The sequence below is a fragment of the Amyelois transitella genome, chromosome 27 (genome assembly GCF_032362555.1).
Source record: "Amyelois transitella isolate CPQ chromosome 27, ilAmyTran1.1, whole genome shotgun sequence".
NCBI classification, from domain to species: Eukaryota; Metazoa; Arthropoda; class Insecta; order Lepidoptera; family Pyralidae; genus Amyelois; species Amyelois transitella.
The window spans coordinates 571,205-715,383 of record NC_083530.1 but is presented as its reverse complement, the minus strand read 5'-3'; the positions used below and the strand labels follow the sequence as shown (position 1 = coordinate 715,383).

At 36.4% G+C, this 144,179-nt stretch overlaps 5 protein-coding genes across 10 annotated transcripts; all 5 read left to right on the top strand.

The window, feature by feature from the left end:
• Positions 1–57,300: 57,300 nt before the first annotated feature.
• Positions 57,301–70,615, top strand: LOC106140435 (uncharacterized). The gene is made up of 7 exons (XM_060951912.1): positions 57,301–57,425; positions 61,835–62,017; positions 63,275–63,404; positions 65,163–65,264; positions 65,893–65,955; positions 66,394–67,304; positions 70,603–70,615. The coding sequence occupies exons 1-7, from the start codon at positions 57,301–57,303 to the stop codon at positions 70,613–70,615; spliced, it is 1,527 nt and encodes a 508-aa protein (XP_060807895.1).
• Positions 70,616–78,159: 7,544 nt separating this feature from the next.
• LOC106138419 (uncharacterized) lies at positions 78,160–78,934 on the top strand (the record flags this gene model as incomplete). The annotated part of the gene is made up of 1 exon (XM_013339942.2): positions 78,160–78,934. A coding segment is annotated over exon 1 (513 nt), but the record flags the coding sequence as incomplete, so codon positions are not given.
• Positions 78,935–79,708: 774 nt separating this feature from the next.
• Positions 79,709–83,729, top strand: LOC106140436 (lactoylglutathione lyase). Of its 4 annotated transcripts, none has more exons than XM_060952063.1 (5): positions 79,709–79,860; positions 80,181–80,253; positions 80,754–80,977; positions 81,840–81,950; positions 82,318–83,729. In XM_060952063.1, the coding sequence occupies exons 2-5, from the start codon at positions 80,185–80,187 to the stop codon at positions 82,439–82,441; spliced, it is 528 nt and encodes a 175-aa protein (XP_060808046.1). In that variant the 5' UTR covers positions 79,709–79,860; positions 80,181–80,184; the 3' UTR covers positions 82,442–83,729. The 4 variants fall into 4 exon arrangements, with proteins under 4 accessions (XP_060808046.1, XP_060808047.1, XP_060808048.1 ...); XM_060952064.1 differs by having other exon boundaries at positions 79,841–79,980; XM_060952065.1 differs by lacking the exon at positions 79,709–79,860 and adding an exon at positions 79,938–80,087.
• A 19,041-nt stretch (positions 83,730–102,770) lies between these two features.
• Positions 102,771–141,553, top strand: LOC106136574 (probable ATP-dependent RNA helicase DHX35). 3 transcript variants are annotated; one of them, XM_060951936.1, is made up of 17 exons: positions 102,771–102,948; positions 103,706–103,971; positions 124,398–124,562; positions 126,320–126,400; positions 130,957–131,016; positions 131,755–131,911; positions 132,093–132,190; positions 132,538–132,687; positions 133,775–133,871; positions 134,247–134,388; positions 134,904–135,023; positions 135,852–136,015; positions 138,107–138,234; positions 139,352–139,498; positions 139,866–139,956; positions 140,456–140,606; positions 141,418–141,553. In XM_060951936.1, exons 1-17 carry the CDS (start codon positions 102,915–102,917, stop codon positions 141,530–141,532), a joined length of 2,166 nt encoding a protein of 721 aa, XP_060807919.1. In that variant the 5' UTR covers positions 102,771–102,914; the 3' UTR covers positions 141,533–141,553. The 3 variants fall into 3 exon arrangements, with proteins under 3 accessions (XP_060807919.1, XP_060807920.1, XP_060807921.1); XM_060951937.1 differs by lacking the exons at positions 102,771–102,948; positions 103,706–103,971 and adding an exon at positions 122,209–122,327; XM_060951938.1 differs by lacking the exons at positions 102,771–102,948; positions 103,706–103,971; positions 124,398–124,562 and adding an exon at positions 124,833–124,925.
• Positions 106,177–117,235, top strand: LOC106141346 (ceramide phosphoethanolamine synthase). Its single transcript, XM_060951939.1, has one exon. The coding sequence runs from the start codon at positions 106,399–106,401 to the stop codon at positions 107,506–107,508; it is 1,110 nt and encodes a 369-aa protein (XP_060807922.1). The 5' UTR covers positions 106,177–106,398; the 3' UTR covers positions 107,509–117,235.
• Positions 141,554–144,179: the final 2,626 nt, after the last annotated feature.

Here is a 144,179-nt window from a genome sequence, read left to right as displayed (position 1 = left end):
GTGTTGAGAACAGAGAAATGCATTGAGCGGTGTTTATATTCATTTTTTTTTCAACTATAGGTACTTATTGGTCTAAAAATTAAGAATAAATAAATATATACGGGACAAATGACACATATTGAGTTAGCCTCGAAGTAAGTTCGAGACTTGTGTTACGAGATACTAACTCAACGATACTATATTTTATAATAAATACTTAGATAGATAAACATCCAAGACCCAGACCAATCAGAGGAAGTTCGTTTCTCATCATGCCCTGACCGGGATTCGAACCCGGGACCTCCGGTGTCACAGACAAGCGTATTACCGCTGCGCCACAGAGGCCGTCAAATGGAATGAAATGAAATAAAAGAATGGTGTTTATATATGCCTTACGAGATAAACAGAGCTAGCAGTCTTGAAAAGACTGAAAGACTAAGTTCATCAGTTCGACTTAAGATTGAATTGAGATTCGAATAAAGACAGGTTGCTAACCCATTCAAATTAAGGACGTCCTGGTAAAGGGTCAGGTCGAGAGTACCCGAAACCGCCGAGCTTGCATGAAGAGTGTTATGAATGTGGATGAAGCGAAGGTAGTATGCAGAGATCGTGGCAAGTGGAAAAAGGTAGTCTCTGCCTACCCCTCCGGGAAAGAGGCGTGATTTTATGTATGTATGTTTGTATGTATGCTAGCCCATCGGCTACAAGAACTATCCCAAGAGTATTAGCCCTACGACATCCATCATAAGGATATGGAGTTGTCCTATTATAAAGTATGGGGAACCACACAGCATTTATCTTAGTATCTAATGAAATAAAACATATACATTTTGATAAGGTTAGCTTCGAGAAAATGTTGTTAGTATAGGTTTCACTTATGGAAGTTTTGAGCCTTAAAAATGTAGCTTTAAACTTATAGTGATTATTATATAAAGATCTGATGAAAATCTTCCAAAGTACGCCATGATACTTTCCAACAATGAAATTGGAAGAAAATTTCAATATTTTTAATTTTCATTGCATAATTAAACACAGCAAGACGGTTTTCAATTTGAATATATTACACAATATTCAAAGAATAAATTATTACGAATGTGAAAACATTAAAAATAAAATAACTTATTTTTAATAAAGTTCAACTCTATACTTACTACCTTAAGAAAATATAGTATTTTTAAACAAAACATCCCTCAATCGACTCCACGCCTCTCGCTGTTCCCAGGACTAAAGGCGTTATAAGACCGGTAATATTACAAAAGGTACCTACCTGATCACGATTCCTTGTAAATCATCCCTTAGGTACATGCATATTCTGCGGTTCATGTAATGGGCTAACTCATATCATGTACCTCGTTATAATGTGAAAGCTTAATTAAAAACATTAATAAAAAAAAAAACCTACAGGAAATTTAAGGATTTAGTGGTCTAATTCTTTTAGAATAGAAAAGAATAGATTTATTTTCAAAATTGGATACAAGGTATCACTTATTGACGTCACATAACTTAAATCTAATTAAAACTACTACCGCTTCCAAAGCGCATGTGTAGAAGAAGCGGCGGAACAAACTACACTGCAGCATTTTCATCGGACGTCAATTTACAGATATAGATCTCTTAAATCTAAATCGTGGACGAATGCACATTGTCTACATTAAAAAACATGAATGAATGTAGAACTGATTATGGCAATACGAATATTTCGTCGTTTTTTCTATTGGTGCCGTGAACCGCACGGCACATAACAAAACATCTACAAACGAATTCCACGTATGAATTTACTGTCTGTCCACAGATTTTGAAATGGAAACGTCTCGTATGACGGCCGATACGAGATATGATTCTGACGTGTCTACGCGACAGTGATATCTGCATGGTGGCATAGTAAATATTATATAGAAAGTTATTTTTTTTGTTTTATTCACTATTTGAAAATCAATTCTGTTATTTATCTAAACGGCTGAACGTGGTTTTTCAGTGTTTTCAATAATGTTGGCTCTGTCTACCCCGCAAGGGATATAGGCGATGTATGTAGGTATGTATTTTACATACACCCTAAAATAGTACCACTACATATCTTTCCTATGGATGTCGTAAAAGGTGACTAAGGGATAAACTTGGGATTCTTCTTTTGGACGATAGACTAGCAAACCTATCACTATTTTAATCTCAATACTATCATTAAGCCAAAAAGCTGAACGTGGCCCTGTCGGTGTTTTCAAGACTGTTAGCTCTGTCTACCCCGCAAAGAATATAGACGTAAATGTAGATTAATTTTAGAATAGAATCACTCCATATCTTCCCCATGGATGTCGTAAAAGGTGACTAAGGGATAAACTTGGGATTCTTCTTTTGGACGATATGCTAGCGACCTATCACTATTTTACTCTCAATACTATCATCAAGCCAAAAAGCTCTGTGTGGCTATATCAGTTTTTCAAGAATATTGGCTCTGTCTACCCCGCAAGGATATAGACGTGACTAAATATATGTATCGGCACTATAAAAAGTCATAACCGCAATATGCTCATATTTAGTTAAGACTTTACCTTCTATCATTATTTTATACTATGCCCACGTCTTGTCAACACTACCACAGAGTAACTAGGAACTGTTACAATGATGACGTCACGCTGACGCCTTTGATATTGGCGTATGCCGAGTTGACGCCAGCTTGTTTGTCATTGGCTGATTCGCTTTGGTGGATGAGTTACTGACTGAATATTCTACATAGGTACATACATACATATCATAATGTTTTTATCCCTTACGGGGTAGACAGAGCCGACAGTCTTGAAAAGAGTGAAAGGCCAAACTTAGCTGTTTGGCTTTTTGATACAATTGAGATTCAAATACTGACAGGTTGCTAGCCCATCGCTTAAAAGAAGAATCCCAAGTTTATAAACCAATCCCTTAGACGCCTTTAACGACATCCGTGGGGAAGAGATGGAGTGGTCCTATTGTTTTTCTATTGGTGCCGGGAACCACACGGCGCATTCTAATTTGGAATAAATTAATTTACTTTTTGTTTTTCAATTTAAGATCGTTTTCCAGAGTACCGCAATGTACCAGAGCGCTTCACGCCGACACGATAGGCCCTTAAGACAAGATAGGTTAGCCAAAATATAACCCTTAAGGTTATGAGCGTTGTATCCGCTCGCATTGTCCTTAATCGCCTTTTATGACATCCACGGGAAAGCGTGGTTCTATTCATTTTTTTTTTTGGTACCAGGACCCAGAAGGCACAATATGCTAAGTGTAAAATAAAAAGACATAGGTTAGGTATCTCGCTAGACGTTTTAAAGTTGGTAATGTGACTATACCAACTACATAAGTTTAACTTACGTATTCGAATATCCGTACGGTGGGCATAAAACATCGAATATCCAAAGATAAAGATAATAACTATTATTTGTAGTAAGAAAGTAAATAAGTAAACGAGTAAGTGAATGAGTAAAATAAAAGTAAATAGCTCATACAACCATAATACAACCAAAGAAAGAGATATAAACAGCTTATTTATTTAGTGCCGTGTGGTTCTCGGCACCAATAAAAAAAAAAGAATAGGACCACTTCAAGTTAGTGGTCCGATAAAGTGGTACATGCAGTGAATTACAAAAAAAAAATACATAAATACTTACAAGATACATAAAATACATATATACCTACATACACAAAATAGCGCGTTCAACAACAAACAAACTCTTAAGCTTTATAATATTACTCGTAGTATGTACCTATAGATCTATATAAAATTCTCGTGTCACGATGTTCATTACCGTATACCTCCGAAACGGCTTGACCGATTCTCATGGTATTTTGTGAGCATATTGAGTAGGTCTGAGAATCAGATAACATCCATTTGCATACCCCTTAGTGATAAGGGTTGTCCACCCTAAACATACATACATACATAAAATCACGCCTCTTTCCCGGAGGGGTAGGCAGAGACTACCTCTTTCCATAACCACCCTAAACATTTTATTTAAACTAGAAATTACTTTAAAATTATTTATATTTATAAACAACGTTTGCCGGGACAGCTAGTATATATACAATATATATACACACATAGAGCCATATATCAGGTTTTCAGTCTTTTCGAGGCTGATAGCTCTGTCTACCTCGTAAAGGAAAATTCAAACAGTGACAGGTTGCTATCCCATCGCCTACAATAGGAATTATATATATAAATATATATATATGAGCTTCATCTCTGTATTAACTTTGCTCTATGAAATTCGAGACGGTAAACTTTTATTTGAAACAATTGTCCTTACTTTAGTTTCCCGTCTATTTTGTTTCGGTTTGAACGTTGACATTTTGTTAGGGCTGTCAAAAATATTTCAATTTATTTATTTTTCTATTTGAATCTCAATTCTATCATTAAGCCAAATAACTGAACGTGGTCATTCAGTCTTTTCAAGGCTATTGGCTCTGTCTACCCCGCAAGGGATATAGACGTGACCATATGTATGTATGTATGTATTTATTCTTCTTTATATAATACATTTATAGTTTATTTTGGAGACGAGAGTATCAATCACGTGAGACGCGATAGACTAAAAAATCTAATATAATTGTAATATTCATTATGTTTTCGTGCGATGTCCAAGTCGGTCTATTTGTTTAAAAAGTAAAATATGTTTAATATTGGCATGATAATAACTTATGAAATAACTTAAGACAGAAGGTCCTTTAAGTAGAGACTAAATAGATTATTCGACTTGGTATTACATGGATCTCACAACTTCTTACGGTAGAAAGACTGAGCTGCGAGACTTGGGTTTTATTACAGGATTTTTTTGATGGCATTATACTCGTACATACGCAAAATTTCAAGAAGATTCGTTCTGTAGATAACGCGTGAAGAGGTAACAAACATACTACCGTGTGATTCCCAGCACTAATATAAAAAAGAATAGGACTACTCCATCTCTTTAGAATAGACAGAATAGATTTATTTTCAAAATTGGATACAAGTTATCACTTATTGACGTCACATCACTTAAATCTAACTATAACTACTACCGCTTCCAAAGCGCATGTGAAGAAGAAGCGGCGGAACAAACTACACTTTCTTATGGATGTCATAAAAAGCGTCTTAGGTATAGGCTTAAAAAATTGGAATTCTTTTAAGGCGATGGGCTAGCAACCTGTCATTATTTGAATCATAATTCTATCATTAAGCCTGACAGTTGAACTGGCTACCCGGCAAGAGATATAGACGTGACTATATGAATAAAAAACTATTTAACATACATACATACATACATATGGTCTCGTCTATATCACTTGTAAGGTAGACAGAGCCAATAGTCTCGCAAAGACTGAATGGCCACGTTCAGCTATTTGGCTTAATGATAGAATTGAGATTCAAATAGTGACAGGTTGCTAACCCATCGCCTAAAAAAACCAAAGTTTGTAAGCTTATCCCTTAGTCGCCTTTTACGACATCCACGGGTAAGAAATGGAGTGGTTCTTATTCTTTTTTGTATTGGTGCCGGGAACCACACGGCACTATTATATATACTAAATATTTAACAAACAAACAAACAAATAATATTTGTTTGGCACACCAGCCCTACAAATGTATCAAAGAAAGTTTCAGACAGTTGACTCTGAATATAGCGACAGATGTGATCGGCCCGTTGTCACACCTCACCGACGACCAACTCAGACACAATATTGTTTTACAGATAGCTAGCTGAAAATATACATACTTACCCGGAGGGGTAGGATGAGTCTTCATCTTCCCACTTGCCACAATCCCTGCATACTTACTTCATTCGCTTCATCCACATGCAACTGTCTTCAGGCAAGCTCGGCGGTTCCGGGTACTCTTGACCAGACATTTTGGCAGAAAGTCCCCGATTTTGTCAAGGTACGTTCGTCTTGTATTAAAATATACGTCTTTATTCCTTACAGGATGGACAGAGCCTACAGTCTTCTGAAAGGCCACGCTCAGCTGTATGGCTTAATGTTGGAATTGATATTCAAAACGTGACAGGTTGCTAGCCTATCGCCTAAAAGAAGAATCCTTAGTTTATTAGTCGTTCCCTTGATTGACTTGTACAATCTGCACGGGAAGAGCAGCAGCTGTTAATAATATCAATTTGCCGTATTCCCGGCCCCAATAAAAAAAAAGTGTCGTGTGTGTGTGTGCCGTGTGGTTCCCGGCACCAATACAAAAAAGAATAGGACCACTCCATCTCTTTCTCATGGATGTCGTAAAAGGCGACTTAGGGATAGGCTTACATACTTGAGATTCTTTTTTAGGCGATGGGCCAGCAACCTGTCACTATTTGAATCTCAATTCTATCATTAAGCCAAATAGCTGAACGTGGCCATTCAGTCTTTTCAAGATTGTTGGCTCTGTCTACCCCGCAAGGGATATAGACGTGACGATATGTATGTATGTATGTATAAAAAAAAAGTACGACTAAGGGATGGGCTTATGAACTTGGGATAGTCCTTTTAGCAACCTGTCACTATTTGAATCTCGATTCTATCATTAAGCCAAAAACTGAACGTGGCTTTCAGTCTTTTCAAGACTGTTAGCTCTGCCTACCCCGCAAGGGATATAGACGTGACCATATGTATGTATGTATGTACAGGTTGCTAGCCCATCGCCTAAAAGAAGTTAATTAGCCTTTCCCTTGATTGACTTTTACAAACTGCGCGGGAAGAGAAACAGCTGGAACACGTTATGTTTTTTTTTTCGCGTCTGTTATAAGGCTACTAACAAATTTAAGTAAATCCAATAAAAAAAATATAGGGCCACTCCATCTATTTCCCCACAGATGTCGTAAAAGGCGACTAATGGGTTCTACAAACTCTGGATACTTCTTTCAGGCGATGGGCTAGCGACCTGTCACTATTTGAATCTCAATTCTATCATTAAGTCAAACAGCTGAACGTGGCCTTTCAGTCTTTTCAAGACTGTTAACTCTGTCTACCCCGCTTGGGATATGGACGTGATTATATGTATGTTTAATATCGATTACCGATATTCGACTATACATTGTATCGATACAGGCTCAAAACGTAATGACGCGACTTACAGACAATCTTCACGTTGATACTATACCGCGTGATGGTACTGTTAGCAAAACAATCTGGTTTATTTTATTTATACATACATACATATGATCACGTCTATATCCCTTGCGGGGTAGACAGAGGCAACAGTCTTGAAAAGACTGAACGGCCACGTTCAGCTATTTGGCTTAACGATAGAATTGAGATTCAACTAGTGACAGGTTGCTAGCCAATCGCCTAAAATAGAATCCCAAGTTTGTAAGCCTATCCCTTAGTCGCCTTTCACGACATCCATGGGAAAGAGATGGAGTGGTCCTATTCTTTTTGGTATTGGTGCCGGGAACCACACGGCACTAATACAAAAAAGAATTTTATTTATTTTTATTTATTTCAACTTTTATACTACTTTAGTGACGTGTGATTACCAGTACCAATAAAAAAAGAATAGGACCACTCCATCTATTTACCATGGATGTCATAAAAGGCGACTAAAGGATAGGCTTATATACTTGGGATTCTTCTTTTAGGCGACGGGCTAGCAACCTGTCACTTTATATGAATCTCAATTCTATCGGTAAGCTACACACAGCTGATCGTGGCCTATTAGTATTTTATCAAGACTGTTGGCTCTGTTTACCCAGCAAGAGATATAGACGTGATTATATGTATGTATGTAAAAAATAAATACGGGACAAATAACACAAATTGAATTAGCCTTGAATTAAGTACGAGAAGTGTGTTACGAGATACTAACTCAACGATACTTTATTTTATAATTAACTAGCTGTGCCCGCGACTTCGTCCGCGTGGAATAGTAATTTTGGGCATCATATTTATTTTTGCAAACACCCTCCTCGGCTTTATCAATTATAGCTGCTGATTGTTATGCGACTCGGTCAGGCGGTCACGCGTATTAGAAAGAACGCTGGTTCGCCGTATTAAATGTTTCGCTGCAAATTGCTTATAACGACTATATCTCAAAACCTATTCGTCTGATTTATAAACTGTAAATGGCAATTTTAGTCTACATGAATAGCCGAAAGTAATAAACATATTTATTTGGATAAGGATTAATACTGAATTAAAGAAAATTGGTTTCAAAATAACTTATGTTTATAATGAAAAAATAATCTTAAAAAATGAACATAAAAGTGGTTATTGTAAGTAAACCTTAAGAGATAGATATATGCTCTCGCGGACCTTTTTATGGCAAAAAATGAGTATTTCACATCTTTAGTACATTGTTTTACTATATCTTTGTTGGTTTGCGCAGCGTTCGCGTGGAAAGCTCGCAGATGGCCGACTCATTCAACTTTCACCTGCATTGTTGACGTTTCCCGTAGGAAATCCGGGATAAATTGTAGCCTATAGCCTTCCTCGATAAATAGACTATCTAACAGTGAAAGAATTATTCAAATCGGTTTAGTAGTTTCTGAGATTAGCGCGTTTAAACAAACAAACAAATAAACAAACAAAACAAACTCTTCAGCTTTATAATATTAGTATAGATACTTACATATATAGATAAACATCCAAGACCCAAGTCAATCAGAGAAAGTTCGTTCCTCATCATGCCCTGACCGGGATTGGAACCCGGGACCTCCGGTGTCACAGACAAGCGCACTACCGCTGCGCCACAGAGGCCGTCGATATGTTATATAACAGTGTATATTTTTTAACTTTTTTTCTGCTAACGCTACTCTTTCGAATTATCTGGGCTGAAGATATTTAGCCCATTAAAGCCTCGCCTTCAGGAATTCCCTAATACATCCCCCGCTAGGGGCTCCCTCAGATTACATCTTAGATTAGTTGGCCGAATTGTTACGCGATTAATTGCTGTTTTTTTTTAATTCGGTACATTTTGTAATTTTGAAAATAGTAGATACCTACAAAAATTTGGTAGCTTTGCAAATAGTTACAAAATAGTAGGTAATCTACTATTTTCAAAGTTACGAAATGAAAATGAAAATTTTGTTACTTTGCAAATAGTTACAAAATAGTGGGTATCTACTGTTTTCAAAGATACAAAATGAAAATTTTGTAACATTGCAAACTATTTAAAAAATAGTAGATATCTACTATTTTCAAAGTTACAAAATGAAAATATTGTAACTTTGAAAATAGTTACAAAATAGTAGATATCTACTATTTTCAAACTTACAAAATAAACCGAAACTTCTTTGCTTGAATTTAAAAAAATTTGATATAAAATTGTTGCTTGTCTAACGGAAACAAATGCTTGTGTAATGACAACCTACGCCTAACAATAAAATTAATCTGAACAATGTCTTCTCTCTAAGAAGCCAGTTCTGAAACTGAGTATGAGGTTGGCTAGTTGACTAAAAGAGCCTAAAATATGGAAGTGAAAGGTTCAAGAAATAGGGGAAGACCGAAAAAGAGATGGACGGACGCCGTAAAGGATAGCATGAGGAGAAAGGGAGTGACCAGTGAGATGGCAATTGACAGAAGTAATTGGAATAAACTAACATACTGTGCCGACCCCGCGTAGAAAATTTAATTAAGGACGTCCTGGTAAAGGGTCAGGTCAAAAGTACCCGAAACCGCTGAGCTTGCATGAAGAGAGTTACGAATGTGGATGAAGCGAAGGAAATATGCAGAGATCGTGGCAAGTGGAAAGAGGTAGTCTCTGCCTACCCCTCCGGGAAAGAGGCGTGATTTTATGTATGTATGTATGAATAAAATTTTTTAACTTTAATATGAATTTTGAAAAATTAATTTTTAAAACTGTATTTAAAAGGTAGAATATAAATAAGAATTCTCGCACAGCCAACGAAAAAAACTGTTTTAACATAATAGTAAGTGTGCCGTGTGGTTCCCGGCACTAATATAAAAAATAATAGGACCACTCCAACTCTTTCCCATGAATGTCGTAAAAGGCGACTAAGGGATAGACTTATGAACTTGTGATTCCTCTCATAGGCTACCAACCTGTCACTATTTGATTCTCAAATCTATCATTAAGCCCAACAGCTGCACGTGGCCTGTCAGTCTTTCAAGACTGCTGGCTCTGTCTACCACGCAAGTGATATAGACGAGATTATATGAATAAATAAATGATTTTTTTATAACGGCTAAATTTGTAGAATCCAGAAAAAATACTGTTTTTCACATTGAACTTATAAGGGAACATAAATCGTACAACTTAAATCAAAAGCTCGTTAGAAATTTCAGGTTAGAACAGAGCTTTTAATAATGTGGCTACGGCGTAGCCTCGTAGCTCGTAGCATCTCGTAGACGGCTACGAGCGAAGATGGATTTAAAATGTGGCTAGTTTGTATGGAGCGGATTTTGTTTTTTTTTTTGTTTTTTTCAAAAACATACCCTCCCCGGCTTTACTCGCTTTGCATTTAATATAATCTATATATATACTTAAATAAATACGTACAAATACGCATAAATACATAATAATAACATATAGTTAGGATAGAGTAGAAAGATAATGAGACCTAACGAGATTTTTTTATATTATGTAGTGATAGAAAAGAGAAAGTGATACTATTGTTTTGTATCAGCGGGGTTGGAGTCTTGTTAGTATTTATTCTGTCTACTTCTTAGGAAATAAAGGCGTTAAATGTGCGTGTTTAGAAAGGACGTCCTGGTAAAAGGTCAGGTTAAGAGTACCCGTAACCACAGAGCTTGCATGAAGAGAGTTATGAATGTGGATGAAGCGAAGGAAGTATGCAGAGATCGTAGCAAGTGGAAAGATGTAGTTTCTGCCTACCTCTTCGGGAAAAAGGCGTGATTTTATATACATATGTATGTTTTGTAATCTTTAGTCGTAGATCGCTTTCAAAATTTAATATTACGTCTTTTCCCTTATGAGGTAGACAGAACTTAAAGTCACATGAATAGAACACCGTATATGGACGAGATTTTTTATTCGTTCAGTTTTTTCTTCAGTCAGATGTTTATTCAGTCATTTCATTCAGTTTTAAAATCGATATCCGAAGGGTTGCTCACATCCCTTTGCCTAAAAATATGAATGTTAATTATCTCCGCAAAAACATAATTACACATTGTACAGGTTATCAAATAAGTTACAGTGCAATTTTTTTTTCACACAAACACAAACCTTTAAAAGTAAATAAAATTAAACCCCTCTCCATACTAACGTACCCCGCATTACGAGAAAGTGGGGGAAAAAAAATTAAATTCGCGTTTGTAAAACATATAAGTAGGAGATAGGATCATTTGAAATATTACTTCATATGCTTCAACAGTCGTGGGATTCGGTAAGTTCACTTTTTTTGTAAGTCTTTATTTTTTTATTCTATTTTTTTAGTTTTTATTCTATCATTACAGCCAAACGGCTAAACGTGGCCTATCAGTAGTTTCAAGACTGTTGGCTCTTTCTACCCTGCAAGGGATATAGACGTGTTTTGTGTAATGTTTCTTTTTTGTAATATTTTTTTGAAGTGCCGCGCCAGTGACCATTTCTTTCCCATGGATATGGTAAAAGGCGAGTAAGGGATAGGCTCATAAACTTTGGTTTCTTCTTTCAGGCGATGACCAAACAAACTGTCCGTATTTGAATCTAAATTCGATCATAAAGCCATACAGCTGAACGTGGCCTCTCAGTCTTTTCAAGACTGTTGGCTCTCTCTACCCTGCAAGGAGTATAGACGTGACTATGTGTATGTATATATGTTGGGTAAAATATTAATGACAAACTTTCAATAACCCGTTCACTCTGGACCAAATTATATATGTACCAAATTTCTGTTTTTAAAATTGCACAAATAAAATTATTAATTGAGAAACAGTTATCAGCGAAATAAAAAAAAAAAACGGATCAAAAAATTTAACTTAGCCAATTCCGTGGCAAATGGGTTAAAAACCTTTTGATATATGTACACAAATGACTTTTTTACTCACAGACTTTGAATATGGCCTATGTTCGAATCAGTAACTACTTGTATAGTTCCGTGTGGTTCCCGGCACTTAAGAATCCACTTAATCACGTTGTTAGGATGTCGTACAAGGCGACTAAGTGACACATACATATGTATGGCTCTGTCTACACGTGACTATATGTTTGTACATATAGTCACGTCTAGACAGAGCCAATAGTCCCGAAAAGACTGAATGGCCACGTTCAGCTGCTCGGCTTAATGATGGAATTGAGATTCAAATAGAGACAGGTTGCTAGTCCATCGCCTAAAAAAAAGGATCGCAATTTTATAAGCCTATCCCTTAGTAGCCTTTAACGACATCCATGGGAAAGAGATGGAGTGGTCTTATTCGTTTTTGTTTTATATTTGTGCCGGGAACCACAAGGCGACTAAGGGATAGGCTATTAAAGTTGGGATCCCGTTTCACGTAATAAAAACAAGCAAAACAGTGATAGTACTTCGAGCGATGAAAACGGCATCGCGCATGTTTTGGCTACAAGGTCCGCTTAAGTGTCTATAAAGTCAAAATTTAAGTATATACATACATACATACATAAAATCACGCCTCTTTCCCGGAGGGGTAGGCAGAGACTACCTCTTTCCACTTGCCACGATCTCTGCATATTTCGTTCGCTTCATCCACATTCATAACTCTCTTCATGCAAGCTCGGCGATTTCGGGTACTTTTGACCTGACCCTTTACCAGGACGTCCTTAATTTGATCAAGATACGTTCGTCTAGGTCTTCCCACTCCCACTGAAATTTTAGTATATTCTTGTTATCAATGGAGAATTCGCTTACTATATGAAAAATAATAGCCAATATACTCACTTTATATCACGTCTGTGTCTATTGCGAGGTTAACAGAGCCATCTTTTCCCTCACCGTAACAGCATCGGTTAGTATTCAAACTAATGTACTCAACTTCGAAAATAGTCATTGGGACTTGGCCGGGGTTGGATTCGACATGAGGCTACTATTTAGTTATAGTAAATAAATAATAATAATCCTATTATATACGCGAAAGTTTGTGAGTACGTCAGGATGTCAGTATAGATGTTTGTTACTCTTTCACGCAAAAACTACAGAACCGATTACTATGAAATTTGGTATGTGGGTAGCTGAAGACCAATTATAACATATAAACTACTTTTTATCCCGGAGTTCCCGCGGATTGATAGGGTTTCCATGCGGACGAAGTCGCGGGCGGCCTCTAGATATACGAGACAAATTACACAGATTGAGTAAGCCTCGCAGTAAGTTCGAGACTTGTGTTACGAGATACTAACTCAACGATACTATATTTTATAACAAATACTTATATAGATAAACATCCAAGACCCAGGCCAATCGGAAAAAGTTCTTTTCTCATCATGCCCTGGCCGGTATTCGAACCCGGGACCTCTGGTGTCACAGACAAGCGTACTACCGTATTTAGTTTTATTGTAACCAGCGCTGAATAAACGCATAAATCTGAAATCAGCTTAAAAGTAAAGAAATCGTAATGGGTTATGACAAGGTAAGAGTGAGGAAGAGAGGGACGGAAAATAAAATCACTCCATTTAAGTTTTCAAACAAATTTTTCCTTCAAGAAAATAATATGAAATTTCATTTCAACAAAACACTTGACAAAACGGAAAAGTGTATATAGATCTCATTACTTCCGGTCTAGCGAGCTTTTCTATTAGGCTTACGTTAACAGCGCAAAGCTTAAAGTTTAATATTTTTCAGAAGAGAATTTATAAGAGCTATATAATTTTAAAAGCTTTTAAAACCTTACATTTGTGCCGTAAGGCACCAATCCAAAAAAAAAAATAGAACCACTCCATCTCTTTCCCATGGACGTCGTAAAAGGCAACAAAGGGATAGGCTTACAAACTTGGGATTCTTTTTTAGGCGATGGGCTAGCAACCTGTCACTATTAGAATCTCAATTCTATCATTAAGCCAAATAGCTGAACGTGGCCATTCATCTTTTCAAGACTGTTGGCTCTGTCTACCCAGCAAGGGATATATACGTGACCATATGTATGTATGTATGTAAAACCTTACATTTGAGTGACAGTAATATCAATTTTTTTTTTCAATCATTCATTCACGTCTTTATCCCTAGCGGGGTAGACAGAGCCGACATTTCTGAAAATGCTGAAAGGCCTCGTTCAGCTATGTACGACTCAATGATAGAATTGAGATTCAAATAGTGACAGGTTGCTAGCCAAACGCCTACAAGAGGAATCCCAAGTTAAGAAGCGTTTTCCTCAGTCGCCTTTGACTACATCCATTGAAGAGATATGGAGTGGTTCTATTCTATAATGCCGGAAACCACACGGCTTAGTTTTTTTAAATTTGTAAGAAAATAGGTATTAAACTAATTTTACACATACTATTTTTATAATCTATGTTCAACATTCTGGAATAAAATATTTATAGAAATAATAATGTTCTTTGTAACTGTGCAGGTTTAAGGGAAGTCCGCCATTTTGTTTTAGAGAATTAAACTGAAATGGCGGATTTGTTGTTTTGATTTAATCTCGTGTCTTAATGTAGCGTATTTATTTTATCTTTTTAATTTACATTATTTACATACATATAGTGCCGTGTGGTTCCCGGCACCAATACAAAAAAGAATAGGACCACTGCATCTCTTTCCCATGGGTGTCGTAAAAGGCGATTAAGGAATAGGCTTACAAACTTGGGATTCTTTTTTAAGCGATGGGCTAGCAACCTGTCACTATTTGATTCTGAATTCTATCATTAAGCCAAATCGCTGCCATTCAGTCTTTTCAAGACTGTCGGCTCAGTCTACTTAGCAAGGGATATAGACGTGACCATATGTATGTATTGTACATACATATAATCACAAGTCTAACCCTTGTACGGTAGACAGAGCCAACAATCTCTGTTTCAGAAATTACAGATACTTACATACAAAAAATTCAGAAGACTGAAGAACTCCAAAACACCAGGAGTAACCTAAAAAAAATATAATTAAAAATTAACTCAATATTACCAAGAAGTATTTAGTACGGCTCATTAAGTAGTTGTAAGGCTTGTCACGTAAAGGGTCGCTACGTATGTAAATATAAGCTTTCATTAGAGCGCCGTGACAAGGGATAACAAGATACCTCATATTCTAGTGATGGGACAAGATATTGGACCAGGTATTTTTTTTGGATCGAATTAAGGACGTCCTGGTAAAGGGTCGGACGAAGTCGTGGGCATAGCTAGTTTGATAATATGATGACAACGAGATGTGGTCTCTGCCTACCCCTCCGGGAAGGAGACGTGATGTATGTGCTATTTGTTATATCCACATTTCCGGAAATGGTTTCAAGAGTACCCGAAACCGCCGAGCTTGCATGAAGAGAGTTATGAATGTGGATGAAGCGAAGGAAGTATGCAGAGATCGTGGCAAGTGGAAAGATGTAGTCTCTGCCTACCCCTCCGGGAAAGAGGCGTGATTTTATGTATGTATGTATTTTTTGGAACAGGATTGAGAGAACTGTTGTGTTGGTGCCCCCGACTTCGCTCTCGTGAGACTATAAAAAAATACATTAGCTTACTAATTTCAGCAAAATATGTACATTTTAGTTATATTAATTTCGGCCCCTGCGGCTCAGCGGTAGTACGCTTGTCTGTGACAACGGAGGTCCCAGGTTCGAATCCCGGCCAGGGTATGTTGAGAAACGAACTAGCAACCTGTCACTATTTGAATCTCAATTCTATCTTAAAGCCAAACAGCTGAACGTGGCCTATCAGATATTTTAATACTGTTGGCTCCGTCTTCCCCGCAGGGGATATAGTCGTCATTCATGTTTTTTAATGTAGACAATGTGCATTCGTCCACGATTTAGATTTAAGAGATCTATATTTGTAAATTGACGTCCGATGAAAATGCTGCAGTGTAGTTTGTTCCGCCGCTTCTTCTACACATGCGCTTTGGAAGCGGTAGTAGTTATAATTAGATTTAAGTTATGTGACGTCAATAAGTGATACCTTGTATCCAATTTTGAAAATAAATCTATTCTATACTAGCGACCCGCCCAGGCTTCGCATGGGTGCAAAATTTGTTAATGTTATGTTATTATACATAAAAACCTTTCTCTTGAATCACTCTACCTGTTACAAAAAACCGCATGAAAATCCGTTGCGTAATTTTAAAGATTTCAGCATACAGACAAACAGACTTAAATAGCGACTTTGTTTTATACTATGTAGTGATGTATGTAATGTACCTACCTAGTAGTTAGAGTATTAACACGTAACATCACTAAATATATTTGGGTATCATATTCACTGTAGTGGACTTGCTTATCTCATTTTGATAAAGTATTTTGTTTTTAGGGGTATCCTTATTATAATGCAACTAATGATACGACCATGCTTTGCTTACTTTTTACAAAAAAGCAGATTTTCAGATTCAATCAATTAGTATTCGGGTTAATGAAGTATTTGCTGACAGACAACTATGATTTATGTAATGTATATCGATGACAATTTGACATGTTCGTACATGATTTGTATCGAGTTAGTAGGGAGTTAGGAGTGGGAAGGCCTAGGCGAACGTATCTTGATCAAATCGGGAATGTTCTGGTAAAAGGTCAGGTCCAGAGCACCCGAAACCGACGAGCTTGTATGTAGAGAGTTACAAGAATGAATGTGGATAAAGCGAATGAAATATGCCGGGTAGTCTCTGCCTACTCCTCTGGGGAAGACGCATAATTTTATGCACAAAAAAGGAGTTCTGGCTTAACATAATCATCATCTATACTAATATTATAAAGCTGAAGAGTTTTTTGTTTGTTTGAACGCGCTAATCTCAAGAACTACTGGTTCGAATTGAAAAATTCTTTTTGCGTTGATAAGATCATTTATCGAAGAAGCCTTCAGGTAAAGCCTAACATCACGCTGCAACTATGAGGAGCGAAGAAATAATGAAGAATGTGAAAAAAACGGGGTAAATTATTCATCTTTGAGGGCTTCAATGATGCCCAAAATAACCACCAAAATTCCACGCGGACGAAGTAGGCACAGCTAGTAATGTAATAAAGTAGTTCAAAATGAGGTTGTTATACTTAATGAGACAAGATAATAAACTTCTTATTTTAGGCGATGGGCTAGCAACCTGTCACTATTTGAATCTCAATACTATCATTAAGCCAAACAGCTGAACTTAGACTTTCAATCTTTTTTTTTGACACTATCTGTTAGTTAAAACCAGAACTATCTGCCCTGTTAAGAGTTTACATCCACGTACATATTATCACGTATCCCTGACGGGGTAGACAGAGCCAACAGGCCACGTTCACCTGTACGGGTTAACGATGGAATCGAGATTTAAATAGTGTCAAATTGCTCCCACCTCTAAAAGAAGAATCCCTAGTTGATAAGCCTATCCCTTAGTCGTATTTTACGACATCCGCGAGAATGAGATGGAGTGGTCCTGTTCTATAATTGCGGGAACCACACGGCGTGTGTGTATTTCAATTTTTTAGTCTTCAGATATATCCCTCTTATAATGTTAGTTTGTGAAATCTATACTAATATTATAAATGCGAAAGTTTGTGAGTATGTCAGGATGTCAGTATGGATGTTTGTTACTCTTTCACGCTAAACTACTGAACCGATTACGATGAAATTTAGTATGTAGGTAGCTGAAGATTCAGAATAATATATAGGCTACTGTATATCCTGTTAAGTTATGATAGGGCGGCCTTTAGTAATGTTAATATATGTTAATTCTGCTTTGTAGGCAGGCGGTCCAACCAATTTACATTATAGTACGCATTACTTATATTATAGAACTGACCCAGTCTTCCTAATGACTACCCTTACGGGTTAGACGGAGCCAAAAGTGATAAGTTAAAGGGCATGTTTGGCTGTTTTTTGGCGATTTAATGATGGAATTTATTTATTTATTTATTTAATTGGTACACCAACAGTGTTTACACATTACATTCAATGACAGGGACACACTTACATATTGTTCTTGTGAAAACACCAATTACAGGTATACACATCGTTCACCATAGATCAGTAACATATGTAGGTAATAAATATAAAATTTTCAGTAATAATTCCAAAACATTTACAACAGTTTCAACATCCTATGTTTAAATACATTCAATCTATCGTGAAATATGTCCAAATTTTCTGAATTGCGAACCAAGAAATTATATGTATCGCACATACGCCTTACCGGCGCATGGCCGCCCAGATTTGTTCTCGATGCCGGACCAGACAGCAGTTTAGTTATAGGATAACGTGGCAGTCTACTCGGAACTTTTATATCTATTAATGACACTAAGTCCCCGGAATCCAAAAAGTTATTTAGAAGTTTATAAAGAAACATCACATCGTGTATTTTTCTTCTATCACAAAGCGAGACCATATTAAAATGTTTCATACGCTCGTCGTACGGAACACGATGAGAAATATTGGGCTCCGCGAATGCCAAGTGCCTGGTGAATTGAGAATATATATATATATATATCTTTCTTGCTAGCACATATTCTCAATTTCATTATTAAATATATATATATATATATATATATATATTGAAATATATACTTGAAAAGACTGATAGGCCACGTTCAGCAATCAGGCTTAATGATAGAATTGAGATTCAAATAGTGACAGGTTGCTAGCCCAACGCCTAAAAAAGAACCCCAATTTTATAAGCCTAACCCTTAGTCGCCTTTTACGACATCCATGTGAAAGATGGAGTGGTCCTTTCCTTTTTTGTATTGGTGCCGGAAACCACACGGCACATGTACGTAATCCTCTTCAAACAAGGGTCAAATATGACCCTATTAATGTCAGTGTGTTAACGATTTGCACACAACGAACGAACAAAGACTGACACCAAAAAATCAGTTTTTCGTGGAATTTGTCAAGTGAACACAAATTAAGTAGAGGATAGATGAGTGCCGTGTGGTTCCCGGCACCGATATAAAATAGAATAGGACCACTCCATCTCTCGCCCATGGATGTCGTAAAAGGCGACTAAGGGTTAGGCTTATAAACTTGGGATTCTTCTTTTAGGCGATGGGCTTGCAACCTGTCACTGTTTGGATCTCAATTCTATGATTAAGCATAACAGCTGAACGTAGCCATTCAGTCTTTTTTGAGACTGTTGGCTCTGTCTAATCCGCAAGTATATATTATTCGTCGCCTTTTGTTTCAGTTACGTACATTCGTTTGAATGCTAACCGATGCTCTTATGGTGAGGAAAAACATCGTCAGGAAACCTGCACATTCAGGCAACTGAATGTGTAACCATGATTGATTCAACACGGATCAGGTTTATCTGCAAAGGTTGCGGATACGATTCGTGTTAAAACCTGACTCACCCAATCCAGGGTCCATGGTCAAAGGCATACACCGGGCTCCTCTCCAGAGTGTTGAGGATGCAACCGGGACTAAAGCCAGGAGGAAGAAGACTTATAGATACACACCCAATAAAGAAATGTAGAATTAAAACACTTACAACCTATATAGTTTACCCGTGTGGTTCCCGGCACCAATACAAAAAGAATAGGACCACTCCATCTCTTTCCTCACGGATGTCCTAAAAGGCGACTAAGGGATAGGCTTACAAACTTGGGATTCTATTTTAGGCGATGGGCTAGCAACCTGTCACTATTTGTATCTCAATTCTATCATTAAGCCTAACAGCTGAACATCGCCATTCAGTCTTTTTAAGACTGTTGGCTTTGTCTACCCCACAAGGGATATAGGAGTGACCATATGTATGTATGTATGTTCAACCTATATGTAGGTACTCTCGCATCTGTGCCCTCGATGTTTTGTGGCTATACAAACCGAAAAAAGCCGGTTCAAACCGGACATAACTAGTTTTTGTCGGATTCAATCAACCGGAGCTTGTATTTTGAACGCTTGTTTTTTAACTATTGCCAATTGTTAGCAGGTACAGTGAGCTGCAAATGAACTCAACTCAACTCCGTCACATATCCCAACTTATATTTTAAACTAGCTGTGCCCGCGACTTCGTCCGCGTGGAATAGTTATTTTGGGAATCATTGAAGCCCTCAAAGATGAATAATTTTCCCCGCTTTCATTTACATTTTCCATTATTTCTTCGCTCCTAAAAGTTGCAACGTGATGTTATATAGCTTAAAGCCTTTCTCGATAAATAATCTATTTCAACACAAGAATTTTTCAATTCGAACCAGTAGTTCCAGAGAATAGCGCGTTCAAACAAACAAACAAACTCTTCAGCTTTATAATATTAGTATAGATCATATCCATAAACGCAATAATTAAGGTAGCTGCCATACAAATAAAGTTCATGACGCGAACAAGATACTAACATGTGACGTCACACTTGAGTAGCGTTTTGTTCGGTGCGTTTTGGACTCGTCCAAATAATGTGTTGTATTACTTCGCATATCTCAGGTAGTTTATTGTTTATTGATGCTATTATTTGACCAATGTTTTGGTTGTTGTAAAACTAAATTCACAGAAAAACAAAAAAAAAAATTGTCATCATACATATTTTTATATATGTAGTAGTTTTATGCTGTTTACTGTACATAACCTATTGCTTTTTTATTTAGTATGAAAAAGGTTCGTTGTTGTGAGTTTTGGAGATGCAACCATTGGTAGAAGATAGATAGATAGAATAATAACCCTTTATTACATACATACACACATACATATCATCACGTCTATATGCCTTGCGGGGAAGACAGAGTTAACAGTATTGAAAAGGCACCAATGGAAAAAAGATTAGGACCACTGCATCTCTTTCCCATGGATGTCGTAAAAGGTGACGAATGGATAGGCTTATATACTTGGGATTCCTCTTTTAGGCGATGGGCTAGCAACCTGTCACTATTTGAATCTCAATTCTATCATTAAGCCAAGCACCTGAGCGTGGCTTTTGAGTGTTTTGATGACTGTTGGCTCTGTCTACCCCACAAGGGATATTGACGTGACCTTTATATATGTATGTATGTTTGTATTCCCACGGCAGCGAGACCGCGGTGCGCAGCCAGTTTCAATATGTTCATAACTTGTAAGCAATCGCGTACCTACTAACTAACTTTTTTATAGAATTAACACCATTAGCGTCCATTCTCTCTTTCTTTATCGTGTTACACTAGTTTTATTGGTCGGACGTGACTTAGTGAGAACTTTCTGTGACTGGTCTGAACATGTTTAGGGTCAAGATGTAAGAACTGTAGATACCTATATATCTATTCTAATATTGTAAATCTGAAGAGTTTGTTTGTTTGAACGCGCTAATCTGAGGAACTACTGGTTCGAATTTTGTGTTGAACAGACCATTTATCACGCGGACGAAGTCGCGGGCACAGCTAGTGTTTATGTATTTTATATTAGCTGTGCCCGCGACTTAGAAGACTGAATGATATAATTGAGATTCAAATAGTGACAGGTTGCTAGCCCATCGCCTAAGAAAGAATCTCAAGTTTGTAAGCCTATCCCTTAGTCGCCTTTTAGGACTGTTGGCTCTGTCTACCCCGCAAGGGATATAGATGTGACCATATGTATGTATGTATGCATACATCGTCAGGTGGCTTACGGGATAGTCAGAGCCAACAGTCTGTATAAGACTGAAAGGCCAGCTGTTTGGCATAATGAAATATAATTTTAATTCAAATTTGGTTTATTTATTCAAATAGTTTCTTTGCAATAATGGAAAAAAACTAATATTCCGGAGTAAAGAGAACTAAGTCTTCCACTGAAGCGGATTAATGGAGTCTTCAAGATACATAATACAAGGAGTTATGAACCAAAACGAGTTATAAAATCACATTCAGGCATCTGTATTTGTACAACCATGATCCAAGACGGGTTAGGTTCCCCTGCAAAAGGTAACGGAGGTCAGATGGGAGTCGCTTCGTGTAAAAGAATAAATAGATTTGTGGCGCCATCTCTACGCCACCCGTCACAACATCCAATCAAACAACTAATGTCAAACATCGCGAAGAAAATGACGCGCTCAACCAATAGCAGCGAATAATCTAAATCGTGATTTCAGAGATTTCACGGATTGGAGCTATATATACAACCTCCGACATAACATCGTTGGAGCCGCGGTTCCCCATGCACAACACCCAGCCTGGCAGAAAATCTTCCCTTTGGTGGCGGTCGAGCCGAATAATCGCTCCCGCTACAGATTTATTACAGAGTACCCGAAACCGCCGAGTTTGCATGAAGAGAGTTATGAATGTGGATGAAGCGAAGGAAGTATGCAGAGATCGTGGCAAGTGGAAAGCTGTATCTGCTGTCCCTGCCTACCCCTCCGGGAAAAAGGTGTGTCTTTCTTTCAAATCTTTTAGTTTTTCACTTTTCAACATTGGTTGATAAATTACTTAATTAAAACTAAGCTTACTGCCGCTTCCAAAGTGTCAGTGCAGAAGAAGTAGTAACAAACTACAAATTTTAATTGAGATTATTAGCTCTGTCTACCCCGTAAGGAAAAAAGACGTGATTATGTGTATGCAAATTGTAGGAATTTTATCAATACTTTAGGGGTATCAATTTACTGTTCACATGCTTAGGTAAATTTATTCTTTGAAAGACTTTTTCCACTATAAAAGTAAATTTTAAAATGTAAACCATTTATGTTACTATGATGGTAATAATTGTTTATTGCTGTATCGATGTAGAAAAAAAAATTCCGCTGAACTTCACATCGATAGCTTCCTATTTCAAATTGCATATTCCATAAATTTCTAGCTCCTTGTTCATATACAATTAATCATAGCCAGGAAAAAACGTCCTTAATGAACTTCCAAAGAGTGCAATCAAGGCGCAGAACTGTATTCCAATTCGCTATTTAAAATTCAAAATTTTAAATTCCGAATCCTATATATTCGACGAAGAATCGATAATTTTGATGCATGCACATGTTTATTATCAAGGGTAGCGGTACCCTTGCGGGATAGACAGAGCTATTAGTTGAGTTGAAATGACTAAAAATTGCTATGTTCAGCTTTTTGGCTTAATGAAAGAATTGAGATTCAAATAGTGACAGGTTGCTAGCCCATCGCCTACAAGAGGAATCCCAAGTTTATAAGCCTATCCTATACTCGCCTTTAACGACATCCATGGAAAAGAGATGCAGTTGTTCTATTGTTTCTTTTGATTGGTGCAGAGAACCACACGGCACATTTACTAATGTTATTAAGAAAATTTATACTTATATTAAAAGGCTAAAGAGTTTTTTTTTGTTTAAACGCTCTAATCTTAGGAACTTCTGGTTCGAATTGAAAAAATCTTTTTGCGTCGAATAGTCTATTCATCGAGGAAGGCTTTAGGCTATATAACATCACGCTGCCTCTATAATGAGCAAAGAAATAATGGAAAATGTGGAAAAAAAAAACGGGGAAACTTATTCATCCTTGAGGGCTTCAATGATGCCCAAAATAACTATTCCACGCGGACGAAGTCGCGGGCACAGCTAGTGTATAATATGATTGGACATACTAATGTAAGATATTTCATTGGCGGGATGACAGACGTGAATGAAGAATTGAAGTGCGTTTACACCCTACGATATTTACCGGTTCGGGAACGATATTATCGATACAATTCGAAATTCAATGGGAAAGAGATGGAGTGGTCCTATTCTTTTTTTTTATTGGTGCCGGTTATAAAAAAAATCCTGTTCCTGAAACATAAAGCTTCCTGTGCCAAGCTCAATCAATCGAAAGTAGTTCCAATATTGACGATTAATACTATCGATATATACAATACATACATATAGATACGTCTATATCCTTCGCGGGCGAGAAAGAGCCAACAGTCTTGAAAATACCTACTGAAATGCCACGTTCAGCTGTTAGGCTTTATGATGAAATTGAGATTCAAATAGCGACAGGTTGCGAGCTTACGCCTAAAATAAGAATCTCAAGATCATGAAGCCTTTCCCTTAGTCGCCTTTTTCGATATCCATGGGGAGAATGTAAAGTGGACGAAACCGCCGAGCTTGCATGAAGAGAGTTATGAATGTAGATGAAGCGAAAGAAGTATGCAGAGATCGGGGCAAGTGGAAAACTAACTACCCCTCCGGGAAAAAGGCGTGATTTTATGTATTTATAGTACTATAGTAAAGTGCTGGGAACCACACGGCACACTACTATAGAATCTAATTAACATTTATACGATGGGAATCGCACAATGTAAACGCTACGAGCATTAGTGGAATTAAAATTGTTTTTCTCGCTGACAAGACGTTGATGCTCTGTTTTTTGATAACGGCGGCCATCTTGTTTTTCAATTTGCCTTTTTTCCTTCGCGTTTTTTTTATCTTTCTTCCCTGTATTAACATATTTGTTTGTTTGAGAGCTATTTGAACTATTTGGATCTCAATTTCATCATTAAGCTGAATGAGAGCTTTCAGTCTTTTCGAGACTGTAGGCTGTGTCGACCCCGTAAAGGTGATTGTGTGTAAAGTTCCGTGTAGTTACCGGAACAAAAATAGGACCATTACATATCTTTCCGTGGATATCGTTAAAGGCGACTAAGGGATTGGCTATTAAACTTGTGTTTCTCTTTTAGGCGATGGACTAGCAAGCTGTCACATTTTGAATCTCATATCCATCATCCACATCCCTTGCGGGGTAGACAGAGCCATAAGTCTTGAAAATACTGATAGGCCACGTTCAGCTGTTTGGCTTACTGATAGAATTGGATATAAAGTGACAGGTTGCTAGCCCGTCGCCTAAAAGAAGAATCTCAAGTTTCTAAGCCTATCCCTTAGTCGCCTTTTACGACATCCATACGGGAAAGAGATGGAGTGGTCCTATTCTTTTTTCCATCGGTGCTGGTAACCACACGGCACTTACAAATAGTTACACATAGTATATAATATTTGAAAATATTAGTCGATTTTCAGTACATTTTCCATACATTTACGCACTGACAATCGAAATTTGCATTCCGTTACACGCTGTGGTTATTCACAAAGCGGTCTTGAGCTCATTTCGTTCCAATTGTGGTCTTCATCACACCCGCTGGCTAGTATAACTCCAGAAATATTAATTTACCGACTAGCCAACGTATGAAATTCCCGCTTTTTTCATTCCCGTGGAAATTACCCAAAATATGTCTTTTTCTACGTTCATAACAATTAAGCTTTGAATGTGGATTAAGCGAAAGCAGTATGTAGAGATCGTGGTAAGTGAAAAGATTATGGTCTCTGCCTATCCCTCCGGGAAAGAGGCGTGATTTTATGTATGTAAGTACTTATAAACAATCTTTGCATATTTTTTTTTCATTTTTTTTATTGCAAAATCAATTAATTGATTTAACAATAGAGAAAACAAATAAACTAACTTTAGCATTTATAAAACTAACGATCCGCCCCGGCATTGCACGGGGGCTTTTATACATAATAATATTATATACCTTCCTACATACATACATATGATCACGTCTTTATTCCTAACGGGGTAAACAGAGCCAACAGTCTTGAAAAGACTGATAGGCCACGTTCAGCTGTTCGGCTTAATGATAGAATTGAGATTCAAATAAAGTCGGGTTGCTAGCCCATCGCTAGCTACCCAGAAGAATCCCAAGTTTATAAACCTATCCCTTAGTCGCTTTTACGACATCCACGCATACGCGGAAAAGACGAATCCTAAGTTTATTGGCTTTATTTGCCTTAGGGAGGAGAAGCAGCCGGCGCACACTATGTTTTTTCTACCAGACCAGCATGGAAGTATACCCTTAGTCGCCTTTAACGATATCAACGGCAAAGAGACGGAGGTGGTTCTATTACAAAGTGCCATAAAGCGAAACTCTTTACATGCACTTATAAAAATCATGCCTCTTCCCCGAAGGGATAGGCGGAGACTACATCTTTCCACTTGCCACGATCCCTGCATACTTCTTTCGCTTCATCCACATTTATTAATTATGAATTATACGGACGCAGACGTAGATATCACTAAAGAACACAAAACAAACGTTTCCTTTAGTCTACGTGTACAGTAAACAACAAAATCATACAGTGCAGGTGTCTAACGAACAAATATTTGGAGACGAGTGTATCGACTAGCCCCTTTGTGAGAGCAAAGTACAGTCGGCAAAAAAAATCTTATTTATTTTTATTCTCTTAAAAATCATCAATTACTTTAAATCCTTTATAATGACTATCTTATGTTAATTTATTTACATACATACATATGGTCACGTCTATATCCCTTGCGAGGTAGAGAGTGCCAACAGTCTTGAAAAGACTGATAGGCCACGTTCAGCTATTTGGCTTTATGATAGAGTTGAGATTCAAATAGTGACAGGTTGCTAGCCCATCGCCTTAAAGTAAAATCCCAAGTTTATAAGCCTATCCCTTAGTCCCCTTTTACAACATCCATGGGAAGAGATGGAGTTGTCCTATTCTTTTTTCTATTGGTGCCGGGAACCACGTGGCATTTTATAATGATTATTTTATGTTTATTTATTTAATATGCAAAAATTAATAATAAATACCCAGCATATTATAAAGTCCACTATTGTCTCCGTCTATATGAATGCGCTAATCTCGGAAAGTTGTGGACAGATTTTGTTTCTGTTTCGAACTATTTTTTGTTTGGTTTTCTGAGGAAGATACCTACAATATTATGTCTATAAATGTTACCCGTGCAAAAGCGGGCTCGGGTCATGAATCGTGGACAAAGTTATTAATAAATACAACCTTTATTTTAATATTTTAGTGCCGTGTGTTTCCCAGCACCAAAATAAAAAATAGAATAGAACCACTCAATCTCACATCCCGTGGATATCGTAAGAGACGACCAAGAGATCGTCCTATAAACTTGGGATACTTATTTTAGGCGATGTGCTAGCAACCTATCACTATTGAATTTAAATTCTATCATAAAGCCAAACAGCTAAACGTGATCTGTCAGTCTCTTCAGGACTGTTGGCTCTGTCTGCCCGCAAGGCATATAGACGTGTCTATATGTAATGTGAAAAAATTAAAAATGAAAAAATATTTATTCTTTAACTTACAATATGGTAAATAACAAAAGTGTTTGAAGTCTCCTGTTAAGTATGTAATACCTGTGTTAGGAGACTCCGCTCCTCCAAGGGTACAGATTGTAAGTTACTTATACTAAAACATTACTTAATTACAATTAGTATGTATGTACCTATATTATACTTTTGTTTTAGTGAAGGCTGTACTGGCAAAAGGTCAGGTCAAAGCCGGCAAGTTTGCATAAAAAGTCATGAATGTGAATGAAACAAAAGAAGTATGAAGAGAATCGTGGCAATTGGAAAGATGTAGTCTCTGCCTACCCCTCCGGGGAAACGCGTGATTTTATTTATATATCCGCATAGCCAGCTTTTTTTGCGCACCATACACCGAAAGGGCTTTTGAGTGAGAGCGCTCATCCATTCTTAGACCAAACCGAGCTTTGCATAGCCTAGAGCTTTCAACTTGGCGCATTTCATCTCGCTTTTTAGTGTAAAAGCTCATCACGCATTTGAAGTTCACTTTGTTGTAACTTTTTATCTGCAAAATGAATTTTTACAACAAAAAAATTACAGTTTTTTTTTTAAAGTTGAAGAAAATTGTGAATGTGGATGAAGAAAAAAGTTTCAATTCTGTCGTCACATCAAGCCAAACAGCTGAACGTGGCCTATCAGTATTTTCAAGACTGTTCGCTCTGTCAACCTCGCAAGGGATAAAGACGTGATAATGTTGAAAGGAGGGTTTTCTGAGAAAGGCATTTATAGATAACTAGCTGTGTCCGCGACTTCATCCGCGTGGAATAGTTATTTTGGGCATCATTGAAGCCCACAAGGATGAAAATTTTTCCCCGTTTTTATCACAGTTTCCATTATTTCTTCGCTCCTAATAGTTGCAGCGTGATGTCATACAGCCTAAAGCCTTCCTCGATAAATGGTCTATTCAACACAAAAATAATTTTCCAATTCGAACCAGTAGTTCCTGAGATTAGGGCGTTTACACAAACAAACTCTTCAGCTTTATAATATTCGTATAGATACTATCCGTGCGAAGACAGGGCGCTTCCTTAGTATATATTTACTATGTTAATCTGCAAACATATAACTCCCAACTTAAGTATAACCCAAGTAACCTTAAGTTATCCTAATATGGTTTTTCGTCAAATCAGCTCCGAAGATTTATACGGCCTAAGTAAACTTGCAAACAGTAGGTTGTCAAGAAGCCACTAAGAATATATGGACTTAAAGATTAATTATATTATCCGTTTTTGGATTCAAAAGTTTGGTTTGGACTTAGAGAATCCTATCAGCTTCACTTACTTATGACGCCATGATAAGTTAAAAGTTAAAATACATACATATAATCATAATCACGTCTTTATCCCTTACGGGGCAGACAGAGCCAACAGTCTAAAAAATATTTTGAACCCACGTTCAGTTGCAACGCTCAATGATTGAGATAGTGACAGGTTGCTAGCCTATCGCCTAAAATATGAATCCCAAGTGTATTAATAATTAAAATTCCTTTTTTAATATTAAAATATAAATATATTAATCTGAACAATGTATGCTCTCGTATACATTCTATTCTAAGTTTGGATAAATGTGAAGTTGACGTTGTTGAAGAAAGTGCTGCAGTGCAGTTTGTCACCGCTTCTTCTGCACTGACGCCTTAGAAGCGGCAGTAAACTTAGTTTTAAGTAATTTATTTGACGTCAACCAATTTTGTGAAACCAAACGTTTTGACAATTATTAAGAGATATGAAGTATCCTATAATAATAAATAAAAATTTTGAATTTGAATTCTTAGTCGCTTTTTACGACATCCGTGGGAAAGAGATGGAGTGGTCCTATTCCTTTTTCAATTAGTACCGGAAACTACACTGCACTGCATAGAGAAATTTGGAAGTAACCAACGATTAAAAATGAATAGATTCTCTCCAAACCAAATTTCAAAATTAAATCGTGTGGTTTCCGGAACCGTTAGAAAAGAAAGACTAGGACCACTCCATCTCTTTCCCATGGATGTCGTAAAAGGCGACTAAGAGATAGGCTTAAAAACTTGGGATTCTTCTTTTGGGCGACAGATTAGCTACCTGTCACTATTTGAATCTCAATTCTATCATTAAGCCAAACAGCTGAACGTGGCCTATCAGTCTTTTTAAGACTGTTACTGTCTACCCCTTAAGGGTATGAACGTGATTATATGTATGTTTCAAAATTACCTCGCTTACCTATCGAATGAGAAACTATTGGATGAATTCGTATTTCGTACCTATAAATAGAACGCTAATTTCTACCATTGATATTCGGAACGCGGCCGATATAAGGCAGGTACACATGTAGACAAGGCGAATGACTGCCTATAATAAATTGGCGGCAATTTGGGAGTCGCCTGTCAGCATTCTACCTGTGAGGGAGGGGAGTTTATCGATAATATAGTGCTATCGATAATTTACAATTGATGATTATCGATAAGTATTTTGCGATTATTTAAGCGATTTGTCAAAACATATATAACATATTACATTTCCTTAAGGTTTGTTACATACAAACCTCAATATATCCTTAAGGAAATTATAATGTTTTATTTAGGTTTAACAAATATTAATTAAAATGAATTCAAATTAGGCTTACAAACTTGGGATTTTTTTTAGGCGATGGGCTAGCAATCTGTCACTATTTGAATCTTAATTAAGCCAAATAGCTGAACGTGGCCATTCAGTCTTTTTAAGACTATGGCTCTGTCTACCCCGCAAGGGATATCCCTGTGAACGTTTGTTATCGATTATATTTAATAAATTATTAAACTACATACATACATATAGACGTGTCAAATCTAATATAATCGATAACAAGCGTTCACATGCCTATTTTCAACAAAGGCGGGGTGATTTGTTTCTGAATGTTTTTTCTTGATTCGTCGTGGAACGAGGCGGGATTATAGCCCTTATTGGCTGTAAGATTTATACTGTTTTCATACAAAGTGCTGGTCGTTATTCGTTCGAAGTAATAAAATCTGACTGAAATTTGCTTTTCTATAGAGAATCTATATTGATGCCTTTAATTTTAATCAATAGTTACGCATCCGTGTGGTTTTTTCACTTTAGAATAGTATCACAACATCTTTTCACCATGGATGTCGTAAAAGGCGATTAAGGGATCTAGTGCCGTTCCGTGCTCGTCAGATAATGAAAAAACGTCTATATCCCTTGCGGGATAGACAGAGCCAACAGTCTGGAAGAGACTGACAGGACACGTAGCTGTATAGCTTAATAATGAAATTGAGATTTAAATAATTCTATTAGTATGTATACATACATACATATAATCACGTCTACATCCCTTGCGGGGTAGACAGAGCCAACGGTCTTGAAACGACTGATAGGCTACATTCAGCTGTTTGGCTTTATGATGGAATTGAGATTCAAATAGTGACGGGTTGCTAGCCCATCGCCGAAAAGAAGAATCCCAAGTTTATAAGCCTATCCCTTAGTCGCCTTTTACGACATCCATGGGAACGAGATGGAGTGGTCCTATTCTTTATTTTTATTGGTGCCGGGAATCACACTGCACGTATGTATATACCTTAAAAATCGTAATTTAACAAGATCCAAATAATGTTAACAAAAAAATTCGAATATGTAAGGGATGTCTGCTGAAAATTGTCTGTGATTATGTCTCTATAGGTAGGATATAACACACGATTACATTGAGTTATAAGATGCATAGAGATGACTTGTTATTTGTTTTATTGTAAACCTTTTACAAGCTTTCATTTCACTATAATTTATGGACTTATAAACGTAGGATTCTTCTTTTACGCGATGCGCTTGGTACCTGTCACTATTTGAATCTCAATTCCATCATTAAGCCATTTTTTATTTAATAAAAGCGAAACACAATCCCTCACGTACTCACTCATGACGATATCTTGAAAACTATTAGGCCGATAAAGATGAAGTTTAGCAATAAGGTAGATTGTGGTTAGAAAAAGTCCAGTAAGAATTAATTAAAATTAATAATTTTGGAAAATCCCTGCAGTTACGAGAGATAACGGGGTTATTCGTTTTACGTAAGCACTTTTGTACATATAGGTATAAAATGGACAAGTCAAGACTTAAATCTTAAATGAAAAGTATTTTTTTTTTCAATAAAACAAATATAACTTATGCTTTGAGATTAGTTCCTTAAACTGACATTAGATGGCATTTTTCATTATTATTCGTTTCTAGATCGCGCTATTATTTCTTATTAATTATTTACCATACTATATGTGTAAAGTGTTTTTTTTTATGCAATACGTTTTTATCTAATATCACTGGTTATTTCATTTCGACACCTGAAGAACTGAGGAACTCGCCCACTGAGTATATATTGGAATTGTACATACATACATACATAGGTACGACACGTTTATATCCCTTGCGGGGTAGACAGAACCAATAATTTTGAAAAGACTGATAGGTCACGTTCAGCTTTTTGGCTTAATGATAGAATTGAGATTCAAGTATTGACAGGTTGCCAGCCGATCGCCTACAAGAAGAATCCCAAATTTATAATCATATCCTTTAGTCACCTTTTACGACATCCTCGATGTACCTATAGGTGGAGTGATCTCGTTCTTTTTTTTTTGTATTGATTGTATTTATGATTTTATTATTATGATACATACATACATACATACATATGATCACGTCTTTATCCCTTACGGGGTAGACAGAGCCAACAGTCTTAAAAAGACTGAAATATTAAAAAATGAGAATTAAAATTATTATGATTTAGATTAAAATATAATACCGAAGTCAACTCGTGTAATATAACTCTATGACCGACAGTTTTATTAGAATGCGGACTGTAAATCTCGAAGTAGCACCTGAGCTTTTTATTGATATGTGAGCTTTCTCATAAGCTTCAGCGTTGCCTTAAAGTTTCTCCCTCAAGACAATAAACGTGTTTTTACTTCTTTTGTTTTATCTCCACTTAGACATCGAACAAAAGAATAGGATCTCCATCTCTTTCCCATGGATGTCGTAAACGGCGAATAAGGGATAGCCACGTTAAGCTGCTAGGCTTGATGATGGAATTGTTATTCAAATAGTGACAGATCGCTAGCCAAGAATCCCAATTATACTAAATATCATATTTTATAACAAATACTGTTACAAAAATCATTAAAACTCATGCAATTCAGTAAAAGGTCCTATTCATTTTTATATTGGTGCCAGGAACCACACGGCACTCTGAATCAAGGTAATAATAATAAATAAATATATATGGGACAAATTACACAGATTTAGTTAGCCTCGAAGGAAGTTCGAAACTTGCGTTACGAAATAATAACTCAGCAATATTATCCATAAATATAATATAACTGTAACTGAACTTTGTCTGTACATAGAAGATATTTAAGAAAAAAAATTATAAGGGGTTTTTTTTAGGCTCAATAGAAGCCAAAACAATTTTTTTTTTAATTTTTTGTCTGTCTGTCCGTCCGTCTGTCTGTCTGTATGTTTGTACGCGCATCACGCAAAATCTACCGAACGGATCTGAACGAAATTTGGCACAGATATAGTTAGGATTAGAATATAGGCTACTTTTTATCCTGAAATTCTATCCCGAGGGGATGAAATAGGGGGTGCAATTTTGTATGGAACTTCGTCATTTTTGAATCGATATCAAAAATATCACAGAAAATGACGCTGGCTGAATAAAGCTGAGGAGGCTGTTCGCAAAAATAAATGATGCCCAAAATAACAATTCCACGCGGACGAAGTCGTGGGTACAGCTTGTTTTATAATAAATACTTATATTCATAAACATTCAAGATCCAGGCCAATCATAAAAAGTTCTTTTCTTATCATGCCCTGGCCGGGATTCGAACTCGGGACCTCCGGTGTCATAGACAAGCGTACTACCACTGCGCCACAGAGGCGGTAAAATTGTGAAGTTATACATACATATGGTCACGTCTATATCCCTTGCGGGGTAGACAGAGCCAACAGCCTTGAAAAGACTGAATGTCCACGTTCAGCTATTTGGCTTAATGATAGAATTGAGATTCAAATAGTGACAGGTTGCTAGCCCATCGCCTAAAAAGCACTCCAAGTTTGTAAGCATATCCCTTAGTCGCCTTTGACGACATCCTTGGGAAAGAAATGGAGTGGTCCTATTCTTTTTTGTATTGGTGCCGGGAACCACACGGTCGAACCACACAGTCGGTTGTGAAGTTATATCTCATTTTATACTTACACAACGATATTCTACAATGGACGGTCACAGAAAATGGTTTTAATCAGAATTACAACGAAAATCTAATTTAGGAAACGCGAGTGACTTCCGCAAAATGCGGTTTGCCGAGCAAACGGTGTAGGGATGGGGGTAACAATTAAAGTTATCGATAAACTTTTCAATTTTAACTTAGTTTAAAACTCACGTCTTTTGCTTGAACAAGCGATCGACGGGTCTCTATTTTATCTTGACCAGTAATGTTTTTTTTTTATTGCACTATCTATACTAATATTAACTAATATTAAGTTATTTTTAATATAGGTTTATGTATGTAAAAGTACCAAATGAAACATTTGATCAAATATTTAAAGTGAAAAGTAATTATTTTTTGTTCCCTCCACTTATTTATTAAATGTACTATTATATTGTTTTATAGCATGATCAAAATATTTCATTTGATACTATACCATATATATAATTTTTATAGTGCCGTGTGGTTCCCGGCACCAATACAAAAAAGAATAGGACCACTCCATCTCTTTCCCATGGATGTCGTAAAAGCCGACTAAGGGGTAGGCTTATCAACTTGGGATTCTTCTTTTAGGCGATGGGCTAGCAACCTGTCACTATTTGAATCTCAATCCTATCTTAAAGCCAAATAGCTGAACGTGGCCTATCAGTCTTTACAAGACTGTAGGCTCTGTCTACCCCGCAAGGGATATAGACGTGATTATATGTATGTATGTATGTATGTATACTAATATTACAAAGCTGAAGAGTTTGTTTTTTTGAACGCGCTAATCTCAGGAACTACTGGTTCGGATTAAAAAATTCTTTTTGTTTTGAATATACCAGTTATCGAGAAAGGTTAAAGGCTATATAACATCACGCTGCAACTTTAAGGAGAGAAGAAATAATGCAAACGAGAAAAAAACCGGGGAAAATTAATCATTCTTGAGGGCTTCAATGATGCCCAAAATAACTATTCCACGCGGACGAAGTCGCGGGCACAGCTAGTTTGATAATATGATGACAACCAGATGTGGTCTCTGCCTACCCCTCGGGAAGGAGGCGTTAGATTAGGCAATAGAATTGAGATTCAAATAGTGACAGGTTGCTAGCCCATCGCCTAAAAAAATCCAAGTTTGCAAGCCTATCCCTTAGTCGCCTTTTACGACATCCATGGGAAAGAGATGGAGATAGAGAGTGGTCCTATTCTTTTTTTGTATTGGTGCCGGGAACCACACGACATCCCAACTATCTATCACATTTGATTGTAAAAAAAGCTTTTCGTAGAATAATAAATGTTTTATCAATATAACTGAACTGAACTTTCATATAAATTTTAATTGCTTTCATTAAAATATACTGAAATTCTGCTACACCGCGTTTTATTTTGATACGAGCATTTTTTGTGTAAAAATAGATTGAATTTAAAATCCCAAATTAAAAAAATATTGGATACGGTACGATCCGTGCAATCTATCAGCTTTATTTGTAACAAAAAAATACATCCCATTCCATGAATATCGCAGAAGGCGAATAAGGGATAATAAGGCATATAAACTTGGGATTTATCTTGTAGACGATGGGATAGAAATCTTCTTTTTATTGAAATCGCGTGGACGAAGCTGAGTATAAAAGCTAATAAGGTTATAAGTAGTTAAATAGTTTTAGGTAAGAATGAACACTAATAATCTTTTATTATAAAATTATATATCTATACTAATATTACAAAGCTGAAAAGTTTGTTTGTTTGTTTGAACGCGCTAATCTCAGGAACTACTGGTTCAAATTGAAAAATTATTTTTGCGTTGAATAAACAATTTATCGACGAAGGCTTTAGGCTATATACGAGTAACATCACGCTGCAATTACATGAAGCAAAGAAATAATGGAAAATGTGAAAAAAAAACGGGGAAAATTATTACTCCTTAAGAGGTTTCGATGATGCCCAAAATAACTATGCCACGCGGGCGAAGTCGCGGGCACAGCTAGTATAGTATATTCGCAAATAAATGATTTTGTATTTATTTATCTACCTGTAGGCGATAAAGATTAGATCAATATCACAGGCGATAGCTTGTATTTCATGTATTAAAAATGTCATCATAGTCTACTTCATTCGTTCTAAAATTTCTTTTCTCAGTCGATAAGACTTTAATCGAATAGGCTACATCACTAGTGGTCGCCAGAAAACATTAATAAGTCTCAATCCTTGTAAAATAAATATCCTCACTCGATAACTAAGATTATCGACCATCCCCCATCACTAGTGGTCGCCAAAAGGCTAAGCTTCTCCTGGGCAATATCTTGGTGGATGTAATACTGCAGATAGATCATAGCTCACTGCTGACATCACAGAGCGGTTTGTCAAAGGCGATAAAAGGAAAGGCTAACGAAGTTAACATTATTTTATGGCAGCTGCTTCTCTTCCGCGAAGATTCAAGTAATCAATCAAGGCTATCACTTAAAAGTTTTTGCACACACCTTGTTACAAATACTGAGACGGAAATAAACCTTTATTCCCGAAAACCAATGATGTAGGAACCTCTCGCTTACTCCAAATATTAATCCAACTAAACGTGATTTGTGAGGGAAAAAACATGTGATATATGTATCTAACTTCATTCTTTATGAACATGAAAGCAGTGTGCTTTAGAACTACTTTTAATAAGTTGGAAAGAATTGTCTCCTACAGGTCGATAATGAAGTTTTTTATCGACTATCCCCCATCACTAGTGGTCGCCAAAAGGCTGAGATCCTCCATCGCAATATCTTGGTGGATGTAATACTGTAGATAGATCATAGCTCACTGCTATTGGTTTTGTAAACTATAAGGGATCCATCACGGCTTCACCCGTGGTACATACATACACCGTCTCTAACATCTGCAGACGATGAACCATACATACATACAAATGGTCACGTCTACATCCCTTGTGAGGTAGACAGAGCCAACATTCTTGAAAAGACTGATAGGCCACGTTCAGCTATTTGGCTTATGATAGAATTGAGATTCAAATAGTGACAGGTTGCTAGCCCGTCGCCTAAAAGATGAATCCCAAGTTTGTAAGCCTATCCCTTAGTCGCCTTTAACGACATCCATGGGAAAGAGATGGAGTGGTCCTATTCTTTTTTGTATTGGTGCCAGGAACCGCACGGCACATGAGTGATGTACCATTGAGCAGTAAAAGAATTTTCATGATCGCTTCAGTACATACTTCGAAACATGAAATTCAAAAATCCAAAATTTTTATTCATTATTATAGGATACTTCATATCGCTTAATAATTGTCAAAACGTATGGTTTAACAACATTGGTTGACGACAAATAAATTACTTAGAACTAAGTTTACTGCCGCTTCCAAGACGTCAGTGCAGAAGAAGCGGTAACAAACTGCACTGCAGCATTTTCTTAAACAACGTCAACTTCACAATATCAATTAAACTTAGAATAGAATGTGGACGAGAGAATACATTGTTCAGATTAATACATTTATATGAGATTTTAATACTAAAAAAAATGCATGTTTGTGGTTTTAGTGGGTTCAAGCCCCATATAACCCGTCCGGCACCCCGTACCCGGCCGGGTAGACGAAGGTCTTTGCACACGTAAAAAAGAAAAAGAAAAATTGCATTGCTCCCGTGGAAATTATAGACAAGCCTTCGCGTTTAGACGTGTAAGATAATGGCATTAAGCAATCTGCATTGCGTCAAATCCAACATACAGTAGTTTAACAGACTTGCATTTGCAAATAGTCCAGGAGCTAATTGACTAGAATGGATAGGTTTTATGCAAACATATAATACGTACGCCGTGTGGTTCCCGGTACTAATGAAAAAAAAAAGAATTGGACCACTCTATCTCTCTCCCATGGATGTCGTAAAAGGTGACTAAGGGATAGGCTTATAAGTTTGGGATTCTTCTTTTGGGCGATGAGCGATAGCGACCAGTCACTATTTGAATATCGTATTGAAATAATTAGTTTTACATTCATTCATGTTTTTTAATGTAGACAATGTGCATTCGTCCAAGATTTAGATTTAAGAGATGAATAGTTCTAAATTGACGTCCGGTGATAATGCTGCAGTGTAGTTTGTTCCACCGCTTCTTCTACACATGCGCTTTGGAAGCGATAGTAGTTATAATTAGATTTAAGTGATGTGAAGTCAATAAGTGATGATATTCTATTCTAATCTCAATTCTATCATTAGGTCAAACGGCAGAACGTGGCCTGTCAGCCTTTCAAGATTACTGGCTCTGTCTACCCCGCAAGGTATAGAAACGTGATTATATGGATGGAAGAGTGAGATATTCTCGCTAATGCTATTTTTGACAGCGTACCCTTATGTACTTATATGAATCAATCATATAAGTACAAATATACATGTTATGACGTTCTTAACCATCATGGGGTATACAGAGCCAACAATCTTTTTAAGACTGAAAGCCGCGTTCAACTGTATGGCCTTATTATAGAATTGAATTTCAAATAGTGACAGGTTGCTAGCCCGTCGTCTAAAAGAAGAATCTCAAAAGCTGAGTAGTCATAGGAACTATTGCAACTTGTCACTATTTCCGTATTTTTAAGACGACTATCTACCCCGCAAGGGATGTAAACGTGATTGAATGTCCTACATTTCCTGGACTATGTATCCGCTATAAAACGGTTAACTTAAACTACAAAGGAAAGTTCAGCTTGACTCAGCTTTGATGCTGTAGTTAAATCTATTCTGGATGTTAACAAAGGGTTTGTTGACGTCGGCCCCTGTGGCTCAGTGAGTTATGTGGTTGTCTCTGAGATGCAAAGTCCCGGGTTCGATAATAATAGAAAATCTATTTTTTTGTTTATTTGGCCTGGATTTTGGACTTCAAAGATTACGTCTGCAACCCTTACGGGCATGACATAACCAGAAATCAAGACAGTCGAAAACGATTAGCTGGATGATAATAATGATTTTAAATATAATCACGTCTGTATCCCTTGCGGGGTAGACAGAGCCAACAGTCTTGCAAATACTGATAGTCCACGTTCAGCTCCTACGTTCAGTTCATATAAAGTGACAGGTTGCTAGCCCGTCGCCTAAAAGAACAATCCTAAGTTCATAAACCTATCCCTTAGTCGCCTTTTACGACATCCATGGCAAAGAAACAAAGTGGTCCTATTATTTTTTCTATTGGTGCCGGGAACCACACGGCAAATGATTTCACAGCTGTATATAAAAGTAAAAAATAATAAGAATTCCCACGAAGTCAACGGGAAAAAGTATTTTTACATCATTATGTGTAAGTCTTTTAGACTTTTCCAGGCTCCGTAGCGTGGCACGCGCGACGCCGTTTATATCGCGCGTAAAAACTATCGCTGTCCCGTTTTCTCGTCATAATAAAAAGCGAAACAGCTATTGTTATTACATACATACATATGGTCACGTCTATATCCCTTGCGGGGTAGACAGAGCCAACAGTCTTGAAAAGACTGAATGGCCACGTTCAGCTATTTGGCTTAACGATAGAATTGTGATTCAGCTAGTGATAGGTTGCTGGCCCATCGCCTAAAAAAGAATCCAAAGTTTGTAAGCCTATCCCTTAGTCGCCTTTTACGACATCCATTGCAAAAGAGATGGAGTGGTCCTATTCTTTTTAGTATTGGTGCCGGGAACCACACGGCACCGGCTATTGTTATTCATAATATAAAACACGGCGTCGCTCGTGCCACGCGGGGGGCATTCTGCCTCTGTCTACCCCGTTAGGAAGAGACGGGATGTGTATATGTGTATGTTATGTCTAAACAGCTATAACAACACGAGAAGCAGAAAGATAATATTTAAAATACTGTTTAGTATATGTACATACGTTGTAAGTATAAAGATTACTGGATGTGCCTCAAAATGTTAATACATAGCTTGAATTTAAATACATGGAGGGTGTGGAGGGAAAGGTCGGAGTGGGAAGACCTAGACGAACGTTTCTTGATCAAATTAAGGACGTCCTGGTAAAGGGTCAGGTCAAAGAATCCGAAACCGCCGAGCTTGTATGCAGAGAGTTATGAATGTGGATGAAGCGAAGGAAATATGCAGAGATCGTGGCAAGTGGAAAGAGGTAGTCTCTCTACCCCTCCGGGAAAGAGGCGTGATTTTATGTATGTATGTATTTAAATACATACATACATATAATCACGTCAAAATCCCTTGCGGGATAGACAGAGCCCGCAGTCTTGAAAACACTGATAGGCCACGTTCAGCTGTTTGGCTTAATGATAGAATTGAGATTCAAATAGTGGCAGGTTGCTAGCCCATCGCCTAAAAGAAGAATCCCAAGTTTATAAGCATATCCCTTAGTCGCCTTTTACGACATCACTTTAATCTAATTATAACTAGGTACTACCGCTTCCAAAGCGCATGTGTGTAGAAGAAGCGACGGAACAAACTACACTGCAGCACTGACTTCCACAACGCTCTGTCGGAGCCGAACTGCATCCAACGTTTCCCGGCGGTCTTCATCAAATCACAGCTCCATCTAGCGGAGAGACTGGACTAATTTGTTACACCCATACTACTTTAGAATCTAGTTAGCGCTTTTATAGACTTTACTAGCTGTCCCGGCAAACGTTGTTTTGCCATATAAATTATTTTAAAGTAATTAAGGGATATAAAAAAATAGATGTTAGCCGATTCTCAGACCTACTGAATATGCATGCAAAATTTGGTTAAAATCGGTAAAGCCGTTTCGGAGGAGTACGGAGACAAACATTGTGACACGAGAATTTTATATCTATACTAATATTATAAAGCTGAAGAGTTTGTTTTGTTTGTTTGTTTAAACGCGCTAATCTCAGAAACTACTGAACCGATTTGAATAATTCTTTCACTGTTAGATATTCTATTTATCGAGGAAGGCTATAGCTATAAATCCAGTAGTGAAAACCGCATTAAAATCGGACCAGTAGTTGGAGATATATGCTAACATCCAGCTCACCCTAAACGCATATATACGGTCTCCGTTCGGTCGCGGGTAATGATGTGGGCCAAGTCGTCGCCAAGTCGCATAACAATTAGCAGCTATAATTGATAAAGCCGAGGAGGATGTTTGCAAAAATAAATATGATGCCCAAAATAACTATTCCACGCGGACGAAGTCGCGGGCACAGCTGGTATAAGATAATTATAAATCTTACTTTAGCGCCTAATTGTTACTTGGGCCGCTACGTGGTCCAACTCGAGGACTTCTTAGCTCCATCAACCATCATCAGCTCATCAAGAATTGTCATCCGTCACCACTTCCGATTCGGGTTACTTCTTGCACATTTTAATTCCGCGTCTCTTTATGCGATATCACGTTCGCTCTCTGAAATTCTGTACATTATTTTTATGTAAACCCGCGTTAGGTTACGCGTTGAGAAAAATCACTTTTTATGATGATTTTGTACGATTATATGTATCATACGTTCATGCATATGGGCACGTCTATATCCCTTGCGGGGTAGACAGAGCCAACAGTCTTGAAAAGACTGAATGGCCACGTTCAGCTATTTGGCTTAATGATAGAATTGAGATTCAAATAGTGCCAGGTTGCTTGCCCATCGCCTCAAAAAGGATCTCAAGTTTGTAACCCTTTACCTTAGTCGCCTTTTACGACATCCATGGGAAAGAGATGGAGTGGTCCTATTCTTTTTTTGTATTGGTGCCGGGAACCACACGGTATATACATATGTATCAATGTATCCTGTATACTACGCAAATGGATTACGTTCTGTTTACAAGGTCAAGGAGGTCAGACTACGGTTTGTCCAATTCTGAGTACATAACTTACGTATTTCACGTGTTAATTCCTTACTTACGGGGTAGACAGAGGCAACATTCTCGAAAAGACTAAAAGGGCATATTCAGTTGAATAGCTATACGTGAAATAAAAAATCCATTTATTTCCGTTCCCAGAGTAATTTTGGGAAATCCCCACCTTAGTTCACTTCTAGACCATATAAGGAGCGTACATTCTTAATTTAAAATATTTAAGACTAAGCGGTATAGTTTGTGCCTTGATAAGTAAGTCAATCAGAGTTTTGTAAAAATCGATTACTAGCACCATAAACTTGAACATTTTTGCTCTGTCCACCCCGTGAGGGATACAGACGTGATCATATGTACATACGTATGTATGTCAATTTTCAAATCTGAGCTGACTAAATTGATGTCGGTTAGTCAATCAGTGTTCTCTTTTATATTATATATTTAGATATATAGGTACTTATATCTTTACTAGAAGGATTTTAATGTTATAATTAACAATTCCACCTTTTCATCAGTTATCAAATGACTTCCTAAGGTCACCTCAGATGTAAGGTCATTCACTCTAAAACTAGACAGCTCTAAGACGAGTGACTGTATTATGTGGCTAGGGCATAAGCCAGGTAGGTACTTACATAGAGTATCCATTATGTTTACATACATGCATACATACATATGGTCACGTCCATATCCCATGCGGGGTAGACAGAGCCAAAAGTCTTGTAGACTAAATGGCCAATAATTGAGATTCAAATAGCGACAGGTTGCTAACCCATCGCCTAAAAAAAGAATCTCAAGTTTATAAGCCTATCCCTTAGTCGCCTTTTACGACATCCATGGGAAATAGATGGAGTGGTCCTATTCTTTTTGTATTGGTGCCGGGAACCACACGGTATGTTTTATATAGAGCGCGCATTTTGTTAACAGACCTCATTCCTCCTGGCTTTAGTCCCGGTAGCATCCTCACCACTCTGGAGAGGAGCCCGGGGTACGCCTTCGACCATGGATCCTGGATTGGGCGAGTCAGGTTTTTACACGAAGCGACTCCCATCTGACCTCCGCAACCTTTGCAGGGGAACCTAACCCGTATTGGATCGATCATGGTTACACATCCAGTACGGATGTGCAGGTTTCCTCACGACCTCCCTCAACGTAAGAGCATCGGTTAGTGTTCAAACTAATGTACATAACTTCGAAAATAGTCATTGGTACAAGGCCGTGTTGGGATTCGAACCTGTGCCTTTTTGCGCCACACGCAATTTTAACCTTACCGATTCGACCATCGACGCTCTTTATACATACATACTATGGTCACGTCTATATCCCTTGTTGGGTAGACAGAGCCAACAGTTTTGAAAAGACTGATCGGCCATTTTCAGCTATTTGGCTTAATGATAGAATTGAGATTCAAATAGTTACAGGTTGCTAGCCCATCGCCTAAAAAAATAATCCAAAATTTTGTAAACCTATCCCTTAGTCGCCTTTTACGCATCCATGGGAAAGAAATAGTGTGGTTATATTCTTTTATGTATTGGTATTGAATCTCAATTCTATCATTAAGCCAAATAGCTGAACGTGGCCATTCAGTCTTTTCAAGACTGTTGGCTCTGTCTACCTCGCAAGGGATATAGACGTGACCATAGTATGTATGTATGTATGTATTGGTGCCGGGAACCACACGGCTCTCTTTATGTTAATGTATATAAACTCTATGTCGGCTGAATTCAGCCGGCGCATTGAACTTATACGTTGACAGATAATAATCAATCAATGATCGGTTAATTTTTTTAATGACGATGATGATAATGTGCCGTGTGGTTCCCGGAGCCAATTAAAAAAAAGAACAGGACCACTCCATCTAGTTCCCATGGATGTCGTAAAAGGCGACTAAGGGATAGGATTATATAACGTGGCCTTTCAGTCTTGTCAAGACTGTTGACTCTGTCTACTTCGCAAAGGATATAGACGTGATTATATGTGTGTATGTTAGTATAAGTATCGAAGTGGTTTATAGTAGTTATAGCTAAGAATTACTTGGCAAGATTTCTATTGAAATAAAATAACATTATAACTTATGCTCAAAACAATTTATGCTCATATATTTACGAGTTCTATGCATAAATATACATGAATTTGTTGGGTGTTTGTATAAACATAGTAGTGTGAACAAAAGGTCAGGTGTACATAATAATCACGTCTATATCTCTCACGTGGTAGACAGAGCCTACAGTCTTAAAAATACTGAAGGTCAATATTAATTTATGAATTTGTACTTTTTGGTCTAGCTTGGGTTTGTGGTTTTCAGAATATTATATTAAATCTTTTCCATGGATGCCGTAAAAGGCGACTAAAGGATAGGCTTATAATTTGGGATTTCATTTCTTGAAGGCGATGGGCTAGCGACCTGTCACTATTCGAAAATCAATTCCATCATAAAGTCATGCAGCTGAACTTTGCCTTTCAGTGTTTTCAAGATTGTCTTCTGTCATAGACGTGACTAAGTGTTCTTCCTCCTCAGGGTAAATTCTATCTCTGTATTTAGTTCAGTGGTTTAGGCGTAAAAGCGTAATCTATACTAATATTATAAAGCTGAAGAGTTTGTTTGTTTGTTTGTTTGTTTTTTTGAACGCGCTAATCTCAGGAACCACTGGTTCAAATTGAAATATTCTTCTTGTGTTGAATACACCATTCATCGAGGAAGGCTTTAGGCTTATATAACATCACGTTGCAACTTTTAGTAGCGATTATGTGATTAAGCGAGGGTATATATGCTCCAATCCGTGAAATCTTCGCATGCGCGATTTAGACTTGTCACTGCTATTGGCTCGCGTCAATTTCTTCGCGATGATTAACAATTGAAGCGTGACATTAATGATGTTGCCACAATAGGGATTTATTGCCCACTCGAGATGTAAAAGATGATGTACTGCTAAACTTTATACTATGATAATAATGTACCATATAACGCGTAAACTGCATATATTCAGAGTTTAGTATGCACGTCTTGTAACATATTGTGAATTTTTAAGTCTGACACGAAATACGCAGGAGATCTGTGAATTTTGTACATAAAAAATTTTGTTTATTTTATTTTTGTTTGCCGTGTGGTTCCCGGCATCATTACAAAAAGAATAGGACCACTCCATCTCTTTCCCCATGGATGTCGTAAAAGGCGACTAAGGGATAGGCTTACAAACTTGGGATTCTTTAGGCGATGGGTTAGCAACCTGTCACTATTTGAATCTCAATTCTATCATTGAGCCAAACAGCTGAACGTGGTCATTCCGTCTTTTCAAGACTGTTGGCTCTGTCTACCCCGCAAGGGATATAGACGTGACCATATGTATGTATGTATGTATAATTTTGTTACGGACGTCCTGTTGAAAGGTCAGGTCAAGAATACCCGAAACTGACGAGCTTGCATTAAGAGAGTTATGGATGTGGATGAAGCAAAATAAGTATCCCTTAGTCGCCTTTTACGACACCCATGGGAACGAGATGGAGTGGTCCTATTCTTTTTTTTTTTATTGGTGCCGGGAACCACACGGCACCTCAATTCTTTCTTTAAGCCAAAGAGCTGAACGTGGCCTATCAGTCTTTTCAAGACAGTTAGCTCTGTCTACCCCGCAAGGGATATAGACGTGATTGCATGTATGTATGTATGGTCTACCCCGCGATAGAAGGGATATAGACGTGATTGTATGTCTGTATGTACAAGTAAAATATTTTTGCAAAATTCATAATCAAAGCTAAAAGCAGAAGCTTGTATCGAATATTTATAAAATCCTGCGGTTATTTGGAAACTGTTAAGCAATTTCCGCTTGTTACTGAGGAAGCTCGGACAAAAGACGTTTTGTCCGAGATCGATTACCGATTTTGAGTAATACGGGTCAAGCGTGTGTTATTGAAATAGTTCTATAGGTTCCGTATGAGCCTGTTTAAAATTTTGATAGATTGAGATTTTTAACCGACTTTAGAAAGAGGAGGTTCTCAATTGTGTGTGGTTCCCGGCACCAATTAAAAAAGAATAGGACCACTCCTTCTCTTTCTCATGCATGTCGTAAAAGACGATTAACTAAACGACTCTGTCTACCCCGCAAGGGATATAGACGTGACTATATGTATGTATGTGTAGGTTCTCAATTCGACCGTATTTAAATGCATATTACGTCACTAGCTGTGTCCGCGCCTTCGTCCGCGTGGAATAGTTATTTTGGACATCATTGAAGCTCTTAAGGGTGTATAATTTACCCAGTTTTTTTTTCACATTTTCCATTATTTCTTCGCTCTAAATAGTTGCAGCGTGATGTCATATAGCCTAAAGTCTTCCTCGATAAATGATCTATTCAACACAAATTTTTTTTTTTTTTTAACGGGACCCTAAAACGGCGTATTTCACAAGAATCGTGTCTTCTTATCGTGACAGTCTGCTTACTATCAGATATCTTTTGTCCGACCGGTGACATAATGTAATCTGGATCACTCGAATTCATGTCAATCGAATGGGTTATCGATTACGAACAATTATCCATCGATTTCTGTAGAGAGTCAAGAGAATTTTATTTAAATATACTAACTGTCCCGGCAAACGTTGTTTTGGAATATAAATAATATTAAATTATGATTGATCATTTATCGATCGGTGATGAAAAATGATTGAATTACTAAAAAATGCCTTTTAATAAATAGGGGTTGAATGAAAAAAAAAGATATCAAAAAAATTCTAAAAATTAAAAAAAAATGTTAATGGTGGACAACCCTTATCACTGAGGGGTATGCAAAATAGATGTTGGCCGATTCTCAGACCTACTCAGTATGCTCACAAAATTTCATGAGAATCGGTCAAGCCGTTTCGGAGGAGTATGGGAACGAACATTGTGACACGAGAATCTTATATATAAGATACATACATACATACATATGGGCACGTCTATATCCCTTGCGGGGTAGACAGAGCCATCAGTCTTGAAAAGACTGAATGGCCACATTCAGCTATTTGGCTTAATGATAGATTTGAGATTCAAATAGTGACAGGTTGCTAGCCGATCGCCTAAAAAAGAACCCCAAGTTTGTAAGCCTATCCCTTAGTCGCCTTTTACGACATCCAACGGAAAGAGATGGAGTAGTCCTATTCTTTTTTGTATTGGTGCTGGGAACCACACGGCACATATATAAGATAAGATAAATCAATCGTGGGTTTTCAGTATTTTCGAAGCTACCTCTGCCTACCTCGTAAAGGAAAATTCAAATAGTGACATATGATAGAGGTTGCTATCCCATCGCCTACAATAAGAATCCCAATATTATAAGCCATTCCTTAGTCGCCTATTACGACATCAACGGGAAACATACGGAATGGTCCTATTCTAAAGTTTAAAGATTCACACGGCTTCTTAAACATATAATTGTGGTTTCCGGCACCAATAAAAAAAAGGAATAGGACTACTCCATCTCGTCCCATGGATGTCGTAAAAGACGACTAAGGGACAGGCTCATAAACTAAGGATTTTTCTTCGACAAGGCTAACAACCTATCACTATTTGAATATCAATTCTATCATTAAGTCAAACAGCTGAACGTAGTCTATCAGTCTTTTCAAGACTGTTCGGCTCTGTCTGCCCCGCAAGGGATATAGACGTGATTATATATGTATGTAAGTAAGTTCTAAATTTTAAAGAGGTTATTTTCTAAAATTACACGCGGATGAAGTCGCGGGCTGGTCAATAAACGATCCGAAACCAATTACTGCGTTCCTCGTTCATGTCACAACCATGGTGTTAATATCACGACTTAATTTTGGTGAAGTTGGAAAATGTCTCAGAGTGAGCACAATATCCATAGAGTGCGCATGCCATAATACAATCACCCAAAGGTTGACTGGAAGAGATTGCATTGGCGATAAGTCCGCCCTTGTACCATCTCTGTCTGTTTTGTATGTTTTACTCTTATGGTGCAATACATACATACATACATAAAATCACGCCTCTTTCCCAGAGGGGTAAGCAGAGACTACCTCTTTCCACTTGCCACGATCTCTGCATACTTCCTTCGCTTCATCCACATTCATAACTCTCTTCATGCAAGCTCGGCGGTTTCGGGTACTCTTGACCTGACCCTTTACCAGGACGTCCTTAATTTAATTTATGGTGCAATAGAGTTTTATCTATCTAACTAGTGCCATGTGGTTCACGGCACGAATAAAAACAAGTATCCGTCTCTTTCATGGATGTCGTAAAAGGCTTATAAACATACATACATATGGTCACGTCTATATCCTTTGCGGGGTAGACAGACACAACAGTCTTAAAAAGACTGAATGGCCACGTTCAGCTAGCACAGCATAGGCTTATAAACTTGGGATTCTTCCTTTAGGCGGTGGCTTTGATTTGTATCTCAATTCTATCATTTAGCCAAACAGCTGAACGTGGCCTATCAGTCTTTTCAAGACTCTTGGCTCTTGTCTACCCCGCAAACGATATAGACGTGATTATATGTATATACGTATTAAAATTGCCTCGCATGCGACCATTAATGCGCACTCTAGTACATCTAAAATATACTCCAGTCAATCTATAATCGAGAAAGTTTCATATCCGATTAGCCGAGCCAACTTTTAGTGACTTTGGTGCTGGAATACTAAGCATATTAAGTGGTTTCTCTTGATTATCCCTTAGATTATAATCGGAATTCATCGATATTAGAAAAGAGACAATTTCATCCATTACACACATACATATAATCACGTCTATATCCCTAGCGGGGTAGACAGAGACAGCGAACTTGAAAGATACTGATAGACCACGTTCAGCTGTTAGGCTTAGTGATAGAATTGAGTTTCAAATAGTGACAGGTTGCTAGCCCACCGCCTAAAAGGAGAATCCCAAGTTTACAAGCCTATCCTTAAGTCGCCTTATACGACATCCATAGAAAAGCGATGGAGTGGTAGTATTCTATTTTATATTAGTGCCAGGAACCACACGACACCACTAAAACGGAAAATCGTTCAGTATTATTTATTTTCACACTAGCTACCCGCCCCGACTTCGGGTGGCATTTATACATATAAACTTTCCTCAGAAAACCTGTGTTCCTTTTCAAGTGGCGCTAAATTCTTTGCTTTTTGTTGTTTTTTGTTCACGCGAACGAAACTGCGGGTAACAATAAGATAATATTCTATACATTACAAAAATTGAATCCAAACAATATGAATTACACAATTAAATATCAAGTTACGAATATACATAAATATACTTCCCTGATATATGTATGTAAACTATATATTATTTAGGTATCGAAAATTTAAGGAACGATTAAACCAACATTAAAATTTTATAAAACTAAGTCTGAATCCTAACTAATATTATAAATTCGAAAGTTAGTTTTGTTTGTTGTCTCTCACTCGACCACTCCATTTCTTTCCCATGGATGTCGTTAAAGGCGACTAAGGCATAAGCTTGTAACCTCAGGATTCTTCTTTAAAGCGATTAGCTTGTAACCTGTCACTATTTGAATCTCAATTCTATTATTAAGCCTGACAGCTGAACGTGGCTTATTAGTCTTTCAAGACTGCTGACTCTGTCTACCTTGCAAGGGATATTGACGTGATTATACCAGTAAATTGTCTCTTCACGCGTTATTTAGCAAACTAATATTCATAAAATATCACGGATATAGGTATAATTAAGAGTCTGGAGAAGGACATAGGTTACTTTTCATCCCGGTAGAAACTATAGTTCCCGTGGAATTTGCGAATAACATGTACTCTTATATAGCTAAATTCACAGATAATACAACCTTTCCACTTGCCACGATCCCTGCATACTAATTTCGCAAAAGATATTAAAGAACTTTTTCCTCCTGGTTTAGTCCCGGTTGCATCCTCACCACTCTGGAGATGAGCTCGGGGTATGCCTTTGACTGTGGATCCTGGATTGGGTGAGTCAGGTTTTTCCACGAAGCATAGTTGTGCTCGCGACTTCGTCCCCGTGGAATAGTTATTTTGGGCATCATTGAAGCCCTCTAGGATGAATAATATTTCCCGTTTTTTTCACATATTCCATTATTTCTTCGCTCCTAAAAATTGCAGCATGATGTTACATAGTCTAAAGCCTTCCTCGATAAACAGTCTAATCAAGGCAAAAATCATTTTTCAACTCGAACCAGTAGTTCCTAAGATAAGCGCGTTCAAACAAACAAACTCTTCAGCTTTATAATATTACGAGTAAAATAGATTTAAGCAGCATAAGATATCTAAATCTAAAAAAACGAGGAAAATTATTCATCCTTGAGGGCTTCAATGATGCCCAAAATAACTAATCCACGCGGACGAAGTCGCGGGTACAACTAGTGTCAGATATAAGTGCTTAATTCGACCGTACCTTGCATTACGTTGATGAAAAGATATTAATTATCATGATTATACGAACCTACATTCAGACACGTGGGAATTTAATTATAGCGCTTCTTTTGTTTTTAACCGACTTCAAATAAGGAGGAGGTTCTCAATTGGACCGTATTTTATGTATTTCAATTTAAATAAAATATTGAAACCGTATTTGGCTTAATGAGGTAGTCTTTGCCTACCCCTCCGGGAAAGAGGCGTGAGTTTATGTATGTATGTATGTATGTATTGAAACCGTCCAATGGTTAAGGTATTTGAATACATAGCTACATATAATCACGTCTACATCTCTTGCGAGGTTGACCGAGCCAACAGTCTTGAAAAGACTGATAGGCCACGTTCAGCTGTTTGGCTTAATGATAGAATTGAGATTCAAATAGTGTCACTATTTGAATATTATTTATTGGTGCCGGGAACCACACGGCAATAGTATGATATGCAGGTTCAAATCATACTGTGTGTCATACCAGCTACTAATGACTCCTTTCTAAATTACGATTACTTTGATTAACTAATTGTTGCTCTTACAGGGAGGGAGAACATCGTGAGTAAAACTGCACATTTATTTATTTATTTATTTAAAACTTTATTGCACAAAAAAACAATACAAAAGGCGGACTTAATGCCGTTTGGCATTCTCTACCAGTCAACCAGCTGACCAAACAGAAAAACTTTAAGTTGGTGGTGCGATAAAGTGCACATGCATACTGACAAAATACATACAAGATACATAAAATACATTATACATAAATACATATATACATGTAGTCACGTCTATATCACTTGCGGGGTAGACAGAGCCAACAGTCTTGAAAAGACTGAATGGCCACATTCAGCTATTTGGCTTAATGATGTAAATGAGATTCAAATATTGACAGGTTGCTAGCCCATCGCCTAAAAAGAATCCCAAGTTTGTAAGCCTATCCCTTAGTCGCCTTTTACGACATCCATGGGAAAGAGATGTAAAATACATTATAAATACGTCATATACATACATAAAATATCAAATTAGGATGACCGATTATTTATCTGCCGAAGAAAGAACACATTCACAGCATGTTTTTCCACGCAGAGCTAACTAGCACATTCAGGCAAGTGGATGTGTAACCAAGATTCTATAATGAGTTAGGTTCTGCAAAGCTGCTTTGCCGTGTGGTTCCCGGCACCATTACAAAAAAGAATAGGACCACTCCATCTCTTTCCCACGGATGTCGCAAAAGGCGACTAAAAAATAAATAAATAAAAATAAAATAAAAATTGTTTATTTCAGATAGCCACGGATCCATATCAATGTTAGTAAACTTAGTCTAGATTTGTTAGTAACATGGCACGATAAGAAATACTAAAACATAAAAAATAAAATAAAATAAAATAAAATAAAATATAAAATAAAATAAAATAAAATAAAATGGAGAGTGATCAGATCGGCTCATTTCTTTCACAGATCACCCTCCTCACAAAAACAGCCCACAACGGAGAGGAGAACCTGTCTGCCAACGTCTTCAAAATGCTATTGGGACTGTCCCGTATTCTAAAAATTAGCGACGAGGTCTTCTTGCGCATAATAGCCGCAAAGCTATCGACTTGGTATTCCGCGAACATACCTGAGGCGCTACAGAAACGAGGCAATCCCAGCATCATCCTGAAAACGTTATTGTATAGAACACGCAGTGCGTCCATCGCCCTTTGGGTACAGCCCACCCACAGACTTCCCGTGTACATATTCTGACAGTATGATTTGAACAGCGTGATCTTGACATCTTCAGTACAACGAGAGAATCTGCGGATCAGCATATTCCCCCTCACCGCTAGCGCCCTGCGTTCTCTATCAATGTCCTCATCATCTTTAAGGTCCTCAGTAACAATGTGTCCCAGGTATTTGAATTTTGTCACGCGTTTTATTTCAACTCCACCGAGAGTGATACTCAATGTGACATTGGGGCGGTTACCGGGGGCCTCAAAGACCATATACTCGGTTTTCCTGACATTATAAATCAGCCCATGATTGGCGGCATAGGTCTGACACACTTCAAGCAGGGTGTTTATCCCCCCCACCGTCGGACTAAGCAGCACCATGTCATCGGCGTAACTAATATTATTTAGATTAACGCCATCCAACCGACATCCGACACGCATGCTGCTCAGCTCAACGATGAGATCGTTGATGTATATGTTAAAGAGCGTGGGAGACGTTAAACCACCCTGTCTCACCCCGCTCTCCAACACATATGGCTCTGAAAATGCACCCGCCCACTTCACAACATTAGATTGATTGGCGTACCAAAATTTAAATATATTTATGATTTCCGCCGGCATACCCCCCTCACTCAGCTTACTCCAGAGCTTGTTGTATGACACAAGGTCAAAAGCCGTCGAGAGGTCAAGGAAACAGCCATACACCTGCGTCCTGCGACTTGTGTAGTATTTGACAGTGTGCTTTAAACTCACAATTGCGCTTTCCGTAGACAGCTTGGTACGAAATCCAAACTGTGCATCGTGAATATCAGCAAACTTCTGTAAAATCGAGTTTAGCACACTGTCAAACACCTTAGCAATGGTTGTTGCTAGCGAAATGGGGCGGTAGTTCCCCTTTACCGAAACGTCACCCGCCCTATTCTTCACAATGGGTATCACAACCGTTTTCAACATTTCATGTGGAAGATAAGAGTGGCTAATACACATTGTAAAGAAGAGAGCGAGCACCCTGGGCAAGTGAGCACCGGCATGTTTCAAATGCTCCACACTGATGCCATCATGGCCAGGAGATTTTCCACCACTCATACCATTTATCGCCATTTTAATCTGTTTTGCCGAAATACATATCAGTGGAGTCTGTCCGCTAAGCTCAACATAAGAGGGAGCCGAAGGCCCCAACTGTGAGCTAACCCTAAAATGATTTCGAAACATATTGGCAATACTAATAGGCTCGCTTTCCCCCTCCACACTCGCGGGCAGGCCAGGCCTAACATCAAGCCTTTTTGTCGCTTTCCAAAATCTGTCAAACCGCTTTTCCGCTCTATACTTAGCTAAGACATTCATTTTAAGTATATCTTGATTTTTTTGACACCATTGTAGACGGCTCTTAAAAATTTTACGCGACTCCTTCATCTGTACATATATTCTACCTGAACTAGGGCGATTGTATAGCAACCACAGTCTGTAATTAAGCCTGGCCACCCTGTGAGCCTCGTGAACGTGTTTGTTCCAACCACATAGATGTTTGTAGCTGCTTTTCCCCCCCTCAGATCTCTCACTAGTTTTACTTGCCGCTTCACTTAAGGACTTTACAATGTCACTGTACAAACGGTCTAACACCAGTTTATGTCCACTCAGGCTACATGCTCCACGACTACACTCCGTGAACTCTGGGGGAAAATCAACTTCACTCAAACTATGATTACATAATTCACTATACCTCGCCACCTGTTTCTCTTCACGCGCTCCCCACACAACAGTGCTTCGGTGCAAGAGAGAAGATGCCAATTCAGGTCTTAAAATGCTAATGTCACTCTTAACATACAAGGGTATGTGATCCGATACAAACACATCCTCTATGACACCTACCTCCACAACTGTTTTCCAGGCCGCGTCCGAGACGACACAATGGTCTAGCCATCTTTTACACCCATGTGCTGCGCTAACGTACGTATAAGTATTACTTTGCAAGCCTATTTTCTCTACGTCAGCACAAACCCAGCTCAAATCGGAACAGAAACTACTGAGCTCATTATAGAACAGTTCGTGTGGATGGGCATTAAAATCTCCTAAGATATAAATATTTTCAACATTCTCTTGATCAGCTATTGCATTTATTTCGCCCAAAATCTCCGTCATAATAGGAAGATTTTTCTGAGAATTATTTGGCATATAAACAGAAAACACTATTAACGAGCATTGCCCTAGTGTAACCCTAATAGCTACTAATCGATCACTAGTACAGTTCAAAATATTCACCTGGTCAAAAATGCCTTTTCTCCAAAGTATGGCTACCCCACCATAAGGCCTGCCGATAAGCGGGCCAGCAGACGTGTCCACGGCTGACTTGCCCGTGTAGTCAAAGTAATTCGAAATAGTCCCAAGTAATGGTATTTCATGCGGCAGTAAACACGTCTCCTGTAACGCTAAGACATCCGCCACCTTACATAAATTTTGTAAGTCAACAAATGATCTCGTGACAAACAAACAATTAAAACTAAGAAAAGTTAAATTATGTTGTGGCTGTAAATCCATAAATTAAATCATACAATAACTTTAACTAATCACCTTATTCGTTTTTGTTCCGTACATAAAATGTACAAAACGCCTAAATGAGATGCCATTTGGCCAAAAATCATCTTTCAAAAATATATCAACTTTATTTTTAGAGACATATAACTTAAAGGAATTATACGTTTTCGTTTGCTTCATATTAATCTTTTTTAGAGTTACACATTCGCTAGTTCTTTCTTTTATATAATTAATAATGTCCTCTTCACTTGCATCTTTACTAACATTGGATATTAAGAGTGGGATCTTAATATCCGCAGCTTTGAATTTATCGTTAGGCGCAATAGGTGCACAGCCTCTTTGACCGATTAACTTATAGTGTTTTGCAGATTTTTTACGCACAACTGTCCATTCCGAGTAAGGGACGACTAAGGGATAGGCTTATAAACTTGGGATTCCTCTTTTAGGCGATGGGCTAGCAACCTGTCACTATTTGAATCTCAATTCTATCACTAAGCCAAAAAACTGAGCGTGGCCTATCAGTCTTTTCAAGACTGGTGGCACTGTCTACCCCGCTAGGGATATAGACGTGATCATATGTATGTTCTGCAAAGGTTGCGGAGGTCTGACGGGAGCCGCTTCGTGTAAACCCCTGACTTACCCAGTCCAGGATTGTGTTTGAAAGCGCACCCTGAGCTCCCCCCTAAGGTGGTAGCAATAAGCAGGATTATTTCAAAATAAAGTGCCGTGTCGGGAACCACACGGCACTTTATTTTGAAATAATCACTTTTGAAATAACCAATACAAAAAAGAATAGGACCACTCTATCTGTTTCCCATGGATGTCGCAAAAGGCGACTAAGGGATAGGCTTATAAAATTGCGATCCTTTTTTAGGCGATGGGCTAGCAACCTGTCACTATTTGGATCTCAATTCCATCATCAAGCCGAGCAGCTGAACGTGGCCATTCAGTCTTTTCGGGACTATTGGCTCTGTCTACCCCGTAAGGGATATAGACGTGACTATATATATGTATGTATTTCAAAATAAACTTAACAATATCACAAAATATAACCGCGAAGCTTAAAACATGATACAATAGATGAACTACATTTAGAACTCTATCAAAGTGAACTGCAGTCGTGACCGCGAAGCAAATGTTAGAGAGCCGCCTCGGCTCACAATGAGACAGGGTTCTAAAACTTATAATGGTGCTGCCGACTTTCTTCAAAAGAAGGTCATGTATATAACGACTTCACTCTATAAAGCTAGTCATTTCCCTGCTAACTGTTGGAGTTGAAACAAGTTTTTCATATTTTTTTTTTATTTCAGTGATATTTTTTTTGTGCTCATTTCGTATTAAAAGTTCTGTGGTTATTTTATTTTTTTGCATTCGTGTATATGTGAATTATTTTTTTTTCATAGTTTTAGTGTTTATTGAAAAGGATTACGTTGTGAGTTTTGTTTTTATTCTTTTTTAACTAATATTTAAATACATATAATCATGTCTACATCCCGTACAGAGCTGACAATCTCGAAAAGATTGGTAGGCCGCGTTCAAATGTGTGGCTTAATAATGGAATTGAGATTCAAATAGTGACAGGTTGCTAGCCCATCGCCTAAAAGAGGAATCCCAAGTTTATAAGCCTATCCCTTAGTCGCCTTTTACGAATGGCATGTCCATGGAAATGAGATGGGATGGTCCTATTAGATTTGATATTGAATCCGGGAACCACACGGTACGGAAAAAAAGATCCAACAGTTTTGAAATGTCTGAAAGACGTTCAGCTGTATGGCCCAATGATATAATTGAGATTCAATTAGTGACAGGTTGATAGCACATCGCCTACAAAAACAATCTCAAATTTATAAGCCTTTCCCTTAATCTTTTACGATATCCATGGGTCCTATTCAAAAAATGACGGGAACCACACGGCATCTTTTGCTCTAGCTATTTTTTTTTTATTTCTATATTTACGAACAATGTATTGTTACATCTTGCGCCAAATAAAGATTTTTTTCTTCTTCTTGTATAATAAATATTACACTGTTTTTACAAGACAAACATACAGTCACCATTCACACGGTAAACTTTACTATAGAACACCATTAAGTGTATATGTGTGACACAATTCACACAAAACAATGCTGCAAGATATAATACTGTTATTGTGGTGTTTTTTACCTGGAGTCTCAATAATTAGGATTTAAATTAGGGTTCCTAGGTTAGTTATATAGTTATACCATAGTTGAGCCCTAAAATCGATGAAGTAGATCTATACGGCCTCTGTGGCGCAGCGGTAGTGCGCTTGTCTGTGACACTGGAGGTCCCGGGTTCGAATCCCGGCCAGGGCATGGTGAGAAAAGAACTTTTTCTGATTGGCCTGGGTCTTGGATGTTTATAAGTATTTATTATAAAATATAGTATCGTTGAGTTTGAGTTAACACAAGTCTCTAACTTACTCAGTCTGTGTAATTTGTCCCGTATATATTTATTTATTTATATGCCGATTATCTCTCATCATGCTCTGTCAGGAATCCTAACCCGGGACCTCCGGTGTCGCATCAAGACAATTGTTTACAACTGCAAAGATAATTCTGTTGATTTTTTTGGTGTTCCCTGGTATAACTTCTATATGACCAGAACTTAATTAAATGTCTTTGATACCACACGGAGATCCTACTCTTTTGAATGCAAAAAGAAATTTTCAAATCGGATTATAAATGCGGGAGATATCTATACTAATATTATAAAGCTGAAGAGTTTATTTGTTTGTTTGTTTGAACGCTCTAATCTCAGGAACTACTGGTTGGAATTGAAAAATTATTTTTTCGTTGAATAGACCATTTATCGAGGAAGACTTTAGGCTATATACCATCGTTGCAACCATTAGGAGCAAAGAAAAAATGTGAAAAAAACGGGCTAAATTATTAATCCTTGAGAGGTTCAATGCCGCCCAAAATAACTATTCCACGCGGACAAAGTCACGGGCACAGGTAGTGACCTGTACATTTAAAAATTACGGTCGAATTGCGAACCTCCTCATTTTAAAGTCGGTTAAAATCTCACCGATATCAATGGTAACCCATGGCGTAAACATGATAATTATGATTATTCTGTGAGAACTGCTAATTCAATAGTCTTCAACCCAAGTCAAGGTCTGAAGTTGGGCAATCTTTAACGACTGGTAAGCGTTAGTTAAGTAATTACAGATTCATGTTACGATTAAGATTAATCGAGCCTTTGGAATGTGAAAAATAATTCAAAAATTCATAATTTTTATTTATTATTATAGGATACTTCGTATCGCTTAATAATTGTCACAACGTATGGTTTAACAACATTGGTTGACGTCAAATAAATTACTTAAAACTAAGTTTACTGCCGCTTCCAAGGCGTCAGTGCAGAAGAAGCGGTAACAAACTGCACTGCAGCATTTTCTTCAACAACGTCAACTTCACAATATCAATTAAACTTAGAATAGAATGTGGACGAGAGAATACATTGATTGAATCAAGATTATCTCGAAATCAGTCTTTTCAAAACTGTTTGTTTGTTTGAACTGTTGCTGCTTCTTTTTATCCGTACCGTGCGGTTCCCGGCACCAATCCAAAAAAGAATAGGACCGCTCCATCTCTTTCCCATGTATGTCGTAAAAACCGACCAAGGTATAGACTAATAAACTTCGGTTTCTTCTTTTAAGGCGAAGCGCTAGCACCCTGTCACTAGGTACTTGGATCTCAAATAATCAAGCATCCTCATTCCAGACTTCGAACCCATGGCCTTCGCATTCTTCCTGTTGCTCCCTGCAGTACTGTCGGAGGAGGTGGCCACTCCGGCCAGCCTGCTGCAACCCAGGAACTTCAATCACCATCCGTACCTCAATCTGATTGAACCTACAAAGTAAGCTTGAAAAAATTGATAGCAGTATACATACATACATATGTATGCTCACGTCTATATCCATCGCGGGGTAGAGAGAGCCAAAAGTCTTGAAAAGACTGAATGGCCACGTTCAGCTATTTGGCTTAACGATAGAATTGAGATTCAACTAGTGACAGGTTGCTAGCCCATCGCCTAAAAAAGAATCCCAAGTATGTAAGCCTATAGTGATAGCAGTATCTTTAAATATAATCACATTCGTCCACTATTCAGATTTAAGAGTATGCCTTCGACCATGGATCCCGGATTGGATAAGTCAGATTTTTTCACGAAGCGACTCCGCAAACTTTGCAGGTAAACCTAACCCATATTGTATTGGATCCATGGTTTTCACCTCGAAAATAGTCATTGGTACATGGCTGAGGTGGGATTCGAACCTGTGCCTTTCTGCACATTTAAACCGGCCACCTTACCTAAAATACATACATACATACATTCACGTCCATATCCCTTGCGGAGTAGACAGAGCTAACAGTCTTAAAAAGACTGATAGGCCACGTTTAGCTTTTTGGCTTAATAATAGAATTGAGATTCAAATAGTGACAAATTGCTAGTCTGTCGCCTAAGAGAAGAATCCCAAGTTTATAAGCCTATCCCTTAGTCGCTTTTTACGACATCAATGGGAAATAGTTGGAGTGGTCCTATTCTTGCTTTTCTTATTGTGCCGGAAACCACAGGGCACGGCACCAAATTATATAATCCCTCGTTATATGGGGGGGGGGTATCGTTGCTAAGATTATGCTGTCAAGATATGGGGATTATCCCGTAAGACGTCGGACTTATCCCGTCCATGTTGCAGTTTTTATGCAACAGGCTTAACTTTGATTAGTTTTAGATTTACGGTGTTTTAACCCTTTTGAGACGACATAAAACTGTGCCGTGTGGTTCCCGACACCTTTAGATAAAAGAATAGGACCTCTCCATCCCTTTTCCATGGATGTCGTTAAAGGCGACTAAGAGATAGACTTATGTACTTGGGATTATATTAAAAAATACGGTTTCTTTTAGGCGATGGGCTAGCAACTTGTCACTATTTGAATCTCAATTCTATCATTAAGGCAAGCAGCTGAACGAAGCCTTACAGTATTTTGATGACTGTTGGACTCTGTCTGCCCCGCGGACGATGTAGACGTGTTTATATGTTTTGTTATGTTTACCCTTTTATGAAATCGAAGACGTTCCGGCAAAAGGTCAGGTCAGTTTTACTTCTCACGGAAAATAGAGCATACTTACTAAAATTTTTAAATTCTCTCTTAACCCTATAAATCAATTTATTATACCTAACAATGTATTCTCTCGTCCATATTTCTATTCCAAGTTTGGATAATTGTGAAGTTGACTTTATTGCTTCTTGTTCTTGTCTTCTAAGTTTAATTGATAGTTGACGTTGTTGAAGAAAATGCTGCAGTACAGTTTGTTACCGCTTCGTCTGCACTGACGCCTTGGAAGCGGCAGTAAACTTAGTTTTAAGTTATTTATTTAACGTCAACCAATGTTGTTAAACCATACGTTTTGACAATTATTAAGCGATATGAAGTATCCTATAATAATGAATAAAAATTTTGAATTTTTTTGAATTTAGAATTTGAAAAAAAAAAATGCTGCAGTGCCGTTTGTTACCGCTTCTTCTGCACTAACGCTTTGGTAGCGGAAGTAAAATTAGTTTATTTGACGTCAACCAACGTTGTGAAACCAAAAGATACGACAATTATTCAGTGATGTTGAAATGTCCCATAATAATGAAAAAACAAAATTTGAAATTAATCTGTTTGTATCTCACTAAAGGTCAGGTCAAGAGTACTCGTAAATGATGAGTTCGCATGAAGAGAGTTATGAATGTGGATGAAGCGATAGAAGAATGCAGGGATCGCGGCAAGTAGTCTTTGCCTACCCCTCCGGGAAAGAGGCGTGATTTTATGTATTTATATATTCAAAATACTTCCAGTGATTTCGAAAGATATTTCTTCCAAAGATATGCTAATTACCTTTTTATTATGTACTTAATTCTATACTTGGTATTCCTAGAGAAATTTCTAGATTTTTCCATGTAAGTTTTCATTCATTTTGTTTAATATAAATGAATTTACGACGCACGTTACATTATACGGTTATTGCTTAGTGAATGTTGCTTGGTTGCGGAAAATTTTGTGTAGCTGTTACCTCAGAACGACGTAACTAACTATCTTAAGACCCTGCTTCAGTTTTGGTAAAAATTTCACAGCTCTAAATTTATCGAAGACTAGCTGTGCCCGCGACTTCGTTCGCGTGGAATATTTATTTTGGGCATCATTGCTGGATGAATAATTTTCCCCGTTTTCTTTTTCAAATATTCCATTATTTCTTTGCTCCTTATAGTTGCAGCGTGATGTTTTATAGCCTAAAGCCTTCCTCGATAAATTGTCTATTCAACGCAAAAATAATTTTTCAATTCGAACCATTGATTAGCGCGTTGAAACAAACAAACAAACTCTTCAGCTTTATAATATTAGTATCTATAGATTCATTGCTCACCAATAAAAGTTATTTGCTATTAGACAATCGTCATCCGTGTGGTTCCCGGCACCAATAAAATAAAAATTAACAGGACCACTCTATCTCGTCCACATTGATTTCGTAAAAGGCGACCAAGGTATATGCTTATAAACTCGGAATGCTTCTTTTAGGTAATATGCTAGCAACCTGTCACTATATGAATCTCAATTATATCATTAAGCCAAACAGCTGAACGTAGCCTATCACTTTTCAAAACTGTTGGCTCTGTTTACCCCGCAAGCGATAAAGACGTAATTATATGTTGCTATATGTAGAAAACATTATTCGGAACTAATTTTAACGAGCAAAGTCGCCGGCGTATGATTCTCATTCACAAAACTAATGCCACACAAGCCTCTTCAACTACATTTATTACATGCATAACTGCGCGACAGAATAAATGCAATCATAGACATAAAATAAATAGACCCTTGATATTAGCCATTTGATTATTTGACGGCCTCTGTGGCTCAGCGGTACGCGCCACGTTCAGCTGTTTGATAGAATTGAGATTCGAATAGAGACAGGTTGCTAGCCCATCGCCTAAAAAAGAATCCAAAGTTTGTAAGCCTATCCCTTAGTCGCCTTTTACGACATCCATGGAAATGGAGTGGTCCTTTTCTCTTTTTCATTGGTGCCGAGAACCACACGGCACATATATAATGAAGTATCTATTGTTTGTTATGTCTATGGTCCGAATGCAGTCTGAACTACGCGAATATAATTTGGAATTCTATTACAAGTTATGCGACGCTATAATATGACTCAATTTGTGTGTTAATGCCAAGTTTCGGTATTGGGAATTTTGAACGCTTTATTTTTAACTAGAGAACGCATGCGGGTTCGCTCGTGCGAAGTTAAAAATCTTGTCGATTTCTGTTCCCGCGAGAATTTCGGGAAATACTGTCTAAGAACCTATATGCTGAATTTATTACAAAGTTCTAGACCCAGCGGTTTGGGCTGTTCATTGATGTCAGTCAGTCATTCAGTATGTTAAGTTACATACATACATACGGTCACGGTTATATCCCTTGTGGGGTAGACAGAGCCAACAGTCTTGAAGACTGTTAGGCCACGTTCAGCTATTTGGCTTTAAGATAGAATTGAGATTCAAATAGTGACAGGTTGCTAGCCCATCGCCTAAAAAAGAATCCCAAGTTTGTAAGCCTATCCCTTAGTCCCCTTTTACGACATCCATGGGAAAGAGATGGAGTGGTCCTATTCTTTTTTCTATTGGTGCCGGGAACCGCACGGCACTTTAACTTTAACCGAAGTACGTACTAATCATTCACTATTCTTAACTCACAAATCTATTTGCTAAAACGAATTAACACTAATCTGAAATCGATAGTACTCCAGCTAAATGTTAGAAGTTCAACGCTTAAAAGCTCATTTTGCACAAACTTGTTCAATGATGTCTATTTACAAACAATGCCGTGTGGTTCCCGGCACCAATACAAAAAAGAATAGGACCACTCCATCTCGTTCATCCACGGATGTCGTTAAAGGTGACTAAAGGATAGGCTTACAAATTTGGGATTCTTCTTTTAAGCGATGGGCTAGCAACCTATCACTATTTGAATCTCAATTCTATCATTAAGCCAAACAGCTGAACGTGGCCTATATCAGTCTATTTAAGATATAAGAATAGCACCACTTCAATAAAAGGCGACTAAAGATATGCTTATTAATTTGTCACTATTTGAATCTCAATTCTATCATTAAGCCAAACAGCTAAACGAGGCCTGTCAGTCCTTTCAAGACGCTGGCTCTGTCTACCCCGCAAGGGACGTAGACGTGATTATATTTATATAAGTATGTATGTATTCCCTTTTCAGGCAAGGCCCAGTCCTCTTCCCCAACGATGGACCCCCAAGACCCAGGACCCCACTCATCGTGACCTCCAGACCTCTTCTAGAGTCCATAGCACGGAGTGACCTGAACAATTCCATTGCTGAGCAGAGTCAAGTCAATCGAGTGTCTTTTAAGCCCAGCTTCTTGGCTAGGGTTAAGGATTACAGGTATTTCATTTTATGACCTCAGTGCCGTGTGGTTACCGGCATCATGTCTGTGATACTGATCCATGAGAAAGAGATGGAAGTTAATAAGGCTTTCCCTTAGTTGCCACGAAAAGCCTTATTAACTTCTGATTCCACTTTTAAGCGATGGGCTAGCAACCTGCCTCTATTTGAATATCAATTCTATCATAAAGCCAAACAGAAAAAAAATTAATTTCATTTGTTTAATAGATTTGTATGTATACAGGGTGACATTTAATTCAACTGCATAAATTTAACTGTTAAGTGTACTCATCTAAAGGATATTTAAAAACGTTAAAAGAAAAATATCGGTTCATATTTCAGAAAGTAGGAAAAATAATAAAAGTATCAAAATCCACGATCCTAAATACGTCATATCACCCCGGCCGGCGGAAAAGCGACGCGTAAGATTCAGAGGTCAACGACACAATTCATTCAGCTGAGCGATCTCGACAACTCTGTACTTTAATTGATCTTGATACTAGAAAAATAAATTATTTTTCAGACATTTATTTACATGTTTAGTTTTAATTTCTTTTTGTAGTATTGGTCTTTAATAAAGCGTGTGACGTAGTTTTTGAGGGTTTTTTAAATGAGAAAATGATGACGTTTAATTTAAATAAAAATAGGCTCAAACAGCTCAAAAGCATGTAGTCTATGTTTAAAAGGATGCAGTTGTTTTAAATTTCACCCTGTATAGAGAAGGAGGTATACGCTGCCGAACGCGAAGGCCGATTGTGCCTCTTTGTCGCTCGTTCCGCGCTCTCGCTTGCACTTCAAGCCTTACGTGGAACGCCTCAGAGCGAGGTAACGCCGCATGAGACATGTTGTTTCATGCGTGCAGCCGGCTCGATCGAATTATAAGTAAAGATCGCAATAGGTAGATTGAATTGGGGTCAATGAACTGAAACGTATATATTAATATGGACATGCCTCCGTCCGGGATTGCGAGATTTGTAAATTATTAAGATTTTTTCCGGAATTTTTACAAGTGGGATGAAGAATATATTAGTGGTAGCTGTTTTCCCCCGACTCCGTTCACGTTAATTGTAGTCCTATGTTACCCGCGGACAATGTAGTTTACTGTAAGTGTTAGTACCGAAATGGAATCCCGGAAAAGAGGCTTATCCATGTTATGCTTTCTATGGTGATTCATGATGCAAGTACATAAAATCAATCTACCTATTTCGATCTCTGATTATAAGACGTTGTCACGTCAAAAATATATATTTCTTTCAGACCTTTCATATACCCCGTGCCAACTATCACTCCATTCTCCAACTATGATGAGCCACCTTATGCTGATGTGCTGAAGAAGGCCAGGGTCCACGCCCTGGGGAAGGAAGACCGATACTACAGTGATTATGAGGTACTAGCTTTACCTACGCGAATAAGCCCCACCTATAAGAGACATAGGTACATAGATATAATCACGTATAGAACAGAAGATGACAATTGTGCCGTGTGGTTCCCGGCACCATTACAAAAAAGAATAGGACCACTCCATCTCTTACCCACGGATGTCGTAAAAGGCGACTAAGGGATAGGCTTATAAACTTGGGATTCCTCTTTTAGGCGATGGGCTAGCAACCTGTCACTATTTGAATCTCAATTCTATCACTAAGCCAAACAGCTGAGCGTGGCCTATCAGTCTTTTCAAGACTGGTGGCTTTGTCTACTCCGCTAGGAATATAGACGTGATCATATGTATGTATGTATGTTTGACATTTTTGCACGTTGGTATTTAAATCTATATAGAGCTTCATATTTCTGGAATTTTATCTATAAAAAAATAAAGCATTTCACCTAATATTTGATTATTGAAATGTAGTTTTCCAATATTATTTCACAATTCACTTGCTTTGATAAAATCACTGATCAAACATGGGGTTAGAATTCACTACTTTTTTTTTTATTAAACGACGCTCACGCTTGGCTGAATGTTGAAAATGTTATTGCATTGCGAAAAATATGCCTTTGAACTTCAAATATTTGTTATTGGAACAGATTTTATACATACATAGTAGTTTAGTTTATAATATACATACTAGTTCTACATTCATTCATGTTTTTTAATGTTATGTAGACAATGTGCATTCGTCCATGATTTAAATTTAAGAGATCTATGTTTGTATATTGACGTCCGATGAAAATGTTGCAGTGTAGTTTGTTCCGCCGCTTCTTCTACACATGCGCTTTGGAAGCGGAAGTAGTTATAATTAGATTTAAGTGATGTGACGTCAATAAACGATACCTTGTATCCAATTTTGAAAATTAAATCTATTCTATTCTATTCATATAGTCACGTCTATATCTCTTGCGGGGTAGACAGGGCCAACAATCTTAAAAAGACTGAATGGCCACGTTCAGCAGTATGGTTTGATGATAGAATTTAGATTCAAATAGTGACAGGTTGCTAGCCTATCGCCTAAAAGAAGAATCCCAAGTTTATAAGCCTATCCATTAGTCATTTTTAAGAATATCCATGGGAAAATGATGGAGTGTTCCTATCTGAAAGTGCTCGGAACCACACGGATGATCAATAAATAGAATAATATGTTACACACCTGTTTGAGATGTATTGACACGGGATCAATCATTGTTATTGATGTGATGTAAGAAAATAAGTAAAAATACTTAAATCTATTTTTATCTAAAAATACATAGAAGTCTTATTATACTTAAATAAGGTAGCTTTAATGAAGAAACGTCACGTCTATATCCCTTGTGGGGTAAACAGGGCCAACAGTCTTGAAAAGACTAATAGGCCACGTTCAGCTGTTTGGCGTAATGATAGAATTGAGATTCAAATAGTGACAGGGTTGCTAGCCCATCGTCTAAAAGAAGAATCCCAAGTTTATAAGCCTATCCTTTATTCGCCTTTTATGACGTCCATGGGAACGGTCCTATTCTTTTTTTATTGGTGCCGGGAACCACACGGCATACCTACATTTGTATTTTGTACAATAGAATAGAACAAAATAGATTTATTTTCAAAATTGGATACAAGCTATCACTTATTGAAGTCACATCACTTAAATCTAATTATAACTATACGCATGTGTAGAAAAGCGGCGGAACAAACTACACTGCAGCAATAAAGTTTTGAAATAACGAATTGTTACAGGAACAAACTATACTGCCACCTATATACAAAGCCTTAGCTGACCACGCGAAGCAAAAAGTCCTGAAGATACAGAGGAATAACCAGCCACATTATGATTATCACGTAAATACATACATACATACATAATGGTCACGTCTATATCCCTTGCGGGGTAGACAGAGCCAATAGTCTTGAAAAGACTGAATGGCCACGTTCAGCTATTCGGCTTAATGATAGAATTGAGATTCAAATAGTGACAGGTTGCTAGCCCATCGCATAAAAAAGAATACCATCCATGGGAAAGAGATGGAAATCGAATCCCGGCCAGGGCATGATGAGAAAAGAACTTTTTCTGATTGGCCTGGGTCTTGGATGTTTATCTATATATCCAAGTATTTATTATAAAATATAATATCGTTAAGTTAGCATCTCGTAACACAAGTCTCCAACTCACTTAGAGGCTAACTCAATCTGCGTAATTTGTCCCGTATATATTTATATTAGAAATGTATACGTAATATATTTTACAAGACTGTCGGCTCCGCCTTCCCCGCAGGGGATAAAGACGTGAATAATCACGTCTATATCTCCTGCGGGGTTGACAGAGCCAGAGATTAGAAACACAACATACATATAAATGTATTTTGTGTCCTAATTTTACCTTCCTATTTGTTCTCATTTTTTTTAAAACGTTTTTCATGTAAATGATTCGCAAATTTTTATCAATAAGTATTAAAACATTTTGTTCCAGACAAAAGATCATAATTACTTGCAGCATCGCAGTCAGGATGAGACTGTAAATGAAGATGATCAGGTTAATATTACTCTTTTTTTTAATCGCCTATAAAATAAAGTGATTCTCAGTTTGACCTGTAAGTAGGTATGTATGTTTGTCTCGCTGAACCGATTTGATGCGGTTTTTAGAAAAGTGCTTGTTACACTTAGGAGAAGGTACATACATACATACATATGATCACGTCTAATTCCCTTGCGGAGTAGACAGAGCCAACAGTCTTGAAAAGACTGAATGGCCACGTTCAGCTATTTGGCTTAATGATAGAATAGAGATTCAAATAGTGACAGGTTGCTAGACTTTCGCCTAAAAAAGAATCTTAAGTTTGTAAGCCTATCCCTTAATCGCCTTTTACGACATCCATGGGAAAGAGATGGAGTGGTCCTATTCCTTTTTTGTTTGATTAATATTATTTTTTATATTACTGTTAACATATTCACCACATTTTTCAAATTGCAGACAAAAAATTACGCCTTCTCATACACAGTGAAGGACCACGAGACTGGTGATGATTTCTCTCACAAACAACACAGCAGTGGATCAGCCACTAACGGAGAGTACAGGGTTCGACTCCCAGACGGAAGAATGCAAATAGTTTCTTATACAGCAGACGAAAATGGCTACAAAGCTGATGTTAGATATGACGATGAAGACGCAGGCTCAGGAAACCGAATTGATAATAATGCATTCGATGTTAAACGTAATATAAATTACCGCAATGATAATAGAAATCATTACAATGATGTAAAACATGACGATTATAATAACGAATATAGAGTTAACAGTGAACGCAATTTCAAAATTGATGATAAGAAGTTGAAAACTAATGATTATTACAGTCAATATCCAGATTCGTCGAAAGAATATTACAACGATGATCTATCAACTGAATATGAGAGTAAAAACTACGATTACGAACCGCACAAAAGCAAGTTCACAGTCTTCAACGATAAAGCTAACGCTAATTTTAAAACTAAATACGCAGCTACCACTGTTAAACCTTCTTACGAGGAACTGAAAGATCTATTAGTTAACAAAGATGTCTACAGCACAGTGCAGCCAAGTTACTTCACGAGGAATCCAGTTGTAATAAACGTACCATCAACAACGCCTGCTCCAAATTTTGATGTTACGACAGAACACGTAGTTTTAATTGGTGGTAATAAACCTGTTCGATATACTAGTATCGTTAACAGCGTACCTGTTACCCCAGCACCGATATTTCCAAACAAATTTATTGTATCATCTACGCCAAGAAGTTATTTAGTATCAACTATTGCTGGACTTAGAAACAAAATTAATGTTACCCAGAAACCGATACTGTCACAGAATTTTATAGATAGAATCAATAAGTATTTAAGTTTTACTAAGTAAGTTTATATTAAGTACTAGAGGCCGCCCGCGACTTCGTCCGCGTGGAATCAATACCGCGGGAACTTCGGGATAAAAAGTAGCCTTTATGTTATTCTGGGTCTTCAGCTACCTACATACCAAATTTAATCGTAATCGGTTCTGTAGTTTTTGCGTGAAAGAGTAACAAACATCTATATTGACATCCTGACATACAAACTTTCTCATTTTTGATGTTAATATAGTAGGATACAATACCAAATATGAAAGTTGCGAATGATGTTGATGTTTGAAATGTACCATAATAATGTACAAAAAAATTAATTTGAATGTGAAGAAAATTAGATACCTCGGACCAAATATTTGGAAGAGTAATAGTAATCCAAAGATTTTCATATAAACTTGTGATTCTTCTTTTAGGCGACGGGCTAGCAACCTGTCACTATTTGAATCTAAATTCTATCATTAAGCCAAACAGCTGAACGTGGCCAATCAGTCTTTTCAAAACTGTTGGCTCTGTCAACCCCGCAAAGGATATAGACGTGATTATATGTATATACATACGTATGTAAAAACCATTTCATCTTTGAAACACAGACCTTTCTTTGTTCACCTTATAATTGATCACCGAGGTGAACAAAGGCAACTTATTCTATTTATTTATCATATGATTTTTTATCCACATGTCCTTAGTCGCCTCTTACACTATCTACCGAACCACTTGGCACAAGCAAAATTGAAATTATTTTTAATTTCTTGACTGATAATTTTCGTTTTTTGTGAGTAGATAACAAATTGTCATCATTTGGAGACATTGTAAATATTTTTTATTGTAATTTTTAGTCAGTAGATATATAATAAATTTTGATAAATTTTTTTTGTTTGACTTTTTATATAACCCGTAACCGCCGTAGCTTACGTGAAGAGAGTTATGAATGTGGATGATGCGAAAGAAATATGCAGGGATCGTGGCAAGTGGAAAGACGTAGTCTCAACCTAAACCTAACCCGTATTGGATCGAAGCCTGAATATGCCAGGTTCCCTCACGATGTTTTCCCTCACCGTAAGAGTGCCTGGAACCACACGACACATATTTGTTTGTTTGTTTGTAAACTCTTTATTGCACAAAAAATATGACAAATTACTAAACAGTTATTGGATTTAGAAGAATATGTACAATGGCGGACTTATTCCAATAAGGATTTCTTCTAGTCAACCAAAATATAAAGGAATGTATGTATCATGAAATTATGAATTTATTTTTTGGTATGTTAAGATGGTGTGGTCATGTCGAGAGGATGAATGAAAGCAGGTTGACTAAGCAGATATACAAGGAGAGTGTGGAGGGAAAGGAGTGGGCAGGCCTAGACGAACGTATCTTGATCAAATTAAGGACGTCCTGGTAAAGGGTCAGGTCAAGAGTACCCGAAACCGCCGAGCTTGCATGAAGAGAATTATGAATGCGGATGAAGCGAAGGAAGTATGCAGAATTCGTGACAAGTGGAAAGATATATTCTCTGCCTACCCCTCCGGGAAAGAGGCGTGATTTTATGTATTTATGTATGTATGAATTTATTTCACCTTTGTAAGTCCGTTTGTCTACCGGTTATCCCACGGTGAGACAAAAAGTCTGTGAATCAATCATTTGAATGACCATTTTGTATGCAAATGCAATTAATAATTACTCATCAGTTAATTTTTAAATACACGCGACAGAATTTCTGAAAAACAAAATTGTTAATGTTGGGACAATATCGACAATTTGCCTATCGATGGGTGAGTTCATTTCAAGAATATCGACAGAACTAAATGTGACGTTCAGGTGTATTTTTGCACACAAAGAGAGTGTAGCGGGAGCGATGATTCCGGCTCGACCGCCCCAAAGGGGAGATCTTCCGCCAGGCTACGTGTTATACTGTGGAACTGCGGCTCCGACGATTTTTTAGTCAGATGTTGTATATATAAATAAATATATATATACGGGACAAATTACACAGATTGAGTTAGCCTCCGAGTGAGTTCGATACTTGTGTTACGAGATACTAACTCAACGATACTACATTTTATAAAAATTACTTATATAAGTTGATAAACATCCAAGACCCAGAAAAAGTTCTTTTTTCATCATGCTCTGGCCGGGATTCGACCCCGGGACCTCTGGTGTCACAGACAAGCGTACTACCGCAGCGCCACAGAGACCGTCAAATATATGCTCCAATCCGTAAAATCTCTGCTTGCGCGATTTAGACTCTTCGCTGTTATTGGCTGATAGCGTCGCGTGGTTAACTGTTGTGATTTCTGGCGTAGAGATGTCGTCACAAAATTAACTATTTATAAAATGTTGTTAATAACATTAATATCACTGTTATCAAATAATATGTAATAACTTTAATTATTAAAAAATGAAAGTGGACTTTTTTTTAAATAAATAACACAGCTTCTTTCCTTATTTTAATGAAGTTAGTAATAAATTTATCTTACAATTTACACGGACTAGACTTCCGCTGCAGAAATTCTTGATCTAAGGACATACAGTTATTAAGAATACTAAACACATCATGAATTCTTGAATGAATTTTTTCAAATTCAAGAATTTAAAAAAAAAAACCTGCACATTCAGGCAACTGTGTATCTTATATCCGAGCTGGGTTAGGTTCCCTTAAAAATGTTGTGAAGTAGAAACTGGGATCGTGTAAAAACTTCAAAACATTCAGCTGTTTGGCTTGATGTTAGAATTGAGATTCTCATAGTGACAGGTTGCTAGCCCATCGCCTAAAAGAAGAATCCCAAGTTAATAAGCCTATCCCTTAGTTGCCTTTTACAACATCCACCGGAAAGAGATAGAGTGGTCCTATTCTTTTTTACTATTAGTGCCGGGAACCACACGGCATATAGGTATACATTTTTTTTTTGGGCAATAAATTATAAGACAATAAGTTAACGGCACCAATACAAAAAAGAATACAAGTTGGGATTCCTTATTAGGCGATGGGCTAGCAACCTGTCACTATTTGAATCTCAATTCTATCATTAAGCCAAATAGCTGAACGTGGCCATTCAGTCTTTTCAAGACTGTTGGTTCTGTCTACCCCGCAGGGGATATAGACGTGACCATATGTATGTATGTATGTACAATTAGTTAACCGATCTTCTTGGCTGTGTGTCGCACAGTCATTGCCCTAGGCCGCCAAGTTTCTAGATAAGCTAGGATCCAAGATTTCTAAGAGTACTTACATATATACTCGTATATGTTTATACGGAATGCTAGAATTTGTGTGTAGAATTTACTTAATTTCAATTATTTCCATGTTATTTCAGCGTTAGAAGCTGATTCTCAAACGTTAGATTTTAAGGTCTGTGAACTTAATGAGTGGCAACATACATACATACATACATTTAATCACGTCTTTATCGCTTACGGAGTACACAGAGCCAACAGTCTCGAAAAGACTGAAAGTCCACGTTCAGCTGTATGGCTTAATAATAGGATTGATGTTCAAGTAGTGACAGGTTGATAGCCCATCGCCGGAATTCCAAGTTTCTTAGACAAGGAATAGTCATCTCTTACGACATCATAGTAGTCATATTCTGAAGTGCCGGAAAACACATAAACATACATGCATAAACACGTCTATATCCCTTGCGGGGTAGACAGAGCCAACAGTGTTGAAAAGAGTGATAGGCCACGTAAAACTGTTTGGCTTAATGATAGAATTGAGATCCAAATAGTGACAGGTTGCTAGCCCATATATTTATATTGCACGTTAAACTATTACACTGTGTGGTTCCCGGCATACTGGAATAGAACCGCTCCATCTCTTTCCCACGGATGTCGTAAAAGGTGACTACGATAAACGAAAAGAAAAAATCCAAGTTCAAAAGCTTACCCACACTTGCAAAAACCACACGGCATGAAGACCTGCCGTGCAGTTCCCGGCACCAACACAAAAAAGAATAGGACCACTCCATCTTTTTCCCATGGATGTCGTAAAAGGCGACTAAGGGATAGGCTTACAAACTTGGGATTCTTTTAAGGCGATGGGCTAGCAACCTGTCACTATTTGAATCTCAATTCTATCATTAAGCCAAATAGCTGAACGTGGCCATTCAGTCTTTTCAAGACTATTGGCTCTGTCTACCCCGCAAGGGATATAGACGTGACCATATGTATGTATGTATGTATGAAGTTGAAATAAATAAATTTATAGCTCTACGTTCCGATCGCACCAATTATGCAAACTGCACCGTCTGGCTGTGCTTATTTGTCGAGTGTTTTCTCGATAGTGATGTACTTATGTAGTTATATCGATATTGTAAAACTCGATTCTATTTCTGAGCTGCCCCCCGTCGCATGCCACGCCGATCATCAAATCATCGATGTGTAAGCAGAACAGACATTGATCGACATAATAAACTACATGCCGTGTGGTTCCCGGCACCAATAGAAAATAGGACCACTTTTCTATATCTTTCCCATGGATATCGTAAAAGGGGACTAAGGGATATGCTTATATACTTGGGATTTCTCTTATAGGCGATAGGATAGCAACCTGTCACTACTCGAATCTCAATTCTATCATTGAGCCGAGCAGCTGGGCGTGACCCTTAAGTCTTTTTAAAACATATGAACATTGTTTTAAAAAGACTTAAAAAAAGGCAAAGCATTATTTATGATTATTTTTTAATTTCATTTATTATATTACTTGGTTTCGTTTTTTTCTCATCCATACTCGACACTGTATGCACGCGATAATTTGATGGAAATCGGTCCAATGGTTTTGTTGTGAAAGACGTACAAACGAACACAGTTTTACATTAAATAGTAGGGATAAAAAATAACAACAGGGATTACTTATGTTATTATATTATATACTTTAAACACACTAGCAGCTCATTAAGCTGATTATTATTAAGATCATTAATTGTATGTATTTTTTTTATTCTTAAGATTTACTCGATAAAACTACGAAGTAACCGTATCCCACCACTATATCTCATGATAGTACCCGCCGTAGTAGCGATGCATCGAAATCATCCACTTTTAAAAATAGAATCTTGTTAAAGTTCTTTGTTCAGTGCAAATGTACTTAACAACATCATAATTATGATTTTGCAAGCTGTACCGTGAATGTTGTGAGGAAAGGTTTATGTTTGTCTTTGATTTTAAATTAAGCTTTTTTTGTTGTTGTTAATATTGAGAAATTATGATTTATATCTTTAACAGTGAGGTTTAGAGTTCGAATCCCGGCCAGGGCATGATGAGAAAAGAACTTTTTCTGATTGGGCTGGGTCTTGGATGTTTATCTATATAAGTATTTATTATAAAATATAGTATCGTTGAGTTAGTATTTCGTCACACAAGTCTCGAACTTACTTCGAGGCTAACTCAATCTGTATAATTTGTCCCGTATAAATTTATTTATCACTTTCTCCTTTTATGCGGCGATGGTGTCCGCACCCCATCACGTCTCGTTCCCGGCGGGAGCGGTATGCGGTCTGCTGAAAGCCGCTTTGCGACGATGAATGTAAGAGGAGGAATGAAGGATAAGATTGAGGAAGTATGCCAGATGATGGATGAAAGACGTTTGGATGTGTTGTGCGTGAATGAAACGAAGCGGAAAGGATGCGACGCGACGCAGCACGGCCCTTACACGGCGTATTGGTCTGGAATTTCCAGTACCAGCCGAGGCTGTCAAGGGGTCGGTCTAATTCTTTCTGCACGAATGGCTGAGTGCGTGAATGAGTATGAGTGTGTCAGCCCTCGTCTTCTATGGATTAGGCTGAAAGTTGGAATCACTCGGATCTTCGTTCTAGGTGTTTATGCACCTTGGGATGTGGGTTCGAGGGGTACAACATCAGCAAAAAGCGAAAACGAGGAGTTCTGGAATAGTGTAAGAGAAGTATTGAAAGTTACCAAGCCAAATGAGAAGATTATTATGTTAGGTGATTTTAATGGATGGGTGGGTGTAAAGCGTGATGGATATGAAAAGGTGCTTGGTGCGTTTGGTGACGAAAAGGTGAATGATAATGGAAGAAGTGTATTAGAAATTTGTCTAGAGTGGGATCTTTTTGTGTCGAACTCAATGTTTCAACATAAAGAGATCCACACCTACACAAGAGTGGAAGGTATTTTAAAAAGTATGATAGACTTTGTGATTGTAGATGAAAGATTGAAGAACAAAGTGCTGGATACCCGTGCATATCGCGGTGCTGGCATTGACTCGGACCATTTACTGGTGATATCCCGGATAAGGGGTATCTTCAATCGCTGGCGGCACAGGGTAAGGGAGCAAACCAGCGCTTTGGAAAGAGTAAAAGTAGAAAATTTGCAAGATATGGATGTAGGTAAGAAGTATATTAATAGACTGAAGGATGAATTTAAAGATTTAGAGGAAATGAGCGATATTGAAGATGGATGGAAGGAATTTAAAGAAAGAATTGTGAAAGTAGCTGTTGAAGTGTGTGGTGTAAGTAGAAGAAGGAAAGGAAAAAATCACAAAAATGCGTGGATGAGTAAAGATGTGCAAGAACTTGTGCGATTAAAGAAGAAAGCATGGCTGGATTTGTTAGCAGCAAAAGCTAACTTAAGAATGCAAGAGGTTATAGATGAAGATGTGAATGAAGCACGTAAGGAATATAAGAAAATGAAAGATTTGGTTAAGAAAGCTGTGATTAGAAAGAAAGAAGAGTATAAAGAGGATTTTGATAAAAGGCTATCAGAAGACTTTCAGTCAAATCTGAAAGTATTCTGGAAATCCGTAAGGTCAGCCCGAGGAAATACTATAACCAGAGAGCTGACTAGGATCAGATGCCAGGATGGTAGCGTTGTGAAAGGAGAAGAATGTGTACTAAAGATATGGAAGGACTATTTTGAAAGTTTATTTGAAAAAAAGGAAGGAAATAAGAAAGATTTCTGCTATAGCGAAGAAAAAGAGAATGAGATGGAAGGCGAAATTGAAATGTTCGAAATTGTGGAAGCACTTAAGAGTATGAAAGCGGGAAAGGCTGCTGGGTGTGATAGAGTGTCGGTCGAGATGCTTAAAGCAGGAAAAGGCGTAGTAGCTAGTCAGTTGTACTGCCTTTTCAATTTGTGTTGGAGAAGCGGCCGAGTACCAAAAGATTGGTGTAAGGCTGTTATCGTGCCACTTTACAAAGGAAAAGGGTCACAGCTGGACTGCAAAAATTATCGTGGTATAAGCCTGCTTAGCGTCGTCGGCAAATTGTATGCTAAGGTATTGATTAATAGAGTCAGGAATGAAACTGATGACAAAATATGGGATGCTCAAGCGGGATTTCGAAAGGGAATGGGATGTACTGATCAGGTCTTTTCCTTGCGGTGCATAGCCGAAAAGTTTTTGGCCAAGAGTCAAAAAGTCTATTGCACATTCGTAGATCTGGAAAAGGCCTATGACAGAGTTGAGAGGAATGAATTGTGGTCAGCACTTTCTATGCATGGGGTGAGCAGTCTCTTAATACGAGCACTGAAATCCTTATATGAGGATTCGAGTGCTTGTGTCAGGATAAACGGAGCGCACACTGAGTGGTTTAAGATTGAGAAAGGCGTTAGGCAAGGATGTGTTGCGTCACCGTGGCTGTTCAACCTATTTATGGATAGCTGTTTGACAGATTTGCAAGAGTCTAAAAGTGGATTAAGGATGAATGAGTTACTCGTCAAATGTCTGCTCTATGCCGACGATCAGGTTATACTGGCGTCATCAGCGGAGGAGTTACAGGAGATGGTAAACTGTATGCATGAAGCTTTAAAAGAGAAAGGAATGAAAGTGAACGTAAGTAAAACTAAAACACTGGTTTTTGAAATGGAGAAAGAAATGACAGCATGTAATATTTTGATTGGAGGAGAAAAAGTGGAGCAAGTGAAAGAGTTTGTATATCTAGGATCAAAGTTTACATCAGATGGCAAGTATGATAGTGATATTGAAAGGAGAGTGAACGCGGGGAACATGGTGAATGGAGCTTTGCATGCCTTTATGAGCAGTCAGAAACTATCCAAAAAGGCTCGACTGGCTGTGCACAGGGGCGTGTTGGTCCCGACATTAATGTATGGGAGTGAAAGTTGGGTATGGCAAAAGAAGCATGAAAGCAGAATAAATGCAGTGGAAATGAGAGCGTTAAGGAGTATGATTGGTGTGAAATTGAGTGACAGGATAAGGAACAGCGTGATAAGGGAATGTTGTGATGTGAAAGAAGATGTAGTTACAGGAATAGAAAAGGGTATGTTAAGATGGTTCGGTCATGTGGAGAGGATGATTGAAAGCAGGTTGACTAAGCAGATATACAAGGAGAGTGTGGAGGGAAAGGTCGGAGTGGGAAGACCTAGACGAACGTATCTTGATCAAATTAAGGACGTCCTGGTAAAGGGTCAGGTCAAAAGTACCCGAAACCGCCGAGCTTGTATGAAGAGAGTTATGAATGTGGACGAAGCGAAAGAAGTATGCAGAGATCGTGGCAAGTGGAAAGAGGTAGTCTCTGCCTACCCCTCCGGGAAAGAGGCGTGATTTTATGTATGTATGTATGTTCTCCTTTTATATATTTAAATGGACTTTACGAATCAGACACCTCAACCACTTAACTACCAACCCCGTTAGCTTAAAACGTTAAATATAACCGACAAAAACAAATCACAAGCTTTTAAAGTAAGCAGTTAGCCGTGTACCTAATTAATTGAAGCCTCCTTTAAGGGCGTGGGTTTCAGCTTAAAATGAAGGAATAATGGTGATGAAACACTCTTATATTTCTTAAGATTTTTGTAAGTAAATAAAATACTTAGGGGTTAATTTTGTGAACAGCAAAGTGAGCTTTGTCTAATTTCATTTTTAAAATGAAAAGGTAACTTACATTTATATTACTTACATTTATAATGCCGGGAACCACACGGCACGTGGTTATACCACGAATGTAAAAAAGAATAGGACCACTGCATCTCTTTCCCATTGATGTCGTAAAAGGCGACTAAGGGATAGGCTTACAAACTTGGGATTCTTTCTTTTAGGCGATGGGCTAGCAACCTGTCACTATATAAATCTCAATTCTATTATTAAGTCAAATAGCTGACGTTGCCTATCAGTCTTTTCAAGACTGTTGGCTCTGTCTACCCCACAAGGGATCGGGACATGACCATTTGTATGTATGTAGTAGCCCTGATAAGACAAACGAACAATAAAACATAATATATGTATTTGAAAAAGAATATATGTATACCTACTATATTTTCATCTTAACTATCAGACTAGCCCCTAAGAAGTTATAATAACAAGTAAGAAGCTATTAAAACAATGTAAAAAAATTCAGGAATTAACTTAGTAAAATCCGACTCGCGCTTAGCTAGTTTTTTCTACACCGCACACGTCCAGCTCTTTGGCACCGGGCCAGGATTGACTCAGCGGACTGGCTGCATCGGGGTAGTGTGGGGAAAATTGTTATCGAATTATCGATATAAATTAATTGTTTGTTTTATCTTTATTGCATAGAAATTTACACAGTAACAAGAAAATAGTATTATGTAAATAGTTATAAAAGAAAAGGGTCAGGTTTAAGAGTACCCGAAACCGCCGAGAACATGAAGAGAGTTATGAATGTGGATGAAGCTAAGGAAGTATGCAGAGATCGTGGCAAGTGGAAAGATGTAGTCTCTGCCTACCCCTCCGGGAAAGGGGCGTGATTTTAGGTATGTATGTTTGTATTATAAAAGAAACAAATCACTTGCAATGACGGACTTATCCCATGAAGGGATCTCTTCCAGTCAACCAGTACTAGTTCTTCTTCCAGTTCATAGTATGAAAAACCGACCAAACGCGTGTCAGACTGGCGCACGAAGGATCCCATCCATGATTGTATTTTTCTTTTTTTTTAAATCAACATATTTAGATGTACTTTACAGATTTTGTTAAAATCAATTGTCGATTGAAGTTTTTTTTTACATACTACATATAATCACGTCTATATCCGTTGTGGAGTAGACAAAAATAATATTCTCGAAACGACTGAAAGGCGACGTTGTATGGAATTCAGATTCAAATAGTGACAGGTTGCTTGCCCATCGCCTGTAATAAGAATCGCTAGTTTTTCTCAGTAGCTTTTTACAACAACCACGGAATAGGTATGAATTGATTCTATTCTTAAGTGTCGAAAAGCACGCGGTAAATACCTATATCGATATTTGAAAAATATGTTTACAGTATGTAGATATATATGTATGTGGCGAAATCTATACGCTATCAGTCAAAAACAGCGAAAAACCTAAAATTGCGCAAGTAAAGATTTCACGGATTGGAGCTATATATACAACCTCCGACACAACATCGTCTGTCGCGCGGTTCCCCAGGCATCACCCCTATCCTGGCGGAAGATCATCCCTTTAGTGGCGGTCGACCGGGCGGGCGGTATTTAATTTTTTTTAAATATATCGATAAGTATCTAAAAATACAACTACACATCACTACAAGAATCGCCCTCAATAATCGACAGTGGCCGACTCGCTTTATCTTCACTATATGTGCGCTCTACATTGTCTCGGAGGAAACGTGGCTCTGTGGCGTAGTGGTTACAGCCCGGGTTTGATTCCCGGTCAGGTCACATTTTGTATAGACCTTTTTAAGGTATAGAATATTTAGTACATTATTTTAATTTAATTATTATCTCGTAGAATTTAGCCAGCGTTTGCAATGTGGGCGCAAAAAAATGTGTTTATATACGACTTCATATTAGAAATCTTAGAATTATCAGTGTTTCTCTAATATGACAGTAAAAAAATGCAGCGTGGTAGACCTTAGCCTGGCATATGACGAAAAAATTGTATTGAATGCAGAATATGTCAATGTCAGTGTCAATCCATTCATGCCTATCACATCACTACAGACAGATTTTGCTTCAAAAACTTCATTTATGTTTTTCAAAAAGTTTACGTTGTTTGTTTTGTTTACATTAACAACACACTTTCTCTTGCTTTATCTTTAACTCTGTTCGCATTTATTTTCACCGAAATTATAAAGTGAAACCACAGAAAACTACGTGTTATAAACTAACCAACTAACAACTTTGAAGCTCTTTGTTCCATCAAGTGATATGTTAAAAAACTTATTGTAACTTTCAATATGTTAAAAATTTTCAACACAAGCAAATGGATAATTTACTAAGGAACCCCCTAAAATTATACATTCAAGATATATACCGTGCCAAACAGACAGATAACAAATATGTTTACGAACTGTTCGGCTTGCGTTTCAAAAATATAATGATACATGGCGTTGTTACTTCAGTGTATAATATTACGAAAACTTCAGCAAATCTAGAAGTAAGTGATCCTACAGGCACCGTGCATATTTATTACGATAAAAAGAAATCAAACACAGCTGTCTCAGATTCAACATTAAGAGATTTAAAGAATAATTACATAGACGCATCAAAATTTGGCGATCTGAATATTCAAATTATGACAAAGATGATGCAAGGAATTACAGACAAAAATACGGTTATTTTTGAAGATGGTGACTATATTAGTGTAGTGGGGGATATTTTTGTGGAGAGTTTAAAAAATATAAGAATGGTTTCTGCATATAATTGTGATAGGACTAATGTAGAATATGATATTGTATGGATGGAAGAGCTAAGATATATGTATGATAAGTATTATTTGAAAAAATAAAATATCATAATTAATATTGTTTTCATTATAAGCCATATCCTTATTAACAATTCCCGTTATAACTGATTTTAAACTTACGCATTGCACTATACTATTTATAATATATTATACAGGTATTTAACGTGCATGTTACGTACCATTATTTCATTTTATTTTGAATGTATTGAATTATGTCACAATGATCTGTGGTTACCAAGTGATTAAAATAATACTTATTTTATAGACAAAGTACAAGTTATATATGAATTTGTTATCTAAATTTAGCTCCTAGCAATTTTCTGTTAAAGGCCACTAAGAAATATGCTAATAAACTTAGCATTTCTTGGGAATTAAGCAATTTGATAGCAAACTGTTACTATATAAAGCTCAATTCAAACATTAAGCCACAAAGCTTCACAGTCACTGTGACCCTGTTGGCTCTGTCAACCCTGTAATGGATACAGATGTGATTATTTGTATGTTTAACAAAAGCCTCCCCTTCCTCAGTCTAATTATGTTTAGGCTGAAGTAGGGAGGGTCTTTTGATGAGATATCAATTGATTACAAATTTTTTTTCTATTAAGTTATCGAACCAGTTTTTGCCCGGAATAGTGGCTCTAGGAAATCTCATAGAAAAAGTAGCCTATGTTTGACCTATGATACCTACTATGTAATTCAAAATTACATCTTAATTGGTTCAGTGGTTAAGCCGTGACAGCATAACAGACAGACGGAACTTTAATATTATTACAAGCTTTCTTATCAAAATCTTGCTAATTCGACACTTTCGATACTATATTACGTCCAATTTGGCGCGTTTTTACGAAAGAAAGTTGGCAGCACTACATTGCGTCAACTGTCACATTCAGACATTAATATCTCTGGTCACAGTGCTCATTATTTATTTTCATTATTGTAAAATTCATTGATAAAAGGTAAAATTTTATCCATCTAGAGTACAAGTCGCTAACAATGACCCGATAAGCATAATCTTGTATTAAGATAATAAATACTTAATGCGTACGTGAAAAGTTACCGACAGTTCTAACCTAAAAGTAGGTTGTCCCTTTAAAGTATTTGGATGTTTTTATTTTGCTACTAAAATTGACTGGAAGACTAAAGGTTGACTGGAAGAGATTGCATTAGCGATAAGTCCGCCTTTGTACTATCTCTGTCTGTTTTGTGCTGTTTTGTATGTTTAACAAATATGGTGCAATCAAGAGTTTTAAATCTATCTATCTATCTAAAATTTCAGAAACATGAGCGGCCAGGGTATTTCGCGACAGGAAATCGAGGCTTTGTGCCAGATCCCGGATCCTTCTACCAAGGTAATTATGTTGTTATAATCTTTACAATGTTTACTTAAGCTAAAACTAGGTACTTCAGATATTTAGTACCCAACCCAAGATATTCTTATTAAGAGAAAGAGCTTAATGTTATTATCTGTGCAGTGTGTTTACCTTCACTAAAAAAGGTTAGGACCACTCATCTCTTTCCCATGGATATCTTAAAAGGCGACTAAGGGGTAGGCTAATAAAAACATGGGATTCTTCTTATAGGTGATGGGCTAGCAACCTGTCACTATTTGAATATCAATCCTATCGTTAATAGCTGAACATGACTTCATTATTTCAAGACTGTAGGCTCTGTCTACCCCGCAAGGGATATATGTATGTATATGTTATTATCAAACTGATAATAGGTTATTTTTGTCTGATAATTCCTATACAATGTTGCATGCAAAAGCTAGTTTAAAATATAGTTAACTAACCATGGCATATAAATATTTTTTTGGAATGCATTTCAACCTCTTATTTGTATTTTCCAGGATTTCCTATTTCAACAAACAATGTACCGTATAAAAGATCCACGTAAATCAATTCCGTTCTACACTGGAGTGCTAGGGATGACGTTACTCAACCAATACCACTTTCCGGAGATGAAGTTCTCGTTGTTCTTCATGGGGTACGAGAATCCGGCTGATATCCCGAAGGATGATGTCGCTAGAAGGGCTTGGGCTATGACTAGGAAGGCAACAGTAGAATTGACTTAGTAAGTTTTTGGTTTAGTGCCGTGTGGTTCCCGGCACCGTTACAAAAAAAAGAATAGGACCACTCCATCTCTTTCCCATGCATGTCGTATTGCGACTAAGGGATAGGCTTATAAACTTGGGATTCCTATTTTAGGTGATGGGCTAGCAACCTGTCACTATTTGAATCTCAATTCTATGACTAAGCCAAACAGCTGAGCATGGCCTATCAGTCTTTTCAAGACAGATGGATAACTTTCACATTGCATTATATTGCTGGGTGACCAGGGATCAATGTAACATGATACATGATTCGAAGTTTGATATATAATAAAGGTATGTTGCGTGAGTGTTTTATACCTATTTTATATAAAAATAGTCTTTAAGTTTTTATATACATTAATATAGTTACGTCTATATCCCATGCGGAGAAGACAGAGCCAACAGTTTTGAAAAGACTGAAAGACCACTCAGCTGTATGGCCTCATGATGGAATTGAGATTCAAATAGCGACAGGTTGCTAGCCCATCGCGTACAAGAGGAATGCTAAGTTTTAAGTCCCTTAGTAACCAGTCCCGTAGTCACCAGTCCCTTAGTCACTAGTCCCGTAGTCACCAGTCCCTTAGTCACCAGTCCCTTAGTCACCAGTCCCTTAGTCACCAGTCCCTTAGTCACCAGTCCCTTAGTCACCAGTCCCTTAGTCACCAGTCCCTTAGTCACCAGTCCCTTAGTCACCAGTCCCTTAGTCACCAGTCCCTTAGTCACCAGTCCCTTAGTCACCAGTCCCTTAGTCACCATTTACGACATCCATTAGAAAGATATGGTGTGGTTCTAAAGTGTCGGCAACACAGGAAGTTTTAACTTACGGGAAATGTGTGTTTTCAGCAACTGGGGCACGGAGAGTGATGACTCGACTTACCACAACGGCAACTCCGACCCGAGGGGCTTCGGCCATATTGGTATTCTGGTGCCTGATGTAGACGCGGCTTGCGCCAGGTAAATATTTTTATATACCTAAGCATTTCTTTTAAACTAAATTAAGAGACTGTCATTTATATATATAATCACGTCTATATCTCTTGTGGGGTAGACAGAGCCAGCTGTCATGAAATACTGGCCACGTTCAGCTGTTTGGCTTAATGATAGAATTGCTAGCCCAACGCCTGAAAGAAAGAAAGGCTACTTAGGGTTAGGCTAATAAACTTGGAATGCTTTTTCTAGGCTATAAATTAACATCTTTCACTATTTGAATGCCGAATATAATAAACATATATAGCAGAACGTGGGTTTACAGTCTTCAAGACTGTTGGATGCGCGTACGCAACAAGACAGTATTATAATGTATGTTTGTATTGAATTTCAGGTTTGAACAATTAGGCGTACAGTTCATTAAGAAGCCCCAAGATGGCAAAATGAAGGGTTTGGCCTTTATTCAGGACCCAGACGGCTACTGGATTGAGATATTCAATGAGAAAGTGGTCTCTTAAACAGGTAGGGTGAAAGTGACAATGATCGTATTTTTAATTTAATTTAACTTTTAATATTTTTTTGTATCAATTTTATTAAAGTTTTTCTCTTTGAAAGAAATATATGATAGTTGTCTCAAATGTAGGGTGAAAGTGCCAATGATCGTATATTATATTTTTATATGACTTTTGGATTTGAGAAAATCAACGAGATAGTTATATATCTTAACGAGGTAAGATAAAGCCAATACCTAATGACTGTATGTTATATTCTAGCCAGCAAGAAATGTCATTTTTATTTCTATTCATTAAATGGTCTTAAGTTCAACTCTTGTTGTAAGTTCAACTTAAGTTGTCTTAAGTTCAACATGTTTTTTGTTTAAAAAAATATTAAAATCGATATGCAATAATTATTTTAACAATCTTAGGATGAAGTTAACATGTTTAAAAAAAGTTTAATGTATGGATAGGTGTTAACCGTTTATGAATGATCAAAAATTGTACAGAAGATTAGATTGTATAAAAAAGAATTTATTTAGAAGCCCATGGGAATTCCAATTCGATTGAAATGAGATTTTACGCGTATGAGAACTCATGTTGAAGGTAAAGCAAGTTTAAATTTGATTTTAATTCGTATTTTCGGCAGTCCGAATTAAATATATGATCAATAATAGGCACGTTTACCCTATTTCAAAGTCGATTAAGTTTGAAAATAATAATAAAAATGATTTACTATTTTTATAATGTTTCTCTAAAATGTGAGTGTAGGCTGTTCTTATTTAAATTGTTATATTTTTTTGTTTGTTACTTTATATTGAAATAAGTTTTTTTTAGTTAATGATAATATGTTTAGACAAAAATGTAAACATGAATAACCATGAAAATAATAAGGTGTATAATAATCTACATTGTCATAATCTTTATTTGCTCAAAACTATTTTTTATATTATTTCAATAAAACATTTAGGTATGTATTGTAAACGTAATGCAAAAGTTATGAAAGTTTAATTTTATAAAATGATTTTTATTAAATATTTGAGTCAATAATTAAATTCAATATGAGTAGGTACCTACAGTGTACCTTACATTTCGTTTATCATATCATTATCTGATGTTATTCATAATATAATTATTAATAAAATATTATTTGATTAATCAAATAAAGAGTAAAACCTGTTTCTTTTTTTATAATAAATAATATTTAAGCATAATATAATATATGTCAATTGGACCAATATCAAGTTATGTGCAATCATTATACAAATGTATTTTGTAGATGTTAATGTATAATTAAAATGTTAAAGTTATATATATATTGTATTTCATTTAATAAATAAGTTGTTACCCGAGATAATATTATAAAGAGAAGAGTTTGTTTGTTTGTTTGAACGCGCTAATCTCAGGAACTACTGGTTCGAATTGAAAAATTATTTAAGCGTCGAAAAGACCATTTATCAAGGAAGGCTTTAGGCTATATAACATCACGCTGCAACTATAAGAAGCAAATAAATAATTGAAAATGTGAAAAAAAGGGGAAAATTTTTTCATCCTTGAGGGCTTGACGAATGAAGTCTAAAATAACTATTTCACGCGGACGAAGTCGCGGGCACAGCTAGTTTAATAAATAAGTTGTTACCCGAGACTCTGTTCGCCATAAAAGTTTAATAACAATCTCAATAGGGAAAGTTTACCCCTGTATTTAAGAGTGATGGGGGGAGAAATGGCACATATTGCGGGGTAGACAGAGCCAACGTCTTAAGATTGCAAGGCCAAGTTCTGCTGTATGGCCAATGATAGAATTGAGATTCAAATAGGTTGCTAGCTCATTATCTACAAGAACTATCTCAAGTTTATTAATCTTTCCCTTAGTCGCCTTTCACGACTTAGGAATGATTCAGAGTGGTCCTATTCTAAGTGTAGGGTACCACACGGCCTATGCACATCCCTAGACATTTTTGTAAATCTTTTGCATTTTATCGAGCTTTATAATATTCGGCTCTAACCATTTTGTCGAAATTTTAAATAAAATCTTTATTTTGGTGGTTTCTTTATCTATTTTACTAAGTACTTTTTTGTTTTTCTAATATCCTCCGAGCACCGCTCGGTCACCCAGGTACTTGCAAATTATAAGTGCACCTTTTACTAATAGAAATGTTAACAGTACCTAATAATAAAGAAAATTACCTTAAAACCATATGACGACATTAAATATTGTTTACAGGTATTAAACGCTTTTAACCAAAACCAATTAAATTATATAATTTCATTCAATTTGTCGCTTGTTGCCGCTGATATATAATATGTCTGGAAACACACGTGCCCATTTTCATATTATGCAAATAATAAAGGCTGGATGTGGCTTTTAAAATATTATTGTTATTAAAACAAAAATTAAGATAAAAATTTAATTTTAATTTTGGTTATTTTATATAGTATTCGAATTAATTTTCGAAAAAAGTGTGCAGGGATCGTGGCCAGTGGAAAGATGAAGTCTCTGCCTACCTACCCCTCCGGGAAAGAGGCGTGCTTTTATGTATGTATGTACCGTGTGGTTCCCGGCACCAATAGAATAAAGAGTAGGACCACTCCATCTCTTTCCCATGGATGACGTAAAAGGCGACTAAGGGGTAGGCTTATGAACTTGAGATTCTTCTTTTAGGCGACGGGCTAGCAACATGTCACTTTATATGAATCTCAATACTATCAGTAAGCCAAACAGCTGAATGTGGCCTATCAGTATTTTCCCGCCCGCAAGGGATATAGACGTGATTATATGTATGTACCTATGTATGTTTATTATACATTATTTATTATCGCCCACACAAAGATTCTCTGCTTAAGCCAATGTTTGATAATGCTTTTACCATTAAGTCCGCCTATTGTACTTTTCCACACTCCACACTAATAATAAAGAGGAAAGATTTGTATTTTTGTATGTTTGTGTGGAATAAACTCAAAAACTACTGGTCCGATTTTGATAAAATTTGGCACAGATATAGAATAGACCTTCAAAAGTGACATAGGCATAATTGTTTTGAAATAAATTTATTTCAAAATATAAAACACAAAAATATGTCCACCCGTGCGAAGCCGGGGCGGGCCGCTAGTAATTTATACTTTACATACATACATACATATGATCACGTCTATATCCCTTGCGGGGTAGACAGAGCCAACAGTCTTGAAAAGACTGAATGGCCACGTTCAGCTATTTGGCTTAATGATAGAACCGAGATTCAAATAGTGACAGGTTGCTAGCCCATCGCCTAAAAGAGGAATCCTAAGTTTATAAGCCTATCCCTTAGTCGCCTTTTACGACATCCATGGGAAAGAGATGGAGTGGTCCTATTCTTTTTTGTAATAGTGCCGGGAACCACACGGCACTTTATTATATTATATTTATTATATTTATACTTTACTTTATATTGAACTCTTATTGCAATGCCACATCCAGCAAAACTACATCGGGACCACTCAACAGTATTTTCTCTACATAACCATGTTTTAATAAATGAGAAACAAGCCTTACAAAATATAATTTAACCTACAAATTATAAGGGCGTGTTATTAACACTCGTGCCGTTTTCTCGTACGGTTATTTGAACGGTAAAAATATATATAAAACTTGGTAATTCGCATAACTACGTTTTGTATGGATATTTGAGAATGCAAATAATATGGTTAGTTATTTGTGTTCACATCGTTCAATCGGTAAGTATTGATTTAAAATAATACAAATTAATTATTAATTTTAAATGCGAAGATTTATTTGTTTATTTTTGTCATCTCGCGTTATCTACAGAACCAATCTTATTGATATTTTTCACAGATTTGCAAAAACCTGTACCTACTTTTTTGTCACATGTATACCCCTTGCAAGACAAAGCCAACAGACTGATGGGCATAGTTCAGCTATTTAAATAGTGACAGGTTGCTAGCCCATCGCCTACAAGAGGAATCCCAGGTTAATAAGTATATCCCTTAGTCGCCTTTTACGACATCCATGAGAAAGATATGGATTGGTTCTTTTCTAAAATGCCGGAAACCATACGGCACGTTTTGTGAAAGTTGTAAATCTTGAATTCAATAAAAAATCTTAAATTTTAGGCTCCACAAATTTACCAAACGGATAGTGAAAATAATGCAGTTTTAGATGAGTTTTCCCCATACGCAAATCTCGATTATAGAAATGATAAATATGAGCCAAACATTCTTCAGTACGATGATGAGTATAACGATGTTAACGAAGAACCTAAAAGTGAACAATACAGGCGAGCTTACGAAGAACAAAATGTAAAAGAAACAAGTAATATGGGAAACGAAAGTAGAACTGATGATATTAAAGCTGATTCAAGTGCAGAAAACAATATCGGTTCTTATAATAATGTACAAGATGGAGTTACAGCCAGTAATAAAAAGTTTAGAGTAGTAATGACAGAGAAATACAAAATTCGAGAACCTACGAAGTATAATGTAAGCCGTATAGTAAAAACAACGAAAATACAAAGAAGTAAGCCTGTTGTGGAAAATATTGTCCGTACTCATTATTTGGGGTATAAGCAACCTGAAGATAAATTGTCTAAAGATTTTGCTCGAGGCAAATTCAATGTCAATCTAGATGATGCACAGTTTTCTAACGCAAAATCTGTTTGGCAGGGTGGAAATGTCGAAAGAAATAACTATAATGCGGATAATGAATATAGTTTGCAAAACGCCTATCAAAATGTAGTCAACAAAGATTATGTAAATGAACTGGAATCACAATACCAACCTAATTACAATAAACTAGAATTTATGAAACAAAATGATGGTCAAATAAAGCTTGATCAAAAACTTCAAGGTATTTTTTCAAATTTGAAATATGGTCAATCATATGGAACTTCTACATTGCCAAAACAATCTGTTGCGCAATATACATATAATTTAGGTTCTAAACCTGATAACGTTTACAGTGTCGTACATTACATACAAAAACCAAGCACCATTTACAGCCCAGAACTTGTTGATCTGTATAATGCTAGAAACAACGTCCAAATATTAAGAACTAACTATCCGGAAAATTATGAATCCCATGTACATACAAAAGGTGATCAAACAATAGTTGACAATGTAAATATTCCAATAGATTCCAAAGAAGAAAATTTTGCCCAAAAAACTACATTACAAATCAATTATCAACCCAAAATATCAAAATTCGATACTGGCTTACTTGAAGTTAATCGTTTTATAAATGAAAACACGCAGAAAACAAGAAATGATATGGTTATGAAAACTACAAATATTTTTAACGATCCAGAAGCAGTTCTTACAACGGAGTCTTCATTATACTTAACTACATATCCAACTGTCGAAGAAAATGGAACACACAACAACGATCGAACAAGAAATATTGTAGCAAACATTTCCTCTGTAAATTGGGATACTATAAAGAATCCAAAGCCGTTGAACGCCAATAAGAGTGTAATAAAAGAAAACGAATTACATTCAGTTACAAAAAGTGTAACCCAAGGTATAACTTCATCAGAAAAAAAGGAAATAATTTCTTTACTACCATTAAGAACACTCGATGAAAACCAATCCGATCATTCATTAGAATTTAAGCATACTTCAGGCCAATTATCATCTGAAATGAAAGATAGTCCATCAATAAAAACACACGAATTGGATAAAATCGGTGAAATCCGTACTGAAGCATCCACTCTTTGGGATCAGATATTAAAGGAATTACGCTCAGGTCCTAGTCAAAACTCAGAAGAAATACATGGAAGTCTCTTTAGTAAGGAAATTGTAAGTTCTCATGAGTATGTAAAAAAATTTGATAGAAATCTTGACAAAAATCTAGATAAAATATATCAAATGCGTTATGGTTCTGGTCAAATTTTGGATGATCAAATTTATTCGGATCGTAAACTAAATAAGCCACAAGACATTCGTTTTGGACCTAAAGAAGAATCACATGAAACAACTGAAAGTCAACTTGACTCGGAGTTAGATGTAACGCAGGATTCGTGGTCCAGTCCCATTTTTCATCAGTTTAGTCAGAATTACGGCGAAACAGTAGAAATGATTGATGGAGTAGATTTAAATTCAAGTCAGCTTACAGACAAAGTCAGTAACAGTTCGTCTGAAAAAACAACAGCAAATTTTGAAAAAATACATACTGGGGGAACAAAACAAGAAGAAGTTAATATTTTACCGTCAAAAACTATCGAAACTAATCAAAACGATCCCACTAAAAATTCAACTGATAGTGGAAAATTGACTGAGGTAAGTTACATGTATTTCGTGATTTATGTTGAAAATATTTTTACTCCTACAAAGAGATTCTTTTGCGAGGTCATTTCAAGTCATCACCCTAAAGAGTGTAGTAGAGTAGTTATCAGTAATACGACATGCTCTGTTCAACCTCAACCCTTATCTCTCGTCCCGCCCAACAATCATCACCCCCCCTTCGTCTCATATATGTCTGCGCCCACCCCAACTAAATCACTTTTAAAGAAACCTTTTGTAAAAAACAACTTTTATAAAGCTGACTATAAAACAATAAATGATGAGATAGCAATTATTGATTGGACCGAGGAACTTGGCCCATTAACTGCCAGCAACGCAGTTGACTTATTTTATAACAAAATTAATAGTATAATTAAGAAAAACACGCCTTTAATATATTCTAAATCGTCTAATTTTCCTATTTGGTTTCCTCAATCTCTTATTAATATAGCGAGAAAAAAACAAAAAGCATGGGTTAAATGGAAAAAGTATGGTAACATCTCGGATTATGAAAGTTTTTCGTATTACAGAGGCATGTTTAAGGAGAAATGTTCTAGAAGTTATCGTGAGTATATGCTCTCAGTTGAAAATAACATCTCTACCAATATAAAATACTTTTGGACCTATATTTCAAATCGTAAAGGTAAATCTAGCATACCATCCGAAATGAAACTTAAAGATGAGAAATCCACTAACCCTGAGGTAATTTGTGATATGTTCTCAAATTACTTTAAGTCCGTCTTTGAACCTAGGTCTAATAAAATTGATAACTGGCAGCCCTCGGCTGATTTCGGCGACAACTGTGATATTATATCTAACTTATTCCTCACTGAGGAAAAAATCCTCAAAGAACTCGAGTTGTTAAACACATCTAAGGGCGCTGGTCCTGACGGAATCCCTCCATACTTTCTAAAGCAAACGGCCAATACCATATTTATACCACTACATATAATTTTTAATAAATGTTTAACGGAAGGCTTCTTCCCTGATATTTGGAAAAGCGCATATATTATTCCCGTGCACAAAAACGGTTCCAAACAAGATGTTCAGCAATATCGACCCATCTCCATCCTTCCCGCCTTATCTAAGCTGTTTGAGCGGCTCGTTCACAATGGAATATATCCTGCGCTTCATAAAATTGTTATTCCGGAGCAACATGGTTTTGTGAAGTGTCGCTCTACCGTGTCTAATTTAATTTCATTCACATCAACTTTGTTCGAGAACTTTGACAGCGGGGCACAGGTTGACGCCGTATACACCGATTTTCAGAAAGCCTTTGACAAGGTAGATCACGAAATTCTCTTGAACAAAATCGCCTTCAACGGAATACGCGGTAATTTGCTACGCTGGTTTCAGTCTTATATTACCAGCCGCACTCAAACGGTAGCTATCAATGGCTATCAATCTGAGCCAGTGTATGTTTCCTCTGGAGTGCCGCAGGGTTCCATTTTGGGACCATTATTATTCATTATTTATATCAATGACATTAAGACTTGTTTTCAGAAATCTGAATTTCTTATGTACGCTGACGATCTAAAGGCCTATAGGTCTATTAATACAATTGAAGATTGTATCTCCCTTCAATCAGATCTAGATAGGTTAACTCAATACTGCTTTGTGAACAAATTACACCTCAGCATACCTAAATGTAACTTTATAAGTTTCACTAAAAATATTAATATTATCGATTTTGATTATAAACTTAACAATGTGTCATTAAGTAAGGTCATATCAGTAAAGGACTTAGGCATAATCCTTGATGAAAAGCTCTGTTTGGATACTCACGTTCAAAATATTACAAACAAAGCATTTAAAATGTTTGGATTTGTCCTCAGATCTTCCGTTGACTTCAGGAAATCATCAACTTACCTGTATTTGTACAAATCTTTAGTAAGATCACAACTAGAATATGCGGTGTCGGTCTGGAATCCCTACTATCAAAAATACATTACGGCGATTGAGAAAGTTCAAAAAAAGTTTTTACGCACCATGCATTATAAATGTCACCGACGCTATCTTAGCTACTCTGAACTGCTTTCCAGGTACAATTTGTTGACTCTCGAATCAAGACGTAAATATCTTGAAGCGGTCTTGCTATTCAAAATATTACATGGCAAAATTGACTCTCTTAACATTGTTAACAAAATTTCATACACTGTCCCTAGAAGATGTGTCCGGCGTGCAGCCCGCTCTCGACGGCCACTCTTCTATTTCGCCATTTGCCGAACAAATTCTGCGTTCACCTATGCGTTGTATGGTTGAGTCCTATAATAAGTTTTTTGATGGAAAACTTGACATATTTGCTTGCAAATTGTATGAATATAAAAAAACACTCACCTCAATTTTATGCACACTGGATGCAAATTCATCTGTAACTTATTAGTAATTTCTGTTTATTTCGTAAATTCTTTATTAAGTACATTTTATTTTTTGTCAACACCTCTTATAAATTTTCTTATCTTTTCTATCATCTTTTTCATTAAAACTATTAATTTTAATCACGCAGCCTGGTTGACCCTCTTGTGGCAACTTTCTGTTTAAAAATTAATATTAATCTGTGAATAACGCTGTGGGTTATATAATTACTTACTCATGTTATATTTAATTATAAGTTATTTAAGACCTATTATATAACTGTTTGTTGTTCCTAAATAAATAAAAAAAATAAAAAATAAAGAGAAGTCCGAGGTCTGCCAATCATTATGATTCTGGAATATAAGTTGAGCGACTGGTAAAACGCTCCGTGTTACTTACAGACTAACCTAATCTAGCTTGGATCAAGCATCCAGTTAACTGAATATGCTGGTATTCTCACGATATTTTCCCTCACTTTAAATCATCAGTTAACGGTCAGGATGATGTCATTGGTTCATGGCAATGAAGAGTCTCGAACCTGATTTCTGAACAGTTATTTTTAAATTGGATAGTTTAATAGCTCCAACACTTACTCCAATACTTCAATATCTTTCAATGTACCTACGTATTTTTATGTATTTCAGACTCCTTCAATTTATGAGACCCCATGGTCCCTTTCTCTAAGCAATAATACTGGAACAGTTTCCATTGATAACAATGACGTGGATGAAGTAAGACAATGTTTTTTTTTCTTTCAATGATTGTGACTAATACGAATATATTACCACATTTATAAATATAACACCGATATATAGACACTTTCGTGGTAATGTAAATTAGTTTGAAAACTAACCGATGCTCTTACGGTGAGGGAAAACATCGTGAGGAAACCTGCACATATAGGCAACTGGATGTGTAACCATGATCGATCCAATACGGGTTAGGTTCTCCTGCAAAGGTTGCGGAGGTCAGATCGCTTGGTGTAAGAACCTTACTCACCCAATCTAATATCCATAGTCAAAGGCATATCCCAGGCTCCTCTTCAGAGTGGTGTGGTTGTAACCGGGACTTAAGCCAGGTGGAAGAAGATTACATTTGCGATAAGGCCGCCTATTGTAGTGTTTATATTCTTCTGTTTTTCTACGCGTATTTTTTTAACAAGGCCTTATCTGATCACATCAACGTAACAATTTACGCCTTCTTGTTGCAAATAAAGGGTTAACATGCGATTAATACCATTTGTTTTACAGATGAGACCTTTCCAATCACCCGAAAGTTCACAACCTGTTGAATTGACAACGAAAACCCAAGAAACTACTGCTGATTCGTTTACGATAGATCCTTTTTATAATTCACTTTACAATTTTAAACAAGAAGATAAGATGCAGACGGTAAGATAAAATTCCTCCTTGTTCCAATACTACTTTAAAAGCTTTTACTAAATCAAAATAAAGAAAATATTGTGATTGTCTAATTTACATTTCAGCCGAGTCCACTCAGAATACTAAAAGAAACATACAATGAAGTAAATTTACCAGAACAATATGACTCTACTGAGAAAGAATATATAGCTATTGATAATGGGGATAACATTGAAGAACTGATAAATTTATGTAAACTTGCGAAAACTAGTTTACGTAAACTACGAAAATTTGTAGCTAAAACTTACGGTGTAAACACTAAAACTGCTAGTGAAAATGATTTAATAACAATTGTATATATATTCGGGAGATTAAAAGAGGCTAGACAAACGGAAGTACCCGTTGAGCTTGTGATAGATGAATTTATTGTTAATCTTCGAAGATTTTCAATGTTAAGAAAATTACTGTGTAAAAGTGTTGACGAAGCAGATCAAGGTTTAGATCTGAATTACGAGGACAACGTTGAAAATTTTGACACTCGCACTTTTGATGCTAGTATTTTGAATATAATTAATCAATTATCTGAAAAAATTAAATCTCAAAATCATCCTTCAACTAAATTAGAACATCGTGCAGAAAACGCATATCAAAGCATGTATACAAATCCAAGTTACATAACCAGCACGTATAAGAATTGGTTTACCAGCAAACCGGGCTATATGGCAAGTAAAAAACCAAATTTGTACCTTAATCCTTATAATAAGGACAATGAGAATCAAAACATTTTTACAGTCGCACCAGAAGTAATGGAAAATTTGTTGCCAATGCGGCCAAATGTTCATAACACTATAAACCAAGTCTATGCGCAAGGTGTAAAACAAAATTTGTATAAATTTGGACCTGATTATTATGACTATGCAAATTTCTACCGAACTAGGCCAGATAAAATCAATGAATCAAAGTTTTATGCAAAAGGACCAGCCTATAGGGAAACTATAAATGATCAATTGAATACATTAACAAATATTGAAGACAAATCTGGTCAAAATCCGTTTACAGGACAGCCAGACAACGTGGAAAATATTGATCAAGTGTATGTAAATAATCCAGATACTGACAAAACCAATCAAAATATGTATACAAATAAGCAATATTTAGTAAATAATACTAAAAATAATTTGTTTTCAAATACCGTTCAAACAGATTATACTTTAAGTTTAGATCAAACATCGCATACGTCTAAGCCTAATTATGTGGATTATACTGATAAAAATGTGTACATTGTTCAACCTGATAATAAAAAACATAAACAAAAGTTATACAACATACAGTCCGACAGTATGAAAAATACAAATAAAAAATGGCACAATATTGAACAAAGTCAAGTGAAAAATACACAAAAAAATTGGCATATTCCTCTGGCAATGCCTGTGAGTTATGTTGACCTTCTACTACAAAATATACATACTGGTCCACCAGACTATGAAACATATGATGATTTATATTCATATGCACCAAGATATTTAGAATATCTAGACATACCTCTTAATTTGAAAAAACATGATGCAAACTACACTACAAATGTTAACCAATATAATCCAATTCGGCCAATTGTAAGAGAGGATGGTTCAGGAACAATTACAAATTTGAATAATAGTCCTGACATTAAAGATGCAAATTTAGAACATGAAATTCCTATGATACAGCAAGTGTATCCAAGCGTTACTGAGAGTGTTAATCACCATAAAATTCTAACTCCATATCCTTCAATCCAACTTTCTCCTTCTAATAATTATGAAGATATGTCAATGTCAAGTGCAAGACCAGTTAAAATGTTTAATGTTATGACTACAACTTCGTCTCCATATATCGCTGATTTTTACAATAATAATGGAGTCAATAATGCAAATAGTCATGCAGAGGAGCAAATAAAGGAAGAACAGGTTTCAAGTTTAAAACCTCAATTAAAACCGACAACTTCTAAACAATTGTATGATCATTTCGGAGGAATATCTGCTGAAGAATATAAAGAATTACTAGAGGTACTCAAACATTATGACTACGAGTACTCGGAACTACACGGACATGACCATAAATACAACATGAATCCAAGTGGTAAATCTAAACAGAAACAACATAATTATTGGGATCAAACATTTGTTGTAACTAGACCAAACAATTTCGATCAATCGAAGATATATTTCGACAAATCGCTAACACCACATCATTTTAATGTTAACTTAAACGGGAAGAAATTATATTTCTGGCCAGAAAGCAAAGGTAAAACTGAACATTTGAATGAAGAGAGTGCTCATAATATAAAAATTAACGGTTACGTTCAAAAGGTAGATCTTGAGACATTAGTCAAAGTAGCTCACTATCAAACTGTTCTTAAAGATAATGAATTGGTACCAAGTAAAGAATTGAGTCTTCTATTAGAACTTCGCGATAAAATAGATGATTCAATTGTAACTAATATAATCTGGCATGAAATACTAAGACTACGAACGGTCGGGGCATCCGAACATAAGATAAATGAATTCGTATACAATCTAGTTACAACAATACTCCCATATATATTTGGAGATGCAGCAAAATGTAATGCTAATCTTTCAAAGCACTTAATGTATTCTATGAAACACTTAGAAATTAATAGAAAGTGAATTTATAATGTGAATGTTAATTATTATTAGAAATTTATATGGTAGAACATATTACTATTATTTGCCAAGTAAAAATTTAAAAATCTGAATAAGGTAGAGGACCCCTGATGTAACATACTTCAGGTTAAAATTAGGTTAAGTATTTAACCAGAAAAATATTAAGATAAAAATTGTTATTAGTAAGATTATATTTTGTACCTGTAAACAACACATCGCGCCGAAGTTTTAATAAAAACTAAGAAAATATCAGAATTTTTATTAATCTATTTAATTTACGCCCTCTGTCTTTTTTTAGAATAGAATAGAATAAATTTATTTTCTTAATTGGATTCGAGGTATCACTTATTGACGTCACATCACTTAAATCTAATTATAACTACTACCGCTTCCAAAGCGCACGTGTAGAAGAAGCGGCGGAACAAACTACATTTTCACTGGACGTCAATTTATATAGATCACACGTTTGAGTTAGATACCCCTTTTAAAGTTTTCTTCCTGGCGTTAATTCCAATAACATCGTCACTTCTCTGGAGAGTAGCCCGGGGTGCCCCTTTGATCATGCTTCTATATTGTGTACATAAGTACATACATATAATCACGTCTATATCCCTTGCGAGGTAGACGGAGCCAACAGTCCTAAAAAGACTGATAGGCCACGTTGCTGTTTGGCTTAATGATAGAATTGAGATTCAAATAGTGACTGGTTGCTAGCCTGTCGCCTAAAAGAATCCCAAGCTTATAAGCTTATCCCTTATTCGCCTTTTACGACATCCATGGGAAAGAGATGGAGTGGTCCTATTTTTTTCTAATGGTGCCGGGAACCACACGTCGCTGTATTGTGTAAGTCAAGTTTTTACACGAAGCCAATTCCGAATGATCTCCGCAGCACTTGCAGAAGAATCTTATCCATAAAATCATGGTAAAAGCGGCACTGAATGATTATGCCGATTCACTTAGTCGCCTTCACGTCGTTCATGGGAAAGAGAATGGGTAATCCTACTCTAAGTGTCGGGAATCACACGGCACAAATTATCTCTGACATCCACTTGTCACTGAGTTGAAACTGTGGCGACATCTCTACGCCACTCGTCACAACATCAAATCAAAAACAACTACTGTCAATCATCGCGAAGAAATGGACGCGCTCAACCAATAGCAGAGAAGAAACTAAATCGCGATTTCAAAGATTTCACGGATTGGAGCTATATATACAACCTCCGGCACAACATCGTCTGTCGCGCGGTTCCCCAGGCATAACACCTAGCCTGGCGGAAGATCTTCCCTTTGGTGGCGGTCGAGCCGAATCATCGCTCCCGCTACAAAACCATGGTGGCTTCGTGTAAATTAATTTACGCATTCCTAAATGAGTATAGAAAGACTCTTGAACAAAGCCTGTTCGGATAGGACGAATCAGAACAAGAGATATGCTGGTCATGAGTAGGCTGACACGCTAGCTGCCAGCAGATCCTCACTCTCCCGGGTGAAGACTGAAGACCCAGAAAGTCTGTAAAAAGGATTTTCCTTTCGACAACAAAAACCAAGGAGAAGGTTGAACAAGCTAAGTCTTTACTACTAAATAAAAGAGGTCTGTAAACTATAAGTAGAATAAGTAATTAATAAATTTCTAAAAAATATAACTGACTTCAGACCAATATCTACACTTAAAAGTAAGAAATTTATAGCAAAGTGAAGTTGGTTATTATATTACAATGAAAAATTGCAGATATACACTTTATTTTATTTTAATAAGATTGTTGGTCACATTCTTGTTACTTTTCTAGAAAAATAAATTCACTAAAAAATAATTTAATAAAAAAATTCTTCCAGTAACCTCACGACATGAAAGTGAACTCAATGGTGGCATGTAAAATAGTTCGTAATAAACATATTTAAAACTAAATTAAAATTATAACTCTGTAATATACGAACTTATTAGAAAAAAAATAGTGAAAATAAAAAAATACCAACATTTAGTTATACTTACTAAATAATATAAAAAAAAATTAGATTAATTTTGTTTTTTTTTATCCATTAACAAAATTAATTCCAAATGGGTTTTTTTTTAATTTTTCAATAAATATGGGCGTAAGTATGTATGCAATAATTACCTATACAGAAATTCGTTACAGTTCCGTGAATAGATTGCAATACAATCAAATTTACAAGATATATTATATCGCCAGTTAATATACGTATAATTATAGATTTTTTCATTAAAAAAATTCTGTTTCAGAAATTGCCATTTTCCGGTGATAATTCTAACAAGGCACATAAAGTGAATTGTTATTTTGAAGAGAGTAGCAGTCGTGTGAAAATGGAACTAATAGGCTTACTACTTGTCATAGTCCTAACCACAGCGATTGCTCAAAATTCTGTGAGTATAATAATTCAGTTATGTTGTTCCAATTATCTATACTAATATTATAAAGCTGAAGAGTTTGTTTGTTTTTTTTGTTTGAACATGCTTATCTCAGGAACTACTGGTTCGAATTGAAAAATTATTTTTGCGTTGAATAGACTCTATCGAGGAAGGCTTTAGGCTTTATAACGTCACGCTGCAACTATAAGGAGCAAAGAAATAATGGGAAATGTGAAAAAAATATATATTATTCATCCTTGAATAGCTTCAATGATGCCCAAAATAATCATTCCACGCGAACGTAGTCGCGGGCACAGCTAGTTTTATATAAATGTTATTGCAGATTCTTTAGTTAATTTGATAGAGCAAGTTTGATTTCTATTTTAAAGTTAAGAAGTTATTTCATATATATTGTTTATTTGTTTTTTATATTTTCAACATTGAAAAAGTGCGTTACACACATATACATACATTAACTGTAAAAGAGAAAAAAAAATTTTTTCACAGTTATACTTAAAGTTAATAAACTTTTTTTTCATAAAACATAATCAATTTTATCGTCGGTTATTTTAATTTATTTATTTGCATGTAGATTTAAATTTAAAATATTTTTTATTTTTATAAATGGCGTCATTATATTGTATTCTATGGAAATTATTTTCAATCTTTTTATTCGGTGTGATGATTACTTTGTTGAGTGTCACTATAATTAAATCTCTCAACGAGGTAAGAAGTGCTCTAGGATAAAACCTGTCCTTGACTTTTCACAAATTAGTTTAATTAGCTAGTACCTACATAGATAGATCTATCTATCTATTAGCTAGTACCTTATTCGGACGTCGAATCAAACCGAATAAAAACTCAATAAAACAACGACCTTATTACAATTGCATTAAACTTAAAATTACTTCAGCTGTCTCATAATAGCTGACAGTTCAATTCACGGTTTGAAATGGCGCGCTCTGATAAGCTGTTAGGCTCGAATATTTTCACACCATGCAAAATAATAATTCTGCGAAGTTACATCGGCGTTATTTGTAAAAGTGCATATTCTGTAATTTTTTTTTTTTTTTTAAGTCGAATATATCAACGACCAGCTCTACTCCGCCATCATCGGCAGAGCTTTTGTCACAAAATAAATTGGAAAGCAAGATATTTCAAGTAAGCATTATAGAATCTCTTTTATGATCAGATAGAATAGAAAATACAAGGATCGTTTCAAGTGAAACTTGTGACTGCCTAAGCGTGATTTTTGTACTCAAATACTTTATACATACATATCAAGTTTTTAAGTACAACTCTTTGTCACATGTTCCTCGAGTAAATCCCGTTTACATTTTACTTTTTCCAGAGAAGAGCCCGGGGTTCATGTTGACCATAATCCTGGATTGATTGAGTCAGTTTTTTACCCCAAGCGTGAAGTCCCGTGTGACTTCCGAAACCTTTGCAGGGGAAAACACCCATATTCAATCACGATGAAACCTAAATCGATTATCTATTTGTACTTAAACTCTGTCTGTAATTACAAACCTTTATGCAATTTATAAAATTACAAGGCAAGTGAAATAGAGTTATGGAAACCATCAAAGTGGCCTTTCTCGTCCGCTACATTTTGCATTAGGAATTACTGAATCTTTCTTAAGTATTTATAAAATTATAGTGTAAAGTTGAATAGCTATTTTAGTTATTGACAGAATGATTTTCTTTTCAGGTATCTCCCGGCGACATCCAAAATAACACTGCACAATATGTTAGATCCGAATCTGGCTTAAATAGATTTTTAGCATTGTCAAATACTCCTAAATTACAAGCGAATGGCGGTCCAGATACTGAACTAAAGAAAACGTTAACTATCGACAATCTAGCTAATCAGCTTGGTGTTGAAGTAACAGAGCCAAACGTCTTGGCAAATTTCAACAATTTGAATTCAGAAACAAAAGCAAAAGTTGCTATTGAACCTCTTCTAAATCATGCGCCTTCAAATCAACTTGATCTAAACGCCCTACAAACGCAATCTGTTAATGATTTTTTAAAACCAAATTCATTGTTTTCTCAATATTTTGGACCGTATCAACAGGAAGTGAACACTTTAAACAAACCATTTAATGTGCCCAATCAATATGAAGTAACAAAAGTATTGAAGTCACCAGGGTATACAACGTTACTAACAGCTACAGACAACGGACAACTTCAAAGTTCAGTACAGTCGCTTTTAAATCAACAACCACAAGTCTCAAATCTGGCATTGACCAAATTAACTCAACTGCCTACTCAGACTTTGACAGGCACTAGTAATGATCAACTTCTTAATTCTCTACAAACGCTTCTCAACCAATCGCCTTCTCAGACAACACTTAGCAATATGTATCAAACACCAAGTCAGTATCAAAGTCTTCTCTCAAATAATGATCAATCTCTGAACTTGCTTCAGTCACTTTTAGGCCAACAAATTGAGTCAAATCAACTATCACTGTCAAGTTTGTTAGAAATGATAAAAAAGAACAGTAATCCCGAACAGCCTTTAGATTTACAATCGCTTTTGAGTCATCAAATGGACCAATCAGATCAGTTTCAGGTAAATCCTTATGATTCACTGACTCAGTTAGTTCAACCATCCACAAATGTAGTAACACAGGTTGTCTTCAAAAACCATGTACCAAATTTGCATAATGAAAATTGTAAATCAGCTTTTGGGGCATTACTCCAAAATGCATATGTACAGTATCTTAAACTCGCTAGGTTCCCTTATTGTCAACAAAGCGATACTAACCAGTTTCCTTCAATGTCTTTGCCATTTGAGATCAACGTAGTTCCTTCCAAACCAGTAGAGAAACCTAATGATAATTCTGCGTTGCTCAAAATTTTATGGTTTTTACTTAATAAACTGAAGAACCAACATGTTAGTCCGAATCCGCCAGATTCATCTATGCAAGTTTTGCTCGAAATTTTGCAACTCAATCACTCAGGCAATCAGCCGACCGAACAAGTTTCTTTCCCAGATATCATTGAACCTATTTCTGATCCATCTCCTAATCGAGACACAGCAATACTCGTACAGCTGCTAAAATTACTTAAAAACCCCAGCCAAAATCCCTATTTATTTAAAATTATACTTGAAATCCTTAAAAAGAAGTCTCCAGATAGTGAACTTCCTTTGCCCGATAATTGGGATGTTCCTTACGATCAATTTCCACAGTTTAATCCTCATCCTAAGCCATCACCTGCTCCTATTTTCCCGTTACCTGAAACTCACCCAACTCCCGACCCAACTTTTTCAGACCATCCAGAATTATCGACACCTAGTGCAAAGTACGTGATATTAGTCTTCAAAAAATATTTACCAGAGAAAACTTTTACAGTTTCTGACATATTGTACTTAGTTAAACTAGTAAACACACTCCCTAAAACCCTTCCTGAGCTATTACTAAATCCAGAACTTCTAAAACAAGTTATTCTTCAGCTATCTTATCGAAATTTAAATCCGAAATTAGTGCTTGCTATAATTTACAATCATCTAATACAGCTATCGAATCAAAATGCTTTACCCGACGTATCTAATTTTGTAAATCCTGAACTAAACTCTAGAGTTGTAGTGTTAAAGTACCAAGTCAAAAGACAGACACCGTTTGTATATCAACCATATTATTATTTGTTATATAAACTTCCTTTTGCTACATTTGTGAAGCATCTTTATCAGTTGCTCTTAGCCAAGCCATATTTGAAACAGAATCGAGTCCTTTTGCTCAAAGAGTTGTTAGTTTCAGCTTTGTCTAATAGCAAAACGGTATCTTCAGATTTCAGTAGTGCTTCTAAAGATAACTTAGTGAAACTTATAGCTAATCAAGGTGCAACTCCGCTTGATGTGAAAGTAGTCAGTGAAAGTAATGTTTTGAGTGAAGAGTTGAAGGTCATTGACGATTTGAATTCACAATTTGGTACTGATAGTACATTTGTTTCACAATTAGCTACAAATTCAGGTGTAAGTGATCCTTCAGAGTCCAACTCATGGGCATACTTGTTAAATCAAATTTCAGGACTTGCAAATACGCCCTTAAATGCGGCTGAGATGACGACTGTCAATCCAATTTTACAATTATTAGGAAGAAACGAAAACAGTTTGCAAAATGCTACTCCATTTTCTATTAAATCAGACGCAGCTGTTGGAACAATGAGATAAAAAATATAATAGTAAATATACAAGTTTATAAGAAGTACCATACTTGATTTATTTGTATGGTGTCAAAAAAATTGGTATTTTGTTTATAGAAAATATTTTTTTTTAGCAAATTGTACTTAATAATGTGAAAATTTATTTATTAATAATGATATTATTATTGTAAACTATATTATTATTGTGATAACTGTAATAAATAAAAATGTATAAAGAATAAATTAATATCTATAAAAATGTGCAATGTTGTCATTATTTGCATAATGTTTAAGATTAAACGGTAATTATTTTTTATACTTTTTTTTCTTAATTTCAACAAAAATCTTCTAGTCGCTGAGACTTATCATGTTTATTATTTTCACATTTGTTTAAAAAAATAGGTATTTATAGGTACTTCTATATTTTTATTTATGTACTTAGCTCAACTTTTTATCTATCAATTGTCTGGGCTTTCCTGATATCGACAGGGAGAGCATTGCATAAACGGAAAACTTATACAGTTAAAGAGTGGGAATAAAAATTGGTGTTGGATGGATCAAGATGGAATGACGCACAAAATCATAAACACATTAGTTGAGCGTGAAGTTGAAAATTATACTGATAAGCGTATCGTTTTCAGAGAAACTTAACCCAAGTTTTGTTATTGTATTCAGCAGGCGGTCATATTTTGTCTGTACGTAATAAAAAAGAAAACAATAGGAGCAATCCGTCTCGTTACCACTGATGTCGAAAAACGCGACTAAGGGATAGGTTATAAACTTGGGATTCTTTTTTAACGCGATGGGCTAGCAAGCTGTCACTATTTGAATCTCAATTCTATCATTAAGCCAAACAGCTGAACGTGGCCCATCAGCCTCTTCAAGACTTGGCTCTGACTACCCCACTATGTATATGCGTGATATACATCACATACGTGATTATATGTATGTATGTATGTAGGTATCTACCTACATACCTTACACGCTTAACATTACCTTTGTTCCAATTTCAATAATTGTTTAAAATTCCTAAGACTTACCCATAAGATGCTAAATGCTAGAGATATACATATTATTAGGGTACATATCATTTTAATCGTTTTGGATGTTTGACCTATTTACATGGACATAAAAGTTAAAATGGCTGCCGTCATTGTCAATGTCAAACATATTTTTGTCAGCATTGACAGAATTTCTCTTCACGGAGAAAAAAATCAAAACATTGTGAGTTGCGAAAGTAAACCTTGTAGAAAATTTCGAACAAATTAAACGTAAAGAAGAAGGAAATACTCACCAGGCTTTAATTTAATGCCTATAGTCGAACTTAAAACAGAAAAATGCACAGCTCCAGACCGAAATTTGTAAAACCGGGTAAGTACTAAATTGTGCAATTTGGTACCAAACTTGAACTTGTAACCAAAAGAGGTATTTATTTGAAATGTACCGTATTCTCGAACCTAATATTACAAATAATAAAGTATACTTTCTTATATAAACAAGATCCTAACCTCGAAACTTTATTGATTTTCAAAACTTTCATATCTAATAACTAATAATACATACATACGTATGGTCACGTCTATATCCCTTGTGGGGTAGACAGAGCCAACACACTTGAATAGACTGAATGGCCACACTCAGCTTTTTGGCTTAATGATAGAATTGAGATTCAAATAGTGACAGGTTGCTAGCCCATCGCCTAACTAAGAATCCCAAGTTTGTAAGCCTTTCCCTTATTCGCCTTTTACGACATCGAGATGGAATGGTCCTATTCTTTTTTGTATTGGTGCCGGGAACCACACGGCACTGAGTGATTACTTTGCTCCATTTTGCCCATTGCCATTTATCTTCTTCTGGTCTTTCGTCTTTTGGTCTTTGTAACGGCCTTGGTCGCGCAGCAATAGTGCTCTAGTCTTGTAACACCCGAGTTCCTGGGTTCAAATCCTGGTCAGGGCATTACAAAAAATGAACTTTCTCTGATTGGTCGAGTTATCTATACAAGTATTTATTAAGTTAGTATCTTGTAACACAAGTCTCGTACTTATTTCAAGGCTAAATCATTCTGTGTAATCTGTCCTGTATAGCAATATATATTAACATTTTAACCTTTACATCACAAACTTTACAGGAGATGAATCACTCTACCCTTCAAGAAACAAGGATGGCTCAATTGAACCGCTAACAAACCCTACGCTAGACTCCTCATTAATAACGGATAATGATTCAAAATCAACATTTACGTACAATCGCTACCACCATCTTCCGTTAGAGGCACAAAGACAGAAGCTACCTGTGTTCCAGTATAGAAACCATATACTGTATTTGCTGGAGAAGTACCAGACGTTGGTGTTGATCGGTGAGACGGGATGCGGGAAGTCTACGCAAGTTCCTCAGGTAAGTTTTTCATAACTTCAAAAGAAAAAGTGTGTTCTTTATTCGACTGTATGTATTATTTTTTATGTTACCGCATATCTCCGTTTTTATAACCCAACTAGAGGCCACCCGAGACTTCTTCTGCGTGTAATCAATCCAGCAGGAAGCTGGGTCTTTAGCTACCTACATACCAAATTTCATCATATTCGATTCAGTAGTACTTGCGTGAAAGAGTAACAAACATCCATATTATTACATAACCAACATTTTTATGCATTTGTCTGGTAAGTATTTATAAAATTAAATTTTTTTTTTAGCATTTCCTTTTTTATTGAAATTGTTGCTGGTTTTTTGTTTTGTTGCTTCCTTGTTTTTTGTTTGTAATGATTAAACTCAGAAACAACTTAACCAATGTTAGTTATTTAACACAGATATAGGAAAAAAATAAGCAACCTGTCACTATTTTAATCTCAATTCTATCATTAAGCCAAATAGCTGTGCATGGCCTATCAGTCTTTTCAAGACTGTTGGCTCTGTCTACCCCACAAGGGATATAGACGTGACCATATTATGTATGTATGTATAGGTAAAAAATTCTAGACCATACTTATTTCATATGTAGATGCGAAAAGCCTTGTGGTTTCCGGCACAAATTGATAAAGAATAGGATCATTCCATCTCTTTACCATGGATGTTGTAAAATTCGACTGTTAAACTTGGGATTCTTCTAAGGCGATTGTTGGCTCTGTCTACCCCAAGGGTTAGGTAAAGACTACTCCTCGTGCCACAATCCCTGTATACTTCTTTCGCTTCATCCACATTCATAACTCTGCTGGCTAGCGTGTCGGTTTACTTTAAAAAAAAATAACTTGAAAAAAGAACAAGCTTTTTTTTTGATCGAAATTGATAATGGCTACAGATACACGCATAAAAATTTTACATAATACGTATATAGTAAGTTCAAATATAAATAATTTAATAAAATTCAAAGTTCATACAATAATCGTGATTTTTTGTTTATTTGTTGATCCGTAAAAACTGTTTGAAACCTTTTAGCCGTGTAATAAGGGATATTTTAATTTAGTATTTTTTTTTTAAATCTCCGCCAATAGCATAAATGCGAAAGTAAGTTTGTATGTTGCTCTAAGCTTTTTCACAGCTAAATAACTGATCTTCATTTTTGTAATACATAAGTATATTATCGGTTTCGGAAAATAATATACTTAAATAACATTCCACATGGGCGGGGCTATGAGAGAAAGTTTATAAAAGGTTCTTTATTTCACATAATAAAAAAAATGGTACTTTAAAAAAAATTTTTTTTTTCAATTTATAAAAAGATGTTTTTTTTGGACTTTTTTATAAAAATTACCATAGTTTTTATCGTATTTTTTCTATCGTTAAAATAACATAATGAGATATGAATGCAACCCGTCGGCCTTGAACCCGATACAAAAAAGAATCGGGTGATCCATATCGAATTAGCTCACCAGACGCCCATGTTTAATATTATTATAAAACTAAATTAAACAATAATGGCCTCTACCTATAATAGTTATAAGGCTTAAAATAGCCTATATTCTCTGGGTGTAACTGGTCGGACTGAGGTAAAAACGAGACTCTGTTTGGGTTGCCAGCGTTCTGAACTTACCTGAAATTCTGTAAAATATAAGGCAAGGCTTAATAAACTTTTAAACCTTTTATTAATTTAATACAATTAATAACAAAAATTTTAATATTTTTTTTTTATTTAGCATGTTCTATCAGTTTGCGTTTAAATGTACTAATTAGGCATAATACGTTATTTTATCTAAACTTGTTTTCAATAATAGCAATAGAAAGTACTTTTTAAGCTTTGTATTAAATTTGAAATAAACTTAGAGATTCAAGTATGCGAGGACATTTTTAAATATTTACGTATAAATAGCACATAATCTGAAGACTTAAACAAAAGGTTAAAATGATAATATAGAAAATACCAGTCAACCTTTGGGATATAGCACGTTATTTACGTGACACGAAAACCTTAACAATGACTGCTTTATACTGCTATAAGAATAACACCAAATTTACTCGATTTCGTAATAATCACACAGCCTTTAATTTCAAATTCAATAGTTAAGATAATTAAAAAAAAAAAAAACAATATCACTCGACTCTGTGCTAAAATTACGCGGTGCCAATACGTGGGTACTGTCATCTGTGCATCTGGCGACCCGGTGCCGCCCCACGGCCGCGTCTCGCGTCATTCCGCGTCGGGCGCTTTTGGAGTGCGCACGTATCGACCCCCGAAACTTTCACCGGGTGAAAAATATCCGATCGCAAGTGCAAATGTTGACAAAATCATCCATTGTTTAGATAGAACCAGTGTAACGATCGAGTATCGTGCGACAGTGAAATGCGATCTGTGAACGCGTGGAACGGACGCAAGAAGTCATATTTTTCAAGATGATGTGGCCTTCCTCGCAAGCTAGCAAGATACTCACCCTGCTTCTGTTCTTAGTGCTTTTGTACTGCCTTTACATGGACACATTTCTGTTTCTGCGGATCCAGAACTATAAAATTGATTTGTTCGACGTGGTGGAAAATGCGACGGAATCGTCGACAAAATCTGATGGGGTTGCGGTGAATTATGAAGATGTTACGTGGGTGCCTTGCAGTATCAATCCTTTATGTCATCCCACTGTTAAAGGATTGATGGTTGATCACATCAATCATTACATCTACGCACCGCTCTGTTCCATGCTGGATTTGGGACTGAAGATCTCCGAAAATCTCCTGTTTCTAACTCCTAATATGATTTCGTTTTCACATGTTATTATAGCGTGCATTGGTGCTAAACTGTTGACTTGTCAAAACTTAGCGGCTAGAAGGATAGCAATAGTTTTGTTTCAAATAAGGATGTTTTTAGATGATTTAGATGGACACGTAGCTAGGGAACGTAAGCATATTAAAGGTGAGAGGTCTGAAGTGGGGACCATGGGTTATTGGGTTGATGGACTATGTGATATGCTCGGTGTTATTGCTATGATGGTAGGTATACTATTATATTTAAAGAATAATCCTCCAAGGAGAGGATATAAAGGCACTTCGGTCACATCCCTTCCGTATCACCAGTTGAAGGAAATAAATTCGTCTGAAGATATAGAAAAGGATCACACAACTGAAATAGGAATTAGTTATAAGACCAAAGTGACTTTCCAAAGGATTGTTCAAGTTCTAGGTTTGTTCTCTGGTCAAATGGTGCTGTCTTCATTAGCGTGGAATAGATATATAGATATTTATCAAGAATTACTTGAGAATAGTGCGGAATACGATATTTTGAGACGCCAAGCGGCTTTTAAATCTGGTATATTTTTCTCGGCGACTAGTCTGTGGAGAGTGGTCAATCCGCATAGTTACTTGCATTTGTTATCCTTGGCTGTGTTTTGCGATAAAACTTGGGGTTTCTTGAAAATCGTCCATTATAGTGGATATGTGTGTTTGGTTATAGCCGTTGGCACGTCAGAATATTTAGTTCAAAATATAAGGTCGTTCGTTTTGAACGGTGCAGGGTGAACGCGTGATAGCTTAGCAAAAGCTGTGTCAAATCCTGAGGCGAGAAATGAACCAATCAGATCGCAGTGAAATTAAAAAGAATATATCTGATTGGTGTTTTTTTTTGGAATGTGACCGAGAAAAATTGCACTGTTATTTTTGTGTTTACTTAAAACTTTTGGCACGGTATTCATTTTAAATATCTCATTAGTAATATTTATGATCGTAATTTTTGGAATTGAAACTTAAACATGCCACAGCTTTTGTATAATGCCTGTGTCGAGAATTTAATAACTTATGTCATTGTAATTATGGTTCACTGAGGTGTATCATCTAGATAGGCTGTTATTGCATTTCATAACTGCATTATTTATATTTCAAGCGATATCTTGTTACACACCTGTGTTTACTACACTTAAGTATTATTTAATTAACTAATGCCCTTAGCCATAACTGCATCATAAAATTCTGCGTAATTTTTTATTTTAATTGTTAATTTTCGTCTTTGTAAATCTGTTAGGGTTTTTTTTTATCTTTTTTAGCCCATAAAGTTTGGAATAAGACAATATTATCATTTCTTATTTTTTAAACTGACATACCTAACAGTGTAATTGGAAATGTAAAAAAAAGTATTATAATCATACCGAGGTTAGGCTAATTCTTACAAAAATATTTTAAAATAAAAACTCATTTTATGTCTTTAAAAAAACGGTCAGTAAAATAAATATTGCTTAAAACTACATCAGCTCAGTTTAGTCATCAACAATTATAATAACGATGTGCAAACATGCCAACTGCAATTATACTGAAGACTTCCTTAATGGATGCTGTAAATATTAGATGCAAAATAGATATGACGGGCGTGATGGTTTTATAAAACGCTAGTGATAATGATAAATTTAGTTACTTAATTTAAACAATCACTACGATGTTAAAGTTGCGTTGAAGACATATTGTGTTAACCAGAACAAACAAAAATAAAAATGCTGACAGGACCAGCAACCTGTCACTATTTGAATCTCAATTCTATCATTAAGCCAAATTGCTGAGCGTTCCCTATCAGTCTTTTCTTGGCTCTGTCTACCCCACAAGGGATATAGACGTGGCCATATATAAATATACGTATAGAACAAACAACTAAGAGGATGCTCCAAGAAATTTACTAAGTTTCGGTGCACTAGTAACCTCAAAACTCACTTTTTGCTAAACCGTGTTGTGCAAATGTTGAACTCTCTACCCGAGACAGTGATACGTGCTCCAAGTGTTAACACTTAAAAATCGACTAGACACACACACACACATTAATTAGAAACCAGTGAAAATTAAGCTCAAAGATTCCGTTACATACATACATACAGCCCAAGCTAATAAAAGCGTAGTAAAAAGCATAAGTGCCGTGAGTGAAATTCAAATTCAAAATGTTTATTCATAATTATGGGGCATTTTAAACATCATTGAATAATTGTCATACCTTTTGGTCTCACAACATTGATTGACGTCGAATTAATTACTTAAAACTAAAATTTACTGCCGCTTCCAAAGCGTCAGTGCAGAAGAAGCGGTAACAAACTGCACTGCAGAGTTTTCTTCAATAACGTCAACTTCACATTCACGCTTTAGCTTTAAGCTGATAGTGTATTAACAATAAATAAATAAATATAACGAAAGTATGAGAAGGAAAGGGGGTGAGATGGCAAGTGACTGAAAAAAATTGAAAAAAAAACTCATACTGTGCCGACCTCATGTAGGTAAAGATTGGGAAAAGGTGACGACGATGAAGGTAGTGATGATGTAAATAAAATAAATAAAAATTCAAAATAATGAAGCATGATAGCTCAAGAGGTATTTAGTTTGCAACAACAAAATGCTGACTCTGTGTCAGCATTTTTTTGCAATTCAAAACGCTAACATAAAAAATTATAATGCACACTTCGTTATTAAGTAATACATAGTTAAATGGTATTCATCGCTTAAAGCGATATTTCTCTTAAACAACAAATAAAATGATTAAATTGTTTTTAAAGCGAATCAAAAACGATTATAATTTCAATCTTGATTTTATAATGGCGGTTAAATGGTAATTCCCGGCACCAATACAAAAAAGAATAGGACCACTCCATCTCTTTCCCATGGATGTCGTAAAAGGCGACTGAGGGATAGGCTTACAAACTTGGGATTCTGTTTTAGGCGATGGGCTAGCAACCTGTCACTTTTTGAATCTCAATTCTATCATTAAGCCCAAATAGCTGAACGTGGCCATTCGTTCTTTTCAAGTCTGTTGGCTCTGTCTACCCCGCAAGGGCTATAGACGTGACCATATGTATGTATGTATGTTGAGTTTATAAAAAAAAGAACAGAAAAGATTAAACAAAAAAAGAACCAAATGACAAACACAAATTGTTTATCAAGTAAATATTGACGTTGTAAAATCTGGTTACAATATTTAAATATTTGCAATTAGATAAGGCTGTGTAAAAGCTGTTTTGTTGATTATACTTACTCCGCCGATAAGAATTAGCTGCCGGTGAAAAACGGGATTCATTTTTTTCTTCTTAATTTTTAAGATGTAGAAGCACATACAATTCACTTTTAGTACATTTGAGCGTTGTCCAATTGTAATCCTAAAAATATTATTATGAATGCTTTCAAGGACGTGTGGATGCATGTCTGTTAGTCTTTTCTTTTTTACTCTGGATTTACCAGAGTCTCACATAGATAATTATTTTGTAACTGCACGGTTCACCTTTTTTCTTACATTCTTTAAAAATAAAGATTATTATTATTATATTACTCTTTAACGCCAAATTTATTGGACGGATTTAGTACATGGGTAGAATTAAAACTTTTACCCCAAAATTCCCCCGAGACGCCAACTGGTATCTATACATATAATAAATCTGTAGAAAGGTCAATTCTGTACATTGAAAATATTGAAAAAATAAATAGCAGGGGGTGTTACTGGATCGATACCAAAAACAAAAATGTGATTAAAAAAATTTTTGTCTGTCTGTCTGTATGTTCAGGCATCACGTGAAAACTAACCGTTCGATTTTGATGAAACTTGGTATAATTATACCTTATTATCCTGGGCGTAAAATAGGATACTTTTTATCCTGAAAAAATACGAAGAAAAAAAAATCTTAATTTTTCAGTTTATCCATAGACGTTGTTCTGTAGAACCGCGAACACACGTTGCGTTACCCGCAGTGGATTTAGCGCCGTAACCTGTAGCGCCTAAAGTCGGCTTTGGCTTGAACCGTTTGCTGCACAAGCGGGCCGCTACTAATTACTATGAAAAAAATACTACATAGCTACATTAATTCCAATCAAGCTGAAAATGAGTATAATTATTTAAAACACAATCAAAAGCATTATTTCAAAATTCCCCATGATTCCGGTTTAAGGAAAAAAATTTACTCACGGTCAAAGGTAAAAAATGGGTGTATCGCAATTTTCTTTAAAACGGTAAGTTTTTCAAATCGGAAAATTACCTCAGACATAAATTGTAGATCATAAAGTTATCTATAAAAAGGTATCAATAATTTTTTTCAACAAAGCTACTGTTTCTGTGATATAACGATGCAAAAAGTTGCAAGCGTCATAATATGCATCCGTTTCCTTGCCACCTCTGAGGTAGTGTACTATTAGCGCGTTTTTTTTTTACATTTTTATTATTAAACTTGAAAAAGTCTGAAATAGGTTAGAATTAACACGTGTTTTCACTACGCAGTGGCACTCAAGACTAACTTTCATATTTATTATTTTAAAAAAAAATAGAATAACCCTAAGTGAAGAAAATCATCTTAGGACAATAATAGAGGTTACAATTATCAAATTCAATGCAATAATCAAATTAAAACTAAAGCTACTTATAAAAAGAAAGAAAAAAGATGACTACAAACTAAAATTTAATTTATAAATTGTACAGTCCTTGCATAGCATCAACATGCGGGAATGTGCCCAGAAGGCTGGCAGCATTGCCAATTCGAATGGCAATGCTGATTCTCTGAGCCAGATAATTTCCAGCCCTCCGGTCAAGATATACCTCAATTAGCTTTTTCGACAATTGTCGGAAAAGCTGATGGGCAGATAGGCCCCCCGGTCCCAGAGTTTCTACCCCAAAGGTTCAAAAGTATAGATATTACCGATAACTACATACATACATACATAAAATCACGCCTCTTTCCCGGAGGGGTAGGCAGAGACTACCTCTTTCCACTTGCCACGATCCCTGCATACTTCCTTTGCTTCATCTACATTCATAACTCTCTTCATGCAAGCTCGGCGGTTTCGGGTACTTTTGACCTGACCCTTTACCAGGACGTCCTTAATTTGATCAAGATATGTTCGTCTAGGTCTTCCCACCCCGACCTTTCCCTCCACACTCTCCATGTATCTCTCTCTCTGCTTAGTCAACCTGTTTTCATTCATCCTCTCCACATGACCGAACCATCTCAACATACCCTTTTCTATTCCTGTAACTACATCTTCTTTCACATCACAACATTCCCTTATCACACTGTTCCTTATCCGGTCACTCAATTTCACACCCAACATACTCCTTAACGCTCTCATTTCCACTGCATTTATTCTGCTTTCGTGCTTCTTTTGCCATACCCAACTTTCACTCCCATACATTAATGTCGGGACCAACACGCCCCTGTGCACAGCCAGTCGAGCCTTTTTGGATAGTTTCTGACTGCTCATAAAGGCATGCAAAGCTCCATTCACCATGTTCCCCGCGTTCACTCTCCTTTCCATATCACTATCACACTTGCCATCTGATGTAAACTTTGATCCCGATAACTACATATTTGCGCCTTTTGAGGTTTTTTGCCTCATTTGAAGCAAAACGGCCTTAGATTTAGTAACCTGAAGATGAGACGGCGCAAGTGTGTCGACACAAGTAGCATCCCACACCAAAGGCCGCCCCAATCTCCAGGGTACCAAAGTCATTCCATCCGGTCTCTTGGCATCATCCCGAGCCAGACCGTTTGGTTCTAGGAGGATTATATCATTTAGGGCGGCATGGCGCCCTAAACGGCCGGCACTCCTAGGGCATGAGAGGCCGTGGTGTCCATAGCCGACAACGGTATCCCCGCAAGGACAACTATTATTAAAGACTAACGGTATTTCATGTGTTGAGCATTCTGAGATAAAGCAGCTATACGACCCTAGCCACGTAATTAAACAGAGAGACAGATGTTGTCTCAAGGTTTCACTACAGTATAAATGAAGGGACTGGGTTTCATTATACTTATGTATATTTTATATTTTGAATTCAAGTTAAAATTACCGACAGAACAATATTTTTACTTATATTACTGCTACATAGAGTATATATACGAGACGTGCTTATGCATATTATGACGCTTGCAACTTTTTGCATCGTAATATCTCAGAAACGGTAGCTTTATTGAAAAAAAATATTGATTCCTTTTTATAGATATCTTTATGATCTACAATCTATGTCTGAGGTAATTTTCCTATAAAACTTACCGTTTTGAAGAAAATCGTGAAAATCCCATTTTCTTACCTTTGACCTTGGGTAATTTTTTTCCTTAAACCGGAATCATGGGGAATTTTGAAATAATGCTTTTGATTGTATTTTAAACAATTATACTCATTTTCAGCTTGATGGGAATTAATGTAGCTTCATTCCTATTTTTTGGTCTAAATTGACCAGACTGAAAATAAAATGGAGAAATAAACCATCTACGCGAAGACCGACATCCGCGCGGACGAAGTCGCGGGGGAAAGCTAGTCAATAATATAGGAATAGAATAGATTTATTTTCAAAATTGGATACAAGGTACCTATCACTAATTGACGTCACATCACTTAAATCTAATTATAACTACTACCGCTTCCAAAGCGCATGTGTAGAGGAAGCGGCGGAACAAACTACACTGCAGCATTTTCACCGGACGTCAATATACAAATATAGATCTCTTAAATCTAAATCATGGACGAATGCACATTGTCTACATTAAAAAACATGAATGATTTGATGACAGGGAATTGTTTGTTCGTCTTACTGACTGTAGTGAGAGAGAACTTTGAACGAGTTAGAAATATCGTTCGTATTTGCTCAAGTTTTGTATTCGTTCCGTATTCAGCGCGCGCGACGCTACATTTCAAACAAACAGTTTCCCTAAATTGTTCTAAAAATAATTTTAGTGTTCGCGCGGTAGAGCGGCGTATTTCGGGCTAGTGATAAATTCGCCTCGAAATCCAATGTTAGGTCAACATTATTTTAGTGGCATATAACAAACAATATTTGTATTTCTGCGAATAGTGCTCGGTGTAAACCTGACTCACCTAATTATATTCCCGTGCAAATTGTTTAAAGTCGATGAAGAGAAAGGCTAATCTTGGAATCCTTAGAAAAATCTTAGGATTCTTTTAGGCGATGACCTGACCTGACCTGTGAATATTTGAATCTCAATGCCATACAGCTGAATGTGGCCTTCCACTGTTTTCAAAATTGTTAACTTTTTCTACTACGTAAGTATGTGGTTAAACGAGTATAATTATGTTTTTAATAGAAAAAAAGACCACTCCGTCCCTTTCCTATTTATGTCGTTAAAGGCGATTAAGGGAGAGGCTCACTTAAGGTCTAGATCTGTCCATAAAATATATATATTTATATATTGTCAGTATTTCGAACATTCGCGTTAAACACAGTAGATAATGACATTTGTGAAAATATAAAGGTTTCTCTTTAAATAAAGATGACGTAATAAAAAATGGCAATGAATATAGTAGGCGCCTGGTTTTTGTATAATGAATAAATTAAATTATATGCTAGACACGATCTCACATTTGTTCTTTACAATTTTATGTGATTGAAAATATTTCTTAAATGTATTCTTTATAACAAGTACACATACATACAAACATACATATGGTCACGCCTATATATGTACCTTGCGGGGCAGACAGAGCCAACAGTCTTGAAAAGACTGATAGGCCACGCTCAGCTATTTGGCTTAATGATAGAATTGAGATTCAAATGGTGACAGGTTGCTAGCCCATCGCCTAAAAATAAATCCCAAGTTTGTAAGCCTATCCCTTAGTCGCCTTTTACGACATCCATGGGAAAGAGATGGAGTGGTCATATTCTTTTTTGTACTGGTGCCGGGAACCAAAACTTTACAATTTTATGTAATTGAAAATATTTCTTAAATGCATTCTTTTCATTTCATTCATAAGCATTCATTAGCGGTCAGAAAAAATAAGGGGACTTTCAAATATATTTGTTTGCCAAAATGACAGCTAAATAAGAGAAAACAGTCCCTGGATCCCAATTGCTAAAGTGCTGAGAACCACACGGCACATCTATTTATATAAACTAACAGTGTAACAGCGCAGTGCATCCATCGATTCCCTACCAAGGCCGAAGTATACGAACATATAGTAAGCGGTCGGCAGCCCACATGTTTCCTGCATAGAACGACTTCTCCATCGAGTCTTTAAAAGCGGATTGCGAATTTTAAAATTAGAAAATTTTTTAAAATATTTTATTAAAAAAAAAACAAGGTTGGTTAGATTGCGAATTTTAAAAATAGAAAAAGGTGTTATAATTTGTTTTTTTTTTTAATAAAAATATATTTTGGTGCGTATTTTAAAAGTAAAAAAAAAAACATAAGTTTGATCTTGCAAGGCATAATTTATATCTCAAGCAATTATACCCTTAAGACTCTTCAATTTATTTCTTTTTAAATCTCATTATAATAAATCAGTCAATATATTTTTATTTGTGAGCTTTTATTGAAATTAAATTTGTTTTTTTTAGAGGGAAATAACTTAAAAACAAAAATCATAAAACATTTATTACACGTTATATTTTTTTTCTATTTTTTTTTGTAAAAAATCATGGCAATATTTATTTTTAAAATTAAATTACCTATGTTAATTGTGTACAATATTATATTCATTAAAACACCTAAATTACTCAGTGGAGCCGTCTGCCAATAGACTAATAAATAATTTAATCAAGAAAAGTAACATAAATTCTTATCAAACACTTAATTTCTTTGTTCTTTAATGGACGTACGAGTAGATTTAATGTTGCATTTCTTTTGTTTGTGAGATTGCGCGTAATAAAGTGTAGTTAAAAATGCTGTTTAAATAACTCCCACTAACATAAAAAAAGTAAAAAAAAAATGCGGTACACTCGCTTGGCAGTTTGCCCTATGGGTTATTCCGAGGTTAATTTAAACCCATTAAGTAAATTTTGAGTGTAAGAATAATAAATATATATTTACTTTCGAATTTATAATTATAAGTATGAGGTTGATTTTTTATTTGCCTTAAAAAGGATTTATACATACATACATATAGTCACGTCTATATCCCTTGCGGGGTAGACAGAGTCAACAGTCTTGAAAAGCTGAATGGCTACGTTCAGCTATTCAGCTAAATGATAGAATTGAGACTCAAATAGTGACAGGTTGCTAACCCAACGCCTAAAAAAGAATCCGAAGTTTGTAAGCCTATCCCTTAGTCGCCTTTTACGACATCCATGGGAAAGAGAGTGCCACACGGCACGACACAAAAAGGATTTATTTTTGCAATAAATATTAATTATCTCTAGCTGATACGCGAAATAGGGAATTGCTATTTTCCTTTTGTTTTCACGATAATTTTCCAGTTAATACCTTTTGCCAAATCTAACTACATCAGTCACAGATATTGTGCGAAGATAGGATGTTGTATTGTTTTACATTGAATTCACAAAATTCCATTGTTAAGGTAAACTTTTTTTTTAAATTCTAATGACAACCTTGGCATAGAACCATCACGTTGCGTCTAATTCACGAGGTCAAGTTCTACGGACGAATGGATTTGTATATTAAAAACGTGCTTGATAGACCGCGTATTCTTGAAAAAAAATATAATAAAAATGTTTTGTGCTCTTGTTGAAAAAAACTTTGCATTGTTGGCTTTTTGGGAAATTTACATTTTTTCTTCTTTTTTTCTTATTTTTTATTAGTTTAGTCTCGAATGATTATCTTTTTTAATATTTAACATGCAATTCAACTCAAACTGACTGACTTAAATAAAAAATCAAATTCTTCAATAATCTTTAGCGAAAATAATAAATAAAAAGAGGCGGGGCAATAGCTTTTTTTTAATTATACACAAAAACATTAAGTCCTTTAAATTCTCAATAAAAAGCGAAATTTATTCATAACGAATTTAGTTTAAGAATGTAAAGATTTTATAATTTATTATCAAGAAACATGTGCCAATGTATAGTGTGAGTGATATTTATTTCATTAATGCTGGGTCTCGACTCTCGACTGATTTTTGTGTAGGCAATTGATGGCTTATGGTAGGTTTTTCAAGTAGAAAGAGATATAAATATTTTTTCCAAAAATATTAGTACGTTTAAGAAGATTTGGAACGCGGTTTAAGAGGTGTATACGACTGTTGAGTAGCCTTATTGAAATACTTTTTTTTGTTTGTAATATTGTTATTTATGTATGTTACGCCAAAAGGTGGGTACGGAATTAGGGTGGGGTTTATTTAGTGGTGAATTAACTAATTGTTAAGCAGTGTGAATGTCCTATATTTTTATTTCAGCGTTTTTTTTTAGAATTAATATATTGCAAGCATTGACTTTATAAAAGTCGCAAATATCACGACCAGAAAACAAACGCGGACAATTTCATCATGTCAGCTATATACATTTTTTTTTTAATACTTAGGGTATTAAAATGTTTGTGTTTAAAAAAAAAAGTATATTTCTTTTTTTTTTCGTAAGGTACTTAATTTTCAAAATTTGGTCTATTTTCATCACTGCAGATTTGTATCATAAATACGAAAGTTAATTTACACTAAAACAGTCACAGTTTTTTTTTTACCAACTATGACGTCACAAAATAGTCTTATGTTTAAACGGAAATAAAAAACAATGTGATTTGTAGTTATGTATTTTTTTTTATGTTACGAATGTAAAATATAGTGTACTAATATCTGTGATTTAAAATTTAAATATTGTTATAAAATACTTATGCGATAATTTTCATCATACGTAATGTTCAGAATACCGTTCAAAAAAGGGTGTTTACAGGTTTACATTTTTTTTTCAGGTTTGGTTTGATAATTTAGAAAAAGTATATATATTTGAAAGAGGAAAGATTTAAAATGGAAATTCGATTACATTTATTAAAAAAATGTGAACGTTCCAATTACATAATTTATACGTATATTTATGAATTTTTTTTTCACTTAAATAAGGCAAATAGAACAATTTTATAAATGTAACAATTACATTTTGTCTTTTGTTCAAATTTATTTATAATTTCCATTGGGAATCGTTTATTTTGAAGTAGGTATTTGTATAAAAATCGTGTTATTTTGACACAAATACATTAACTACTACTATATATTTTTAAACTTGTTAAATTTTATTTTATTTAATAATATTATATTATAGGTATTCAGGGTTTTATCAAAATTGTTATAATAATTAATTGTAAATTGTTTAGTTTTGAGTAAGGAAAACCATTTTGAAATCGATTTGTCATATGTAAACATCTTTACTTAATAAATGTTTATAACGATCATGTAACATATATTATTTTAAAATCTTTTCATCATGTATTTTTGGTATAAAAACCTACCCTACCTTATGTTTTTTTAAGTTCAAGTTGGCATGGCAGTGTGGACGAAGCGAGTGCTGGTGTCGTGATAAGTGAATAAATGTAGTCTCTGCCTACCTAAAGAGGTGTGATTGTATGTATGTAAATAACATAACATATAATCACGTTTGTATCCGTTGCGAGATAGACAGAGTCAGCAGTCATCAAAACACTGAAAGACCACGTTCAGCTGTTTTGCTTAATGACGGAATTGAGGTTCAAATAGTGACAGGTTGCTAGCACATCGCCTAAAAGAGGAATCCCAAGTGTATAGCCTATCCATTAGTCGCCTTTTACGACATCCATGGGAAAGAGATTGGGTGGTCCTTATCTTTTTTCTATTGGTGCCGGGAACCAACTTTTTTTTTTAATTACTACTTTTTACGGTTTTTCTAAAGTCCACCGAGCCCAGCTCGGTCACCCAGGTACTAATTCATTATCGTCGCAATGACCCTTTATCATTGTCCGCCGGAAAACTGCACGAGACTCGTCTGTTTTGTTCGCTTCGGTCAAAATAATATCCATTCTACATACATACATATAGTCACGTCTATATCTCTTGCGGGGTAGGCAGAGCCAACAGCCGTTAAAGAGACTGATGGGCCACGTTCAGCAGTTTGGCTTTATGAAAGAGTTGAGATTTGAATAGTGACAGGTTGCTAAGTTTATAATCGTGACAATGCTTAGAATTTCCGCCCACGCAAATGAGTAGAAATGTTGACTCATGAGTCACAACACTCATAGTGTAAACTATGATTTATAAGCGGAGAAAAATCTGATAAGCTTGAATACATTGGATCACATCATACTGCATATTTTTGTGTCTTTTGTAACATATGTACATATAGTGCCGTGTGATTTCCGGCACTTTATAATAGAAGCAGTCGCATATCTCTCCCATGCTTGTCGTAAAAGGCGATTAAGGGATAGACTTATAAACTTGGGATTCTTCTTTTTGGCGATGTACTAGCAACCTGTCGCTATTTGAATCTCAATTCCATCTTCATGATGATGAGATTCAAATAAGCCTTAAAGCTGCAGATGGTCATTCAATCTTTTCGAGACTCTTGGCCCTGCTTACCCCGCAAGGGATATAAACGCGATTATATGTATGTATGTGTGTTCATTACTAGTAAAATTGACAATCTCTTTTTTTTGTGCCGTGTGGTTCCCGGCACCAATGAAAAATGAATAGGACCACTCCATCTTTTTCCCATGGATGTAGTCAATGACGAATAAGGGATAGGCTTCCATACTTGGGATTCTTTTTTTAGGCGATAGGCTAGCAACCTGTCACTATTTGAATCTGAATTCTATCATTATAAGCCAAATAGCTGAACGTGGCCATTCAGTCTTTTCAAGACTGTTGGCTCTGTCTACCCCGCAAGGGATATAGACGTGACCATGTGTATGTATGTCTTTTTTGGAGTCGATTAGAAATTTCAAAAATAAGCGAATAATGACGCCTTGCTTACAGAGATACAATCATGAATTTAATGAGGTGAAATAACAATGGATAGGTCAAATTAACCGCGTGCAAAGTACATTCGAAATTGACAATATCATATTTCGTAAGAAAATTTGCATATGACATACAAAATAAATTAAGTGTAAACACATTAAACCTACCTTGTTACTTATTTTAAGGCGTCTACACACATTGGGACAACGCATTGGACCAATGTAAATAGACGGCTATCGTAGTCGCCTTTTACGACATCTGTGGGAAAGTGATGGGGTGGTCTTATTCCCGGGAACCACACAGTGTAATGGTTAAACGTGCAATAAAAATATATGGGCTAGCAACCTGTCACTATTTGAATCTCAGTTCTAAGATTCTGAAGTGCATTAGTCCAATGGGTTGGAACCATGCGTTGGCCCTTTGCATTGGTCCAATGTGTTGGCCCAATGCGTTGGCTAAATATGAACTAGACCCTTTTAGAGTGTCAGTGGTGGAATGGATTATGCGTGTAGAGGCACAGGTTTAAATCGTACCTCGGCTAACTAATGAATCTGTTCTGAGTGATGTACATTAGTCTGAGTGCCAACTGATGTTTTTACGGTGAGGGACAACATCGTGAAATCTGCACATTCAGGCCACTGTGTAATCATGATCCAATTTGAGCTAGGCTCCCCTACATACATACATACATAAAATCACGCCTCTTTCCCAGAGGGGTGGGCAGAGACTACCTCTTTCCACTTGCCACGATCTCTGCACACTTCCTTCGCTTCATCCCCATTCATAACTCTCTTCATGCGAGCTCGGCTCCCCCACAAGGTTAATAATACCATATAAGGCGACAAAGTGATAGGCTAATAATTTAATTTGGGATTCCCCTTGTAGGCGATGGGCTAGCAACCTGTCACTATTTGAATTTGCATTCCAGCAATAAACCGTACAGCTTCACGTGGCCTTTCAGTCTTTTCGAGACTGTTGGCTCTGTCTACCCCGCAAGGGATACATATGTGGTACAAAACTTTAATAGAGTTATACCTTGCCGACTTTTGAACCTAAAAAAGGTTTACCTACCTACCAGAAAAAAATACCATAATACTTACAGTTTGAATCATCTGTTAACGTTACCGAATGAACTCTATAAGTATTGTTAAATTGCGTTATTTTCAAAAAGTTATGGCTGATACCGTTATATGCATACGTGGTAACGGTCATGTCATCTTATAACGTTATGTAATGATATCAAATTACGTTTTATATCATCACCACTTAACGTTAAGAATAGCGATACCAATAAAATTTATAAATAACGATATCGTTATGTGAAATGAAAATCTGTTCTGTTTTATAAAATATGGGTATGGGTATATATAATTTCTCGCAAAGCAACTATACGATACGCAACGCGATTAGAAGTGTTCACGGCGTATTTGGCATTAAATCAATCGGTAATGTGTGCCGTGTGGTTCCCGGCACCAACACAAAAAAGAATAGGATCACTCAATCTCTTTCCCATGGATGTCGTAAAAGGCGACTAAGGGTTAGCTTAAGCTTACAAACTAGGGATTCTTTTTTAAGAATTTGACTCTCAATTGTACCATTAAGCCAAATAGCTAAACGTAGCCATTCAGTCTTTTCAAGACTGTTGGCTCTGTCTACCCCGCAAGGGATATAGACGTGACATATGTATGTATGTAACGTTATATGAATATACTGGTAAATAAAAAAAAAATAACGTTAAACAATTTTACTGGTAACGTTATATGAGTACAACGGTAAATGAAGCCGGGAATATCGTTATAACGGTAACCCTGTTTGACAGTAATAACGATACCAATTATTTTTTGACGGTAAGTCAAGCCCTGATTTGAATCCGCAGTTGTATAAACATCTCGACTAACAGTATATTCTCAGAAAAACTCTGATGAAATAGCTATTTTTTTTTTAATTGCCAGTAAACTGGAATGGCGCCAAAACACAAGTTTATTAAAATAGGTCAAGTGGTGTTATGTTAAGTGATTGGAAACTATGTTCTTAACCCACAGTCTGTCGGATGAGTGTTGTGACTTTGGAATTTCAATATCTTCAAATTTAAAAAGAAAAAGAGGTTAATGACTGACTGACTGGCATATCAACGCACATGCTGAACTGCTAGTTATACAGCATGCATGCATGCATATATTCGCGTCTATATCCCTTACAGGGTGGACAGAGCCATCAGTCTTGAAAAGCTACGTTTAGCTGTATAGCTTAATGTTGAAATGGAGATTCGAATGTATCCATAGCCTACAAGAAGAAACGCAAGCTTATAAGTATAACTCATAGTCGCCTTTTACGACATCCCTGCAAAAAATATGGAGTGGTCCTATTCTACAATGCCTGATATCACACAGTAGTTATAGTGATTTGAAATTTGACATTAAGGAAGGTTCTTTATGTGGTCTTAGGAACAAGAGAGGATTTCCCAAAATTCCCGCGGGAAGGGAAAATAACGGGATTTTTAATTTTGTGCCTGTTTTAGTACTTAAAATTAGGTATAACATCTGTTTTTGAATCACAATAAAAGGCGTATAGGACCGGCTTACCTTGAAATTAGTTGTGTTCTGCATATCTATTATTATATTTGTTTGTAAAAAAAATGGCGATGTAAGCGCCGCCAGTTCATATTACTGCTTCTTCGGTTTAAAGGACGGATACCTAGAGTATTTCAACCCACGATGCAAAAAGAGGTAGATATGATTTGCGTAAAGCATTGCAATTCTGTTTCTCAAACAAATTATAAGCGTAACTAGCTGGGCCCGCGACTTTGTCCGCGTGGAATAGTTATTTTGGGCATCATTGAAGCCCTCAAGGATGAATAATTTACCCCGTGTTTTTTCACATTTTCCATTATTTCTTTGCTCCTTAAAGTTGCAGAATGGTGTTATTTATAGCCTAAAGCCTTCCTCGATAAATGGTCTATACAACGCAAAAAGAATTTTCCAATTCGAACCAGTAGTTCCTGAACAAACAAACAAACTCTTCAGCTTTATAATATTAGTATACATTATATTTGTATGTAGAAAAAATGGCGATGTAAGCTCCATCAGTTCATATTACTGCTTCTCCGGTTTAAAAGTCGAATATCTAGAGTATTTTAATCCACGATCCAAAAAGAGGTAGGTATGATTTGCGTAATGTATTGCAATTCTGTTTCTCAAACAAATTATAAGCATAATTCGTAGTGAAAAATATTGACATACCCCATGTACCTAATGCTAATAAAAATGGTTATTATGTTTGTCTGCCGTGTGGTTCGCGGCATCGATATAATATAGAATAAGGCCACGCTATCTATTTCCCATGGATGTCGTGAAAGGCGACTAAGGGATAAGCTTATAAACTTGGGATTCCTCTTTTAGACGATGGTCTAGCAACCTGTTACAATTTTTATCTCAAATCTATCAATAAGCCTAACAGCTGAACGTGGTCTGTCAGTATTTCAAGACTGCTGGCACCGTCTACCCCGCAAAGGATATAGACGTAATTGTGTGTGTTTATTATGTTTATAAATGATAAGCTTTTGCCCGCAAATTCCTTTGCGTGTTGCTTCTAAAATAAATTTAAAAGTCGGACATATTTGTTACTGAATTCTAATTCTATTAATATATTATACAATTGACCTCGAGGCCGGTTAGAAGGCATTTTACATGACCTTTGTGTGATTCGTGTCATTGACACTTAATCTGTGCCCTTATCAGAATAATTATCACCGAATTTAAGTAAGTTTGAACACTGAACATTTAGCGGTGTGAGGTCGACTCTAAACATATGAACTTGGGTAAAAAAAATTATGAATTGAGTCCAATCGTATCTTGATCAAATTAAGGACGTCCTGGTAAAGGGTCAGGTCAAAAGTACCCGAAACCGCCGAGCTTGTATGAAGAGAGTCATGAATGTGGATGAAGCGAAGGAAGTATGCAGAGATCGTGGCAAGTGGAAAGAGGTAGTCTCTGCCTACCCCTCCGGGAAAAAGGCGTGATTTTATATGTATGTATGTAATTGAGTCCAATTTGAGTTAGGTTCTGCGAAGGTTGCGTATGTCAGACGAGATTCACTCCATGTGAAAACCTGTCTCATCCAATCTAGGATCCATGGTCAAAGGCATACCCCGGGCTCCTCTCCAGAGTGGTGAGGATGCAACCGGGACTAAAGCCAGGAGGAAGTTGAAAATTGATGTATTTTTAACGTTCCACTTTGACTATCCCGGTTCTTAATTATAGGATCACTACATGTCTAGTGTCGTGTGGTTTCCAGCACTTTAGAATAGAACCACTCCATATCTTTCACATGGATGTCGTAAGAGGTGAATTAGGGATAGGCTTATAAACTTGTGATTCTTGTAGACGACGGGCTAGCAACCTGTCGCTATTTGAATCTTGATTCCATCATGAAGCCAGCTGAACGTGGCGTTTCAGTCTTTTTGAGACTGTTGGCTCTGTCTACCCCGCAAGGGCTATAGACTTGATTCTATGTATGTTTTTGGAATCTCAGTTTCATCATTTAGCCATACAGCTGAACGTGGCCTTTCAGTCTTTTCGAGACTATTGACTCTGTCTACCCCGCAAGGGATATAGACGTGACTATATGTATACCCTCCATGTCTATGGATTTTATAAAAAGTTGAAAGCTGGTCACTATCTGAACCACAGTTCATCAGTCACATCATTAATCCGAGTCTCAGACTCAGTCTTTTCGAGTCTTCGACCCTATCAACCCTGTAGCGGACATTGACGTGATATATCTGCCTCTCGTTACAGTATCTCCATGAAATCGGGCACAGAGTGTGCGTCACACAGCCAAGAGTCGCGGCTGCTTTGACTCTAGCGAGTCGAGTGTCGGATGAGCGCGGATGTCAACTTGGCCAAGAGGTTGGTTACGCGGCCGCCATGACTGCTATGAGATCGCCTGACTCTGGTATTGTGGTGAGTTGAATCGTTTAATCCTATTTATAATCATAATTTCAATTAATTATGCAAGATTTAATGAGTAATTAATCATTAAGCAAGATTAATCAATCGTCTTTTAATCATAAATCATACGTCAACTAATAATTAATCAATCTTCAATCAGTAATTAATTAATCAATCAATCAATCGTTAATCAATTGACAAACAGCGGGGACTATTGTATGTATATGGTATGCATATCAGTCAATCAAAATGGAATTAATAGTAATCCGATAAAGTGCTAGTCGAGTATCGGGCGAGCACGGATGTCAACTTGGCCAAGAGGTTGGTTACGCGGCCGCCATGACTGCTATGAGATCGCCTGACTCTGGTATTGTGGTGAGTTGAATCGGTTAATCATAATCAAACACAATTTAATGTTTAATCAATCAAAAAGCCTTTTAATGATTAATATATTTTTAAATCAATAATTAATCTATAATATCGAAAAGCCTTTTAATTATAAATATATATTTTTAATTAATAATTAATCAATCAATGAATTAATCGTTAATAAATCGTCAAACCACGGGGACTATGGTATGTATATGGTAAGCATATCTGTAAATCAAAATCGAATGAATAGTAAACGCGGCCGCTGTGACTTCTATGACATCGCCTGACTATGGTATAGTGGTAAGGAAGGATAAGGAAGTGATAGGAATAAAGAAGAATAAGTAAATGTGATTTTAGACAGTTTTAAATTTTCAACGAATCATTAAATCTGCAATCAATCAATTACTAGTGATTAATCAATAATCAATTTATATACAATCAATCATACTAAATATATAATATAAATCTATCAATTGAAGAATAATCGTCCAACCGCCCAGTGTATTTTTTAATTATATTTTTGTTCATTGTTAGGTACATTTCAACATCACTTAACAACTGTCTTATTTTTTGGTTTCACAACATAAGTTGACGTCAAATAAATTACTTAAAACTGCCTCTTTCAAAGCGTCATAGCCGAAGAAGCGGTAACAAACAGCACTGCAACATTTTCTTCAATTACGTCAACTTTGTAATTCTTCACATATATGTATGTTTATAGTTATGACTTCATATTTTTAATAACCTAACGATATAAATGAACGTTATATTAATTAAGCAACATAGTCCCACGCGGCGCTAAATGTGTTACTTAATTACATTGCAGATTGTGATCACCATATGTCTAGTGCCGTGTGGTTCCCGGCACCAATACAAAAAAGAATAGGACCACTCAATCTCTTTCCCATGGATGTCGTAAAAGGCGACTTAAGGGATAGGCTTACAAACTTGGGATTCATTTTTAGGCGATGGTCTAGCAACCTGTCACTATATGAATCTCAATTCATGTCATCATCCAATCCATGGGAAAGAGATGGAGTGGTCCTATGCTTTATTTTCATTGGTGCCGGGAACCACACGGCCACTGTCACTTTAAATGAATCTCAATTCTATCAGTAAGCCAAACAGCTGAACATGGCCTATCAGTGTTTTCAAGACTGTCGGCTCTGTCTACGCCGCAAGGGATATAGACTTGATTATATGTATACGTATGTACGTAGAGGTGACTAAGAAAGGATTTCCCAAAATTCCCGCGGGAACAGGAATTGTGGTGACTTTTTATTTTACACGAACGGAACCACCGAATTTTGAAGGCGGTTAAAAAAAATTTTTTTTTCGTCCTTACTTCTCGGTCACCCAGGTACTATTATATAATTTATACGTGTATTTGATTTCAGTTTATGACAGAAGGCGTACTCCTCAGAGAAATGTTCGCGTCTCCACTTCTAATGCAGTATTCCTGTATCGTTTTGGATGAGGTTTGTACTTATTATATCTTATATGTACTTATATGAAATTCTCGTGACACAATGTTCGTTCCCTTACCTACAACTCCGAAATGGCTTGACCGATTCTCGTGAAATATTGTGTGCATATTGAGTAGGTCTGAGAATCGGCCAACATTTATTTTTCATACCCCTTAGTGATAAGGGTTGTCAATCCTTAACAATTTTTTTTTGACTAGTAATTACTTAAAAATTATACATACATACACATGGTCACGTCTATATCCTTTGCGGGGTAGACAGAGCCAACAGTTTTGAAAAGACTGAATGGCCACGTACAGCTATTTGGCTTAACGATAGAATTAAGATTCAACTAATGACAGGTTGCTAGCCTATCGCCTAAAAAATAATCCCAAGTTTGTAAGCCTATCCCTTAGTCACATTTTACGACATCCACGGGATAGAGATGTGGTGTTCATATTCTTTTTCTATTGGAGCCGGGAACCACACGGCACTTCATTTTTACAAATAATCATTCCGGAAGTAGTAACGCTCAAAGTTACCAAAAGGGGAATTAAATTTTTATGAGTTTGTTTTTTTTACTCCATGTTACAAAGTGTTTATCGAGGTTTGTAAAAATAATGACTTCACTAAGTAGTAAAACTTATCACTGCATACATCAGTGCCGCGCGGTTCCCGGCGTTAATATAAAAAAGAATAGGACCGCTCCATCTCTTCCACCCATGGATGTCGTAAAAGGCGGCTAAGGGATAGTCTTATAAACTTGGCGTTCTTCTTTTAGGCGATGGGCTAGTAACCTGTCACTATTTGAATCTCAATTCGATCATTAAGCCATACATGGCATTTCGGTCTTTTCAAAACTTTTGGCTCTGTCTACCCCGCAAGGGCTATAGACGTGATTCTATGTATGTTTGTTGAATCTCAGTTCCATCATTTAGCCATACATCTGAACGAAGCCTGTCAGTCTTTTCAAAACGGTTGGCTCTTGTCTACCCCGTAAGAATTGGGGATGTGATTATAATATGTATGCGTGTATGTATTACGTTAATATTCTATCCAGCGTAAAATACATGTCATTGGTACGTATATATTATTGAGGTTTACCACACAAGTGGTAGGTAATTTTGAAGAGCCGTTTATATTGACATGTAATACTCATATAAGCCGACATTATATCAAGCAACATAATTTCGAAACAGAATGCTTGTCATTTTTAACCGACTTCAAAAAAGAACGAGGTTCTCAATTCGCACGTTTATGTTTTTAAAACTTAGTTTATGGTGATTTTATGATTTATGCCAAAGAATATTATTGGCTCTGTCTATCCGGCAGGGATATAAACGTGAATATACGAGTATGTTTGTATGAATATTATGTATACGATTTGGCTTTCCATTCTTTTCGAAACTGCTAGCTCTGTCTACGGCGTAAGAGATAAAGACGTGACTACTTGTATGAACTAGAAAGTGCCAGCGGCGCCGCCCACAAAAAAATCCCGTTATCTCCCAATCCCGCGGAATTTTGAAAAATCATTTCTTAGGGAACGTCTTCTGTAGTTAATCTACTTTTCTGTCAAATTTCATCTTTATTGGCTCAATAATTTTTGAGATTTCATGATTAGTGTTTATATATACTTATATATGTATATACTTACTAGCTTTTAACCGCAGCTTCGCCCGCGCGAATAACCGCCATTTACACGCGCTAATTTAGATGATTTATTAGCGCCACCTACACCATTAATTTATAATTAAGTGCCGTTTAATGGTACATGGCCGAGGTGGGAATCGAACCTGTGCCTTACTGCGCATCACGCAATTTAACCGGGCATCTTACCGATTCGATTCACATACATACATAAAATCACGCCTCTTTCCCGGAGGGGTAGGCAGAGACTACCTCTTTCCACTTGCCACGATCTCTGCATACTTCCTTCGCTTCATCCACATTCATAACTCTCTTCATGCAAACTCGGCGGTTTTGGGTACTCTCGACCTGACCCTTTACCAGGACGTCCTTAATTTGATCAAGATACGTTCGTCTAGGTCTTCCCACTCCGACCTTTCCCTCCACACTCTCCTTGTATATCTGCTTAGTCAACCTGCTTTCATTCATCTTCTCCACATGATTTACCTACATTACAATTTTACCTTGAATGTCGAGTGTCATATTGTGATAAATATATACTCAAGCATATAGTGTTTGATATCACATACACTCTAAATAAATACAATTAAGTGAATCAGTCATACAACATTCGTAAAAACATATTGTAACGTCTATATCCCTTGCGGGGTAGACAGAGCGAATAGTCTGGATAAGGCAGAAAGACCAAATTAAACCATTTTATTTACTTCTTAAATTTAAGAGCAACTCTTGTCGGTGGAGTTAAGTGAAGCATACTTCATTTATTTCAGAGTTACGACTTAGGGTAATTTTCAACTCGGTTAAAACTGTAGTATGGAGAGATGAATGAATGTGGATGAAGCGAAGGAAGTATGCAGAGATCGTGGCAAGTGGAAAGAGGTAGTCTCTGCCTACCCCTCCAGGAAAGAGGCGTGATTTTTTGTATGTAAAACTGTAGTTCCCATGGGATTTGCGAAAACCCAGGTATTCTTTTGTGGGTGCCGCTTAATTCGTCGATTTTTGTAGGTGGCGTTTTATTAGTTTCTTTTTGTTGATAGTGCTAATTTCGTCGCATTTTTGTATTTGTCGCTTAATTCGTCGATTGTTGTAGTTGGCGTTTAATTAGTTTCTTTTTGTTGATAGAGCTAATTTCGTCGCATTTTTGTATTTGCCGCTTAATTCGTCGATTTTTGTAGTTGGCGTTTAATTAGTTTCTTTTTGTTGATAGAGCTAATTTCGTCGCATTTTTGTATTTGCCGCTTAATTCGTCGATTTTTGTAGTTGGCGTTTAATTAGTTTATTTTTGTTGATAGTGCTAATTTCGTCGCATTTTTGTATTTGCCGCTTAATTCGTCGGTTTTTGTAGTTGACGTTTTATTAGTTTCTTATTGTTGATAGTGCTAATTTCGTCGCATTTTTGTATTTGCCGCTTAATTCGTCGGTTTTTGTAGTTGACGTTTTATTAGTTTCTTATTGTTGATAGTGCTAATTTCGTCGCATTTTTGTGAGTGCCGCTTATATCAGGCGGGCGTAGCTGCTGTTTAAAGCTATTGTTGTTATGGATAAATGGATTCTAACTATTACTTGGACACTCTAGTCAAAATATATGGCGTATCATACCTCTAATGCGTTTATATCTAAACTAGCTGTGCCCACGACTTCGTCCGCGTGGAATAGTTATTTTGGGCATCATTGAAGCCCTCAAGGATGAATAATTTCCCCCGTTTTTTTTTTTCAAATATTTCTTCGCTTCTTATAGTCGCAGCGTGATGTTATATAGCCTAAAGCCTTCCTCGATGAATAGTCTATTCAACACAAAAATAATTTTTCAATTCGAACCAGTAGTTCCTGAGATTAGCGCGTTCAAACAAACAAACTCTTCAGCTTTATAATATTAGTATAGATGTTGTAATGTATTTAGGCACATGTGTTTTGCGGCCTCTATAATTATCCTTCCGTCCGCTGCGCAGTGGCAACTCAGTTTCGCAACCAGTTGTGAATGAGGAATTTTTATTGTCTTTCTGAATGACGTGCTAGTTTATGCACGGGGCTTTTTTCACGTGGGTTTTTTATTGGTTTCGGATTTTGAGTACGTAAGTACAATGAAGATTCGTTTTTTTTTTAAAGTTCTTAATTAAATTATGTTCAATACATATTCAATTCATACCTATTAAATGGATTTTCAATATTTATTTGCAAATTTCATTACATACATACATATAATCACGTCAATAACCCTTGCGGGGTAGACAGGGCCAACAGTCTTGAAAAGACTGATAGGCCACGTTCAGCTGTTTGGCTTTATGATGGAATTGTGAGATTCAAATAGTGACAGGTTGCTAGCCCATCGCCTAAAAGAAGAATCACAAGTTTATAAGCCTATCCCTTAGTCGCCTTTTACGACATCCATGGGAACGTGATTGAGTGGTCCAATTCTTTTTTATTGGTGCCGGGAACCACACGGCACTTCAACTTTCACGGCAAATTTCATTGTTTGACCTATTACGCTATTATTTTAATTTCATCATGAACTTACATATAGACAGAGCAAATATGTGTTGAGTCGGAAGTTGTATTTATGCTCCAATCCGTGAAATCTTTGTAATCGCGATTTAGACTCTTCGCCGCTATTGGCTGAGCACGTTAAGTTCTTCGCTATGATTGATAGATGGTATTTGACACATATATGGTCACGTCTATATCCCTTGCGGGGTAGACAGAGCCAACAGTCTTGAAAAGATTCAAACAGTGACAGGTTGCTAGCCCATCGCCTAAAAGGAATCCCTAGTTTGTAAGCCTATCCCTTAGTCGCCTTTTACGACATCCATGGGAAAGAGATGGAGTGGCCCTATTCTTTTTTGTATTGGTGCCGGGAACCACACGGTATTTGACATTAGCGATATTTATTTAGTTTTTTTAAATGCGAATAATTAAATCTTCAGGTTCACGAAAGGACGCAAATGACTGATGTATTGATGGGACTGCTGAAGAAAATAGCTAAGGTGAGTTCACAGATATAAGAATGTCATTCTTCTTCTTCAAAGAACGAAGAAGAACAACAAAGGAAGAAGAAGCAACCGGGGCTTTAGTCCCGGTCGCATCCTCACCACTCTGGAGAGGAGCCCGGGGTATGCCTTTGACCATGGACCCTGGATTGGGTGAGTCAGGTTTTTAAACGAAACGACTCCCGTCTGACCTCCGCAACCTTTGCAGGAGAACTTTACCGGTATTGGATCAGTCATGGTTACAAATCCAGTTGCCTGAAAGTGCGGGTTTCCTCACGATGTTTTGTCTCGCCGTAGCCGTATCAGAGCATAGGTTAGCACTTAAACTAATGTACATAAATCATAAAAGAATCATGGTATATGTATTTGTATATACTGTTTTGTTATTTTTTTTTTAAACGCAACTAACTTATTTTTTTTAAACGATTTTGACGCTAATTATACCTGTATGTGCCGTGTGGTTCCCGGCACGAAAAAAAAGTAATAGGACCACTACATTTATTTCCCATGGATGTCGTAAAAGGTGACTAAGGGTTTATAAACTTGAGATTCTTCTTTTAGGCGATGGGCTAGCAAAATGTCACTATTTGAATCTCAATTCTACCACTCAGCCAAACAGCTGAACGTGGCCTATTTCTCTTTGCGATACTGTTGGCTCTGTCTACACCGCAAGGGGGCATAGACGTGATTGTTTGTGTGTATGTTTTATACCTTTATTACATTTTTCCTTTACAGAAACGTAAAAATCTGAAGCTAGTTATATCCTCGGCCACAATGGATGCGGATTTTCTTAAGGATTTCTTCAATTTATCGGATGGAAAGTCTACGAGCACATCCGTTGTTATGTCTATGGTAGGACGGACTCATCCCATAGACGTGTTTTATGTCGAAGGTACGTCATACATATACACATATGGTCACGTCTATATCCCTTGCGGGGTAGACAGAGCCAACAGTCTTGAAAAGACTGAATATAGACTACATATGTATGTATGTTATATTATTTACAACTATTAAAATGTGATCCCTGCATACATATATGTATATAATATATTTAATATTTATTATTTCAGAACCAGTACCGGATTATGTGAAGGCGACAGTGGACACGGTGATAAAAATTCACGAGAACGAACCGTTCGGCGATATTCTGGCGTTTTTGACGTCACAAGTAAGTCAGTCGGGTAATTATTTATTTGAAAAAAAATTAAAAGCACCTTCTTTATTAGGTTAATATGTGTCTTGTGGTTCTCGGAAACAATAGAAAAAAGAATAACACCACTCCGCCTCATTCCCATGGATGTCGTAAAAGGCGACAGAGGGATAGGCTTGTTATCTTGGGATTCTTCTTCTAGGCGATGGGCCAGCAACCTGTCACTATTTGAATCTCAATTCCATCATCAAGCCAAGTATCTGAACGTGGCCCATCAGTCTTATTAACACTGTTGCCTCTTGTCTACCCCGCAAAGGATATAGACGTGACTATATATGTATGTAAATCTGTAAATTGATTTCCAGGAAGAAATCCTTACAGCTCTGGAAACATTAAAACTTTACGCGGAACAAAACAACGAGACGAACAAACATCGTAAATTTTTCCCGAGCGGAATACAAGCGGCTGGTATAGAGGTACTACCGATGTATGGGAGTCTACCTCATTATATGCAGGTGGGTGAATTACATTTTTATTTTTATTTTTTTTTAACTAAATATATCACCAATATATCAATATCTATTATATAATAATAGTAATATTACTAATAGAAAAAATTATTGGACCACTAATTTTTTTTCCGTGGATATATATATATATATATATATAATACTGCCGATGTATGGGAGTCTACCTCATTATATGCAGGTGAATTATATCTCACTATATCTCGTCCAATATAGTGCCGTGAGGTTCCCAGAAATTTATTTCCCGTGGATGTCGTAAAAAGAAACGAAGGGACGAAAACGTCGCATATATATATATATATATATATATATATATATAATGTACGGGAGTCTACCTCATTATATGCAGGTAGGTGAATTACGTTAATTTTTAATTAAAAATAGAGAGAGATTACATACAATAGAGTGCCGTGAGGTTCCCAGTAATTTATTTCCCGTGGATGTCGTAAAAAGCGACTAAGGGACGAAAACGTCGCAGGCAAAAGAAATGAGAGATGATATACCCCAATTATTAAGTGATGTTGAAGTGTGAATAATTGAAGTTTTAGTTTTAATTTTGCTCATTCCAAAATCCTACTTATATTATATCAATGCGAAAGTTTGTGTGTATGTCAGTTTGGATGTTTGTTACTCTTTCATGCAAAAACTACTGAACCGATTACGATGAAATTTGGTATGTAGGATTATTCCGGTAGGTTTTATCCCGGAGTTCCCGCGGGATTGATTTCACGCTGAAGAAGTCGCGGGCGGCCTCTAGTGACGAATAAAAGCTATGAATTTTTTAAATTATGCGCTTTGGAAGGTGGATTAAGTATAATTCTTTTTTAAAGTTATTTTGACGTCTATAAGTGATACCTTGTGTCCAATTTTGAAAAGAAATATATTCTAACCTATATCATAAAGCCAAGCATATCAGCACAGCTGAACGTGGCCATTCAGTCTTTTCAAGACTGTTGTCTCTGTCTACCCCGCAAGGGATATAGACGTGACCATATGTATCTATGTATGTAACCTATGCATGTTATGTTTCTCGCACGTTTTAATTTATTAATCTTTTTTTTATTGTATTTTGTAGGTACGAGTATTTCAAATGAAACATCAAAACATAAGAAAGGTAATTCTCGCCACGAACGTAGCTGAAACTAGTGTAACTATACCAGGAATCACTTATGGTGAGCAATCTTGATCATAATTAGTTTACACATTCATTCATACATACATACATACATAAAATCACGCCTCTTTCCCGGAGGGGTGGTCAGAGACTACCTCTTTCCACTTGCCACGATCTCTGCACACTTCCTTCGCTTCATTCATTCATGTTTTTAAATGTACATAGACAATGTGAATTCGTTAACGATTTAGATCTAAAATATTCGTAAATTCGACGAAAAATTTTGAATTTTGAACTATACATAGTTGTTAAGCCATACGACAATTATTAAGCGATATAATAGTACCTATCCTATAATAATGAATAAAAATTTTGAATTTGAATTTTGAATACTTCGTACAGCAACACACGTTATTTCTCCCCTCATCCCCAGTGATAGACAGCGGCTACCACAAGCTGCCATATTTTGATCCGTCAGTGGGCGTGGAGACCGTTTGTGTGACTCCGGTTTGTAGGAACAACGCCACACAGCGCGCCGGCCGCGCCGGCAGAACGGCTCGGGGGAAATGTTACAGGTATATATGTTTCTTTTTGTTTTACATACATGCTTGCATGCATGCTTATATAGATACATTCATGCATGCATGCTTACATACATACATGCATGCATACATCCATATGCATTGATGTATGAATGCATGTATGTATGTAAGCATGCATGCATGTATGTATGTATATAAGCATGCATACATACATTCATGCATCCATGCATGCATGCATGCATACATACATACATACATGCATGCATGCATACATACATACATGCATACATCCATGCATACAACATTAATACATAGGTACACACAAACAAACATACAAACATATATATATACATTAATAAAATCACGCCTTTTTCCCCCGGAGGGGTAGGCAGAGACTACCTCTTTCCACTTGCCACGTTGTCTGCATACTTCCTTCGCTTCATCCACATTCATAACTCTCTTCATGCAAACTCGGCGGTTTCGGGCACTCTCGACCTGACCCTTTGCCAGGACGTCCTTAATTTGATCTTTTGCCTTTATAATTACAGACTATACACAGAAGAGGAATTCGACAAAATGGCCGCTTGCGTCCCCCCTGAAATGTGCAGAAGCGATTTATCTTCTATGCTGTTACAATTGAAAGCTCTTGGCATACATAATGTTTTGAGGTGAGTCTCAGGAATCAAATTCAATGTTTTATTCAGAGAATAGGCCTCCGCAGGCAGTGTTTCACGTCATTTTTTCATTTCTATATATTAAATTTACGTTTGACTATATATATATATATAGTTATGTGTGTGTATGTCAAAAAGATACAAACTACCAAAGCAGTTAACCCCCTTGAGGCTAGCGTCTCTTTAAAGAACAGAAAGAAACGCTCTTCAGAACAAATACAGAGTCCATTTAAAGAACAGAACGATACGCTGTTCAAAACAGACACAGCGTCCCTTTAAGCCCATCGCCTATAAGAAGAATCCTAAGTTTATTAACCTTTCCCTATAGTAACTTTTTACGACATCCATGGGAAAAATATGGAGTGGTTCTATTCCAAAGTGCCGGATACCACACGGCATAACCACTGTAAGAGAAAAAAATACGGTTTATTTGTTAAATACAGCTGAACGTGACCTCTCAGTCTTTTCAGGACTATCGACTTTGTCAACCCCGCGAGGGATATAGACGTGATTGTATTTATACATACATACATATGGTCACGTCTATATCCCTTGGGGAGTAGACGGAGCCAACAGTCTTGAAAAGACTGATAGGCCACGTTCAGCTATTTGCCTTAATGATAGAATTGAGATTCAAATAGTGACAGGTTGCTAGCCCATCGCCTACAAAAAAAAACCCCAAGTTTGTAAGCCTATCCCTTAGTCGCCTTTTACGACATCCATGGGAATGTGATGGAGTGGTCCTATTCTTTTGTTGTATTGGTGCCGGGAACCACACGGCAATTGTAGATAAGTATTTATGTTTATTTTATTTTCTAACAGATTCACCTTCCCAACGCCGCCGCCGGCTAAAAGTTTATTGAGCGCATTGGAAACATTGTACGCGCTCAAAATTATTGATCGCATTGGGAATTTGACAGAAATTGGCAAAATGGCCGCCGAGTTACCATTGAGACCGATGTGCGCCACTATATTGTGTAATGGCGGTAAGTTTGTTTGTTTGTAAACTCTTTATTGCACATAAAAATAAATAAAACAAATTACAAAACAGTTATTGGATATAGAAGAATATGTACAATGGCGGACTTATCCCAATCGCGATTTCTTCCAGTCAACCAAAATAAAAAGGAAAATCCATAATTTAAAAAGGCAGTGCGCATAAAAAGCATTGAGATGCAGTAAAAATAAACAATAAATTTCTACATAATTAAAGATAAACATACGTAAATAATATATATATACAGGGTGACTTTTAATTCAACTGCATAAATTAATTTGTTGAGTGTACTCATCTAAAGGATATTAAAAAACGTTGAAAGAAAAATATCGGTTCATATTTCAGAAAGTACCAAAAAAATAAAAGTATCTAAATCATCGATCCTAAATACGTCATATCACCCCGGCCGGCGGAAAAGCGACGCGTAAGATTCAGAGGTCAACGACACAATGCATTCAGCTGAGCGATCTCGACAACTCTGTACTTTACTTGATCTTGATACTAGAAAAATAATTTATTTTTCAGACATTTATTTACATGTTTAGTTTTAATTTCTTTTTGTAGTATTGGTTTTTAATAAAGCGTGTGACGTAGTTTTTGAGGGTTTTTTAAATGTGAAAATGATGACGTTTAATTTAAATAAAAATATGCTCAAACGGCTCAGAAGCATGGGTATAGTCTATGTTTAAAAGGATGCAGTTGTTTTAAATGTCACCCTGTATATAAACTTACATATTTATGAGTACACTCAAGTAAGTATACATACATCCATGCGCCATGATGGATTTTGGACAGCAGTAGTGTTGTAACAAACCGTATGTATTCGTTACTGACGAGTATTCAGTCAGACTCGAAGTAACGTTTCGTTACTTTGGAATCAATTTCGTTACTCGCATATTTCGATTTTCGATTTTGACGTCAACCAATGTTGTTAAACCATACGCTTGGACAATTATTAAGCGATATATAGTATCCTATAATAATGAATAAAAAAAATTTGAATTTGATTTCATATTGGGATGATGCGTAGATTCCTTTTTTTTTTTTGTTTTTTGTTTTTGTTAATTCTAATTGATCACACTTTTGTTTTCATTACTTAATCAATACCTTTAATAATAATGTAGGTAAGTATTCTATCCATTAAATAATATTTCGTTTTGAATATTTTAAGTAGATACGAAATATACGATACGAAATAGATACATAGGTACGATTTGTTCTGGAAACATACCAGCGCAAAATTTTACACGGGAGTACTCAATACTCTAAAGTGACGAAATTAACGAGTACCGCTACGGTTGTAACGAGTACAGTTTTTTTTTAGTACCGAATACATGCGGGTGTGAATTTACATACATACATACATATAGTCACGTCTATATCCCTTACGGGGTAGACAGAGCCAATAGTCCCGAAAAGAGTGAATGGCCACATTCAGCTGCTCGGCTTAATGATGGAATTGAGATCCAAATAGTGACAGGTTGCTAGCCCATCGCCTAAAAAAAGAATCACAAGTATGTAAGCCTATCCCTTAGTCGCCTTTTACGACAGTGTGAATTTAATCGGTACTTTTACAGCTCCAGACAGCAGTCTGTCTGAAAGCCGATAAACGAATCAATACAGTGACTATCTTTTAAATCAGAATTTCTAGACAATAAAAGTATTATAGTAAGTCCTATCCTGAAAAGGATTGGTCTATCTCTGTGCAAAATAAATCGCATCTTTATCCATTGCGGTATAGACAGTACCTATAATCTCGGAGAAACTGGGGCCACGTTCAACTGCGTGGTTTAACGATGGAATCGGCTCTGTTTACCCCGCTAGGGATATAGACGTAACTCTATATATGTTTGTTTGTTTGTTTGTAAACTCTTTATTGCACATAAAAATAAATATAACAAATTACAAAACAGTTATTGGATTTAGAAGAATATGTTCAATGGCGGACTTATCCCCAATGGGATTTCTTCCAGTCAACCAAAATATATAGGAAAATCCATATTTAAAAAGGCAGCGCACATAAAAGGCAATGAGGATGTGTATGTATGTATGTATGTATTTTTTTTTTTCATTTTAACAGGTGAATTCGGATGTCTAGATGAGATATTATCAATCGTTTCTATGTTGCAAATGGACAATGTGTTTTTGAAGCCGGCCGACGGTAAAAGAAATGTAGCTGTTAAAATGTGCAGGAGAAATAATTTCGAGGTAATGACGTACATACATACATATGGTCACGTCTATATCCCTTGCGGGGTAGACAGAGCCGACAGTCTTGAAAAAACTGAATGGCCACGTTCAGCTATTTGGCTTAATGATAGAATTGAGATTCACATAGTTACAGGTTGCTAGCCCATCGCCTAAAAAAGGAACCCAAGTTTGTAAGCCTAGCGACTAAGGGAGTCGCCTTTAACGACATCCATGGGAAAGAGATGGAGTGGTTCTATTCTTTTATGTATTGGTGCCGGGAACCGCACGGCACTAATGTCGTCGTTCGAATAAATTGAAACTAGTTGTCGCCCACGACTTGACACCCCTTTTTTTTACTAATCACACATTTTCAGTTTCGCGTAAATCCGTTTTGGATAGTTTTAGTTCATGGATGTCGTAGAAGGCGACTAAGGGATAGGCGTGAAATGAGTAACAAGCATGTCTTTCCCGTGGATGCCGTAAAAGGCGACTAGGGGATAGGTTTATAATATTACTCGGGATTCTTTTCTTCTTGACTATATGTGTCTCAATTCTATCAGTCGTGGCCTATTAGTCTTTTCAAAACAGGTGGCTCCGTCTTCCCCGCAAGGGGTATAGACGTGACCATATGTATATATGTAGTAACAAGCACACATGTAATAACATACTTTTGAATTTGTAAAAAAACTGTTGTCCCCCATAAAAGTTTTTTCGCCGTAAAAGTTCACTGAGAAATCTTAACCTCTGTGTTGTCTTTAAGAGGGGGTGAGGGGACAATTTTTTATACCAGTTTCCAAGTTGGACCAAGCCTAACGCATCTGGGAAAACCGCATCCATATCGGAACAATAGTTTTTGCATTTTGCGGACATAAATTTCTAAAAATCTCATTCTTTGTTTCTTCTGGCCTTATATAGATATCGTTTTTTTTTCAATATCTTCTTTTTTTTAAACTTGAGTTTTTTTTTAGGCGACGGGCTCGAAACCTGTCACTATTTGAATCTCAATTCTATCATTAAGCCAAACAGCTGAACGTGGCCATTCAGTCTTTATGAGACTGTTGGCTCTGTCTACCCTGTAAGGAATAAAGATGTGATTATATGTGTGTATGTATATATAATTGATTTATATTTGCAGGTAGCTGAAGGTGACATAATAATGTATTTAAATATATTCGACGCCTACTTAAAAATCAAATCTTCGTATGCTGAAGAGAAAAAAGCGAAAAAGGCGTGCAAAGACTGGTGCAATAAGATGTATCTCAATCACAGAGCCATGGAGAAGGTAAGTTAATATATATACATACATACATACATAAAATCACGCCTCTTTCCCGGAGGGGTAGGCAGAGACTACCTCTTTCCACTTGCCACGATCTCTGCATACTTCCTTCGCTTCAAACACATTCATAACTCTCTTCATGCAAGCTCGGCGGTTTCGGGTACTTTTGACCTGACCCTTTACCAGGACGTCCTTAATTTGATCAAGATACGTTCGTCTAGGTCTTCCCACTCCGACCTTTCCCTCCACACTCTCCTTGTATATCTGCTTAGTCAACCTGCTTTCATTCATCCTCTCCACATGACCCAACCATCTCAACATACTTTTTATAATATAGTATATACTTTAACAACATAATTTTTTGTTTCAGGCGACTGAAATAAGGGGTAGTTTAGAGAAACTAATCAAAAATAAATTCAATATTGAGAATAGAATCTACGAGGGAGTAGAATTAGGAGCAGGTATTTATTTTATATATTTTCTGTTGTAACACTAGCTGTGCCCGCGACTCCGTCCGCGTGGTATAGTTTTTTTGGGCATCATTGAAGCACTCTAGGATGAATAATTTTCCCCGTTTTTTTCTCATATTCCATTATTCCTTTGCTCTTTATAGTTGCAGCGTGATGTTATATAGCGTAAAGCCTTCGTCGATAAATGGTCTATTCAATGCAAAAAGAATTTTGAAAGGCCACGTTCAGCTGTTTGGCTTAATGAAAGAATTGAGATTCAAATAGTGGCGGGTTGCTAGCCTGTCGCCTAAAAAAATAATCTCACGTTTATAAGCCAATTCCTTAGTCGCCTTTTACGACATCCATTGGAAAGAGATGGAGTGGTCCTATTCTTTTCTCTATTAGTGCCGAGAACCACACACCACATTAATTAATTAATTATTATAACTTTTTAATTTCAAAATCGATCGATTCAACCATCTTTATTGATTTGTCTTTTTTTTATTAACAGTGAAATGCGAAAGAATAATGAAATGTATAGTGTCGGGACTGTTTCCTCAATCGGCATATTTGCATATAGACGGGTCGTATAGAGGTATACGTGGCGCTATTTTGCATATCAGTCCAGACAGCTGTTTGTTTAACGTGCAACAGCCCAAATGGTAAGATACCCTTGCTCTGCTCTTACGATTTGTACATGATAAAGTTAATTTTTAAATGTTCACGAAATTTCGATAGCGAGATTTAGTCTTTGTAATTTTTTCTTTATAACGCCATCTATCGGATATAGGTTGTGTTTCTTAGTGTCTATATAGTTATGGCGTTGCTTACGAGTATTTAAATGTGGTTGCACTATTAAGATTAATATTTTGAAGTTATTTTTGAATGTCCAAAATGTGCTTGAAACGAAATAAGTTTACAGGGATAATGAATTCTGAATAACATTGAGTTTGTTTGTAAACTTATTAAAATATCTAAGAGACTAAATTGTAAAACCTTTTGATTTGATCTCAATGTAAATAAATATATACTGGACAAATTACACAGATTAAGTTAGCCTCGATGTAAGTTCGAGACTTGTTTTACGTGATACTAACTCAACGGTATTTTATTTTATAATAAATACTTATATAGATAAACATTCAAGGCCCAGGCCAATCAGAGAAAGTTCGTGTCTCATTTGGGATTCGAACCCGGGACCGTCAAAACTATTGTCTTTCTAGTTTAGTCTCTCCCTCAATAGATGACGTCAATTATTACATCTTCAATATTATTTTTACTCCTAGTTTAGTTTCACTCTCAATAGATGGCGTTAGTTGTAGCTTCAAAACTATTATTCGTCGTTTTTAGTTTACTTTCCTCTCAATAGATGGCGTTAGTTGTAGCTTCAAAACGATTGTTTGTCGTTTTTAGTTCACTTTCCTCTCAATAGATGGCGTCAGTTGTATACATCAACATTATTTTTCTTTGTAGGTTGGTGTTCGCTGGAGTTCAGAGCACGGGGGATAAGACTTACATGAGACAAGCTATGACCATAAAGAAGGAATGGTTGTTGGAATTGGCACCGCACTATTATGTAGAAAATTGAAATAAATTGTTAAGAATATAATGAATTTTCTTTAGCATTCCATTAATAGGTTGTAAATCCTACTTCCTACTAATATTATGAATGCGAAAGTTTGTATGTCAGGATGTCAGTATGGATGTTTGTTACTCTTTCACGCAAAAACTACTGAACCGATTACGATGAAATTTGGTATGTGGGTAGCTGAAGACCCAGAATAACATATAGGCTACTTTTTATCCCGGAGTTCCCGCGGGAATGATAGGGTTTCCATGCGGATGAAGTCGCGGGCGATTAGTTTAAATACTTACCAAAGAGTAGGTAACTGCCAAAGGTTTTGGAGGTCAGACGGGAGTCGCTTCGTGTAAAAACCTGACTCACCCAATCCAGGATCCATGGTCGAAGGCATACCCCGGGCTCCTCTCCAGAGTGGTGAGGATGCGACCGGGACTAAAGCCAGGAGGAAAAGACACGTGTGATATAGACCACGTTGAGCATTATCATTTATAACCTACTAGTGGACCCGACAGACTTCGTTCTGTCAAAAAGATTTGTAATATGACAGTTTTTTGTTCCTATCTATTAGACCTACATTGCTTAGACAACAGTGAACTTTATACATTAGCATTAAAGTTCAAATTGACTGTACCTTTTAGTTAGAAAACGTTTGTATGGGATAAAGAAAAGGACTGTTTTTAAGGTTTTTCAGGCAATTATTTGGTATTTTTTCGCCGTAAATACCATCCTTGAGCTTCGACGAATATTAAAAAAAAAGAATTGGCCAAATTGGTCCAGGCGTTCTTGAGTTATGCGCTTACCAACACATTTAGCGATTCATTTTTATATTATAGAAGATTTAAAGAACCCAGGAACGCGTGTTAGTTACACTAAGTCTGTTTAACAATATTAAAAAAAAAAATTATTCTTATTGCTAATTTAAAAAAAAAATATTCGAAATTTTTGAACTTCACTCAATATAAAAAAAATTTTTAACTAAGAATTGGAGTATGTGGTGTTTACCATAAATGGTTTGCACGTTTAGCAATTAAATTTAACATATGTATTAGATTGTATATCATGTTTCAATGTAGCAAACAATGTTAGAACAAATAATATATATATACATTCAGTCAGAAAAGTATCGGGAATGGATTATTTATTTATGGTTCCAAATTCAAATTTTTGTTTTTTTTGTTGTTGTTAGATTGGCACAACTGTTTTCCATTTTGGCGCGGAGTTTGAGTTGCATCTTTTGTTTACATTAAATACAGTGCTATTTTTAGTTATATCATATCTAGTGTGTATTGCTAATTTCATAATGGATAAAAACATCGAACAAAGAGTTTGTCTTAAATTTTGCATTGCCAATGGAATATCGTGTTCGGAGTCACTGAAAATGTTACAGAAGGCTTACGGTGAATCGACTTTATCAAAAACTCGTGCTTATGAGTGGTACAAAGCGTTCAAAAGCGGTCGAGATGTGATGGAAGATTTGCCTCGCTCTGGTAGGCCATCAACGTCTGCAACTGAAGTTAACATCGCAAAAGTGAAGGAAATAGTGACTGAAAATCCTCATTCAACTTTGAGAGAGATAGCCACCGAACTTTCTGTATCTCACGAGTCGATCCGTACCATTTTAACTAATAATTTGGGTATGAAACATGTTGCCGCTCGGCTAGTCCCAAAAGACCTGAATTTTTTTCAAAAACTCCATCGCATGAGATTCGCTGAGGACATGCTAGAACGAGTCAATTCCGACCCAACATTCATGAAACGCATTGTTACTGGTGACGAGACGTGGGTTTACGAGTTTGACATGCAAACTAGTCAACAAGCTTCGGAGTGGCGCCTTCCAACTGAACCGAAACCGAAAAAACCACGCCAAAGTCGTTCAAAAGTCAAAGTCATGTTGACTGTTTTCTTTGACTATCGCGGTGTTGTGCACTCGGAATTCTTGCCGGAAGGTCAAACGGTAAATAAGGAATATTATTTGAGTGTTATGCGGCGTTTAAGAGAGCAAATCCGACGAAAAAGGCCAGATTTGTGGAAAGAAAATTCTTGGATTTTGCACCATGATAATGCACCTTCGCACAAGGCCATCATTGTGAACGAATTTTTAACCAAACACTCAACAAATACCATCGAGCAACCACCATATTCACCAGATATGGCTCCAGCCGACTTTTTTCTTTTTCCTAAACTCAAATTACCACTTCGTGGCACCCGTTTTCAATCGGTAGAAGACATAAAAGAGAATTCGCGGCGAGAACTGACCTCAATTCCGGAAACAGCGTTTAAAAAATGTTTTGATGATTGGATTATTCGTTGGCGTAAGTGTATCGTTTCTAAAGGAGCATATTTTGAAGGTGATAAAATAAATTTGGATGAATAACAAACAGTTTGTGTATTATTGATCTTTTCCTGCTACTTTCTTGACAGAGTAGTATATATAACATATGGTCACGTTATTTGGCTTAATGATAGAATTGAGATCTAAATAGCGACAGGTTGCTAGCCTATCGCCTAAAAAAAGAATCTCAAGTTCGTAAGCCTATCCCTTAGTCGCCTTTTACGACATCCATGGGAAAGAGATGGCGTGGTCCTATTCTTTTTTGTATTGGTGCCGGGAACCACACTGCACTAGAACAAATAAATAAAATAAAAAATAAAA

Excerpts from the sequence above, each read along its gene's own strand:
- LOC106140435 (XM_060951912.1), top strand. The coding sequence starts at position 57,301 with ATGGCCTTCGCATTCTTCCTGTTGCTCCCTGCAGTACTGTCGGAGGAG. Across the intron at positions 63,405-65,162 it reads GATACTACAGTGATTATGAG|GAACAAACTATACTGCCACC; the intron begins GTACTAGCTTTA and ends GAATTGTTACAG. Across the intron at positions 65,265-65,892 it reads AGCCACATTATGATTATCAC|ACAAAAGATCATAATTACTT; the intron begins GTAAATACATAC and ends ATTTTGTTCCAG.
- LOC106140436 (XM_060952063.1), top strand. The coding sequence starts at position 80,185 with ATGAGCGGCCAGGGTATTTCGCGACAGGAAATCGAGGCTTTGTGCCAG. Across the intron at positions 80,254-80,753 it reads TCCCGGATCCTTCTACCAAG|GATTTCCTATTTCAACAAAC; the intron begins GTAATTATGTTG and ends TGTATTTTCCAG. Across the intron at positions 81,951-82,317 it reads GTAGACGCGGCTTGCGCCAG|GTTTGAACAATTAGGCGTAC; the intron begins GTAAATATTTTT and ends ATTGAATTTCAG.
- LOC106136574 (XM_060951936.1), top strand. The coding sequence starts at position 102,915 with ATGCACAGCTCCAGACCGAAATTTGTAAAACCGG. Across the intron at positions 131,912-132,092 it reads AGACGTGTTTTATGTCGAAG|AACCAGTACCGGATTATGTG; the intron begins GTACGTCATACA and ends TTATTATTTCAG. Across the intron at positions 138,235-139,351 it reads GCAGGAGAAATAATTTCGAG|GTAGCTGAAGGTGACATAAT; the intron begins GTAATGACGTAC and ends TTATATTTGCAG.
- LOC106141346 (XM_060951939.1), top strand. The coding sequence starts at position 106,399 with ATGATGTGGCCTTCCTCGCAAGCTAGCAAGATACTCACCCTGCTTCTG.